Source organism: Clytia hemisphaerica, unplaced genomic scaffold, assembly GCF_902728285.1.
Source record: "Clytia hemisphaerica strain Z4C2 unplaced genomic scaffold, Clytia hemisphaerica genome assembly, whole genome shotgun sequence".
Classification (NCBI taxonomy): Eukaryota; Metazoa; Cnidaria; class Hydrozoa; order Leptothecata; family Clytiidae; genus Clytia; species Clytia hemisphaerica.
This window is the reverse complement of record NW_027103372.1, coordinates 224-144,402: the sequence shown is the minus strand read 5'-3', so window position 1 is coordinate 144,402 and position 144,179 is coordinate 224. Positions and strand designations below refer to the sequence as shown.

General features: G+C 35.5%; 9 protein-coding genes and 1 long non-coding RNA gene across 11 annotated transcripts; 5 read left to right on the top strand and 5 right to left on the bottom strand.

Annotated features, from left to right (window-relative positions):
* Positions 1 to 16,143: 16,143 nt before the first annotated feature.
* LOC136823265 (uncharacterized) lies at positions 16,144 to 17,992 on the top strand. Its single transcript, XR_010849000.1, has 2 exons — positions 16,144 to 16,220; positions 16,490 to 17,992. It is a non-coding gene; the product is annotated as an uncharacterized lncRNA (long non-coding RNA).
* Positions 17,993 to 20,795: 2,803 nt separating this feature from the next.
* Positions 20,796 to 23,811, top strand: LOC136823249 (ZP domain-containing protein-like). Of its 2 annotated transcripts, XM_067079431.1 has the most exons (5): positions 20,828 to 20,935; positions 21,791 to 21,959; positions 22,294 to 22,510; positions 22,715 to 23,010; positions 23,458 to 23,811. In XM_067079431.1, exons 3-5 carry the CDS (start codon positions 22,320 to 22,322, stop codon positions 23,667 to 23,669), a joined length of 699 nt encoding a protein of 232 aa, XP_066935532.1. In that variant the 5' UTR covers positions 20,828 to 20,935; positions 21,791 to 21,959; positions 22,294 to 22,319; the 3' UTR covers positions 23,670 to 23,811. The 2 variants fall into 2 exon arrangements, with proteins under 2 accessions (XP_066935541.1, XP_066935532.1); XM_067079440.1 differs by lacking the exons at positions 21,791 to 21,959; positions 22,294 to 22,510 and having other exon boundaries at positions 20,796 to 20,935.
* Positions 23,812 to 26,760: 2,949 nt separating this feature from the next.
* Positions 26,761 to 35,624, top strand: LOC136823574 (ZP domain-containing protein-like). Its single transcript, XM_067079760.1, has 7 exons — positions 26,761 to 26,909; positions 32,106 to 32,176; positions 32,493 to 32,731; positions 33,656 to 33,824; positions 34,161 to 34,377; positions 34,662 to 34,960; positions 35,413 to 35,624. The coding sequence occupies exons 1-7, from the start codon at positions 26,899 to 26,901 to the stop codon at positions 35,622 to 35,624; spliced, it is 1,218 nt and encodes a 405-aa protein (XP_066935861.1). The 5' UTR covers positions 26,761 to 26,898.
* Positions 35,625 to 40,865: 5,241 nt separating this feature from the next.
* LOC136823239 (plasmanylethanolamine desaturase 1-like) lies at positions 40,866 to 45,871 on the top strand. The gene is given in 5 exon segments (XM_067079422.1): positions 40,866 to 41,210; positions 43,820 to 43,939; positions 44,766 to 44,857; positions 45,313 to 45,646; positions 45,649 to 45,871. Coding segments are annotated over 5 exon segments (951 nt in total). The 5' UTR covers positions 40,866 to 40,951; the 3' UTR covers positions 45,795 to 45,871.
* A 5,124-nt stretch (positions 45,872 to 50,995) lies between these two features.
* On the bottom strand, positions 50,996 to 65,541 carry LOC136823222 (WW domain-containing oxidoreductase-like). The gene is made up of 9 exons (XM_067079401.1): positions 65,317 to 65,541; positions 63,602 to 63,666; positions 63,296 to 63,353; positions 60,897 to 61,063; positions 60,374 to 60,480; positions 59,876 to 59,967; positions 54,127 to 54,315; positions 52,263 to 52,521; positions 50,996 to 51,810 (listed from the first exon to the last, which is right to left on the bottom strand). The coding sequence occupies exons 1-9, from the start codon at positions 65,460 to 65,462 to the stop codon at positions 51,634 to 51,636; spliced, it is 1,260 nt and encodes a 419-aa protein (XP_066935502.1). The 5' UTR covers positions 65,463 to 65,541; the 3' UTR covers positions 50,996 to 51,633.
* Positions 54,829 to 58,490, top strand: LOC136823229 (uncharacterized). Its single transcript, XM_067079412.1, has 4 exons — positions 54,829 to 55,310; positions 56,227 to 56,278; positions 56,910 to 57,367; positions 57,590 to 58,490. The coding sequence occupies exons 1-3, from the start codon at positions 54,990 to 54,992 to the stop codon at positions 56,936 to 56,938; spliced, it is 402 nt and encodes a 133-aa protein (XP_066935513.1). The 5' UTR covers positions 54,829 to 54,989; the 3' UTR covers positions 56,939 to 57,367; positions 57,590 to 58,490.
* Positions 65,542 to 65,733: 192 nt separating the features above from the next.
* Positions 65,734 to 70,314, bottom strand: LOC136823212 (probable malonyl-CoA-acyl carrier protein transacylase, mitochondrial). Its single transcript, XM_067079388.1, has 5 exons — positions 70,019 to 70,314; positions 69,531 to 69,618; positions 68,522 to 68,597; positions 66,923 to 67,167; positions 65,734 to 66,195 (listed from the first exon to the last, which is right to left on the bottom strand). The coding sequence occupies exons 1-5, from the start codon at positions 70,267 to 70,269 to the stop codon at positions 65,806 to 65,808; spliced, it is 1,050 nt and encodes a 349-aa protein (XP_066935489.1). The 5' UTR covers positions 70,270 to 70,314; the 3' UTR covers positions 65,734 to 65,805.
* Positions 70,315 to 70,553: 239 nt separating this feature from the next.
* Positions 70,554 to 133,378, bottom strand: LOC136823203 (cleavage and polyadenylation specificity factor subunit 1-like). Its single transcript, XM_067079378.1, has 39 exons — positions 133,189 to 133,378; positions 132,753 to 132,777; positions 132,343 to 132,476; positions 131,933 to 132,013; positions 131,625 to 131,779; positions 131,128 to 131,277; positions 130,648 to 130,787; positions 130,347 to 130,457; positions 129,335 to 129,428; positions 128,878 to 128,965; positions 128,610 to 128,694; positions 128,395 to 128,417; positions 127,988 to 128,033; positions 127,009 to 127,088; positions 126,381 to 126,536; positions 125,953 to 126,033; positions 125,412 to 125,480; positions 124,748 to 124,886; positions 123,891 to 124,075; positions 123,342 to 123,499; positions 122,914 to 123,003; positions 122,321 to 122,506; positions 121,803 to 121,971; positions 120,902 to 121,036; positions 120,395 to 120,547; positions 119,656 to 119,772; positions 104,882 to 104,972; positions 103,852 to 103,936; positions 102,971 to 103,112; positions 101,727 to 101,795; positions 98,661 to 98,744; positions 98,286 to 98,462; positions 97,484 to 97,550; positions 74,490 to 74,537; positions 73,015 to 73,158; positions 72,069 to 72,198; positions 71,645 to 71,783; positions 71,300 to 71,392; positions 70,554 to 70,656 (listed from the first exon to the last, which is right to left on the bottom strand). Exons 1-38 carry the CDS (start codon positions 133,330 to 133,332, stop codon positions 71,345 to 71,347), a joined length of 4,218 nt encoding a protein of 1,405 aa, XP_066935479.1. The 5' UTR covers positions 133,333 to 133,378; the 3' UTR covers positions 70,554 to 70,656; positions 71,300 to 71,344.
* A 314-nt stretch (positions 133,379 to 133,692) lies between these two features.
* On the bottom strand, positions 133,693 to 141,547 carry LOC136823176 (GTPase Era, mitochondrial-like). The gene is made up of 3 exons (XM_067079366.1): positions 141,427 to 141,547; positions 134,216 to 134,990; positions 133,693 to 133,982 (listed from the first exon to the last, which is right to left on the bottom strand). Exons 2-3 carry the CDS (start codon positions 134,981 to 134,983, stop codon positions 133,767 to 133,769), a joined length of 984 nt encoding a protein of 327 aa, XP_066935467.1. The 5' UTR covers positions 134,984 to 134,990; positions 141,427 to 141,547; the 3' UTR covers positions 133,693 to 133,766.
* Positions 135,144 to 137,112, bottom strand: LOC136823192 (peroxisome assembly protein 10-A-like). The gene has a single exon (XM_067079368.1). The coding sequence runs from the start codon at positions 136,156 to 136,158 to the stop codon at positions 135,292 to 135,294; it is 867 nt and encodes a 288-aa protein (XP_066935469.1). The 5' UTR covers positions 136,159 to 137,112; the 3' UTR covers positions 135,144 to 135,291.
* Positions 141,548 to 144,179: the final 2,632 nt, after the last annotated feature.

The following is a 144,179-nucleotide window of genomic DNA, read 5'->3' as shown; positions in this document are numbered from 1 at the left end:
TAAATTTGTCCTCATTAATAAAATCTTTAGTGTTCGATGAACAAGGCGCGATGTAGAAATGACAGTATCGCCTCCGCATGTTTAGATAGGTCTCTTACTATTCGATACATCCTTCACTTTTTTCAAGCCAATGCATATTTATTGTCTAAAAAAAAATTTCGAGTCGGGTGGGACACTCCTTTTAACCCCTAAATGAAAAAACCTCAATGAGACGCATTTGAGGGATAGAAGCTTTGTTACTCGATGTTTTCTTCAAATGTGAAAGAAAATTCGCATCAGGTGGGAATCCCACTCCTTTCAACCCCAGCAGGGGCGGGTGTAGGATTTGGAGGATACCATGCCAAAACCAAATTTGCTCTATATAGTATCTAAGGAGGCCCCACCATGGTTGGGGCCGCGGGGCCAAAAAATGTTTGAAAATAGACACTTCTAGATTGGCTAAAACAGCAACCTTTTACCAGGTTTACATCAAAATTTTAGTCGGAATTAGTATGAAAAGTGAATCTTTTTTCTCATAAAAAGCATTAATTTTCATTGGGGTTTGGCTTCTCCTTATCTTTTAATCTTTTTAAACCTCGAATTGTTTTTATAAAAAAGTACTAGATAAAATACAATATTATTTTTCTATTTAAGGCTTTCATAATCATGGCAAAATTCTTATAGCTAGTATGAAGTAATTTTAACAAACTCGTTCTTTCACTATATAATAATAACAAGACAAAATAAAACATAAAACCATATAAACATTTAATGAAAAGCAAACAACAAAAGAGCAAAACAAAGCCATCATTTTTTGAGAGTTTTATCTATAGATGTACTGTGTATAACAAGAAACGTGTGTGTATAGCTTGAGGAAGATCTTCTATCAATTTTCAATGTATTACATTTTAAAGATATTACATATTACATTATATATACCTACAAATATATTACAAATTCCCACCAAATATAAATTCTTGTTGATACAAAAAAATATTGTATCGGTTTTGAAATTTATTTTACAAAGTTCTACGATTACGCAAATGAATATAATTAATACACATCCAAATTTAAAACTAGCTACATCAACCAGAACATAGTCAAGTTTCTAAGCAGTATGCTAGATGATGTGGAACATTCAGACTGTGATTGACTGCAATTTTTAAGCCAGCACATAAATAATGTTTTCTGCAACCACATCCTTGAAGCATGACCTTTCAGTGTTTGTACCCTTCATGCATATCCTGTTAATATCGAGCAATCAGTCCTTAGTTAGGTTGATTTTATAAAGATAATGTCCAATGCAATGTTCAACCAAGCCAAGCCAATACTAAAACAAAGCCAAGTGAACAACTATCAAAAGAAATCTACTGATGGTCAACAACGTCCTGGTTGTTGTTGTCGAGGTTTCGATTATTTACTGTTGTTCTTTTCTCCATAGCACTTTTCTTGAAACTGATAGAATTCCAAATAAAAAATCCAGCATATCGTCTCTGTGACTTCTTTTGCTTGTTTATGCTTGTTCACAACAAGCAAGCCAAAGCAACCGGTCGAACTCACAAGTTTCTTATGACATAAAAATCTAAAATCAGGACAGAAAATGTTGTGAAATAGAACAAGGCTATTTTTCGAATCTTGCTTTTAGATCTTTAGTGCCTAATTTCTTCAAAAATCCCGGGAAACATGCAAATTGACCTTGATGAGCTCACTTTTGCAAAAGTTTGCATGAAGCCTGGATATCCAAGCTCAAAATTTTAGAAAAAACAAAATTTACCTCAACATACAAAGTTCTAAAATTATAGAGCTGGTCTCCCTAGAGAATGAAAGCGCAAACCCATGTTTCTAAAACTTTCTTAGCCAACCCAGGGCAGCAAAACAGAATTTAATAAAAGCAGCCTTTCAAGATCTAAAACCATCTAAAACATCGAAAGATTACACCAGAGTCCATGAACAAGTTTGCATTCACTATCATGACCAACCATCAGAACATGTTTTCTTGGAAAATGAGCTTGCCTCTATTTTCTTCTTTTTCATGTTTTCCTGTAACAGAAAGCTCTATCTTCACTAGCATATGGATGGCTATCCTATTTTTGCTTCAGAATTGCTCCGCGCTGTGTAGATTGGTCCTTAAGGCTTTAGCGAAGTGAGAATGCAAATCGCTCTAGGGAGACCAGGCTGTAAACCAGAACATAAAATATCAAAAACTAGACTGTGAAACAGTTTACAGCCTGGATATCCAGGCTAGTTTGCATGTTGCATGGTAGGCAAACTCTTAGTACCACAAAATTAAAAACGAAGACTCGAATTCACGGACCCGCTAACACGACGTATCTTACGGCCTTATTATTTTCGGCAAAAGCTTTAAGTCAGTAAAATAAATCTCAAGACCCTAAGGAATGATGGTTAAATCCCGTAAAGTTTGACTCCAGATAATAACATAGACGGAGCATATTACTTAAGGCTCTATCTACAGTGAAAAAAATTCAATAAGGCATCAAATACATCTTCTAACCCCATTTTTTATTTGCGACAAATCACTCTACATGGTTCACTTACCGTGCAGGCGCATGTTATGCAGGGGGGTCGCACCGCCTCTGCCCAGTATATGAAAAATCACTATGAGACACCTTGGAGGGATAGAAGCTTTGTTAACCGATGTTTTATTGAAATGAAATATCAGAGAAAAGTCGCATCAGATGAGAATCCCACTCCATTCAACCCCAAGCCATGATGAAAAATCTCTATGAGACACATTAGAGGGATAGAAGCTTTCTTACTCAATGTTTTTCTTGAAATATGAGAGAAAAGTCGCATCAGGTGGAAATACCACTCCTTTCAACCCCAGGACATGACTTGAAATATGAGAGAAAAGTCGCATCAAGTGGGAATCCCACTCCTTTCAACCCAAGGACATGAAAAACTACTATGAGGGATAGAAGCTATGTAATTCGATGTTTTGTCCGAAAGTCCCTTGAGATGTATATCATCTTGGTGTTACCCGCGTTTTAAACATATCAGCGGAATGAATCTTTCTGCGCTTTTTTGTTAATCTCAGGTACTAGGTAGTACCAGATACCCGAGAGTATGGTAATGACAACAAAGTTGCGAGACAAAGTTGATATAGGGTGCCGTTATCAGGAAAATTTAGTTTTTGACTTTCTGGCACGCCCAAAGAATCCCAGGTAGAATTTTTTTTTCCGGGACTATTTTCCTCAGATGTATAATTTTCAAGCGCCTTCCAGAGGTTCACCATGCGCGTCAGAAAATTACTAACATCTGTTATCAGGTTAGGTTGAAAATTATGACTTTCTGAATCTCTATCGCTTATTTCAGTCAACCAATGATATTGCAACAAATGATATTGCAGCTGAAGTTGGCAAAAAGAAACGGAAAAGAAAAGAAGTGACCACGCCCGAAGAATCCCAGGTAGAATTTTTTTTTCGGGACTATTTTCCTCAGATGTATAATTTTCAAGAGCCTTCCAGAGGTTCAGAATGCGCGTCAGAAAATTATTAACATCTGTTATCAGGTTAGCTTGAAAATTATGACTTTCTGAATCTCTACCGCTTATTTCAGTCAACCAATGATATTGCAACCAATGATATTGCAGATGAAGTTGGCAAAAAGAAACGGAAAAGAAAAGAAGTGACTGAGGAGGTAAGCAAACTGAAGTAATTAATCTTCTGCCTTGCTCTGTTTTATACAATTATACAAATACAAACTATGGTCAAACTGTAAGTTTCGGAAGGGCCGAAAATTGCCGTGACTGACTTCTTCAAAAATGTACATATTGACCTAGTCCGATTTGCGAGGAAAAAAATATTTCTATCGAAAATTGCCTTTTTCCACAGATTTTCATATACTTCACACTCTCTTTCTCCCTTGCTATTTCTCCTATTTTTCCTCATCATCAGGTAGGTTCATTCAGCAGTTTGCTTGTTCATTTTCTATTAGGGACGAAAGCAAGTCAGAATAGACAAGTGGCCAGAGAAAATAACGAGAAATCTTCTTCAGATGGAGCATGATGCTCCGGGAACCTCCTTGTGAACTCGCCATCGCAAGGCTTCCAATACATCACAAATAATATAAATTTACTGATGAATAAATCGACTAATCCATGTGAAATGCTGGGAAGACTTGCCAGTGCACCAAATGGGCCTACTAATAAATCCGAGACATTGTTCTTGGAGAGCAAGTAAGTCTTCAGTTGTTTATCAAGTAGAAAATTTCAGGATGGCCAAAGCAGATTTTGTCAAAAAGAATTTTCGGCTCAAAAACACAATCACATTCAAGAGTTTGTAGTTAAACATCATTGAGTAAAATATCAGACAAAAATAAACCATCTGACGAGAAGAAAACTAGATTTTTGATGATTTACATATCAGCTTGTTTTAATAAGAAACCGGCTCAAATTTGATGTATTTTTTATAAGCACATCATCGAAAAGCTAGTTTTCTTCTCGTCAATATAGGATTTATCTCCTTAATCATCTCTCATCAGGTAGGTCAATTCAGCATATTGTTTGTATTTTTACCATTTTCCATGTCATCTTTGACTTCACAATGTTATTTTTTTAGCGAAGTCAGTGATGACTTAATGGGATACCATTTCATGCTTATTCCTGGTGAAGTCATCAAAAACCGCCCCAATGGCGATGAGTTTGTTGACCCAAACAAGAGATTCAAAATAGATGTTAAAAAGAAACAGATCAAAGTTGGTGAAACTGAGGAAGAAAGAAATCAAAAGTTTTCTATCACGTTACCCAGATTTCTACGGGCCAAAACAATGCCTGGATTCTTTTAAATCCTTACCGATGACAGAGGCTCGATACAAAGAAATTCAAATGAAAATTAAACTGGTATCACTTACTGAAATAGAAATGTTTTTTGAAGCATTTGAGGAAAAATTTTATGGCATTCTTGTTGAAGATGAAAATCGTCCCTCTATCTATTCGAGCCGACTAAACACATACTTGCAGAAAGGAAAACTGCATTTTGACGACCAAGGAAGAATAGTTACACCCAATGACTTAAAGCTCCTCACACAAACTGTTGATGTTTTGTTTGAAGAAAAAACAATTACCTCTGTTTCTAACAGTTTACAAAAAAGATTCCAAAGAGAGATCAATCGTAAATCACCAAATCTGCATCTTGATGTAATATTGCCAGTGTTCTTCTCCTACTTCATGCAGAAGAAATTCAACATCAATGCTCACGAAGTTCAATACATTCTACAAAGATCTTACTCAGAAAGATACAGGTAAGGTAAAGGCAGGTGAAAGAGAACTTCACATTATTAAAATTTAAAAAGGAAAGACATACTAATTGTATGTAGTCACTTTCTTGGTACAATAGTGTAAGGTTGTTTTAATGTACCTTAAGGGAACTAATTTTTACGGTTCGATGTTTTGAGATTTTTGGCGGGAACTTAATGTTGCGGATTCCTCACTTGAAAGAAAATTAGAGCCGTTCTGTGAATTATTTGACCTTTCTTCATTGCATTAAATTTGTTCTATTTATTTTCAGTGAAGAAGAAGAGCAGCAACATATAGTACCAGAAGATGTTCAACATCAATCAATAACAAAAGCTCTAATTGACAGTGACATTGAGACAGCAATGAAAGATGTTGAAATTAATGAGCCGTCACCAGATTTATGTCACCAGTCAATTACAAATATGATGTGAAATTTGTTGACAAGCAATCTGTGCAAGCACGACAGAAGTATCAGAAGGAGGTAGTTCTCCGGAATCTGTGGATTCTAAAGACGAAACATATAAGCCTCCAAAAACTTTAAACACACCATCTCCTGTAAGGCGTAAATCTGAAAGACAAAGATCACAGACTGATCATTATGCAGCAGGTGAAATAAAACCCAAATCAGATTTCAAAGCTGTACGAATAGATGATGATGAAGAAGATAGATGCACAGAAGTATTAAAAGGAGGTAGTTCTCCGGAATCTGTTGATTCTAAAGACGAAACATATAAGCCTCCAAAAACTTTAAACACACCATCTCCTGTAACGCGTAAATTTGAAAGACAAAGATCACAGACTGATCATTATGCAGCAGGTGAAATAAAACCCAAATCAGATTTCAAAGCTGTACGAATAGATGGATGTTACAAGTGGAAAAAAGGACCTGAACAGGGGTGTGGTTTGTATTGTTGTAATTTGTTATATGGAGGCGAAATCAGGAGAAACAGAAATGTACACCAAAAGTGTCTTCATGAAAGCATTGGATCAAGCTTTACAATTTGTTTTGCCATCCATTCATGGCCAACAACATGACAAGTATCTCCTTGTGTTATTTTTCAAATCGGCTTTTGTTTTAACTAATATCAATGGAGATGCATAATCGCGAAAACGCAAATTCTATTTGACACCCAATGTGTATGAATTTTACAAGGATGACAAAGAAATAGACCTACACAAGAAAATGGACGTTATGGCACAGTTTTATTTTGATTATATAAGTGAAATTAAGAAAATTCGACAGGAAAGACAGAAAAAATTATAGTATATTAAATTTGCTACTAAAAAATACCAAAAATTTTTTTATTTTTTAAGGCATGGTAGCTAGTGATGGTTGCTTAGCAACAAAAAAATTTGAAAAAAAATTTTTTTTTTCAAAATTTTCATCTTTGGACTCAGCTGGAAGATTCATTATTTGAAATTAGACCAAAAAACTCTCAACAATTTTAGCTCAGTCATATTCTGATCAAATGCAAAAAGAATTTTTGATCTAGCAAGTCATCAAGTCTTCATGCAAAACTGTATGAATCTAAACTATTCTAGAATTTTATTACCCACTGTAAATATCAGTACTTATATTTATGACATTAAGGCTTAAGTGTTTTGATTTTTGATTTTGATTTTTCTAGAATACTGTAAATATCAGTATTTTATATTTCAATATCAATATTTTATTTAATCTTCATGCAAAGAAAAAAGTGTTTTGATTGTAAGGTTCAGGCCTCCCATTTGTCATAAATTCCTAATTTTTTACAAATTTTCACCAATTTGGTAAAAATGTCATAAATTTTGAAGATTTGTCATAAATTTCATAAATTTCTTACAAAATTTCCCATAAAAAAAACTTGTTGTTCAAAATGGTTCAAAAAGAGGTGGTCAAAAGAATGAAAGAATTGTGAATTTATGCTTTCATTTGTATAGAGGAGGTGCGCCCATGTTCGAACAGCGCCCATGTTCGAACGCGCAAGATAGTTCAACTTTTCGATAAGATTTATGTACTAAAAAAATGATTTTTGGTGATAATCTTTTTACAGTACATCCAGGAACTCTTACTTATACTTCTGTATAAGTTTCACCGCCAAAAGCGCCATTAAAGGAAACCACTTTGAATTCGAAGTGCCAAAAACTTGCCTGTCTACTAGTCCTTTTCCGTGAAACTTTTTTTGAAGCTAGCGCTAAAGACATGAGCACCTTCAATTCATCTAAGAGCTTTGCAGTGAAGTTTTTGGGTAGTTGTAGTCAGTTTTCATTCCTCTTTCAAATGCGAAAACCAGTTTTATGGATTATCTTATTGTTTTAGTGTAAATTGTCAAGATCTGCCCCCTACTATTTTGTTGTTTGTGCGCCCTTGTTCGAACATACAAATCGCCCTTGTTCGAAAGACAAAACAGCTGTAAAACTTTTTCGTTTTTTCCATTTTCAAAAAATTGACGTCAATTGCCCAATGAAGCGTCTTCTTTTTTTAAACAAAACGTCAATGTTCGAAGTGGGGCGCAACTTCTAAAATCGTTGAAATCAGGTAGGGGTAAAGAAGTGGCAAATACTTTTTTCGAGAAGCTTTTCAATTATTTTCCTTTACATTACTTTGTTCCTAAAAGATGATTCTATCATTATGCTGTTTTTTGAGCGATCTTTTTCGACTGAAAGGAAGTTATTCGGGGTAGAATTTTGGTGTTCGAACATGGGCGCACCCCTCTACCGTTGATATCTTAGGTTCTTAAAAAATAGTACTGAAATGCTCGTGACCATATAAATATTATGTCATTTTCGTTTGATATATTAATAATTTGTAATAAAAATCTCATAACCATATTAATAATATGTCATGGATTTTATCCATATTATTTGTAATGCCTTAAAAAACGTTTGATAAAAGCATGTAATTAGCATGGCGCATCAATAATTTGGCTAATAAACTGTAATAGAGTCCGATCATACCAACAGTAGATAGTAAATAGTACTGAAATGCTGGGGACCATATAAATATTATGTCATTTTCGTTTGACATATTAATAATTAGTAATAAAAATCTCATAACCATATTAATAATATGTCATGGATTTTATCCATATTATTTGTAATGCCTTGAAATACGTTTGATAAAAGCATGTAATTAGCATGGCGCGTCATTAATTTGGCTAATAAACTGTAATAGAGTCCGATCATACCAACAGTAGATAGTAAATAGTACTGAAATGCTGGGGACCATATAAATATTATGTCATTTTCGTTTGACATATTAATAATTTGTAATAAAAATCTCATAACCATATTAATAATATGTCATGGATTTTATCCATATTATTTGTAATGCCTTGAAATACGTTTGATAAAAGCATGTAATTAGCATGGCGCATCATTAATTTGGCTAATAAACTGTAATAGAGTCCGATCATACCAACAGTAGATAGTAAATAGTACTGAAATGCTCGGGACCATATAAATATTATGTCATTTTCGTTTGACATATTAATAATTTGTAATAAAAATCTCATAACCATATTAATAATATGTCATGGATTTTTTATCCATATTATTTGTAATGCCTTGAAATACGTTTGATAAAAGCATGTAATTAGCATGGTGCATCATTAATTTGGCTAATAAACTGTAATAGAGTCCGATCATACCAACAGTAGATAGTAAATAGTACTGAAATGCTGGGGACCATATAAATATTATGTCATTTTCGTTTGACATATTAATAATTTGTAATAAAAATTTCATAACCATATTAATAATATGTCATGGATTTTATCCATATTATTTGTAATGCCTTGAAATACGTTTGATAAAAGCATGTAATTAGCATGGCGCATCATTAATTTGGCTAATAAACTGTAATAGAGTCCGATCATACCAACAGTAGATAGTAAATAGTACTGAAATGATCGTGACCATATAAATATTATGTCATTTTCGTTTGACATATTAATAATTTGTAATGCCTTGAAATACGTTTGATAAAAGCATGTAATTAGCATGGCGCGTCATTAATTTGGCTAATAAACTGTAATAGAGTCCGATCATACCAACAGTAGATAGTAAATAGTACTGAAATGCTCGGGACCATATAAATATTATGTCATTTTCGTTTGACATATTAATAATTTGTAATAAAAATCTCATAACCATATTAATAATATGTCATGGATTTTATCCATATTATTTGTAATGCCTTGAAATACGTTTGATAAAAGCATGTAATTAGCATGGCGCATCATTAATTTGGCTAATAAACTGTAATAGAGTCCGATCATACCAACAGTAGATAGTAAATAGTACTGAAATGCTCGGGACCATATAAATATTATGTCATTTTCGTTTGACATATTAATAATTTGTAATAAAAATCTCATAACCATATTAATAACATGTCATGGATTTTATCCATATTATTTGTAATGCCTTGAAATACGTTTGATGAAAGCATGTAATTATCATGGCGCATCATTAATTTGGCTAATAAACTGTAATAGAGTCCGATCAAAGCAACAGTAGATTGTAAATAGTACTGAAATGCTCGTGACAATATAAATATTATGTCATTTTCGTTTGACATATTAATAATTTGTAATAAAAATCTCATAACCATATTAATAATATGGCATGGATTTCATCCATATTATTTGTAATGCCTTGAAATACGTCGGCCGATCTCATATGATGCCAGTGGCACTTAATGGGTTAAACAACTAGTACCAAAAACATCAAAATGAGCTCAAAATTCAAATTTTTGTTAAATGCCAGCACTGCGTAACTTCAAATTTTATAATATTTTCTTATTTCAAATGCGCTTTCACACCCCAACTAAGGAAATTTTGTCGCTTTGGACTCAGTTTTTTTATTGGGCGGGGTTAAAAAACAGGGCGGCATATGAAAAATTTACCCGACTTTTTATCTGATCGATTCCAGTGGTCAGAAAAATTGTTCAATAAGGGTTGCTTTAAGCTAAGATCAGATTGTCATTGTTTTCTGCCCACCGCGCTGACGACTCTAAAGGTTGAGTGAAAACAAACGATCTGAAGAATATCCAGTCTCATTTTCCGAAGGTCCGTGCATAACAAAGAGAGGACTGGTAATGACAACAAAGTTGCGAGACAAAGTTGATATAGGGTGCCGTTATCAGGAAAATTTAGTTTTTGACTTTCTGGCACGCCCAAAGAATCCCAGGTAGAATTTTTTTTTCGGGACTATTTTCCTCAGATGTATAATTTTCAAGCGCCTTCCAGAGGTTCACCATGCACGTCAGAAAATTACTAACATCTGTTATCAGGTTAGGTTGAAAATTATGACTTTCTGAATCTCTATCGCTTATTTCAGTCAACCAATGATATTGCAACAAATGATATTGCAGCTGAAGTTGGCAAAAAGAAACGGAAAAGAAAAGAAGTGACCACGCCCGAAGAATCCCAGGTAGAATTTTTTTTTCGGGACTATTTTCCTCAGATGTATAATTTTGAGGAAAAATTTTATGGCATTCTTGTTGAAGATGAAAATCGTCCCTCTATCTATTCAAGCCGACTAAACACCTACTTGCAGAAAGGAAAACTGCATTTTGACGACCAAGGAAGAATAGTTACACCCAATGACTTAAAGCTCCACACACAAACTGTTGATGTTTTGTTTGAAGAAAAAACAATTACCTCTGTTTCTAACAGTTTACAAAAAAGATTCCAAAGAGAGATCAATCGTAAATCACCAAATCTGCATCTGGATGTAATATTGCCAGTGTTCTTCTCCTACTTCATGCAGAAGAAATTCAACATCAATGCTCACGAAGTTCAATACATTCTACAAAGATCTTACTCAGAAAGATACAGGTAAGGTAAAGGCAGGTGAAAGAGAACTTCACATTATTAAAATTTAAAAAGGAAAGACATACTAATTGTATGTAGTCACTTTCTTGGTACAATAGTGTAAGGTTGTTTTAATGTACCTTAAGGGAACTAATTTTTACGGTTCGATGTTTTGAGATTTTTGGCGGGAACTTAATGTTGCGGATTCCTCACTTGAAAGAAAATTAGAGCCGTTCTGTGAATTATTTGACCTTTCTTCATTGCATTAAATTTGTTCTATTTATTTTCAGTGAAGAAGAAGAGCAGCAACATATAGTACCAGAAGATGTTCAAAATCAATCAATATCAAAAGCTCTAATTGACAGTGACATTGAGACAGCAATGAAAGATGTTGAAATTAATGAGCCTGGGAAAAGGTAATTTCAAGTGTAAGAATTTCTCAGAAAGATACAAAGAAAAGTAAGGTAAAGGCGGGTGAAATAGAACTTCAGACATAATAATTACAAGGCAAAAATTACATGATAGCTTGAGTTTGAATGTGACATATAATTAGTATGACTTTATGGTTTTTATGAAACATTATATTAGCATGGCCTTACAAAAATTTTATTAATAATATGTCAAATTGTCAAACCATAGTAATAGTGGTCAAAAAGGAAATTAGAGCCGTTCTGTGAATTATTTGACCTTTCTTCATTGCATTAACTTTGTTCTATTTATTTTCAGTGAAGAAAGAAGAGCCAGCAACATAGTACCAGAAGATGTTCAAAATCAATCAATATCATTTGTGAAGTCAGGGATGACATGGAAAATGGTAAAATTACAAACAATATGCTGAATTGACCTACCTGATGAGAGATGATTAAGGAGATAAATCCTATATTGACGAGAAGAAAACTAGCTTTTCGATGATGTGCTTATAAAAAATACATGAAATTTGAGCCGGTTTCTTATTAAAACAAGCTGATATGTAAATCATCAAAAATCTAGTTTTCTTCTCGTCAGATGGTTTATTTTTGTCTGATATTTTACTCAATGATGTTCAACTACAAACTCTTGAATGTGATTGTGTTTTTGAGCCGAAAATTTTTTTTGACAAAATCTGCTTTGGCCATCCTTTATCGGGCCATTCAAGGGGTCATGGTTACGCATCTTTGAGCAAAAAATCAGATAAATCGAATGAGCCAATCACAAGGAAAACTCATAACTAACGAAAGAACGAACTAACGAACCAGGGGTTAATTTATAGGACCTCCAGGCTGGTCCAAAAATCAGAAAAAAACTAATGAGCCAATCGTGAGAAAAGCTGGTAACAGACAAACAGACGAACATGGGTTAATTTAAAGGCGGACCTCCGAGGTAGGTCCAAAAAGCAAAATTGAGACAAAAATGAAAAAAAAAGACTTAAAACAACTATATAAACCACTCAATAAAGGTGTGAAATTTTCTACTTGATAAACAACTGAAAACTTACTTGCTCTCCAAGAACAATGTCTCGGATTTCTTAGTAGGCCCATTTGGTGCACTGGAAAGTCTTCCCAGCATTTCACATGGATTAGTCGATTTATTCATCAGTAAATTTGTATTATTTGTGATGTATTGGAAGCCTCGCGATGGCGAGTTCACCAGCAGTAACAAGGAGGTTCCCGGAGCATCATGCTGCATCTGAAGAAGATTTCTCGCTATTTTCTCTGGCCACTTGTCTATTCTGACTTGCTTTCGTCCCTAATAGAAAATGAACAAGCAAACTGCTGAATGAACCTACCTGATGATGGAGGAAAAATAGGAGAAATAGCAAGGGAGAAAGAGAGTGTGAAGTATATGAAAATCTGTGGAAAAAGGCAATTTTCGATAGAAATATTTTTTTCCTCGCAAATCGGACTAGGTCAATATGTACATTTTTGAAGAAGTCAGTCACAGCAATTTTTGGCCCTTCCGAAACTTACAGTTTGACCATAGTTTGTATTTGTATAAAACAGAGCAAGGCAGAAGATTTATTAGTTCAGTTTGCTTACCTCCTCAGTCACTTCTTTTCTTTTCCGTTTCTTTTTGCCAACTTCAGCTGCAATATCATTTGTTGCAATATCGTTGGTTGCAATATCATTGGTTGACTGAAATAAACGATAGAGATTCAGAAAGTCATAATTTTCAACCTAACCTGATAACAGATGTTGGTAATTTTCTGACGCGCATGGTGAACCTCTGGAAGGCGCTTGAAAATTATACATCTGAGGAAAATAAAATTCTACCTGGAATTCTTTGGGCGTGCCAGAAAGTCAAAAACTAAATTTTCCTGATAACGGCACCCTATATCAACTTTGTCTCGCAACTTGTTAAATGGAATCGATAAGATAAAAAGTCGGGTAAATTTTTCATATGCCGCCCTGTTTTTTAACCCCGCCCAATAAAAAAACTGAGTCCAAAGCGACAAAATTTCCTTAGTTGGGGTGTGAACGCGCATTTGAAATAAAAAAATATTATAAAATTTGAAGTTACGCAGTGCTGGCATTTAACAAAAATTTGAATTTTGAGCTCATTTTGATGTTTTTGGTACTAGTTGTTTAACCCATTAAGTGCCACTGGCATCATATGAGATCGGCCGATTTTTTCGGTCCTGTAACGGCGCTCCTGCGACCCATGCCGCCCTGTTTTTAACCCCGCCTGATAAAAAAATTAGGTCCAAAGCGACAAAATTTCCTTAGTTGGGGTGTGTACGCGCATTTGAAATCAAAGAATATTTTAAAATTTGTACGGAGTGCTGGCATTTAAAGGGTTAATAGTATAATTATATTACTTCTCACAGTCTCATATTATTAGCAATGGCATTAATTTTCTATGAGTATGTTATTATCAATGAACCCATTAATAATATGGCATGTGAAAATTGAAAGGGATAACCAGATAAAAACTGAAATTCAACCTAAAGATTCCTTCCATGGTCCATATCAAAACCTCCAAATTTTAAGGGCTACTTATTTTTCAAAGCTGAGATATTTAGATTTTGCAATTTTCAATTTCTGCTCGAAAACAATAGAATTTCAACGTGAGGTACGAAAATCTGAGATTTCAAATCATCATGTCTTAACTTCAGAATGTTTGTCAGCAAAAATATTTTGAGGTCTTACTAAGGACCATGGAAGGAATCTTTTAGCCAAGTTTCATTTTTTATCTGGTTATCCCTTGAAGTTTGCTTACTTGATCAGTGTTAGCTTTTTTTTCTTTAGACATCCTCACGTTTGCCAGGTTATTTGCAAAAGGACGCTATCAGAATGGAGCGCATGGAAAATGTGAACAATGGATGCTGGGTAATCTCGGGCTGGTACCCAGGCCATATACATTCTATTTGTATGGTTATGTTATTTGTATGGAGCGCATGGAAAATGTGAACAATGGATGCTGGGTAATCTCGGGCTGGTACCCAGGCCATATACATACTATTTGTATGGTTATGACAATGCCGTTGCACTCTGAAGAGGCGCTCCGAAACAAAATGAAGCCGTTCAATTGGCTAATTTGTAATGGTTACGTCAATTCTAACCAATAGAACCGCTTCATTTCGTTCCGTTATTAATTCAAAAACTAATATGGTAGACCGTAGCTTGTGGACAATGTGCTTGTGGGGATTGTGCTTCTGGGACTGAGATGAGCTGATGAGCTGAGCTATTTTTCAGTGTTTTTTTAGCATTTTTATCAGTGAATAGCATTGTTTACTTTTGAAAAGGTCAATATTTGTCATGACTGAACTATAGACACCTCAAATTTCACTGTAGAGCCTTCCCTGTTCAACTTTTGGACCTATACTTTCTTACTGTAAACTGTAGCTACAGGGGGTATTGACAAACTTTTCCAGTGGGGTCAGAGCCTTGATTTTCCAAGGGGTTTTTGTTCAGTTTTGTTCAAAATTTTCAATGGAATGCTTCATAGTGCGCATGAATCTCGTTTATTTTATCTACAGTATCTATCTATCTATCTATATATTTAATAAGTAGTAACAAAAACAGTTGAAAAAATGAAAAGAAGTCAACCAGAAACTGGTGCAGTTGAAAAAATGCCAAGAAGTCAACTAGAAAATGAATCAAGTTCAGATGATGGAGAAGTAGAAGAAATGTGTAAGTATTTATGATTTTACCTGATTCCATTTTTATGCTAAGACAAATTTACAACGTTGTACCAGTGTGGAATCTGTTTTGATAAATCAAAGGTTGCGTCAAAGGCGTTGTAAATTTTTTCCGAAGGCGGAAGCGGGTGTTGTAGGCTCTCGCAATTTTGCATTTATGTCCATTTCGTTATGCTAGCTGTTGGGCGGTGGGAATGGCAGGGAACTGGAAGCTGAATATATTCCACGCTGAAATGCTGACCAAATCTTGAAGCTCATGCCGAATATATTCGGCGTACTGTTGTGCACCAATTCTGTCAGTCTGTGCTGGCCATCAAAAGTTCCAGGGGGTTTGTGTAAAAAGTTTGTCAATACCCCTGTATACTTTTTAAATGGAATAGCCCAATAACCCAATTTTTTGAAAAAACCTGGAAGTTCGATTAGTCCGATTAATCGTTCGATCAGGTTCGATTAGTTCGATTAAAAAATCAGTTCGATTAGTTCCATTGATCAGGTCTGGCTGGAAAGGGAAATTTTAGAATTTTCTTGTAAATTTCCCTGAAAAAAGACGTGGAAATCTCAATTAACACTACCTATCTTGTTTTTACAGGTCGCAAGGGGTGGAGTAGAGTGGATAGAGGAAGTATGGAAATTCACACAGTACCGACAAACCGTACCAATATGTAGGTCTTTCTTTCTCCTTTTAATCACCATGTTCTGTAAACAGCCTTAATGTCGACACCCCCTTCCTTAAGTGGACAGCCAAAATAATGGATAGGATTTATTAAGAAAATGTTAAGTGTTAATGATTTTGAAATTTTTTTTTAAAATCTTTTATTAATGACATAGTAATTTCCCACAGTTCTTAAATCTACTTTCATGGCAATTACTGGCTATTGTAACTTAATGACATGAATTAGGTCTTTTATTAATGACATAGTAATTTCCCACAGTTCTTAAATCTACTTTCATGGCAATTACTGGCTATTGTAACTTAAGTCAAATTTCTTTCTTAGATGTTTCACTGGGCATAAACCCAAAAATTTGATTTTGGAGCGGGACCAATCAACTAATCAAGAGTTTGGGATATATAGTAAGTGACATATCTTGATTCAAATTATACTTTTTCAATAAATTTCAGAATCGACCTCAGGAAATTTATCCCGAATTTCCCTCCTGAGATTACTAGTACATAATTAATACTAATACTATTACTATGGATTGACGAAGGGGATATGACTTTTCTTCCTAGAAATAGATGCATTTAATTACACCTGCTACTTAAGTCTTTTATCTTCAGAAATTCGGTAAGTTTTCATTTAAAAATTAACATATAGTAAAATTTTTATTTTATATTTTTAGAATTGTGGAGTGTAATAGACAAGTCTAACAAAAATCAATGTCTGATCACCTGCTATTTAGGCGAAGACGTGGCAGAATATAAGAATTTCATGGCTTACGAAGAACATAAAGATGACATAAAGTTAGGCAATTTCATCAATATGGTTCAGTTATTTGACAAAGAATATCTAGACGATCTGCATAGTTCAAAAGAAAACTCCATGCGCTCAATGTTCCTGGCATTACATCCTAGCGAAATGATGATACCGGTGGGCACTGGATATTGTCAAACGTCACCAGTCAATTACAAATATAATGTGAAATTTGTTGACAAGCAATCTGTGCAAGAAAGACAAAGATCACAGACTGATCATTATGCAGCAGGTGAAACAAATCCCGAATCAGATTTCAGAGCTGTACGAATCGATGGATGTTACAAGTGGAATGACGGACCTGAACAGGGTGTAATTAGTTATATGGAGGCAAAATTAGGAGAAACAGAAATGTACAACGAAAGTCGGTTACTGAAAACATTGGATCATGCTTTACAATTTGTTTTGCCATCCATTCATGGCCAACAACATGACGAGTATCTCCTTGTGTTATTTTTCAAATCGGCTTTTGTTTTGACTAATATTTTGACTAATATTAATCGAGATAAATTATCGCGAAAACGCAAATTCGTTTTGGCACCCAATCGTGTGTATCAATTTTACAAGGGTGATGAAGAAATAGAGCTGGACAAGAAAATGGACGTTATGACACAGTTTTATTATGATTATATAAGTGAAATTAAGAGAATTCGAGAGGAAAGACAGAAAAAATTATAATAATATATAATAAAAAAATTCCTGGAATTGTTCAATTATAATTTTTTCTTTCTTTCCTTTTATTTTTCCTTTCATTTTATTTTCTAGGAACATTTAATGATTTTATTTTATTTAATCTTCATGCAAAGAAAAAAGTGTTCTGATTGTAAGGTTCTTAAAAAAACTTTTTTTCTAGGAACATTTAACCCTTTGGGCCCGAACATTATTTTTGAGTTTTTGAAGACAGGTTGCTTTTAAAATGATTATAACTTCTTTCGTGTTGAAGATAATACCCTAAAACCATACATATTCTGAATGTATATTAAATTTGCTACTAAAAAATACCAAAAAAATTTTTATTTTTTTAGGCATGGTAGCTAGCGATGGTTGCTTAGCAACAAAAAAATTTGAAAAAAATTTTTTTTTCAAAATTTTCATCTTTGGACTCAGCTGGAAGATTCATTATTTGAAATTAGACCAAGAAACTCTCAACAATTTTAGCTCAGTCATATTATGATCAAATGCAAAAAGAATTTTTGATCTAGCAAGTCATCAAGTCTTCATGCAAAACTGTATGAATCTAAACTATTCTAGAATTTTATTACCCACTGTAAATATCAGTACTTATATTTATGACATTAAGGCTTAAGTGTTTTGATTTTGATTTTGATTTTTCTAGAATACTAAAAGAACGTTAAACAAAAATGACATAATATTTATATGGTCACGAGCATTTAAGTACTATTTACAATCTACTATTGGTATGATCGGACTCTATTACAGTTTATTGGCCAAATTAATGATGCGCCATGCTAATTACATGCTTTTATCAAACGTATTTCAAGGCATTACAAATAATATGGATTAAATCCATGACATATTATTAATATGGTCATGAGATTTTTATTACGAATTATTAATATGTTAAACAAAAATGACAATATTTATATGGTCACGAGTATTTAAGTACTATTTACAATCTACTATTGGTATGATCGGACTCTATTACAGTTTATTGGCCAAATTAATGATGCGCCATGCTAATTACATGCTTTTATCAAACGTATTTCAAGGCATTACAAATAATATGGATTAAATCCATGACATATTATTAATATGGTCATGAGATTTTTATTACGAATTATTAATATGTTAAACAAAAATGACATAATATTTATATGGTCACGAGCATTTAAGTACTATTTACAATCTACTATTGGTATGATCGGACTCTATTACAGTTTATTAGCCAAATTAATGATGCGCCATGCTAATTACATGCTTTTATCAAACGTATTTCAAGGCATTACAAATAATATGGATAAAATCTATGACATATTATTAATATGGTTATGTGATTTTTATTACAAATTATTAATATGTCAAACGAAAATGACATAATATTTATATGGTCACGAGCATTTAAGTACTATTTACAATCTACTATTGGTATGATCGGACTCTATTACAGTTTATTGGCCAAATTAATGATGCGCCATGCTAATTACATGCTTTTATCAAACGTATTTCAAGGCATTACAAATAATATGGATTAAATCCATGACATATTATTAATATGGTCATGAGATTTTTATTACGAATTATTAATATGTTAAACAAAAATGACATAATATTTATATGGTCACAAGCATTTAAGTACTATTTACAATCTACTATTGGTATGATCGGACTCTATTACAGTTTATTAGCCAAATTAATGATGCGCCATGCTAATTACATGCTTTTATCAAACGTATTTCAAGGCATTACAAATAATATGGATAAAATCTATGACATGCGCCATGCTAATTACATGCTTTTATCAAACGTATTTCAAGGCATTACAAATAATATGGATTAAATCCATGACATATTATTAATATGGTCATGAGATTTTTATTACGAATTATTAATATGTTAAACAAAAATGACATAATATTTATATGGTCACGAGCATTTAAGTACTATTTACAATCTACTATTGGTATGATCGGACTCTATTACAGTTTATTAGCCAAATTAATGATGCGCCATGCTAATTACATGCTTTTATCAAACGTATTTCAAGGCATTACAAATAATATGGATTAAAATCTATGACATATTATTAATATGGTTATGTGATTTTTATTACAATTATTAATATGTCAAACAAAAATGACATAATATTTATATGGTCACGAGCATTTAAGTACTATTTACAATCTACTATTGGTATGATCGGACTCTATTACAGTTTATTAGCCAAATTAATGATGCGCCATGCTAATTACATGCTTTTATCAAACGTATTTCAAGGCATTACAAATAATATGGATAAAATCTATGACATATTATTAATATGGTTATGTGATTTTTATTACGAATTATTAATATGTCAAACAAAAATGACATAATATTTATATGGTCACGAGCATTTAAGTACTATTTACAATCTACTATTGGTATGATCGGACTCTATTACAGTTTATTGGCCAAATTAATGATGCGCCATGCTAATTACATGCTTTTATCAAACGTATTTCAAGGCATTACAAATAATATGGATTAAATCCATGACATATTATTAATATGGTCATGAGATTTTTATTACGAATTATTAATATGTTAAACAAAAATGACATAATATTTATATGGTCACAGCATTTAAGTACTATTTACAATCTACTATTGGTATGATCGGACTCTATTACAGTTTATTAGCCAAATTAATGATGCGCCATGCTAATTACATGCTTTTATCAAACGTATTTCAAGGCATTACAAATAATATGGATAAAATCTATGACATGCGCCATGCTAATTACATGCTTTTATCAAACGTATTTCAAGGCATTACAAATAATATGGATTAAATCCATGACATATTATTAATATGGTCATGAGATTTTTATTACGAATTATTAATATGTTAAACAAAAATGACATAATATTTATATGGTCACGAGCATTTAAGTACTATTTACAATCTACTATTGGTATGATCGGACTCTATTACAGTTTATTAGCCAAATTAATGATGCGCCATGCTAATTACATGCTTTTATCAAACGTATTTCAAGGCATTACAAATAATATGGATAAAATCTATGACATATTATTTATATGGTTATGTGATTTTTATTACGAATTATTAATATGTCAAACGAAAATGACATAATATCTATATGGTCACGAGCATTTAAGTAGTATTTACAATCTACTATTGGTATGATCGGACTCTATTACAGTTTATTAGCCAAATTAATGATGCGCCATGCTAATTACATGCTTTTATCAAACGTATTTCAAGGCATTAGTTGAGTTGAATTAGGCCCGTTTAAATTTGATCGTGCTTCATAGAAGCCCTTTAGAAGGTCTCAAACTGATGTAATCGAAACTCAAGGGTCTTATGCGTGTTTAACTTTTGTTTTTTATAATATTCCTGGATTGCTCCACCAATAAGTCTAGATTTTAAGACTTTAATAGTAAATTGTAAAAGTCTCAAATAGACGCTTAAATAGTACTGAAATTCTCGTGACCATATAAATATTATGTCATTTCTACTTGTGGACCAAGTGAACAATCCAATGAAACATAGTTGGTTTTGGAAGCTGGTTATTCGTCTTGTGGAACCAAAGCTGTCGTTGAAGGCGATCACGTTATATTCAAGAATAAGGTATAGCTTTGATTTTACTACTAGAGTTCTTTTTTAATTCCAGAGTAAATGAGAACACCCCTTCCGCACCCTTATTCCCACTGGAAGAATTGGTCAAAATATCGTCCCCAGTGGAAAATTATACTTTAATTTTTGTCCCCACTGAAAATAATCAAATAAACCAATCCTCACTGCAACTCACTTCTGACTTGAAAACAAGAATTTAAATCTGCAGCCATAAAAATATGGGATATCAATCCCCACTGAGCTTCTGTCTGTTATATTTGACAAAATCCAAAACAAAAAGAGGTTGTAGAAGATACCGAAGAAACGCTAAAAGCGCTTGACTTTCTGCATATAATATTGGCAAGGTTTTTTCATTAGCAGAATATTGTGAAGCAACCGAGTCCATTTGGGCATAAGAAGCCTATATTCAATCCGAAGGCTTAAAAAGAATCTTCATGTAAGCAAGAGTGAAGCGTACAGATTTGCACTGTATTTTGGATGATAAATCGAATCTGAACAGGTTCTTTGTTTTTTCATTTTTCAAATTCTTACTTTCAATCTAGTGTTATAACAAAAATACGAGGATGAAGGTACGAAAAAATAGCTTCATATCTACATAGAAGATTAGACTCTTCCCTTCTGCGTTATACACCCATGTCTCACAGGCCTGGTGAAACTTTCCTCAGGGTGGGGATGGCTTTGAAGTACAATTTTTAAACATTGAATATCGAATGGGGATAAAGTTTAAAGTCAATTTCCCACCGAGGACGAAATTTTCGCCAAATTTTCTTGTAGGGCTGGGGTCTCAGTGGGTCCGTGACACAAGGGTGTTTTTATTGAAGAAACTATTTAAGAGAATTTCTCTTCCAGGTATCCATCAATTTGAACAAAACAAACGGATACCAAAATGATCTATTGGAAAGAATCGACACCTTTGCAACATATTCCGTTGAATGCAACGTCCCACAAGGAGTGAATGTGACACATGAAAATGGAGTCAATATCACCAGAGATGCTGATTTGGTGGAAGGTGTATCAAGTAAGTAAGATTTATGAGGAGATGTCAGTAATTAAAATTTTTATAGAACAACTACTTCGCAGCTTGCCACAAATTCTTTTAGAGGAGAAATCTTATAAGAACAGGATCATTTTCCTGAGAACTTGAGACCAAATTGAGATTAGTTCCAGACTCTACAATCAGAAATAGCCAAAGAATGTTAAAGGCATTTAAGCCAGATAATTCATAAACTACAAACGTTTTCGAAATAAAGGTTTTTGTTCTTGAAAGTTAAGATTGGTCGAATTCTACATAATTCTGTTTACAGGCTGACGCGACGGACTTTGAAATTACCAACATCTATTCATCTTTCTAGTTTCGACTGACGAATTCACTGTCTCGATGAATCTCCATAAATCATCAAACTTCAATGAAAGTCTTGGATATCCTGCAGTTATTGATAGATTGGGACGTTTCAATTTGGAACTTGAAATTGACACTGTTGCAAATTTGTATATCATTCCACGAGATTGTCATGGTACTTCTACTTCTGATCGAGATGATGTCATTCGGGAAGCTATTGTCACGGACGGGTAATTCTTTTTGATTTCATTTTCAAGCTTTAATCCTGCTCTATTGAATAATGCAGGTTCCATATGATTTGACCATATTTAAAATTTCATCAAAACTTTTAGGTAGCGAAATTTCAGCAAATAGCTAGAATCTTTACCCCGTAAAATTACAATTTTTGCCATTTCTTACATTCTAAACAAATTTAACAATTTCTAACTTTTTAGATGTCCAAATGCTGACCACGTTTTCAAAAAAGAGTCTACCGCTGACAATGGAAAGAAATTCCGATTTTCATTGAACGTATTCCGATTCAAAAACTCAAACGGCATGGTCTACATTCATTGCTCTGCACATGTCTGTTTGGAAGGAAGTAATACCACAGAATGTCAATTCGGTTGTGATGTTAATAACAGAAGACGAAGACGTTCAGTGGAGGAGAATGCTTTGACACTAAATGATGATTTATCCAAAGATTATGACATTCGAACTGGATTGATTATTGTAACAGAAAATTCTAAAAGTGAGTTGAAATTTATTATTCTTGACAAAAGAAATACTAAAATACAGTACCTCTATCAAAAATGTAACTCATCGACAGTTCATCCGAGGAATTCATAGTCCCTCTCTTATGGCACCCCTGTGTCACAGACTCGCCAGGACCCCAGCCCCACAGAGAAATTTGGCAGAAATTTCATCCCCTTTGGAAAAATACCCTTTGATTTCATCCCCACTCGAAATTGAATGTTAAAAAATTGCACTCCAAAATCATCCATCCCTGCCGGATTTTTTTAACTTTGGAACAATTAAATTACTATTCCCATTGGGATTTCAAAAATGAGTTTTATCCCCACTTAGGTAAAGTTCCACCGGGACTCTAAATCGAGCAGAGAGAGCCGTGCGGACGTTTTCCTTTTTGTACTGCACAGGCACAGGGAGCTTATAATCATCCAATCTTCAATATTCCTAGGTGACGACGACTCATTCCAACAAGACACCCAAGAATCTTCCAACGATACTCAATTCTTTCAAACCACGACCAATATCATTCTCATTGCAATCATTTTAGTGATGTTGACTTTTGTATGTTCTCTCTTGGTTTTTATTGGTTTACGCCGCCGTCGAAGTGGTTCTAAAAGATATGGTGTCCCTGGATCTCCTTCGAAGATGGAAATGCATTAAATTGAAATGACAGTACTTTACCATGCCGTTCAATATTTATTAAGTTGCTCTTCGCTTTGTATTATGTTAGGAAAATATATAAAAATGGATTTTAAAAATTGTAAATTAAATCACAAATATGAAAAAGATTTTAAACTTCAAATTGATTATTTTATTACACCCTTCTCAAAGACTTATTGCAACCCCTACCTACTGGAAAAAATTGACCAAAATATTGTCATCGGGGTAAAATCATCCTCCAATTTAAAAATAATGAAACAAACCAATATCACTGCAAAATATTATGCCATTTTTCAAGTCCCCGCTGAATTTTTGTTACTTGCAAACAAAAGAATTGAAATCCCCAGCCATAGTATATATAGAAATATCAATCCACATCGAGTTTTAGTCCGTTATTTTTAACTCTTCACAGGCTGAAAAATCCCACAAGGTCTGTGAGAAGGAGGTATTTTATTCGATCATGTTCGATACTCAAGACCTGAAGTTACCCAAATTATATTGAAAATTAGATACTCTCACTACAATCGATGATGTAGGACGAATTTTCATGGGGGTTGATTGATACTGTTGCAAATTTAGTTAAAAGTTTAAATTGACATCAGATAAAAAAATGAACTTTGAAATTTGATAGAATGACTAAATAGACAGTAGAGTCTCCATAAGTCAATGAGAATACGGAAAACTTTATTTTGTATTAGAATTGTGAAAATCGTAATTATTGGATTTGGATGATTAATAGGGGCAAATAGATTGACAGTTTCAAGAACTAACTTTGAAACTCACAAGTCACTCCGGTGGGGTTTTAAACACCACCCACTGATACAGGGGTATTTTATTGATTGGTATATATTTAATTAAATATATTTCAACAACGATTTAGGTAACTCGGTTTTCAAATCTGTTCAAAGTGACACGGAGTGATGAGCAATTTGGAATGAAAAGAATGTCAGCCGGTATACTACTACATGAAAAAGGCAACTATTGCCTTAACGGGAAATATTTCCCGAACGGGAAGGTTAAAATAACCCGAAAAGGAAACTATTTCCAGATTGAAAATTCCATCACTTTTCTGTTTCCCGTTTTGGTCAAGAACTTTTCATCGTCCCCGAATGGGAAATAGAATTTTTCTAAACAAAGCAGATTTTTGTTTCCCAATCGAGAAAAAGGGAAAATAAGGAAGTTTTTAATTAGGAATGGGGAAAGTAGAATTAAGAGGCGATTACCCGGTGAATTTCTTACCTACCTGTTGAATATTATTTATTTTCCCTCCTTTGCAAAAGGGACAAGTTATAAACTTTCCACAGGCATTTCCGGAGTACTCAGAGAACCACTTTCCCGATCGGGAAACTGGCGAACTTCCCGATTTGGAAAATCTAGCTATGTTGGGAAGTTTTCAATCTTCCCGTTCGGGAAATATTTCCCGTTAAGGCAATAGTTGCCTTTTCAATGTAGTGGTCTCGACTGAATGAGCTAATTATCAATATAATTGGGAATTTCATTAGTTACATCTGAAAATAAGTCAAGTTGAGATTTTAGAAATCTTATCATTTTGAGGCATATAGTTTTCCTGGGTATTTTTTCACAGGATTTTTTACAGTATTTTTTTCTATACTGGGTAGCACATCCCACGGGTCTCTTATATGAGAAAGAATGAAAACGTAAAGCGTGAAACCAAAGAAAGAAAGAAAAAGTTATAACTAGTTGGCAGATTTAAAACGATTAAAATTACGAGCTCTTAACAGGCGGCTAAAACCTCCAGAAGAAATAGGGAAATAAAAAAAATAAGAAATAAGCAACCCATGTAACGGTCGGACAATGACCGCTTTGTTTAAAGAGAAAGACGTACTAAGCATAAATTTTCTTTTCGGTCAATGACTCGAATCAAGTCAACCACTTTTATTTCCAAATAGAAAAACTGAGGTTAAAAATCAGGTTGATAATTTTTTCTTAAAGATATTTTAGGATAAGCACTTCAAAATGAATATACGTGATACAATGATTTTTATTTTAGCCTTTTAAGCTGCTTGTGTGCTTGTGTCTTGCAAAACCTCACGTAGAGTAGATCAGATTTGTTACGTCATTACTAGCAATAGTATACTTTTAACATAGCTCAAATTACTTTTTTAATTTGTCCATCCAGCTTTCCAGCCGGAGGATCTGGCTCTTTTTGTTGTAATAATGATGACTGGCTGCTCTTTGCAGAGGACACCCGGTTCCGTATTGAGCGGTCTAGGAGTCGTCTCATTAGAACCGTCTACGCGATGGTTTATACTGCGACCAGCTTGCGAGACACTGACACACAGTTTTTGGATCGAGTGCGTTAAGTCCAGCGTGAACCACTCGGGAACAAGGCCAGCGCACTCTCACCTCATCCACGATGGATTGTGGAATCGATACCTAGCACAGTCACCGACAGGCTTCTTGAGTTTCTGTCTACCCAATTCCCCTCACATGGCATGGGTTGGCCCGGGCGAAGATACATTCACTAGCCAAGTGAATCACAGCACATCTTGACCTTCTTTTGAGCAATAAATTCTTTCATTTTGTTTGTATGCATCATAGTTTCCACAGATGAGATTCAAAAACTTTCTTCTGTCAGCTCAAACTTGTCAGAAGTAAAAAAAAATCTACCAAAGTTTCTTTTCTGTTTACATTTTTTTCGGGTGATTTTTGATCCTAAACGATTCAGCCCAATCTCCGTAAGGTAAATTTCCCTGGATCATGCTTATATCCTAATCGATATCTATTACGTGAGATTGGATAATTTCGCGCAATAGATCCACTCCCCAAACTATGACGTACAGGTCAAATTTCACGGGACAGAGTTAGCCTTGAGATTTGGGCGCTAGCCCGCGGAAAACTCACGTAATAGATTCCGTACGTAATAGATAGCTTCTTGCTTAACCTCGCTATTGTGCAAACTACTAATGGGCTCATTAAAACAATGTTTGGGCGATCATTACCAAACAATGCACACGTTTGAAATCTAATGGGAATTAAAATTGGCCATTCAAATCAAACATTTCATAAAATTTACGCATTGGTCAATCTCTTGGGACATCAAAGTAATATAGATGTAAAACTATAAATTCGAAATGTTTAAAAATGTCATACACAAATACAAGCTCAATTTTAAAACAGTGGGACGTGTAGCAATAATACAGTAAAATCTGTGGTGTGAAAAACAAATAGCAAAATCGGTGATCCAAGTTTCAAAAGTCTTTCTACGATGCATTCAAGGTACTGTACTTGTAGGCTGCACGCATCCCCTAAAATAGTTTTTGATATAGGGGATGCGAATCAGACTCTCAAACTAGTTCCGACTTCGCAAATTTTTTGCTAAGTGATTTGGCGAGTTATATAATGCTGACGCAGGCTGACTATATCAAAAGTAATCAGAGGGGATGCAGGCAGCCTACTGTACTTGGAGATTTCTCTGTTATAATTTTTCATAATTATCAACAAAATTTAGAAATTACAATCTAATAGAAAGTGTTTGAGATAAACAAAAATTTTCATAGGCGTTGCGAGATACCCTGCAAAATTTATGGATTAGAGCGGTTTTTACGACACTGTTATTATTAATATTTCCCGGTTTATGGGGGAAATGTTTTTAAAATCGGCTTTTTAGGGAGGTTCGATGTAAACTTTTGAAAGCGGTCGCGCGATCTGAAAGCGTGTGATAATAGAATGAATAAGTGTCAGTAGCTAGTCTTTCCAAAGCTTTGGCGTATGCTATTTTATTACTATTGAGATAAAAACAATATTAAGGATATGGAAAACTGTGGAAGTTTGTCTCCCTAGTATTCTTGAAGTGAGAGACACATTTTAATTTTCAAACTAATTACCCAGTAAGCTTTGCGTTCACGTTTGGTTTTTATGCTCTGTGTTGCTCTAGATTGAAAGAGACGGTTGAAAGTGTCGTCCAGAGTCCAGTTCGCCATCGAAAAAACGGAAGGTGATAGAAATTGACCGTCAACCGAACATCCTCCCTCTGTTTTTCTACTTCCTATCTCTCTATCTCCTTTTCTATTTTCTGACTTTCTGAGACTTGTTTTCTAATTTCTACTAACTTTTCTATGATTTCTATGAATTTTAAACTTTCTCCAAATATCGACCCGGCCGGGATTCGAACCACCAAATGAAAGAGTCTATGAACAGGAACCCACCGCGCTATCCGTTGAGCCACACTCGCACAACAAAACACAAAATTTGGAAATACTTATAGAATGACAAAAAAGACGGGGGTAATGTAATTATAATATGGGTAAAAGTGCCCCTTTTTTAACCTGACTGAAATTCGAGCCGTTACTAGCAACCCTGCGGGGCCCAAGGCGCCGAGTATGCACCCGGCACAGTGACAAGCCGTTACTAGCAACCCTAACCCTACCTAACGGTTAGTTAATCAATTCTAAACAACAAAACCCCCGGAAACACAAAATCGTAGATAAGAAAAAAAACCATGTTCGACTGACGGTCAATTTTTATCACCTTCCCGAAAAAACGTGCATTTGAGGAAGCTGCAGAAGAAAAAACCCCTCTTCAATTAGATAATGTTTATCTAAGCCCAAGTAAGTTGAAGAAATACAATGATGTCATCAAATTTGGAAGCCCTTCAAAAGAAACAAAGACGGCTGTAGAATTTCCGTATCTGCCAGTTCCTGAACCAAAAGGTCACGGTCAGCCAGATGCACCCATACATAATCAATATTAGCGACATCACCCTTATCTGTGACATTGTATCAATTAAGGCATTCATTAATATTGATAACCGTCCAGTTGTAAGTGTGCAGCTTCCTTACATTACAAGAGTGATCCTGTCAACAAAAACGATTGTTGGGCTAATGACTCAACTGGTGCGCTGCAATGCCATTGGCTCTTTGGGGTGATTTAGTAAATCAAGTGGAGAATAGTGGAACCTATCGTGTTATCAACGCTTAAGTGAAGGCTGGGTATGGCAAGTTGTCTCTAACCACTAATTCTTCAACCAAAATTTACAATGATGACACTGCTGTAGCCCCATCCCCATTACCAACTAATCAGAAAACATCAGCTGTCAAGTATCCACCCATCAGAGTGATCAATTTGCAACGCAGGTATTACTGTACTTCATGTAATAAATTCAAAGATCCTACATCACCAAATCCAAACTTATTTTCTTGCTCATCATGTAAATCTAATATCTCAACCTGTCTCAACCGTACGCATGAAAAAGAAAATTAGTACTCTATTAGAATTTGAGGATGATCGCGAATCAGTCAAAGTTAGGTTTGGAGGAAGCCAGGTGGAGGAATACTTTAAAAGATTTGGCTCTGCCGTGCCCCGTGATGTTGATGACATCAGTATTGCCCTACTGCAGGACTGTAACTCGATCATGCTTTATGATGCACAAAATTATTGTATTGGGTTTAAGTAAACTTACTCCCTTGCTGTGAGACGTATAAATTTATAGAACTGTCATTGATGACTTTTATTATAGTAAAAGAAAATTTCTTTTGATATTTGTTTTCATTTACAGTAGCTGTCTTTTGAATTTTGCTGGAAAAAAGAATTGGAATTTTAATCTTGATCTTTTTATGACTTGGAGGTAAATTAAATACCATTCCGTTCTACTGTTACATTGTTATTTTTTGTTCTCTTTTGATGTTTGAAGGTGTGGTTATTAAGTTTTATCTTCACTCAGCAGTCTTCTGAACTTTGAAAAGAATCAATTTATAATTATTCTTATAAGAGTATGGGCTATGATGAGAATGTTTGTCCATATGTTAATATTTTTATATTTTGCCGCTAAAAACTGTAATTATTTCAATGCTGTTTTGCAGATGGACACAAATACCTTCAGTGAGCTTGTGTGTCTCTCATCATTGAAAAAACGTGCATTTGAGAAAGCTGCAGAAAAAAAAACATTGTTGTTTTTTGTTCTCTTTTGATATTTTTTGTTTTTTCTATTTTGTTCTGCCCTATATTTCAGCTATCCTGTGGCACTGTTTTGGCCAATCTTACTTGCCAGCTTTGAGAATAGACCAGTATTTAGCTTCCTTGACTTGCCTTTCTCAATCATATACTTTGCTTCTGCTGTTCTTAATTTGTATTTTCATATTCTAAGCGTATATAGATTTTAATATATTTTCATGGATACTACTTCATATTTTAAACTGTATAATAACTTAAAAAAGAAACTCTTCAGTTTTTCCTGCTCTTTTGTATTTGATGTTCTATGAATTTATGTGGATTTAAAAATATTTTCATAGTACTTTATATTTTATACTGTAAATAGCTCAAAGAAACTCTTCATTGCAAACATTATGTAGGCTTGTCTTTAAAAAAAAGCTGAGGTAAGTTATGGCATGTCTCAAAAACATGAAAATTTTGACACATGCCATAAGTCACCTGGGACACCAATATACAATACAATACCTTAGGGAACTAAATCCCCCCCCTTTTTATAATTTTGTTTTACTAATATTTTTATTTCGACCGCAAAAATTAGATGCAAAAAGCACTAAAAGATTTCGACGTTACTTCTCAAACACAGCTTGATTTAGGCCAATTCTCTACTTCCTAAGTACCAACTCCTACTAAAAAACTCAGCAATTTACTTATGTAGTATAATTAAGCTCTGAATGTCGATTTAGACTGGAATGGCTTTTAGAATAAAAGTCAATTTAAATATCTGCAGGCTACGGCACTATCTTCCCCCAGTAATGAAAATAGGGGGTAATTCCCTGCGACGAACGAAATACACTTGTGAAAATATGCAACATGATTTGTCAAAACTGAGGTTCGGAATTCTCGAGTTATGACGTCATCACTAGCATTTTCCATCCGTCGTGGCGATTTTCATCAAAATATTTAACCTCGCTATTCATGATATTCATGACGTAATCTTTTCCACGGAAGCACCCGAGATAACCCGGAACTAGTGGCAAAATAACAAAAGACTTTTGCCACTAGTCCGTATTATTTCGTGTGCTTCCGTGTAAAAGATTACATCATGAATTGAGAAGAATTAACGGAAATCTCCATTCCAGTCTTTATGAACGGACGATGGATTTCAAAGTTCAAAATCAAGTGTGAAAATGTTAAAAATTCATTGGGGCATAAATTTTTTTAAAAGGCATCAAAAATATATTTGCCAGGACAGTTAACTGTACTTTGATATTATTTTTCTTTCTTTTGATATTAATATTCAATGTTTATTCCGTATTTACATCCAAATTTATTAACCCTTCTCTGTGCTGCTTCCTTTTTCATTTATTATTTAGACAAAAAAAGAAATTTTTATATGAAAACTGAATTGAACTTTTAATATCGCGCCGCACCTAAAGTAAATTCACAAAAATTTAATAAAGCGCCAATTGAGAAAATTTGAGTTAAATCATTAAAATAAATACCATATTATTAAAGTTAAAATAGATGCTGAAAAATGTATCCAATCCAAAAGTTAATTTGTGCTTAAAGAATTTGGGCTACTGTTGGGTATCTAGGGGGTATGCCCCACGTGGCAAGATTTCAATACGATAACATGCTATAGTAGTATATATGAATGATGTAGATAAAATGATCTCCAGTACACCTTGGGGCCACCGCAACCATAAAAAGCGCTGCGAATTCTTTAATCTTGAATTAATTGCAGATGTTTGATATGGAGAGGTGGTCTAAAAGATAAACGAAGCAAAATTTTCACATTCATTAATTTAAGATATTTTACCTACGACCCGGTCGATGAGAAGTAAAATTTCTTAGAACTTCTCTAAAAAACTGGCAGAGAGACCAGCTAGTATCATGATACACAATATTTATAAAGGCAAGAAACATGGATGATAGCCAAAAGTCCGTCATCCGGATATAAGTCCGTGAACATGTCTAGATCATCTATCGCGGACGGTTCCGTGTATGTTACCACAAGGAAACTAATTTAACAAAGTATCGCTCGAGAAATTCGATGTAAACAACCTCTATACGTGCAACGCTCGCGCCTATCACCGCGTGCGTGTGCGAAGAAAACAAATTCTTATCAGGGTGTATTTGTAAAATACTCTCTTTTCTATAGTATATTTATTTGATAACTTTATTTACAGTGATTGATAGAGTTAAGGAATAAGAAGAAGTAAGGACAAGAATTTTTGTTTCATCGTTAGAAAATAATTTCAATTACAATTTTAAAAGCTGTTGTTGGGAAATATTTTGTCGCATATTTGCGAATCTTGTTGTCTTTGTTTTATCAAAAGATAGGTAATGAATATGTCAAAAACGTCTGCACTCCCTCATAAATTTTGCAGGGTATTTCGCTACGCCTATGATGGAGCAGCAACACTTTTTATGTTTCATGTTTACTTAATTGGGACAACTCGCGCAAAATTGAAAATCTGGATTGCTGAACTTACCTGATCACTTAGGGAGCAAAAGTACAATATTTTTTGCTCCTTTTTATAGAAACATGACTGGTTTGTGGCTGTCAATGATTTGTATCTCGTATTTGTCGATGACCGTCCAAGCTGAATCAAGTAAGAATTCTATTAATACAATCATGGGCAAAACATTTTTGACAAAGAAAATTTTCCTGCGAAACACCACAAATGACCGTATTAAGCACGGTAAACTACAATTGGAAAGTAGAGTTTTAACTTTGAGTTTAACACGAGACATAATAAGACTTAGGACCTAAGGATCTCAGGATTTAAAGGCTGAAATTTGCTCCAATAAAACTTGGAATTTAGCCTAGAAGCCACCGAACCACTCAATTTTAAGAAGTTTTTATAGTAGGGTTCTGTTTCTATGTGTCTTTCAGCTTTCTGAAATTATGATTTTTCACTATTAAAGATACAACCAAAAAGGATTTCTCGATCGAATGTGATACCGAAAAGATGACGATTTATATTCTTAAAGACAAAATATCAATTCCTGAAAGTGATATTTCTCAATACAATGTTTCATGGAATGATCCTACTTGTGGACCAAGTGAAAAATCAAATGAAACATATTTGGTTTTGGAAGCTGGTTATTCGTCTTGTGGAACCAAAGCTGTTGTTGAAGGCGATCATGTTATTTTCAAGAATAAGGTATTTTATAGCTTTGATTTTACAACCTGAGTTCTTTTATAGAGTAAATCAGAAGAACACCCCCTTTCTCACAGACTTACTGGGAACCCTTCCCACTAGAAAAATTGTTCAAAATATCGTCCCCGGTGGAAGATTTTACTCTAATTTTTGTCCCCATTAAAATGAATAATAAAAAAAACCAATCCTCACTGCAACTCGCTTCTGAATTGAAAACAAAAGAATTTAGATCTCCAGCCATAAAAATATGGGATATCAATCCCCACTGAGTTTCAGTCTGTTATATTTTTACCCCCTGGCTGACAAAATCCTAACGGGTCTGGGAGAAGAGGTGTAGAAGATACCGAAGAAACTCTAAAAGCAACTCTCAGCACAATTATTGCAAGGCAACTCAGGCCCGGTGAAGGCTCAAAATAAGATAGATTTGCTAGGAATTTGCTCAAAAAGTGGGGAGGAGGAAGTCTCCCCGCTTCTGCCGGGCCTGTAACTAAGTCCATTTGGGGCATAAGAAGCCTATTGATATTCAAGCCGAAGGCTTGAAAGGAATCCTCATGTAAGCAAGAGTGAAGCGTAAAAAGTTACACGTGCATTTTGGATGATAGATCAAATCTGGACAGTTTATTTGTTTTCGTAATTTTCTTTTCTCAAAATTCTACTCTTAATATAGTTTTTTAAACGAAAATACACGAGGGCCAAGTAACGAAAAGGGCGAAAAAAGTAGCTTCATATCCTACATAGAAGATTAGACTCTTCCATTCTGCTTTATACACCCCTGTCTCACAGGCCCAATGGAATTTTCCTATGTGGATCAAGTTTAAAGTCAATTCCCCACCGGGGATGAATTTTTCGCCAAATTTTCTAATGGGGCTGGGGTCCCAGCGGGTTCGTGACACAGGTGTGCCTTTATTAAAGAAACTCTTTTACCAGGTATCCATCAATTTGAACAAAACAAACGCATATCAAAATGATCTCTTGGAAAGGATTGATACCTTCGCCACATATTCCATTGAATGCAATGTTCCACAAGGTGTGAATGTAACACATGAAAATGGAGTGAATATTACCAAAACAGCAGATTTGGTGGAAGGTGTATCAAGTAAGTTAAAGATATCAGCAATTAAAAAGTTCTATGAAGCAACTTGCATGGGACATAACGCAGCATGCCACATAAATTATATTAGTGGAGAAATCTTTTAATTTTCTCATTTTACTGAGAACTTAAAAACAAATTGAGATTAGTTTCAGACTCAAATCTCAGAAATAGCCAAAAGAATGCTGAAGCAAGTAAGTTTATAGACTAAAAACCTTTTCGATATAAAGCCCCCTTTAGTTTTTGAAAATTAAGGTTGGTCGAATTTCTCCATAATTTTGTGTACAGGTTGATGCATTCTGAAAATGATGGTATTTTACTATATCCACTTTATCTTTCTAGGTTCGACTGACGAATTCACTGTCTCGATGAATCTCCATAAATCATCAAACTTTAATGAAAGTCTTACATATCCTGCAGTTATTGATAGATTGGGACGTTTCAATTTGGAACTTGAAATTGACACTGTTGCAAATTTGTATATCATTCCACGAGATTGTCATGGTACTTCTACTTCTGATCGAGATGGCGTCAATCAGGAAGCTATTGTCACGGACGGGTAATTCTTTTTGATTACATTTTCAAGCTTTAAATCCTGCTCTATTGAATAATGCAGGTTCCATATGATTTGACCATGATTGATGGAAAAATCACTCGCCGTATTGAACATTTCATCAGCAAAACTTGTCATTTTTGCCTTATTAGTCGATAGGGAAATATGTAGTGAAAAATTAGGTAGCTAAATTTTAGTAAATGGCTAATTCTAGCCATTTACCCTGCAAAATTAATGGAATTTTTTTGTCAATTTTATCTAAACAAACTTGACAATTTCAACTGTTTTAGATGTCCAAATGCTGACCACGTTTTCAAAGAAGAGTCTACCGCTGACAATGGCAAAAAATTCCGATTTTCATTGAACGTATTCCGATTCAAAAACTCGAACGGTATGGTCTACATTCATTGCTCTGCTCACATCTGCTTGAAGAATAGCAACGAAACAAAATGTCAATTCGGTTGTGGTGAGAACAACAGACGACGAAGACGTTCAGTGGAAGACAATGCTTTGACACAACTAAATGATGATTTGTCCAAAGATTATGACATCCGAACTGGATTGATTATCGTAACGGAAAATTCTAAAAGTGAGTTGAAATTTATTATCCTTGACAAGAAAATACTAAAATACAGCAACTTTATCAAAATGTAACTCATCGACTGTTCATCCGAAGGATTCATGGGCTCTCCCTTATGACACCCCTGTTTCACTGACTCGCTTGGACACAAGCCCCATGGGAAATTTGACAGAAATTCCATCCCCTTTGGGAAAATACCCTTTGATTCCATCCCCACTCGAAATTAAATGTTCAAAAATCGCACTCTCAAATCGTCCCTGCTGGATTTTTTAACTTTGGAACAATTAAATTGCTATCCCCATATTGGGATAGAAGAAGTTTTATCCCACTTAGGAAAAGTTCCACCAGGGCTGTGAGACAGGATGGTGTCTTATCTCAATCGAGCAGAGAGAGCCGTGCGGACATTTTCCTTTTTGTACTGCACAGAGAGCTAATAACCTTTCAATATTCCTTATTCCTAGATTACAACAATTCATTCCAACAAGACACCCAAGAAACATCCAAAAATGCTCAATTCTTTCAAACCACGAGCAATATCATTCTCATTGCAATCATCTTGGTGATGTTGACTTTCGTTTGTTCTCTCTTGGTTTTTATTGGTTTACGCCGTCATCGAAGTGGTTCAAAAAGATATGGTGTCCCTGGATCCCCTTCGAAGATGGAATTGAGTTGAACTGAAAATAGAAACTAAATGTTTAAATACATACCGGTAAATACACTTAGCTATGAAACTTAGTGGAATAAGTATCGAAAAAAGCTAAAGTTTTGGTTTTTGTTAAATTTATTTTTTATATTTTGTCCTAATAATTAAAAAGTTTTAAATTGCAAATTAATAAACTAAAAATATTGAAAGAGAAAATTTTATACTTGAAAAATTGTTCGGTTGATATTGCTTGGGTTGAATATTCAATTTCTTATACATAGCATGCTTTTTGCATTATTCTCGCAATATAAAACGTCATAACGACATATCATTAGCAATTAACTAGCTCGGAGGAAAGCTTTAGTCTCTTTTGGGAATTGGATAAGTGCTCTTTGATGAGGAACTGCAAAAAAAACTATGAAAAATCATTTAATGGTGGAAGGAGGAACAATTCGTTGATTGATCAAAGTGATCAAAAAATCAAATCAAATCAGGATCAAAAAAAAAATCAGATCAAATCTATCGATCTAGTGATTAAAAAAATACTATTGACTTGAAATTAAGTGTTGGGTATCAACCTGAGTATCAGAGGTTGAGCTATCAAAGTCTAGGAAAGAAAATAATTTTTTTTTTTTTTTTTTTTTTTTTTTTTTTTTTTTTTTTTTATCTATAGTATAGTCCCACGAACAAATAGTACAAATCTAAAGGTTCCTATCCTCCCGCAAAAGGACCACCAGATCATACCGCCAGGAGGAAGGAACCCCAAATGAGCTTACAAGATGAGCAATAATAACTAAGAAATGAAAATATATATAAAAAGAAAATATATATAAAAAGAAAAAAACAACAAAAACTAACTACAGAAAATAATTGATAACAAAAATAAAAATAAACAGAAAGAGCTAGGAGAGCACTTGGAGCATAACACTAGAATAACGGTCCCCCAAAACGTCCAGTATCGCAGATGAATTTTATCGTTATGCTCAATATATCATGATTTTGGACAACGCTAAATTCGGGGTCACCATAAAGAAGTATTCTACACAATGTTCTGGGATTAAATGGAAACAAAGTTATGTCAAGTTGAAGAAGGCTGTCAAACATAACAAGTCTGTCGTTAGAGTAATCAGAGCAATGCACCAAAAAATGCTGTGTTGTTTCGACTGAATTTTGTCGACAGTTGCAAAAAGGGTCGACTGTGTCAGCAAAATTGTGCCTGAACTTATGCTCACGAAGATGACTGAAAACCAACCCTTAATCGGTTAAGGAGAACCACGCCCTTGTTGTCACTAGCTTTGAAAACTGAGTTAGCACTGGGTCTGAGGAATTGGAGAATTGCTTGCTTAAAGGACTTAATAGTTGGAAGATTCCGTATATGATCTCCGAGGTTATTCCATTCATTTATGCAAAAAGGAAAGAAAGAGGCACGATAGCGCTCGGTTCTACAGAAAGGTGCCTCGAGTGGTGGTTTTATCCTTCGTCCTGCATTGCGCTCTTCCTCTCCTCTCTGGGGAGGAAGAATATTCGTAAGATAAGCAGGAGCAAAGCCATTGATTATTTTATAAAAAAATACGAGTCTTCTAGTTAACCGCCTGTTTGCCAGGCTTTCAAATCCTAGCTCAAGGTAGATTTTTTCTCTGGATGTTCCTCTGAAGCATCCGGTTATTGCAAGACAAGCATCATATTGAACAGACTCGAGTTTTTCAGAGAATGAGGAATTACCAGGACGATCATATACGATATCTCCATAATCTAAGTGTGGTCTAACATAGGTTTTGTATATAGTGACAAGAGAATCCCTGGGTAGAAACTTGCGAAGTCTGCGAATAAGACCAATACCTTGATTAGCCTTTTTTATTTTTTCATCAAGGTGACGGTCAAAGGCCAGCTTTTGATCGAGTATGAGACCAAGATGTTTTTGATGATCCTGAACTGCAATGGCTGCATTATTGAATGTAATTTCTGGGGGGTCAGGTGGATTTAGCCTCCTGGTAAAGTACACTTCAACTGCCTGTTTAGAAGGATCAGGGTTGAAGGACATTTTCCATTGATGAGCCCACTCACTTATCTTCTGCATGTCACTGTTCAACTCTTGAGAACAGCGAATATGATCTAGGATGAGTGAAAACAGGGACGAGTCATCAGCAAAAATTTTGATTATGGAAAGGATTGCCTCAGGGAGGTCGTTAATGTAAATCAAAAAAAAGAGGGGTCCGAGAATAGATCCCTGGGGTACACCGGCCAAGATTTCTGTCCAATCAGAAGCCTGACCATCAAGAACCACCCGCTGCGATCTCCCATGAAGAAAATTCTGGATTAATGAAAGAAGGGGGCCAGAAACACCATATGACTTGAGTTTGAATAACAAACCATCGTGCCAAACTCTGTCAAAAGCTTTGGAAATATCAAGGAATACTCCACGAGTGTCTAGAGGTGGATCAACATCAAAACCATTCAGAATGTCGTGTGTTATAGATAACAGCTGAGACACACAGAAAATAATTTTTACTACTTCTTGCTGATGTACGTGAAACGTTCAATTAAAAGTAATAATTGGCTTCTTGGCGTAGGTTTGAACCAACTTGAAACGTTGTAAAAATGAACTTATATTACCAAACGGTTTAAAATGCAACGAATTCACGTTGACAAATAACTCGAAGCTTGAAGTTTACTATAAATATAATCACTCGATCGTGCAAACTTAGATAATAAGAGACAAAGGAGAAGATTTGTAATTCTTTGTTCCACATTTTCAAGCAATTTTCAAGCAACAGCGTGTATACACCCTTACTCTAATGGAATGAATATCATAAACGATTTCAATGTTTGTATTACAAGGATTCAAATATTCTTATATTCAAATCTTTCCTTTTTATATAATTTTGTGCATTTCTTAGCAAAATGCTTGAAAACCCTTGTACATTATGGTGGGAATTAAACTTATCTGGCTGAGAAGAAATTAGAACAGTGCACTATAAGTGGTGGTTTCTAAACTTATCTGATCGAAAAACAGCTAGTACAGTGTACCGGGTGGTATCAATAAACCAGTCATGGAGAAAAGTCGCTACAGTATACTGAAAGGGTGGCATTAAAAGTTGGTTGTGGAGAAACGTTAGTACAGTGTTCTATAAGGGTGGTGTCAAAGCCCCGGGCGTGTAAGAAAGTTACTAGAGTGTACTAAAAGGGTGGTGTTAAAGCCTAGTACAGTGTACTAAAAGAGTGGTATCAAAAATCCGGTCATGGAGAAAAGTAAGTACAGTGTACTAAAAAGAGTGGTGGTCTGATTTTCCAAGATATTGGATTGTCGTCATGGTTACTTTTTTCTGCCTTGATTGCGCTCTGAATAGAATCTCGATTGGTTGGTACAGGTCGAAGTATGATTTCAGCATGTGCTTTTCACGGTAGTTTGGTATTGATCATACATGATTCTGGTCAGATTTTCCATAATTCTAGCCATAAAACTTTGTTTACTTATTTAAACCTTCTAGTGCGCACTTTCTCATTTCAAAACGTGCACTTTGCGAGTCGAGAAAAGTATTTACGGATTTTGCCTGACTGCGTTAGGTTAGATTTTTTTCATTGTTTAATTGCATTTATAACATTCACAGGAGTTAGGAAAGACATTTTAATTTTATGTCTTTTCACTTATATTGAATCGTTGGGTCCAACCAAAATATTTTCAGGCTTACCCACAAAAGGGCCGTTGAACCTGGTTTGGGGATGTGTGGTACAAAAGGCCGATGATCATTCACTATTTTCTCCAATGTTAATGAAATTATTTTGATAAGTCTTGGGTATTATCCTGAGTATCAGAGGTTGAGTTTTCAAAGAATATATCAACCTCTGACGACCAAAATTATAGAAATTTTATCGCGTATGTGTCAATCTAATCACTGTAGAATTAAAAAGAATGCGACTTTTAGTCCTTGAGATTTTCGACCATAGTCGGTAACAAAAGGTGACGAAATTTGGTGAGTACGAAATTTTTTTCACACGAATATTTTGGCCCACACTACAGGAATTTATTCACTGACTACAATCAAAGTCATAATATTTGAGAAAAAAGGAAAATTCCCCGAAATCTTACAACCACAAACGATTTGGAAGCGCTCTAAATTAGGTTGGACGGGTAGAGTTTTATTTTAACTCTGAGTTTTAACGCTAGACTTAAGACTTGCGGAACTGAAAGTCCAAGAATGATCCAATAGGGTTCAGAATATAGCCTGGATGTCTATAAACCCCTCCCGAATTGAAATATTCGAATAAATATATCAATTTGCCTAGGCTGCACACATCCCCTCTGATAAGTTTTGATATAGCAATAGCGACTTTTTCACCCGAACTTTAATTGCTGAAAACGAGGAATTAACCAAAATTCCCAATATATTTCGACCCTCCTGATTGTCTCTGAAAATAAACAATGCCAAATTCTGCTCTGCGGGCGGGGCGTCTAATTTCAAACTTAAAGGCATATTTTCCGGTTAAAAATGTCCCTTTCTTCGAATTTATACTTATAGCCAGAAATTTTTGGATTTCCATGAAAGTGATATTTTCAAAAAGTGAAATATTTGACAAAATACTGATTTTGACTCGTCGAAAATGCTTCAAAATGGTCGGAAAAAGGTTTTTTTTATTTCAAAATTTTCAGCTTTTCTCGTAATTTTAGACCCAGATCGCAGAAATCGGCATTTTCAATTTTCAAAGACAATCAAAGTCATAATATTAGAATATTTCTGGTTGTAATGCGCCATCGAAACGTCGGAATATACATGAAAATAAATCTCTTTGAGCTTGAATCATCTCGAATCTCAAATTTGAAGACGCCCCTTTTGTTGTCATGGAAGGCAATTATACAATTTACATATGGTTGCTATCGGCAGCAGGCGCATCCCTCCTATTGATCATGCTTTTAGCGCATGATATAAAAGAAGTTTCGTAACACAGACTTATGAAACGATTTAAAGTATGTAAGGCATAAATTTTGCCACACACATGGATCTATCTCATTTCATTAATCTTTTTCAAACTAAATAAAAAACTAAAAAAATCATTACCAAACCAAAGAAATTGACTTCCCGTATTGCGGTTATCCCTTTCTTTCGAGCCGGAAATTTTCCTAGATGTTGATTATATGTTGGCGATCAAACTTTTACAGCCTTTTGAAGAGATAGTATAATGGCCAACTCAATGACACCACAATTTTTGCGAAAAAATCTAAGTTGAGGTTCAAAGTTCACAAATGGAACGAGCCTGATTGGTTCTATTCGAGAAGGAGAGAAGGAGCAGCCATAGCTGGTGGATTTTATTGAATTCTAATCAATGAAAGTGTATACAAATTGTGAAAATCAAATAACAAAATGTCGACGGACTTATTGCTTGGAACCTTTGGAGATCTAAGTAAAGTACAGCATCAAATAGAAGCTACTTTGAATAATAATTGTGCAACAACGAAATATGAAGATATAGCTGAAACTGCAAATGAAGTTGAAAAGGAGGAAATCCGAGCTGCCAAAGATACTGAGCAAGATGAGAAACCAAAAGAAGAACCAGTTCAAAGCCTTCATACATTCAAAAAGGGGGAGCGTGCAAAGATGCTTGCAGATGGTTATACTACAGGTATCTCTCTCTTCATCTTCTTTGGCTAGCTGGATGGCTCTACTTATTATTTGCTATACCGTGAGTGGTCCTAAATCCGACAGCCCTGCCTAAATCCGACGTGGTCTTTCAAAGATACAAACTAAAATTAAAAAAACCTTTTACTGTGACGCAACGAAAATACCAAAGTGTCAACAAAACTGTGAAATTTGATAAAGCAAACCAGTTGAACCAAATAATTAACAATAATTGCTTCTTATACGAAACATAGTTTTTTTTTGCAATATGTCTAACATCATAAATGACAATAAAAGGTAATTACATCCAGACTTTTACAACTCACACTTTTTAATTACATTATTGACATTTTGACATTATATTTATAGCCATCTTGCTTGTTTAGGGACCCTTGACAAAAAACTTTCGAATTTTTTATCGGCATTGGGCCCATAAGGATAAAAAACAATTATTGGGACGAAAATCTTTTCAGTCAATTTCTTTCTGATTTTGTCCACAAACTCCACTGAAAGCATACAATTTCACTTGCTTTCACCTTCGCGCACAAATTCGCAACTTTAAAAGTACAGTTTTGAATTAGTAGCTTTGATAAAAAAACTCTTTTTTTCATTGGCCAGCGTGCTGCCATTTCCTTCGAAATGTTGTGACTTCATCACATCGCGTCTTTTTAACTTTCGTTTTGATTAACAATATCAATGCGGGTATGAACAAACTCAATGTTGGTGCAAATAGACAAAAACTCAGCGAAGACCGGTGGGAATGCGAGATCAACGCGGTGGCGGACATGATTGGAAAAAATTGTGTTTTCGAAGATGTTTTGAGAATAGACCTTTTTTTCAAAGAGGCCACCCTGTTGAATAATTATGTAGTCCAGCAGAAAAACAATGATAGAGACAGGCATAATTATTACAATATGCATGATACAGTAATTATGCCTGTCTCTATCATTGTTTTTATGGCTGGACTACATAATTATTCAACAGGACGTCCTCTTTGAAAAAAGGTCTATTCTTGCAATAGTTTATCGTTCAACTTGGAGAAGGAGTGTTTGTAAACATAGAATAACCTTTATTTGGGGGGTCGGAATTAGGCAGGGCTGTCGGATTTAGGACCACTCACGGTACTGTAGCCAGAATCAAACAAATTTTCTTACCTCGGGAAATGGCTTTAGCGTTGTCAAATTCAGCAACTTTGTCAAATACTTACTTACTTTTTGATACTTTTTGAAGGCTTCTTTGTTCGTCTCAAACAATCATCCAATTTGAGAAATCCGATGATGGACCATGACTTTGATGCTATTTGAATCAGCTCTCCTAAGAGGAAAGTAATTCGGCAGCAGTGGCTCTTCCGGTAGTGAATTGAGAAAATGGTCCAATTGATGTTTAAAATTAGTTTTGGAGCAGTTTTTGAGGTTACAGATGAATTGTGGGATGGCATTAAATAGTCTGGGACCTTCTTCTGACAGGGAGTCTCTCAATATGTTTTTTTGCATATCTAGATTTCTTTCTATTTCTGTCTTTTCGAAATAGCTTATATCTGTCAATTTCTAGCTCCGCCTCGTTATGACCTTTGGATAGCCATGTTTCTGTCAGTCCTAGAAAAATGTGATTCTCTGACTTCAAAATTTCCCTAAGATATGGTACTGAGGACTGTTTGGTCTGAGGGTAATTAGACCTTGGATGTTTAAAAACATGAAGTTTCTCAATGTTGCATCATCTTGAAGTTTGGATTGGATAGTTGGTTTGATTGGTTGAAGTTCAGATTCCCCTAGTGAAGTGGTGGTGGAATTGTGGCTTGGGTTTGGTATCGTTGTTGATTTACCAGCTTGGACACTTCTTGAGTAGGGTGAGTTTGTGGTGGTGGTTTGAGACTTTCGTTGATGAATGAGATCATTTGCAGGCGAAAGTTGTCCAGTATTTTGAGAAAATCCAATGAATCGTTAGTTTCTCTGTGGTTCTTTGTTGGAAGATCTGATTTCTTTGACATGGATCTAGTCCCTTTGGACGTGTGCAAAAGTGCAGTGAGTATTGAAGCATGTACCACTTTTAATTGAGGAAGAGCACATTCTGGGGTGAAATTGTGCACAGTTAGTTCCAGCATTACATCCTCTTGGACCCTTGTTTCCGTATTTCATGAGTTTTGGACAGGCTTTAGGATGGGTGTACTTGGCAGTTTTTACCGCGAATACCATGCTTATTTTTTCCTTTCCTATAGAATTGACAGGTTGGAGGTGTATTGTTGTTGGTCTTGTTGAGATCTTTTGATTCTTCAGAGGGTTGGGGGGTTGCAGATTTTGATGTGAGCTTTGTGTTGATTCTCAATCTCTCTTAGAAATCTTTTCTTCATGAAATCTGTTCTCCCTAAATGATTAACATCATCAAGGTTTTTTATTGAAAGCAGTTTCAGAAATTGGACAATCATAAAGTTTTCATTCCTGACAACAAAAAACTCTCATTAAGAAATCTTTTGTAAAATGCCTTAGCATGCCCCAAAACCAAAATCAAAAATCAAAATTCAACAATTAGTGGAGTCGATTCTCAGCCAGAGGTTCCAATTTTTAACATATTGGTGCTGATTGGTGTGTATACTTATTCTATAATTTTTATTTACAGAGAAATGGCTTCTTGACAGATTCAGTACCATCTTTGGAGCATTTTTGATGTGTTTGTGGGGCTTTCATATTGCGTCACGATTTGATATCTTTGATGTTTTTGGGATTCTAATGTCCATAGGTAAGTTTCTGTCCATTTTATTTTACAGTTAACAGTTAATGGAGAATAAAAGAGAAAAGTTTCTTTCTATTCCTTTGCGGGGAAGAAATGACAGAAGCAAAAAAATATATTCCTATCACTTTCTTAGATCAGAAGAAAGCTTTCATAGTAGATTTACTTCGAATTTCACTGGTAACTGTACAATATTCTCAATAAGCTGAAATTTGGCTTTTCTTCTGGAGGTTCAATCCTAAGAGCAACTTATAAACAAAATCTCAGCTTGTTTGCAATTTTGTCAATGTAAAACGCTAATTATATTGGACAGTACAGTTGATCCTTTTTTTATGATTTTTTAAAACCCTTATTGTCATAAAGACTAACTGCAATAGCTGTAAATTACCTTTTAAAGTACCTTGAAAATTGGGTAAATTTTTGTGCAAACGTTTTTTCGAATCAAAGATCTATAAATTTTGCATGGACAGGTTTTTCTAGGGGTTTAGGGGTTTTCCCTCATTTTAAATTTTTCACGAGGTCTAAAGGACTACATACACTACACAATATATTGTCCGTCAATATATTGACAACATATTGTTGAGTGCGTGTGTGCCGACAATATATTGTAATGTTGTCCGTCAATATATTGCTAGCACAATTTGCAATATTCTAACAATATAGGGTTAGTCATTTACAGAAAGATAATTCCTTTTTATAATAGAATTCATGTTATTTACTTCGTACATTACGGTCCGAAAATCTTATTGTTGAATATTGTTCGTCTATATATTGTGTAGTCTAAATAGCCCTTAAATTCTCCATTGCTCAAGACGTTATTTCATTTGTATTTCAGTGATGGGAATGCTAGTTGCTGATTTTATGTCTGGAATGGTTCATTGGGGTGCAGATACTTGGGGCTCAGTTGATCTACCTGTTATTGGAAAGGTAATTTATAAAGATTATTTATTTATTGCGCTGGGTGGATAAACACAACAATACTTTAAAAACCTCATCATACTTATATAACTGCTCAAGTTTTATTAACCAAATTAGTTACTAAGGTTATGAGTCGAGGTAATTTTCAAAAACTGCCTTTTGCGTTAATTCATCATTACACTCATTTTTCCCGCGTTAAAATACTTAATCAGTTATATTTAATAAATGTTAATGATGATAACAATGCTTTGAAATTTTGCACCAAAATTTTGCACCAAAATTTTGCATGGAATGTAGAACAAACTCTTTAAGAAAAATGCCCACAAACTTGCTGTTGCAACACAATGAATGACTTCATTGGATAACATAGCAACAGCAAGTTGTTTTGAAAATCTTTGATTAAAAACATTTGAAGTATTCCTGCCTGGTCCCAAATTGTAATACATTTCTTTTTACACTTTCAGGCATTTATTCGTCCCTTTCGTGAGCACCATGTAGATCCAACTGCTATGACAAGACACGATGTCTACGAAACTAATGGAGATAACCTATTGATTTGTTTCCCTGTCATATTTTGGTACATTTACAAAAGCTACACTTTTTCAGCTGAACAATTACAACAAGACTATAGATTTGAAATCTTCTCATATGTGCTTGGTATATTTGTGATTTTAACCAATCAAATTCATAAATGGTCACACATGTATTACGGACTACCCGCATGGGTTGAATTTATGCAAGATTATCATATTATTTTACCGAAGAAACATCATCGAATTCATCACGTTTCGCCGCACGAACATATTTTTGCATCACTACTGGTTGGTTGAACTATCCGTTAGAGAAAATCGGATTTTTTCGCTCTTTAGAATGGATGATTGAAATAGTTACTGGCGTCCCACCACGCTTTGACGATCAAAAGTGGGCCGGTAAGAAAATGAATTGATTGGTTTTGGGAATTACATTCTCTTTTTTGGGATACAGTTAATGAAGCCAATTAAAACTGCTGACTTTAAAAATATGGATCAAACCTGTTCTAGGGTTAGACACACCGGATATAAAAAAAATTAATTGAGTTGTTGATTCAATTTAACAGCTTGATTTTAATTTTTCCATCCAATATTTTTTGAATCTCTATCCAATCCTTTAATCGATTGTAAACAAAGTTTCTTTTTGAGTAACGACATTAAGATTCTTGACTAATACTGAATACACAAATTTTAATATAAAAACTTATCATTCACTGTCAGAGTTTTGTAAATAACACCTTTATTTTTTTGTTGTACTGTTATTAATATGATTCTACTTTTTTTGAGTCTTTTTTATAAACACCTTAATTTAATTTCACCCTTCCGACGAGGAAAATCTACAACACGTCTACGCAATAATCTTAGAGTAAAATAAATGTTTTTCTTCCTTTTAGCATACGAGTTTCATTTTCATATACTTTTGTGAAGTCTGAGGGGAAAATGTTCGAATTTTTTAGAACTATTTGTCTAAATCTTATATACCCTTTAGTTCTTTACAAGCTGTGTCTTTTTTAAGCAGGCTAGTGATACACCTCGCAGGCCAAGTCAAATTTTCAACCCTAATCAAACAGCAAAAGATGATCTAGTCCCCAACACGTAATTTAAATTGTATTTTTTTTCAATTTATAATATTTACAGACAATTGATTGTATTAGCACTGATCCGCTGTTTCATTTTTTAATATGATCCGATAAATATTTTTGCTGTTGCTGTGTAAGATATTTACTGACCGTCTAAATGAAAAAAAGAGAATATTTATCTTTCAAGAATTTTGGTTCAACTTGGTTCATTCTGACTTATCAATAGATAATTGTTGGACCTACCTGGAGGTCCTATAAATTAACCTTTGTCCGTCCGTCCGTCTGTTACCAGCTTTTCTCAGGATTGGCTCATTCAATTAAAACTTTCAAAAAAGCAATCTATGAATTTTTGAGACCCAAGCAATCTCATGTTTTTGATGTTCCTGACATTCAAGGAGTGATCTTTCTTAATCGACTTCGGGTCGGTTTCAGCCATCTCAACGAGCATAAATTTAGACATGGCTTCCGCGACACTTTAGACCCTTTCTGTGGTTGCCGAACTAACTCTGTTGAAAACACTCAGCACTTTTTTGCACTGCTCTATATATTCCCATGCAAGACATTCTTTGTTCGACAAACTTCAGACCCTAGGCATTATTTTTCATCCGCCGCTTAACCCTCCTTTTTTCTGTCGGCTTTTATTATATGGGGATGAAAGTTTGACTTCAAATCTAAATAAATCTATTCTTTGTTCTGTTTTGAATTTAACGAAGGAAGGTTAGCGGTGCTTTATTTAGGCTTTTACCTAACAAGGTAGCTCCTTCTCCAAATTTTTCTTTATTTACTTATTTATTTATTTTTACAAGTCTAGTACCTCTGGCGATATAACGTTAGTTCCTAGCGGGGGAGGGACTATATTTTATGTTTATGTAATGTTTTGTAATATGTTCGTAGTGTACACGTGTTTTTGTTTCAATAAAGAAAAAAAAAAAAAAAAAAAAAAAAAAAAAAAAAAAAAAAAAAAAAAGATTGGCTCATTAGTTTTTTCTGATTTTTGGCTCAATGATGCAAAATGGCAATGCCCAAAATGTGACAGAGCCCGATTTATAAAAATATATATATTTGGGCAAATTTGGGCCAAAAACTGCCTAAAAATAGGGTATTTTGGACTTTGTGCAAAATCCTGTCAATACTTTTTTCTGATTTTTTGTACAAAGATGGAGGGCAAGATTCTCTAGAGAATGGCTGAAGTGGTTTTTCCCGGAAAATTCTTATCCGCCTTAAAAAACGGATTTTCGTATTTTGGGGAAATTCCCTTTAACCAAATATTTATTCAAAAACATTATTGATAGCAATGCCCACCATCAAGCATGTTCAAATTTTCATTAAAATTGATTTCTGAAGTCGGAACAATTAAAAATCCCTGGAACAACCCATTTTCGCCGGAACGACAGTATTTCTTGAATTTCTCGAGCTGTACTTTATATTTTTTTATGAAATTTTGTACACTGATGTAAAATGACAATACCTAAAAAGTGATGGAGCTCGATTTTCGAAAAACATTTTTTTCCGGCCGAAAATGGCGGAAATGCGCCGGAAAAACTGTCTTTTTTGGCATTTTCTCGAGATTTTATCATTAGTTTTGTCAGATTTTTTGAAGATGCGGAAAAAAGTGACGGAGCTCGATTTTTGAGAACATTTTTTTCCACTTTAATAGACCTTTTCATAAATTACGTCACGAACATCACTTGCCTCGTTTTGAAATTATTGCCATGGTGATTAACTCCCAGCGGATTTTATTAAAACTACTTTCTATTCATAAAAAAATCATTTAATGTCTCAAGAGACATGATCACCATGATAATTGTTTGAATATGAGGCAGGTGATGTTCGTGACGTTATTTATGAAAAGGTCTACAGTATATGGCCCCCAAAACGGAGGTTTTCATTAAAATGAAGATTCTGACTTGTAGATTTATCAGAATTAAACGATTTTTGTTTATTTTGAAAGAATGATGGTTATACTTAAAAATGAGTATGTTTTTGCTGGTTTGACACGGATTCAAAATAACATATTTGCGTCTAAAGGAAATATTTTAACACCAAAATTAGATAAAAATTGCATATAACTCACTCTAGGCTCCTTGGATATTGAAAATAAGTTATGAAAACGGGGTATAGGAAACTTTCTACACCTAATGCCGTTCAGAAAATGCAAATACATCTGAGGCTGGGTAAAAGATATAGCATCTTGAAGGTCAACCAGTATTTTGGAGCCCTAGAATCAGCATTGACAAAACCGAAAATTCTAAATATGAGAAAAAGCAAAAAATCTTGGAATTCTATTCCTATCACCTTGAGTTAATAGTTTATAACAAAAAATTAACATTATATATAAAAGTTTTCGCTGAATCAGCAAAAACGGCAAATTCTCTCATTTTTTTGCAAAATATAGGTTTCAGTTAAGCTTTTTTTCTAAAATTTTCACAGCTTATTCCATACATGAATGGAACTATTTTCAAAAGAGATTTGTTTTCAAAAACTTGATTAAGACGTTGTTAAATCAAAATTGTCATTTTGAAAATTTCTAAATTTTCAGTTTGGACTTTGCAATATCGAAAATCTTGAAATATTTCATAAAAATCATAAATTTTACACCCATCGGGTCAGTTTGGACTTTGCAATATCGAAAATCTTGAAATATTTCATAAAAATCATAAATTTTACATCCATCGGGTCGTAAATTTAAGGGAAAACACAAAATATGTTCATAGTTTTTCCCCCTATTACCACTGGGCTTAATAATTTGATTTTAGCTACACCTCCGTTTTGGGGGCCCCAAACCTGCATTTTGACAACCAGGGGTATACTGTAAAAATTTCATCAAATAAATTTATGCCCAAAACCCTCTAAATCATATTTCAAAACTACGGTCAAAATTTTGTATTCATATCTTAAAGATATCTCGAGAAATCGCTAAAATTTCAAACCTTCGTTTTGGGGGCCATTAGAAAAAAGCTACATATCTTTAAGCGATTGAAAAATACTGTTGAAATTGAAAATTTTGAAAAAGAACTTCCAGGAAATAAAAATCTCTTTTCCTCTAGATTTGAGAGAAATTTCAAATTTGATCGCCGTTTTGGGGGCCACATACTGTATAGGATTAACTTTCGCGAAATCAAGGCGAAATTAAAATTCGCGAAAACGCGATTAAATCCATCACAAATTAATTTAATCGCATTTTCGGTGGAGAAGCCAGTCCAAAGTCTCCATTTGCCATTTGTGGCAAAAATGGCTATTTTTCAGGTTTTCAGGCTTATTCGTGAAATTAAATCCATATACGCGAAATTTTTCAAAACTCTGACTCGCGAAATTAAATCCATACATAAAACTTCGTGATTTTTTTCGCTCGCGAAATTTAACCCGATTAATAAGTAAACGATATACTCTTATTTAAAAACAAAACCTTTATCGAAACTGAATGGTGGTATAAATTTATCAGTGGAAACAAAGCTAAACTGATCGAATAACATTCATCATATATTATTATTTTGGAAGAAGATGACAAAGTTGTAATAAATTTTAAATCAAAAATCCTACTTTCCCTTACACCTTAGCTAAGAAGTATTACTGACATATTTCCTAAAAAATAGAGCAGTAACGCTAATCAGTAGAGATAAAATGTACCTGGTAGAATTATATCTATTACTTGGTACCTGACAAATTGCGCTGAAAGCCTCCACGCCGATGATTTATTCTCTAATTGACCAATAATACACCCCCTTTTCACAGACCCACTGGAATCCTTTCCCACTGAAAGAATTGTCCAAAATATTATCCCCGGTGGAAAATATTATTCTCCTTTTTTCTGAAAATAATCAAATAAACTTATCCTCACTGCAAAATGTTATGCTATTTTTTCCATCCCCGCTGCATTTTCTGACTTGAAAACAAAAGAATTGAAATCCCCATCGAGTTTCAGTCCGTTATTTTTACCCCCACTGGCTGAAAAAATCCTACCGGGTCTGTGAGAAGGGAGTGTAAGAATTGAAAAAAAAAACTATAACGGAGGACGGCATTTAAAAAGTAAAAACTATACACTTGGTAACGCCAAGGTAACGCTTATTTGAACTCATAAAATGTTACCAAAAATGACTAATATAGTCAAAATACTTCAAATAAGTCAACTTGAAAAACACCCGAGCCCAATAAGACTTCCTTCCAATTTTTGACGTTCTAATATTCTAGGAAAATCGTGTACTCTTAGGTTCCAAATAAACGGCCCCCTCCCGATTGTTAATTTTTCGAAAATTTTCCAACCCCCCCGGACCTTATTAGGACCCCCCCCCCCCGTTTATTATTCTCTAAGAATATTTTCAGCTGTTAAAGAGAAGGCCCCTTATTTTGCTCTAAATAGCCTGATTTTAGCCTATTTTACCTTATTTTTGGGTTTCAGCAATACAATTTCCAACCCCCCTGCAATTAGGTCCCCCCCCGTTTATTAAAATCTAGAAAATTTTCCAACCCCCCCCCCCCCGTTTTTTTGGAACCTAAGAGTACACAAAATCAAACAAAAAGCTGTAATTTACTTACTTACTTATTACACGTTAATATTTTTACCTACATGATTCAAAAGGTCTCTTAACAATCGAAGAGGCAAAATATTTGCGATTTTGCGATTTTTCCCATCTTGGCGCATTTGATCGTTAAGGAAACTTTCGGATTCTTGCAGGTAAGAAGACGACGTTCAGATCTCAGGATGAAAGCTAAAAAATATTTCTATAAGGTTGAAAATATAAATAAATTCTTCCCAATAAAATAAAGCAGAACTACTGAAATTGTTAACTTCGCCTGAACCGTAAATTTTAAAAATGACTAAATACCCAAAAATATTGATAAATTTAGGCCATGATTTAGAAGGGATTCTCTTTGATGGGAAACGGAGTCAAATTCTTCCCAACCAAAATGCAAGGCAGAGGTCACACCTTCTCGCCTCTTCAGAGCTTTAGTTCATTCGATAAACACACAGATACTTGATAAGCTAACTGCTTACCGATTTTCGCCGTGCCTAGTTTTAAAAATCATTTTACCACAGATTATCAAACGCTTCGATTTCAAAACATTCCAGTCCCGTGGTCGACCACCAGAAATGAAACAATTTGGTGGGCTAGTTGACTTTAAAACTTGGTCATCATAGAAAGCCCGATCCAGTAAAAATAGTAAGATATCAGTGATGCTACCTAATCCCATGATACACTATTCTTTCACTGAACTCCCATAATTCCTTAGCCAATCGTTCATCTGAAGCAAACTTTGATGGCTGACAACCACAACAATGATTGAAATAAAAACCTCCGATATTTTCTAATTCATGTGAAGTGGCGCAATAGATGGTCGTTGCTGCTCCTTGTTCCTGAAAAAAGGATTTAATATGAATGAAGAAGAGCATCCTTCAATCTTCAAAGACTATAGAGAATAATTACACCCCTGTGTCACAGACCCACTGGAACCCCAACCCTGCTGGGAAATTTGGCAAAAATTTCGTCCCCTAGAATTTCAGCTCCACTGGTAAATTCACTTTGATTTCATCCCCACTCAAAATTCAATGTTTTAAAAATTGCACTCCAAAACCATCCCCACTGGGTTTTTTAACCTTGGAACAATAAAATTTATATCCCAATTGGGATTTCAATTGGAATTTTTATCCCAACTGAGGAAAAAAGCCCCACCGGGGCTGTGAGATAGGGCTGTATAAATGCATACACCTTCAAAAGCTACCAAAAAGTATAGGAATTGCACCTCTAGATTGGTATGGGCAGAACTGAATGTTCTAATTACCATCTTTGAAAAATCCAATCCAATTACCTTTGATTTGGTGAAAGGCCTGAAAAAGGCATACAACAATTTGTATGAAATGGAATGTCTTTGTAACTTTGTCCATATCAAGCAGCCAGGGTTGACGGCATTACAATATACACCGTACGGCGACATGCGTCTATTCAACTCGAAAGCAAATAATATGTTACATAACTTGGACTGGTTATATGCTACCATTGGGCTGTAGTTCTCTTGGCGAAGTGGGACAGCACTGATGTCGAAATGATCACAGTATGTTGATGGAAATCTAAAAGAAAACAAGTTTGCATGCATTTTGTCTGCACACAGACCCAGATGTTTTTTTTATAAGCAAGTGTATGCCCTTTGGTCAGACTCGTGTATGCTTAAGTTCTCAAAGCATCCAGGCATAGTTTATGCTTATTATATGCTTAAGAATCATGCTTATGATTCACACCGAGCCAAGTTTTTAATGAAATTTCAGAAATTTTTGTAAAAATTTGTTCAGATTTTGGGAGCAGCGGAATGTAGCTAGCCGTGGAATATTTTATTTTTTACTTGACCTCTACCAAACCTTTTTAAACAGATAAAAATGGCCAACTTGAAAAATAATTTAGGCTGACATACATGCTCATGTTATGCTTAGGAATTTTACAAATCTGAGCCTTCATATGCTTATAAGCGTTATGCTTATAAAAAAAAACCTTCAAAAGCAATTTCAAAATTCATCGCCCGTAGAGGGTCTGTCGACATTCTCTTTTCTCATTTGAGATTTTTCGAACCGACCGCTGTAATGGAGTGCTGGTGTAAATCATACTTTAAGTGGATAAATTTTGGCCGGGATTAAATTTGGCAAATTTGGCGCAAAATTAAATGCCCGCCAAATTTAACAAAAAGAGAATTATGTGAAAAATCACAACTTTTTAGTATATTTTTGAGTAATTTTCACCCATTTCAATGTAACAAAATTTCCAATTCGCCAAATTAAATCCCCGTCAAATTTTACAAGATTGATCCATCGCCAAATTAAATCCCCGCCAAAAATTGTATTTCGGCCAATCGCCAAATTAAGTCCACGCCAAAATTTATCCACTTAAGGTACTTCATCGCAGCGGTCTCTGTACAGGAATTTCTTATCAAACAGACAATGCGCAGAGAGTGTACTACGAAGCGATAAACGTGAGATACACTCTGTACCGGTACATTGATATCAAAGTCCTGAAAGTACTAGATTTGAAACTCTTGGATGGGGAATAAAGCCAGCTATTTGCGTGACACGCGTGGTTTTCCAGAATTTGAAAATTATGTCGCGCGAAAAAAGAAAGAAAGAGCTACATTCAATTCGCTAATTCTTAAGGCTTCACCTTTTCGTGCTTTAAAAAGGTTGAAGATGTTCCAGTATTTAGTTAGTAGACTGGAGTTTATTATCCGCATAATACAGTAACATTGGTGTTATATGATAATACAATAGCTGTGACTGGATAATATCAGTTTGTACAATTTTTGCTTATTTTCTACTTTGTCTTAATCGTCTATTATGCTGACTATCTTTAAGTCTGTCTATAGATATAAATTGGTCGTTTTGGGCCGTTATAGGTCTACATTAAAGGGCTGTAAACTGTTATCCAACATGAATCAGTAAGGTTCAAATATTTTATAAAGTCTGATGTAATGATACTTGAACCAGTAGAAAAATCCTTCATTTTTGATGATTCTGATGATGGCGCCCACAAAAGGTTTGAATCACTTTCATCAGTAAAATCAAGTAGTCGTGCAAGCGAATATGGAAAAAAGATTGGGTTGAAAAACGACTCTTACAGACCATACAACATATCCAACACCCACCTTTGCCCAATAATTACCTTCCCTTCCGTAAGGCTCTGAACACACTTACCTGTGACTTTCCGATGACACCACAACAATTCTGGAAGGTTCTGAGTCAATAAGAAGATCTCTCAGCAGATCCACCAACAAGAAATGACCCAAATGATTGGTCGCGAATGTCTCCTCAATTCCATCTGTGGTTTGTTGGTAAGAGGGTATCCCCATCACTCCTGCATTGCATATCAATATGTGAAGTGGCCTAATGAAAAAAACAAACAGGCGAGATCAACACCAATATTGTGGTGAGTCGACCAAAATTGGGTAAAACTGGGGATACAATTTCAAAAGTTGGAATTTACGGCGCCCACTATTAAAAGTAAAAAAAAATCTTTGAAAAATATGACAAGGGAAGCAAGCACGAAAATTTCTTGGTCTTTTTTCTCTTTTTGACTGAAAACTGCTAATTTTAAGATGTAAAAAAGGAAAGGGGTGCCAAAATTAGTAATCAAAGGCGCCTTTTTGCACCCCTCGTCTTGGCGCTACGCATTCACCACGTCGCATTAGAGATGAACTTGGTGCCGACAGAATAGATAACCAGTCATGAGATTACATAACTTTGGAAAACAATTTGGAATCTTGCACAATCAGACAATCAATCATTTTCAGACAGAAGTAAAACATTCGTATTACGTAACAAATTCAAACGTAACAGGTCTCTTTTACATTCAAGGTTTGACATGTTTATGACATAAGAGTAATCGGGGAGTAATCAGATCGTCATCGCAAACACACTAATCTCCATAAATTATTGAATAGTTTTTCAAAAGATTTCATTTTCAGCACAGAATCAAAGATTGTAAAACTTTTGTAAAAGTCTGTTTGCTGATGGATAAGAGTTGAAAAATATTTACCATTAGAGAAATCTTTTCAAAAATGGTGCTCAACTATTTTCTTGTAGTCGCGAGTTGGAGTTTAATATTCCAAATACTCTTTCTCCTAACTATCCATTCTCTTGGTAATGAGTATACCAAGACTTACCGAAACAAAAGATATACAGTGTATACGTATGCGAAATTGATGGATGTGAGCGAATTACATTGTGTATTTGAATGTTCGAATGATGAAGAATGTGGTTCTATCAATCACCACAAACATCTCCAGATATGCGAGTTGAATCAAATGCAAGAAGAAGACCATGATGAAAGGCATATGGAAAATGAAAAAGGCTGGAACCATTTCATTAAAAGCAAAAAGGTATGATTGCCAGATTTTTTGTCTAGGTGTCGTGCTTGATTTCAACGCTGATGACCGTTGAACAGTCATGAATTCTAACTTAATTCGTGTTGAAACCTTAAATTTTTAGTTGAAATTGAATTTAGCGTTCCCTCAAACAAATTTTTCCGCCATCCGCTAAATTAAATTCCCACCCAACTAATTTTTTTATGTATTTCCAAATTTGTACAATTTCTGCTTTTAAAAACGGTTTTTTTTTGCTTCTTTAATAACGATTTTTGGCTAAAATATCCTTCAACCGCAAAATTTATTTTTTTCTAGCTATCTGTCAATTTAGATTCCCTCTGAAAGAATTGCGAAAAAAGATATACTTGATTATAGGGGTTTATTCTTATGTAACGACGTGAGCAACTTTCCAGCGTTACTTTGATGGGATAAAACTTTCCAGGGATTATATTTCGTGGATTTGATGCATACATGATTTTGCAGTAAAAGGCAAAGAATCGTGAAAATATTGTCCCTGTGATCCGCCAAATTGAGTTCCTGCGAAATCTTAAAATTTTGCTGATGAGCCCAACCGCGAAATTTATTTCCAGTGAAAATTTATCCCATTTTAAAGTAAAGGGGATTTTTATTAAAACAATACAAGATGAACAAATCTTAACCATTGTGACTGTGATGAGGATAAAATTCGGCAAGCCTTGTCACACGGCTTGTACCGCTGGGTTGGAAAAGTTTTTTAACCTCCTTTTGGGGATTACAGGGTTTTCAGTTTTGGTTAAAAGTTATTTTTCAAACATTGAGAAAGACCCAATTCCTTTGAAGTAGATTGAAATCTACGTTTCATTTGAATTCAAAGCTGGCGTGAAAAAACTATGACTTCATGTGTCATTCAACTAATCAATAACTGAAATTGTAAACTTTGGTTTATTTTTAGAAAAAAGAAATGTTCCCCATTCCTCAAAAACATGAATTATTCATCGAGAAAGGTAAGTATATAATTGATCTTTAGAAACCACCTGTGAAATAGCTGACAAATCTGACATTTTCTGAATGGTACGTTTTCATAAGATTTCAAGGTGCTTTCAGACTCAATTGACATTTATTATTCATCTCTTATTGTTATAATGAGGAATCAAAGTAAGGCGAGAGCAATTTGATTAGTTGTTTTACTCCCCTTTTACGGGCCTGAAATAAAATACCTGACATGTGAATGTCAGGAGGTAACATTACTTTGAGACACGAGTGTGTAGGTACAGGCTTTGTGGCGTACTCACGGAGTATATCCCCCAAAATGTCTCATTAAGGCATATATGGCTTCATCCAGAAAATTTTTGTACATGGGGGTGGAGGATATATTGGAGGGGGTAGTGAAAAATCTGAAAAATTTGCCTTGTTTTAGGGGCAAACTTGCTCTGATTAGGGGTGATTTTGAGTGTCCGAATGGTCAACTGATGCTTGTCCGGGGGTGATATCTGTTGGCCGGGGGGGTCAAAATTCACGATGTCCGAGGGGGGGGAGGTAAATTTCCAGAAAATGTTATATCCTCCAACCCCGATGATCAATTATTTTCTGGAAGAGCCCATATTTATCAATCGCTTCTCCTTTCCTCGTCTTTAGAAATGAAACCAGCCAAGAATCGTGTCTAAACATCATACCCATCCAAACAGATATTTGGGAATTATCATTCGATATTGTTTTGAAAGAACAATGGCCTAGATGGACAAACGTCTTCAAGTTGATTTCAGAAGAAGATCGTGGCACATTTTTGGGGACACCTGATGTCTCAATCTTTTCTACAGAACTACGCATAAATTTCAAAAAAAGTGATAATCAAAATTTAAATTTTGCTCACCGGCTTCATTTAAACCGCAAATATAACATCAAATTTCGCAAAATGACCGATTTCACTACAAATATTGTACACATGTATGTTGGCAATCAAAAATATGAAGTCAAAGACATGCCGTTAACAGAACCAATCACTAACCTAAAATTCTTTTTTGGCGATAGAGATGTTGAAAATGCTCCTGTTCTTATCTCTAACCTGAGATATACACCCAACCTTTTGTACCCAGGTTAGTTGAATTCCCTATTTGGTACTGTAAACTAAAAGTTTTTTTATTAGCACCAAGTTTATAAGAAAACATTCAGGCTGAAATTTGGGGACGAATAAGAACATCTTAAGAACATGCCAGAATCGAAATTACAGGTTCTGGTGAAAAGAGTTTCATACACTCAAATAAATACAAACCTTATTCGCACTAGGTATCATCCACTATTTTCATACTTATCTACAGGAAACATATTTGCGAGCACCATAGTAAGACCTGTTATAACACAACTTGAAAATTGGCCACCCAGCAAAGATTGGTTTGTGAAATTCAATTTCATCATCCAAAACCGTCCAGCAAGAAACGAAGGATGGGCAAAAATTCTCTGGTTCGTAAAACATTGGAACGGTTATCAACATTTGCCGTTGTTTCAAATTAATAGATATACCATGTCTCTCTTCGTCTATTTTTCTTCCCAAACAAACCCGAATCGCCGCCATTTAGGAGATGCGATAGATCTACGACCTTACATCGGGCAAAAGCTTTCCATGGAATTCACCTTTAAAGAAACATCAACAGGTGTTTACGCAGTCGGATACAATTTCAATAACGGGGCTGTGATTCATAGTTCAATTGATAACGAGCGCTATCAAAGTTTTAATAATGTTGATGTCAGCTATGGATCATCTCCGAGTATTATGTTCCTGGTCAGTGATATAGAATATGGGGAACTTATGTGATCAACTCTCTTGATTCCTTGGTCAGACTCGGCATGGGTATTTTAAAAGAGTTGTTGGCTGAACCAATACTGAAAAAAAAGGTAAAATTCTTGCAATTTTGATTAAAATCAAATTCATTACGAAAGGCAAGATAAAAATCCTTTATATATTCAATCAATTAATCTAGATATCCAATCCAGAAGATGATAATTTAATTTAACATTTAAAAGGGAAATCGATATATCAAATTTTAAGAGCTTCTACTATTAGATACTCTCCATTATTCGATGATATTGAAAGTCACCGTCAACAAGAAACTCTCATAAAAGACGCTCTACTATTCGATGAAAATCCAATTCCCTTTGAAAATCAAATTAAAGAGCGGCAACTGTATCTATATGCGAAAAAAAAACACACAGCTGCGTGGTTCGGCGCAATGATTCATTATAGGATAAAGAAATCTTTCAGAGTATAAAGAAGGAAATTCAAATTAAACATGAACAGCATTCAGCTCAAATCTTTCAAGAGTATGCTTCGTGGATTGTAAACAAAAAAACTCTAAACGTGGGTGGAAAGATAATCTCAAATTAATATGGCTTGGAGAAAATTTCTTATTTTTGGCATTTTTCAAGTTATTTAAAAAATCTGTAAATTAATGTATGTAAAGTAATATTTTATCTTAATATTAGATCTTATCGGAGTTTTTGATTTTTCTAAGCAAGCGATGCATTATTGTGGGATTGTTTCGAGCGTATTACAACAGAATTCCGTCGAGGAATTCCTAAGAGATTTCTATTGTAATACTCCCGAAACAATCCCCAAAATGCATCGCTTTTTTAGAAAAATCAAAAACTCCGATAAGATCTATTCAAAATGTCATCTGAAAAACGACGCAAAAATTTTAAGGCATCACTTTTTTGCCTAGGTAAGGTTTTTAACATTTCTCCCTAGCCTCCAGCTTAAATTCAATGATTGGTTTTCCCTCAGACGTCATTTTTTTGGATATAAGATTTTCCAGGGGTTAATTTGTGTGTGTCCAATGAAAGTTTTGAAAAAAAATTTACTTTCAAATGTAATATCAGTTTGGATTAGTCTTGTAACGGATATTCATGAGATCCTAGAGTTAGCCCCCAAGTAGTCTAAGACGAATTCGAATAATAAAGAATAACCTCAAACACGCAAATTAGCAGTTGGGCGGAAATTTTGTCCGCGCGGGCGAAAAATAGTCGGAGGGGCTCAATGTCTCAATGTCGTAAACACAGACTCTATTTTCCGCCGCGTAACATATTACGTTTTATAATATACAACTATGTTATATCATAATATCATAATAATATATTACACGGACGATAGCATCGTCTAGCCCCCTTAGTATTTGAGCATACTTTATATGTAGAGAAAAAATTGTATCCGAACTGAAATGTTGTACCAGAATCTCTGACAGTCAGTCTCCCTAACATGAATGTTTTCTCTTACAATTCGAAAACTTTCACGGATTTGTTTCCTTCAAATAAGCTAAGAAACGACTAGGAATAGGCCGTAAATTATGTTACGAACATCACTTGCCTCGTATTCAAACAATTACCATGGTGATTATGTCCTTTGAGAAAAAAATGATTTTTTACGAATTGAAAGTAGTTTTAATAAAATCTGTAAGGACATAATCATCATGACAATAATTTCAAAACGAGGCTAGTGATGTTCGTGACGTAATTTATGAAAAGGTCTATTTCAGACCTTTATACCTATTTGAATTATTTTGCATGAGAGGTAATAAAAGTCATGGCTATAAAGAATAGAACTATTGACTTACCATTTTCGTTTGATGAACACTTGAGCGCATGCGCGGACACTTTGGAGTGAGGAGAGATCACATTGCAAGATGTCCACCGGTGCTGTCACAGCCTTTTGAAAATGAAATATGTAAATTAACCTATTCATTTGTCGTCATACCCTCATACCCATGTCTCTAAACATATTACATGAACCTTGAATGATGAGTTATAAAGCTCATATCACTACAAAAGATGCTAACTTACTCCCTTTACTGTCTATTATTTTGAACTTTTATGTACTTCGAACTAGTTTATCTTCGCCGTCGACGTAAAACTCTCATAAAATATTTTTTCAATCTTTTTCAATTCGACAAAATACACTATCGGCGGAAATTTCGTCGGTCACTGATTTGGTCGGCTAAAGAATTCGGCAACGAGCAATTATTTCGTCACTTTTAGCCAACGAATTCCTTCCGCCTAGTTCGAATTACGTAGGTTTTTCTTTACTTCCAAAATCAAATGTAATCAAATCTTACCTGTTTTTTCATGATGTTGTTTGCGGCATTTTGTCCTTTCTTCAAATCACGACAGACTAAAACAACATGGCATCCATGCAGCGATAAAGCTTTGGCTGTCTCATACCCTGAAAAGTAATTATTGGAATTCGCGGTATTAAAATTATTTCCCATTGTGTTTTAAATTTCTTGATGTAGAATATCCGTTCACTTAATATTTTTAAAGCATCTGCTAACTGGTGGGACCCGTTTGATTCAGATTTGAAACCCTTTCAATACTTTATTTACTATATTTTTTTGATAATTGATTGAATACATTTAAGCGAATATTTGTAATTCGAAAATAAAGTGGAGTCTCTTTAACTCGAACAGCTTGAACTCGAATGTTTCCTTAACTCGAACAATCTTTTTCGCCCCTTCAGTTAACAATGCCTTAAAAACCTTACAAGGTTTATTGTACACAATAGCTCGAAATTTCCTTAACTCGAGTAAATTTTTGTTCCCCGAAATAAGAAATGATGAAGATGAAGAGGATGACACAAACCGATTCCAGAGGTGCCGCCCGTCACAAGCGCCGTCCTTCCACGTAAATCTCTCCCACGCAAGACTGCCATTGCAGTACTTTCGGCGTCGAATTTCGATACGGCTTTTTTCTTGGTCATTGCGTACGCAATACGTGGATCTACGCACGTCGTTCGTTTATTCACGTTGCTAAATCGAAAAGAAGAGACTTCATCTGATTGAATAATTTTCCTGTTGGGAATTCTACGGGATGTAAGAACTGTCTTGAAAACAAATGAATATGTTACGAATGTCGCATTTTGCTTCGTCTTAGTTAAAAATGAACGTTTAATCTAATTTGATTTGATTATTTATGTTGAAGAAAGTCATCCATTTCTTCTAGCGTTCGGTTTTCGTTGAATATGAAAGCAAAAAAACACAGCAGTTCGTCTCTCCCAAGCCATGGCGTTCTAAATCTACGCCATGATTGTCGCAAACTGTTTCCTGCTTTTAGGAGAGGACAATGGTCTTCGAGATGGCGTCACAAAAAAATGACGTTTGCAGATTAAAATATTTGACGTCAAATACTTTTTTCTCGAAAACATAAGAGACGATAAACTTTTTTTAAACTTTGCATCCAATTTTCGAATTTATCGGAAGTAGTCGAGCTCCAGATTTGTAACATATATTGGTGACTATCTGAGTGAATTTGCAAAAGTAATTGTGAATTTAGTGAACATTAATCAAATTGTGAATCATCTGACAATAGTGTCAGAATCTTTGGTGATCATGTCGTCCAAATTACGCGAAAAAGATGATCGAAAAAAACAGAAATTGAAACCAATCATCATTCGAAAAGTTTTTCAAGGTTTCTATTGCGCTGTTCAAAAAACAACTGAAAAGGAAACAAAGAAGGCTAAGGTTGAAGTAAAACCACCGTCTCCAGCACCACAAACGTTTGACTTGTTGCAACAAATACAACAAGATATGACCAAAACACACAGCCGTGCTCCAAAAGTTCCTGTCAAAAAGATGAGCATTGACAAAGTGAAACAAGATTGGAAACCAAATCAACCGTACGTTCAAGATTGGTTGAACCCCAACGTATCGACACCTCAACATTATTCTTTCGAAGACCAAACGAAAAGAAATGTTGTCAAAGATACTCAACACCAACTTCTTGAACGACAACGAGATCAAGCCATGAAACAAGGCTTAACTTTGAGACAAGCTTGGGTTAAACAGCAGCGTGAACTCAACACTAACACTCAACAACAACCACAAAATTCAAAAGAACCATTGCCTTTACCCCAAAACTTGAATAACCAACAAAATCCATCTCAACAAATCCGAAAACCATCCCGATGTCCCGATTTCACGAAACCTCAACCGTGGAATTACGAATTTCGTGCGCGGGAACACGAATCTTTTGAAGAATGGTGTGAACGAGCTATCGCTCAATTTCAAAGAGGTCTCACAAGTGAAATCAAACATCCAATGAGCATCGAAGATCGTGCAAAGTTACGTGGAATCACACTACCAGCACCAGAACGAGTCGGTGTTGAAATCCCATGGTCGTACGATGATTGCGACAATACCACTGAAAAGGTCGGTCAACGACAATCCAATAGTCGTAAACGACAGTTTTCAACCGACGATGGTGGCGAAGAATCTTTCGCAAAGCGAGTTCGACCTTCAGCAGTCCAGGAAGAATGCTCTTTTGATGATTTGTTATCAGCATACAAAACAGAACAACATATTCGCATTCACAACATCAAGCGTGCTCGCTGGTAGATCTCTTGAAGATCCCTAAATAATTTTTTCTTCAAGTCTTTGTAAATAGTCTTATATAACATCTTACAGACAAATCAGAAATTCCCTTCAACATCATTGGGAAAAATAAAATACAAAATTGAAATGAAAAATCACTAGTTCTCATTTATTGGCAAAGGTTAAATCAAGGTTTCCGTTTAAGTTGGAAAATGGAAAAAATTACCTAGATTTCTCAAATGCTAGAATTTGCACAACTTTGAGACAAAACTCACTGATTGAAAGGAGAAGAATTTTGAAATAAACTCATTTAAAGGCATATGTGTGTTTAGTATGCTTTTAGCGTCGTCGTATAAGCAATAACTTTTGCGCGATCAGGGGCGGAGGCTATCACTACATTTTGCGTAAAAACTTGTTTCGATAATCTTCGTGCTGTAGTGAGGCTAGACTGGAGTCATTTATGATACGTGTAATACAATAGTATAGACGTTATATGATAATACGATTATTGTTACGGGATTTAGTTTGTATATATTGACTAAAATATTGTTCCATCCATTACTTTTTGCTTTATTTCTACTATGTCTGAATTAGTCGTCTGTCAAGGCATACCAGCAACTGAATACAATTTTAGTGAACAAATTTGATGGGTGAGAAATAAAATCCACTTACTCGACAAAGATAACTTTTCCATTTTCGTCAGTTGCTCTTTTCCATCCAAAAGGCAAATCTGTTCAAATTGAGAAGAAAATAAATCATTGATACTTTTTAAAACGCAAAAATTAGGCGAGCACTACTGTAAATTACAGGTTTTAAAGTTCAACATAGTTCTATCCGAACTAGTTTGCAACTAGAGTCATCGATTTTCAAATCAAGAAACATTTTTATTGTGAAACTACTATGTTAAACCAACCTACACCCTTAAGGCTCATCCATTTTATTCAAAGTAGATTAATCAAAAAAGACGAACGTTATTACCTTTAGAAAGGTATTTTTCTTTGCCACTTTTTGGGTGTTTCCATTGGGTGTGGCGATCAGCGTGGCTAAAGAAATAAAGTCATTTAATTAGTTATATTGAATACAAAATGAAACATGCAGCAAAATAATTACCTTATTGGCCCTTATTGGCGTTATTTTTTGGATTGTGGCATAATAAGGGCCGGTTTTAAAAGGCCTGGCGTAAAAAGGGCCAAAATTTTGCAATTTTTACCTAAAAGCGGCGTTAATTTTTGACCATTTTTACTCAATTTAAAGGATCTTAGGCATAATTAAAGGATAAAACTATCCATTGTTTTACTCTACACCCAAAACTTCACGAAAATCAATCATTTTCAATGAAATTTCCAACAGTTTAATACTTAAAGATGACACTTTAATGTAAATTTTAGTTAATATTTACTGTTTGTGAACGTTAGATAAACGTTAAAAGAACGTTGTGTGCCAGCTGGGGTACGGGATATCGGTACATCGGTATTGGCCTTTTTTTAGATTGGTGCATTAGAGAAAAAATGAATCGGTATTTCAAGAGCATCTCGGTATCGGAAAAAGACCCTTTTCTACGTCGGTATTTCGGTATTTTCAGTCAACTAACGGTATCAAAGATCACGTGAAATCAAGAAATCATGTTTTCATTATTGAATTTTTTAAGAGATACAATGGAAAGAGAGTCTAGAAAATCTAAATATGGTACAAAATATTGAAATTTAGAATGAAAGGGGAGTTTTAGACAATCTCCATAGGATTTTACTTATTTCATTAAATTCTCTTTTTCACCAAAAAAAATTGGTATAATAGCCAATATCCTCTACTTACTTTGGGCTATACACTAAATTAACAGTTTCGCTTTTAATTAAAATAAAAGTAATTTACTGAATTGTTGAAAAATATTAAAATAGATCGGTATCGGTATTTGAGCGAAAAATTCGTAGGTATATATCGGCATGGAATTATTATAGACACTGGAAAAACAACGGGCTGATTTTTGCCAATTTCTCATGTACAAGCCTTGTCCGCAGTAATGACATTATTGTTCACCCTCCTTCCACCATTAAATGATTTTTCGTAGTATTTTAATTACATTTCTCATCAAAATACACTTATCCAATAAGCATTTTGTTTGATTTTACTCGTCTGATGATTTTTTTCTCACGACAGATTTCATAAATGTATCCGTTTGGTATTCTAGCATTTATTTTCAAACTTTTGGCCAGCAAAAGTACGAATAGAGAAAGTTAGAGAATTTTTTAGAAATAAGAGTATGAATCATTTTTCAAAATCAGAGTCCTTCGAGCCGCCATGACAGTTGTCCTTTGCGGACAAAGCCTGTACATTGATTGTTTTCTGAAACAATAGAAAGACAATACTTCGCTCTCCACCGTTTCATTCGATGTTTATCCAGAGTCTCTATAATAAATCCATGATATCGGTAATTGACCGTACAAAGTGATCGGTATATCGGTATTAAGGAGTCCCGTACGCCCCCCACATTATAATCATGTTAAGTAAAGTTATTTCGTTGACAACTTTCTTGTAGGACCCTTGAAGCCTGCCGATTTCAGCTTTGACATAAAACCAGCATATTTTGATTTAAAAGTGCATTTTTCGTTATGGTTTCGAGCCTAGCTAAGATAGAAAAGAATTAGAACTAACCAAAAGATTCAAGGCACAAAGGAGTTTCATAAAAAAAACCCTACCTGATATAAAAGACACGTCCTTTCTCAGTGATCCTCATATCCCAACCAGTTGGTAGTTGATCATCTTCAGAATCAGTGAGCAATTCTTCAACCTCCTCCAGAGGTGGCAAGCTACTGCTGTCATCGCCCTTCCTTGACGACATCATGTGATATTGTATGTGTATGGTATGTCTACGTCATGATTTTAAAGAATTTGTAGCTTTTTATCAATTTTTTTTATTTTGAATTTCTAGAGGAAGTGGAAGAAATTAAGAGAAGTGAAAATTGTTTTGCCATCAATCAACAAGAAATGGAGAGAGCCAGGGAAATATAGTGTTTTGACACACTAAAGTTTGAGCCGATTCTTTGTTCAGGTTATTTAAAAGCTCAGCTTCTACTTGAGTTTCAGAGTGGAGAGAGACGTTAATTTTTCACTTGCATATATATAAAATCAATTTTACTATTTACAATGGGGAGTTTTGAAACAATGGTCGAACTATCCGTATATTACTAGCTATTCAAATCCAACGATTGTGTTACACGAATTGCCCTTCGGTTAATTTTACCTAGAATGCTTTGCAAATTATTACCAGGTCCTAATTCTAAAATACTATCCAATTTCTTTTCTTTGAACATTAAATTAACATCTTGGATTATGTTTGTCCATTTTACTGGCTCGCAAATCTGTTTCACCAACAAGTCTCGTATATTGTCTGTTGATTTGAAGGGTTTTCCTGTGACATTTGAATACACTTTGAAGTCAGGGTTTTCCAGAGGAGCTGTGTTGATTTCGATTTTATGCAGAATGTCATTTAAGCCTTCTTGAGCACTTTCCATGTAAGGTGTATGAAAAGCACCGCTGACCGGAAGACGACTCAATTTTATGGATGGTTCTTTGAGCTTAAAAAAGATAATTGGAAGGGTATATAGAGATCTAAATCTCATTACAGATCATCCATTCTGTGCATACCACGCTCTACTCTTCAAAGATATGGCGAATGTGAAGATTTCACCTGGCTGTTCAGCCAAAACAATCAAAACCTCGTCGCCCTTTGCTTGAAAACGAAAGTGAAAGCGACTTGGTTTTATATTTATGTATCATTTATGTATATATACTTTTAATCAAGTTGATTTTGGTGCAATTGGTTTGCTTTAGCAAATTTAATATTCATGCACGGAGAATTAGAATCTGCTCGGAGATTACTGAATTTGGAAAACAAAGAAAGCAGAAGAAATATCTTGCCAAAACAAAGAATGACAAAATCAAATGACTTGTTTAACGTTAATCAAATGACTCAATCAAGTTGTAACTGACTTAGGCAGGTGTTGCAATCAGCTTAAGTGAATTTGGACAGGATGCCTAAAATTTGACTCCAGTTTACGAGCTTTCTACAATAAAGATTTAAATAAATTCACGTCAAGAAACGTGAAAGTTTCAAAATGATGACTTTTTGCTATATCTTCAAAGACAAAGACTTGCAATATAGTTCAGAAAATGTGTTTTGTTTAGTTTAATTTTTGGTAGCACGTCTATTGGCTTATGTTTCACTTTTCCAAGTCTTGTATCGATCTTTTGTTGACGCTAGCTTCTGTACGTATCGAGAAGATGTCTAAATTAAAAGCTTACCAAAGGATGACCTCGTTCAACAATCCCATCCAGTATTTTCACAGTACCTCCAATCACCGTCGACATTGGATACATTTCAATTGCAATGTTTACATGATTCTTCGAATCTGTTTGAAGAGAATTCAACTCGTGACATAGTTCTTGTATCTTCTCTTTAGGTATACCTTGGATTGTTAACATGCCAGTGTTGTGTGCGTTTGATGCGTGTTGCATGACATCCGCTCGTACACGAACAATCTTCATCACTAAAAAAATACAATCAATTCTATCCTCTACTATTCGAATCTTTCTCGAATTCGAAGGATATTCTTGGCCCCTTGAAGATCGAATTAGAGAGAGTTAACTGTATCAAAATACAAATACAGTACTCTTGTCTCCCGAATAGACGGGGGTGGGGGGGGTCCGAATAAGCAGGGGGTAGGAAAATTTTCTAAATTCAAATAAGCGGGGGGGGGGGGATGGATAAGAGGGGGGGGGGGGTAATTTGAAGACAGAATTTTTTCTAACTGGTATCAACTTCAACATCAAAAAAGAAACTTTAACAAATGAACACGTAAAATAAGAACCAATACTAACAAAAAGGAAAATTTTAACAAGTTTAATGTCTATCTACACTGTAATAAAATATTGAATTATTCGAATTTTATTAGCGGGGGGTCTTAATAAGAGCGGGGGGATGGATTTTTTTGTCTCTCAACAATTAGCGGGGGGGACGTCTATTCGGGAGACAAGAGTAGTCAGTTAGTCCTACCATGCTAAACGAATAAAATATTAGTAGGTATACTGAGGGTAAGAAGGGAAACAAAATACTTAGCATTTATATAGTGGATTGTCGTATGATATGAAGATTAAAAGATTTATCAAACTTTTTTTGCTCCTCATCCAAAATCTTACTCAAAGCATCGATCTTTGATGAAATTGTCAAGAAGGGCCTATTATAATGCTTTACAAAAACGTGTATTATTCCGTATAACAGTTTTATATTATTGTATTACATACAGAATAACACGCAAAACAACCCCCAGTCTAGGAGCTTTCAGATCAGGTTAACTTTATAACCAACAGACTCGCCTGACTCAAATCTAGTTTATGATAGGCTACTGACATCCACTAACGGATTCCTGCTCCTTATATACTACCTAGGGTTTTGTAGAGGTCTGCGATTCAGACTAAGTTTATGATAAACTCACATTAAAGATATTGTTTTTAAGATGTAGAAAGAAGACACACCTCTTATGTTGACATAGCAGAATTAACAAAAGAATTTCTGATAATTTATGCTCTCGATGCGCGGAAGGGGGAGAAAGCTTTTTTCTGTTGCTTAAAAATACTGTGTAAACAAATGATAGGATATACTTTAAATGATGTCCTGTAAATCCTACCCTTCATATAGAACTAAACAGAGCACTGATAAACTTTGGAAATGATTAATCTAAATAAGTTTGCAATTATCGACCCAGTGATATTCATATTGGAAGTTTATCGTGGCTTCGATCACGGGATTTACGTTTGGCTACGAGAGATTCTTCTCCGATCATCGGGCAATGACCTCATACTCATAGACCTTCTGATTACCCATAATTATCAAATGATACTTACTATTTTCAAATGAGATACAACCAGCCATATACAAGGAAGATAATTCACCAACACTGTACCCTGCGATCGCTTTAATCTAAAAGAAAAAGAAAGAAAGCATATGATGTAAAGTTGTGTAAGTGACTGAGATAGGCAATACCTTATCGGCCAAAATTTAGTCGGCCCTAAGTGACTAAATTTTGGCTTGGTGACTAAAATTAGGGCCGATTAAAAATTTAGGCCGACTAAAATTTGGGTTGACTAAAAATTTGGGCCAAAATAAAAGTTTATAATTAAGCTTTACTTAACCCACTTCTCATATCGGTATTACTTTAACAAAGAATTTACGAATATATAATTTTTAGTCGGTCTTAATTATTAGTCGGCCCTTAGTGACTAAATTTTGACTAGGTGACTAAAATTAGGGCCGACTAATAATTAAGGCCGACTAAGTTTTGGCCAATAAGGTTTACATTCGCTGAAAAAGCGTTAATTAGTGAATTCAGTAAATTCGAAAATGCAGATTCGGAATTTCAATGTTACCAAGCTTGAAAGCCACTATTTCAGCGTAATTTGTATTTTTTACGAAAGTTGGAAATGTGTTGTTGTCTATCACATGCTTTAGATCTTTTTTTGATTTTGAAGAGCCTCCAAAAAACCATTATTTTCAGGACCTAAAATTTTGCCTTGAACGTAATGAACGCTAATGATAACATTGAAATTAAACTCAATTGTTAAATCTTTTTAACTGTTATTTTGAAAAAAAGAGAGAAAAGTTTTGAGGTGACTGGTCATGGCCCAAAAACTGGGTAAGAGATAGTCAAGATTGACCGGAATATCCATTCTTCCACATTGACGGATCCCCTTTGAAAACCTAAAAATACGTCTAAATAAATCACGTGACTTAAAATATTCTTGTAGCGTAAACAAAATATACTGAGGTACATTGATGACATAGCCTTCATATTTTCATATCGCAGTTTAATGACAAATAGTTTGTGATTAATTATGAGAACTGACAGTACCATACAGATGCGTGCTGCAGATCACCGGCCTCCTTGAGGTGTTCGAATGTCAGGATGGAGGATAAAACGACAGCTGGTTGACAGTACTTCGTTCTAGAAAAATAATCCAACAATTCAAGAATCAAACCAAAGAGCAAATCTCACGTTTTTCGCTCGTTATATCACGCTTATCGCTCGTACCAATATACTATTTATATCACGCGTTTATCTCTTGTACTACCTACCCTCTATATCGCGTTTATCGCTCGTAAAACTCTCTATATCGCGTTTATCGCCCCTACTGCTCTACGAAAATGAATTTTCAAACTTCCGTAGATGAAAATGAAACACTTTAACAAAACATGTATGCATAGAGAACAGGGCTAACTTTAAAGCTACAAAGCTAACCTGTTCTGTACCCTGATATTCTTAATAAGGGCATGATTTTTCCTTGGATATTTAACAGGGGACAATCAAACAAATTTTAAAACAACGGATATCCAAATGAACTTACAAGCTTAATTTTGATAGAGGTCCATCATTTCCAATACCAATAACATCTTCACCCAAGATATCTTTGGAAGTTTTCACAATTTCTCTCAATATGTTAGATTTAGACCATTGGTCATCAAACATACCAATATATTGTGTTCCTTGGCCAGGACAGAGTATAGCTTTTGTTGACATTGAACAACATGTTGTTAGCTTGTGTCTTCTGAGTTGCCAGAGAGCGTAGGACAACAATTTGCCAGGTCCAAGTTTCATGTTTTAATTTTTTTTTTTTCTGATAATTTTATTACATTTTTTTCTGAAACGAGATTATTAGAAAATGAAGAAATCACTTCAAAGATGGCCAAAACAAATTGACTTTCTTTCTGCAACCTTTGCAAAGGAAGCGAAAATGGATACCTTAAAAATTACGAAGGAAATAAGTGTTTTCGAATCTTACATACGAGATTGACCAAGTCAATATAAAAAGTGATAGAACACTTTCCAAAATCGGAATATGCTCTAATACCAAGAAATTGAATCAAGATGACAACACTATATCAAAGTTTTAGAAAGTATTTTTTCGTTTCAAAAGGTAATATTTACAAAAAGGTTGTTTAAAAATTTTGTACAAATCTGAAAGTCCATAAAAAATCATTGACTCTGAAAATAGAGAAACAAGAACAGAATTACACGAAAAAGCTAACAGATCTAAGAGCTTAAAGCCCGAATTTGCGTTAGAGAAAAACGGAAACAGCAAAAAGCCAACTCATTGATTTTAACTTTGCCTTGCGCCAAACGACGCTACATAAGGAAAAGTAGGTTAAAGGCTGTTGGTTCTCATAATGTATTACACCCGTATTGAGTAGAGCTGTCATTTGAGTACCCTTTAAAAAAATATCGGCCCAAATATTGCTTAGTCCTGGATTTAATAAAGGTCAGTGATTGATGTCTGCTAAATGTGTCAAGAGAAAAATCAGACAAAAAATTCTAACGGCAGAATTATTTACTAAAAAGACAATTGGTAAAACGATACTGATAATCAAGCCCGTTTCGTTTTTAAAAGATCCCGTTCGGAAAGCTTTTCCCTGCTATAAAAACCACGGAACACATTTTAAAGGTGCCATTGAGCATGCTAAATAAAAAGGTCTTTCCTTATTTCCATAGGGCTTTCTAGTAGACTACCTTCTCAAACTACGTACTCAGCGATAATTTGAATGTCTCCCGCAACTCGAAAAAAATTATTTTCACCACCTTGACGTTCGAGTAATGGAGACTGTACTATAATAAATACTTTAACACTTACCTTTTATATAAAAACTTTAACCATTAAAAATGTTTTAGAATCGTTTTAAAATTGTGAACAAGCTCTCTTCACGTCCATCAGATCATCAAGAATCTAAAAAAAGAAGAAGAATGGGCCATTCCATTAAATTTCCATACATCGGTCAGAAAATCAGAAAAGATTTCTTGGAAATGTGTGGATACCCCCTGGAAAATGGAAAAATTTGCAAAAAATCCCTTGGATTCGATACTCTCTAATTCGATCTTCAAAGATACAAGAAATTTCTCCGAAACGACACAATTCGAAACTGAGAGCCAGACAGAAGGCAAATCTTCTAATATAATGTGATTTTTTATGTTGTTATACCTGAGAGGGCGTTGTCCCCATTTTTCGTGCAATATCATATCTTTCTTGGAAACACATCTGTACGTAAGATTGCAATAATTGCCCATCTAATATGTTTTTATGTGAATTGGTCAACTTCCTGATTGGTGTCTTCAATGACCTGAATTGCGAAAGGAACAGAAGAATCAAAAGTAGTTCATCGAACACCGTCAAAAGTTGGATTTTAACACAGAGCTTTGACAGCCAAGAATTGTAAGATCCTTTTGTAGGCAAAAGTCTTTAGCAACGCTCATAAAGAAAAGATCCCAGTTATGGGATGGTCTATCCTACATAAAATTTGGAAATTTTTGGTATATAGAACATGTTCGCATCTAACGGTTCTGTTTCGCTCCGAAACAAAACGGAACGTAGCGCGTGAACGTGGTCTTTATCATTATTATTATACCTGAAAGCACGTGGGTTGAGACCAGCACGGTGTTGCATACAATCTACCAATTTGTTTTGTAACATCATCAATCGACGGAACGGTTTCTCCGCCACTGGCAACAAGCTCATGATACTTCCATCGATAGTGGCTGAAAAATATAAATAATGAAAGGGAACAATAGATGATAATGAATAATCGTGTGGGCCGAGATAGAGTTTTTACAATCTTTTATTTGATTTGGTTGGTCGTTAACCAGTAATAAAACAATTTTGTTACTTTTTCTAAAGAACGCGTCATTTTTATTACTTCAAATGACCAATTATTAAAGTATCTTATAAACTCCATCTCATCTGAATGATGCACGGTCGTATCTCGCGCAAAGCGCTGGATTTTCGAAATGGTCAATTTATACTGGGTTTTCATAAGAGAGACTAATTTTTTGATAATTTCGTTCAATTATTTTACGTATCTACGACCATTAGGGTATCATTACACGTTTTTTTTTACGAACGAACTATAAAGAATATAGTAAGTAGTAACTAGATGAAGAACATTTTTAGGCTTTTCAAACCCTAAAACACCTATTTTCTTAAAAAAATGGACAAAATTACTCACAAAATGGTGAAAATAAGAACATGTTAAGAACATTTTAGGGCTTTTAGAACCCTAAAAAAACCTATTTTCTTAGGAAAATGGACAAAATTACTCACAAAATGGTGAAAATAAGAACATTTTAAGAACATTTTTAGGCTTTCCGAAGGCTTTACAATTTTTTAATGCTGTCCATAATGGTCGCAGATATGTAAAATAACTGAACAATATTTTTATGACCCTTTGAGGGAGTTAATTTTGTATTTTCAACACACATTCCCCGGTAAAATCTCCAGAAAACTCAAAGAATAAATACATTACTGAAAAGTTCCGGGGCTAAGCACGATCAATACAAATAACTATTTTGACTTACGCATGTATAACACTTGACGCTGGTCTTGTTGCTTGTTGTAAAATTCCTCTTGAGGAACTTTGATACGAAACATGGTATGTATAGAAGCTCCTGTGTTTATGTCAGCTACTTGGAGCAACTTTTGACCACCAAAACTCTCAAGCGCTGTAGAGAACCAAAACGGGAAATCAAGCACAAATTACTAAAACGTATCTACCGGTTTTTAATATACCTTACAACTTTAAATTCAGGTGAATAGAATTAAAGATTTCAAAATTTGAAGAAATCGTCATTTTTCAAGAATATTCACATTAATTTTCGACTTTTTATTATTGATAACTAAATCCTGTCAAAATTTGAAGCTACTCGGGTCAGTATTTCAGAGATCTAAAGACTTTATGATTTTACACGATTTTAGCTGCTTTTATTGGCCAATATATTGTCAATAAAGTCGACAAAACCGACCTACATAGTGTCCTCCAGGGTTTGTTCCCCCTACCAAATTCTTGATTTTTTTTATCTCCCCCCTCTTTTTTTCCCCCTATCACCTTTCGGTTTTTTAGTTTCCCTCCTCTTTTTTGCTTTCCCCCCAGAAAATTCTGAAAATATCAGTCCCCCCCATATACCGATATAAATTTCTCAAATTTCAACCTGACACAAACGTAAAATTTTGCTGCAAAAGGAATACTAGACAAAATAGAACGAAAATTGGTTAATTTTTTAAATCATGATCTAATCAAATGATATCATGTGGACTGACCTTGGTTGCTGAGATAAAGTTGAAGTGATTTCACACTCCCCCCAACCAAATTTACCAACTATCTATGTTTCCCCCCCCCTCTTTTTTTCCCCCCTTTAATATTCAAATTTTCATTTTCCCCCCTCACCCATTCAAAATTGGAAAATTGGTCCCCCCCCTTTATAAAGGGGGGGGGGAGGACACTGGGTGAAGCGGCTTGAAATTTTGTATACTAGTGTATTTCAAATTCGATACTGTAGCACAAAAACAAGCGCTTGTAAACACTTATTATGTCTGATGACGTTGAAAGCTTGGCGTTTCTTGACAACAACACTTTGAGAACGAGTGGGAAAGCTGAGAAGCTGAGAGACTATTGTTTGGGAAGAGTAAATGATATAATATTAGTGCAAAACACTTAAGCGAAATCTAGATATAAGAAAGCAGGAAAGGATGGGTGAGATGTAAAATATGTACATAAAAATTTTTATTTTTTTTTAATTTATCATTCTATACTATATTATTGTATTCTATATAGTTGGTATTAATTAGTATTTAATTGTATGTCAGACCAACGTTAAATAAATTGGAAAATAAAAATAAATAAAATGAGATAGAAAACCAACACGTCTGGAGTCAGGTGTAAATTTTTACAGTTAAAAAAACAATACGTCGCCAATGCATGAGCAGACACTCCCTGCAGTGACGATCAAGCACTGTTCTAGGAGAAATATAAATTTTTTTAAAGAGAAACACTCACCCTCGGGTTCATATTTGAAAAGCATGATATTATTCTCAACATCGGAGACTAAAAGAAAGAAAACAACATTAAAGGGCCTGGGAACGAGCGTTCTGTTTTCGCAAAGCGAAGAAATCTCAAAATGTACTACTCCATTATTAATGCAGAATTACGAAAAAAAAACTGATAGGACCTTACAATTCACGTTGAATTTATTGCCAGTGAGAGTGTTTGAAAAATTAGAAATGTATGAAGACAGAGGTGTTCCAAAAGCACCTGGGGGTATTTGAAAAGTCGTTTGTACTCGATTTCGGGATACTTTTATAAACGCACGTTCCGCAAACATGACATGAAGAAACTTTTTTTCTTTACTGCACAATACGCTAGCCTATTCATAGCTCATCGGGTTTTGTGTAAACCCTCGGCTATCAATATCCCACCTATCCTGTACCATCCCGAACGCCTGTCACTTTAGTTTGTTGTCATGTCATTAAGGTACAGACTTGTTTCACCATGCGATTTGTTTATCACTTTGTTGAGTCAATATCCGATTCCTGACTCGTCGTTGACGACTAACTCAGACATAAAGCAAAAAGTAATTGAGAGAACAAATTTTAGTCGTCTAGAAACCTTTGTGCATCTTTTGAGTTGATTTTGTTTTGAGAGTTTGTTGTTTGATAAAATTGTTTTCTCGCTACGCAAGTTTCTGCTTAGCAAGCCGGAAGGCCGGAACACCGGATTCTTCCAGCCGTTTATACAAACTAAATCCCGTAACAATAATCGTATTATCATATAACACCTAACATAATATACCAAAAAACAAAGGATTTTTTCTGAAAACAAAAAAAAAAGTGTTCATCAGACGGGTTCTTCGGTTAAGAAATTAGCTTGCTAGACTACGAAAACCTTAGCAGACGTTTAAAAAAAAAGTTTTATTCACTTTTTAGCAATAATAAAAAAATAACAAAGTCAATAAAGCAACATAGTCGGATAACTTAACCAAAGTATATCAATTTTTATTTTAAAACATGTTTCGATAATAAAAAATAATTGTTCGTCTTGATTTTTTTATTTTAAAAACAATTTCAACCTGTTTAAACCTGAAAATTTCAGCACAATGATGTAAAATGGTAATGTTTGAAATCTGAGGAAATCCGATATTTGAAAAAATAATATCTTGGGAAAATTTGGCCAAAAAAAGTGTGTTTTTTTTACTTTGTGTCAAATTGCTTCAATTGTTTTTTCTGATTTTTATTTTTTTGCATGAAGATAAGGGCAAGGTTCTTAGCGAAGAAAAACTACTTGCAGTGGTAGATTTTTCAGAAGCTCATGATTTTGGCATGAAGCTCCTAATTTTGGCTTGAAGCTAGCTTGAAAAAAGTCATTTCCTTGTTTTCACACACAACGATTGGAGAACTGCAGAGAGTATAATTGCTTATCTTCGAGTTTTGAATGTGCTTTGTTACACCCCTGTCTCACAGCCCCGAATGAACTCTTTTCCTCAATGGGGATAAGAATTCCTAACGAAATTCCAATGGGGATAGAAATTCTATTGTTCCAAGGTTAAAAAATCCAGTGGGAACGGTTTTGGAGTGCAATTTTTAAACATTGAATTTCGAGTGGGGATTAAATCAAAGTCAATTTTCCAATGAGGCTGAAATTCCAGGGTATTTTCCAACCGGAGACGAAATATTCGCTAAATTTTCCAGTGGGGCTGGGATCCCAGCGGGTCTGTGACACAGGGGTGTTTTGTTTGATCTATGTTTTAGGTCTAAACACTTAACTAGGCTGCACGCATCCCCTCTGTTATGTTTTGATATAAGACAGACAGACAGACAGACAGACAGACGGACGGACGGACGGACGGACGGACGGACGGACGGACGGACGGACGGACGGACGGACGGACGGACGGACGGACGGACGGACGGACGGACGGACGGACGGACGGACAGACGGACAGACGGACAGACGGACAGACGGACAGACGGACAGACGGACAGACGGACAGACGGACAGACGGACAGACGGACAGACGGACAGACGGACAGACAGACAGACAGACAGACAGACAGACAGACAGACAGACAGACAGACAGACAGACAGACAGACAGACAGACAGACAGACAGACAGACAGACAGACAGACAGACAGACAGACAGACAGACAGACAGACAGACAGACAGACAGACAGACAGACAGACAGACAGACAGACAGACAGACAGACAGACAGACAGACAGACAGACAGACAGACAGACAGACAGACAGACAGACAGACAGACAGACAGACAGACAGACAGACAGACAGACAGACAGACAATTTATAGTACCTTTCGAGGTAAGAAAATAAGAATTAATTAATTATCCTGTTTTTTCCGCTTATTTTAGAGAAATGTGGTATAAATTCTCATGCTGCCTTACCCTATCTGGCATTTGATCTTTTTTTCAGAAACAAATGACGTTTTTTATTTCACCATTGCTTCTATTCCCATCGCATTGATTGGGGGCATGACAAATATGCTAGCTTTGTACTGTCTGTGGAAATATCGTTCAGCTAACATCGTACGGTTTGGGAACCAAGAGAGAATTGTGTTGGCATTGAATATTTCTGATTCGATTTCCAGCTTGGTTGTTATTCCATTAAAGACATTGATTTATTTATCCTCGTCGCTTGTCATCGTCCTCATCACAATCAGTAATTATATCAAGATTTCCAGGCCTGCTAAATACGAGAGTATTTTATTGAAGAAGCGAGCTCGCATTATCATTTGTGTGATATACATGTACTCGTGTGTTCACCCGATTATAATGTTCTTAAACATGAAAGTATTTGCATTCATTAATGTCTTTTGGATTGTTTCCTTTTTAATCACCTTGCCACTATTCTATGTATTGATTATTCGCGAGCTGAGACAATCACGGAAAAGAATTGAGAACCGCAGAGATGATCTCAAAGTCAAATCTGTGTGTTCAACAAATACTGCTGCAAAAGTGGAAGTCCAAAAAAAAGAAACATGCGCCGGAAACGAGGAACCGATAAACGGAACAAGTAATTCCAGTCACGGGGATAACATTGATGTAATTGAGGCCAACGAGAATAAGAGAGCGCAACCAGTCAACGAACCTACCCAAAGCTCCTCAGTGCACGTGACAGTGCAACCAATCAGCGAACCTACCCAAAGCTCCTCAAGTCGCATGACAGTGCAACCAGTCAGCGAACCTACCCAAAGCTCCTCAATACGCATGCCAGCGCAACCAGTCAGCGAACCTACCCAAAGCTCCTCAGTGCGCATGACACTGCAACCAGTCACCGAACCTACCCAAAGCTCTTCAGTGCGCATGACAATGCAACCCGTCAGCGAACCTACCCAAAGCTCCTCAGTGCACATGCCAGCACAACCAGTCAGCGAACCTACTTAAAGCTCGTCAGTGCGCATGACAGTGCAACCAGTCATCGAACCTACCCAAAGCTCCTCAGTGTGCATGGCAGTGCAACCAATCAGTGAACCTACCCAAAGCTCCTTAGTTCGCAAGCCAGCGCAACCAGCCAGCGAACCTACCCAAAGCTCCTCGGCGCGCATGCCAGCAAAGGAGAAACGTGTAATCAATAGCGTTCTACTTCTTATGGCGACCTTCTTCGGGTCCAGTCTGATCACGTTCATTTTCGTGTTTGCATACGCTATATCAGGAACAGAAAAAAAACAACAATATTACAATATAGTATATATATCATCTCTCTAAGAACTGCTATAAATCCAGCAATTTACGTTTTCAAGAACCAAAATTATCGCAGACACATCAAAAATATTATACCCAGGTTTCTAAGACGGTAAAGAATCAATGATGTCAATAATCTACCTGGTCCAAATGAGCTCAGAAATTAAGAATCAGAACCTAGAGTGGAACGCTCAAATAATGGATACATTCGACAACGAGCGAATACAACTTTGATTTACAATTTTGTTCTGATATTCCGGTGGTCGCCCATGCTCAAGTTTTAAAGAAGTAAGCCAGTTGCCTATCGGAATGGAATAGTCTCCTTTCGATGTGCCAGCATTCCAAGTCAAGTTCAATGTTGAAAAATTACAACTATTGCACCCGACGATTCCCAAAATGACGTCCTTATGCGTGAATATTGAAGGAATTGCGGTTAGACCAAAAGACAACGGGATGCAAAACCTGTTTTAAGGGCCAGGAAATATTCCACTATCCAATCCTTTACGATGTTAAAAATTTTGCAAAATTCAGAGTTTCATATAACATAAGATTGTACATCGGGTACCAAGAACTGCCACCAAAGATGACCAGATGACCGGATATAACTTTTTCCAGGGTTTCAAATCTCAACTTCAGTTGAGCTAGAATCTTATAATGTTTGTATGTTTGTGTGTATGTCTGCAAATTTTGGGGCAGCGTAGTGAGCGGAATAATGGATCTAGTAATTTGGCACACACCTCCTTAGGTTAAAAATTAGAAACAGTTTTTATTCCATTTTAGTCAAACACAGAAAGAATTTTGTAAAACGGTTGATTTATTACAGAGAAATAGAGATAAATATCTACTTCTGACTTTACGGATCATTTCCTCAAAATAGGTTTCAGGGGGTTTACGCACACCTTGGCAACGTTTTCTCAGGATTGGTAAGAGCTATGATCATGAAATTTTCAGGAGTTGCTCCATTTATGCTATGGAGTAGATTTTCGAAAAAATCACTTTTCAATTTTAAAACTCAAAAAAACTTAATTTTTCATAAATTTTAAGGTTCCAGACACCCTGGAATGAAAATTTAAAAAAATTATCCATTCATCCCACAGCTTGTCCGAATACTAGCAACCTCCAAAAAAGATTTTGGGAATAGCTTTTATAGATTTTTCTAAAACGCTGCCATAGCATTTTGATAGTGCATTACCCCCTGGCTGATATTACCACCGTCTTGGCTATTTTTTTTATTTTTTTTTATTTTTTCACATTCTCTATAGTTATATTACATTTCTGGAAAGTTCCATTTAGAAATCTTTTCTGCTTCAAAAGTTATGACGAAAAATGTAAAAATTCAATTTTCTCCATTCTTCATGTGGCTCCCACCTTTAAAAGTCTAAAAATTGCATGAAAAAAAGTAGAGGCACTGAAGTTTTAGCGGTCTTAAAAGGCATTTCTTTTATTCGTATCTTACAGATACTTTTAAGTGCTTTTCGAGGTAAGAAAATAATAATTAATTATTTATCCTGTTTTTATTCTCTTATTTAAAAATGGGGTATAATTTCTCATGTTGCCCTACCCTATCCAGCATTTGATCTTTCTTTCAGAAAGAAATGACGTTTTTTAATTTCACCATTGCTTTTATTCCCATCGCATTGATTGGGGGCATGACAAATATGCTAGCTTTGTACTGCCTGTGGAAATATCGTTCAGCTAACATCGTACGGTTTGGAAATCAATAGTGGGGTCGTTTAGCATAATTTACGGGAAAACAATAAGATCTAGCTGAAACTTTCTCCAGACCTTCTCTATAGGATGGTTATGCCTCAGGAAAAATTCCCCTAGAATCCCACTGGGGGAACATCCCTTTTTTGGGACATTTCTTTTTTCCCCAGGCAAAACCCTAAGGCCGAAATTTTTTGAAAATTTCAAACTCATTTTCAGACATTATCAAGTATACCATTCGAAAGCTCTCGAAAAACTATATAGAAGACTTTTAAACGGGTATAGCCGATTTCATTACCTAACTCAAGATAATTCACGCAGAAGATGCTATTTATGGTCAATTTTGACCAAAGTGTGGTGAAAAGTGGAACTTGCGCATGAAATATCTCGAGTGTTAGGTAAGGAAATCAGCTATAACCGTTTAAAAGTCTTCTATATAGTTTTTCGAGAGCTTTCGAATGCTATACATGATATTGTCTGGAAGTAAGTTTGAAATTTTCAAAAAATTTCACCCTTAGGGTTTTGCCTGGGGAAAATAGAAATGTCCCAAAAAAGGCATGTTCCTAAAGTGGGATTTTAGGGGAATTTTTCCTGAGGTATAAGCATCCTATAGAGAAGGTCTGGAGAAAGTTTCAGCTAGATCTTATTTTTTTCCTACAAACAGTCTGTATTTTTGTAACACGACCACACTACAAGAGAGAATTGTGTTGGCATTGAATATTTCTGATTCGATTTCCAGCTTGGTTGTTATTCCATTAAAGACATTGATTTATCTACTGTATCCAAAAATACAAACTAAACCTTTTTATATAACATATGCCGAAATAGTTTGTGTTCTATTCTCATCGCTTGTCATCGTCCTCATCGCAATCAGTAATTATATCAAGATTTCCAGGCCTGCTAAATACGAGAGTATTTTATCGAAGAAGCGAGCTCGCATTATCATTTGTGTGATATACATATACTCGTGTGTTCACCCGATTATAATGTTCTTAAACATGAAAGTATTTGCGTTCATTAATGTCTTTTGGATTGTTTCCTTTTTAATCACCTTGCCACTATTCTATGTATTGATTATTCGCGAGCTGAGACAATCACGGAAAAGAATTGAGAACCGCAGAGATGATCTCAAAGTCAAATCTGTGTGTTCACCAAATACTGCTGCAAAAGTGGAAGTCCAGAAAAAGAAACATGTGCCAGAAACGAGGAGCCGATAAACGGAACAAGTAATTCCATTCACGGGGATAACATTGATGTAATTGAAGTCAAAGAAGATAAGAGAGCGCAACCAGTCAGCGAACCTACCCAAAGCTCCTCAGTGCGCATGCCAGCGCAACCAGTCAGCGGACCTACCCAAAGCTCCTCAGTGCGCATCCCAGCGCAACCAGTCAGCGAACCTACCCAAAGCTCCTCAGTGCGCATGCCAGCAAAGGAGAGACGTGTAATCAAGAGCGTTCTACTTCTTATGGCGACCTTCTTCGGGTCCGGTGTGATCTCGTTCATTTTCGTGTTTGTATACGCTATATCAGGAACAGAAAAAAACCAAACATTCGTACAATATAGTATATATATCATCTCTCTAAGAACTGCTATAAATCCAACAATTTACGTTTTCAAGAACCAAAATTATCGCAGACATATCAAAAATATTATACCCAGGTTTCTAAGACGGCAAAGAATCAATAATGTCAGTAATCTACCTGGTCCAAATGAGCTCGGAAATTAAGAATCAGAACCTAGAGTGGAACGCTCAAATAATGGATACATTCGACACGAGCGAATACAATTGATTTACAATTTTGTTCTGATATTCCAGTGGTCGCACATGCTCAAGTTTAAAGAGTAAGTAAGCCAGTTGCCTATCGGAGAGGAATAGTCTCCTTTTGATGTGCCAACATTCCAAGTCAAGTTCAATGTTGAAAAATTACAACTACTGCACCCGACGATTCCCAAAACGACGTCCTTATGCGTGAATATTGAAAGAATTGGGGTTAGACCCGAAAACAATGGGATGCAAAACCTGTTTACGGGCCAGGAAATATTCCACTATCCAATCCTTTACGATGTTAAAAATTTTGCAAACTTCAGAGTTTCATAAGATAAGATTGTACATCGGGTACCAAGAACTGCCACCAAAGATGACCGGATATAACTTTTTCCAGGTTTTCAAATCTCAACTTCAGTTGAGCTAGAATCTTATAATGTTTGTATTGTATGTTTGTATGTCTGCAAATTTTGGGGCAGCGTAGTGAGCGGAATAATGGATCTAGTAATTTGGCACACACCTTCCTTAGGTTAAAAATTAGAAACAGTTTTTTTCATTTATTTAAATGTCGCTTTTTTTCGGGAGTTATTTACATTTTACCGGGATTTTGCACTTACGTCATAAAGTCAAAATAATTGACGTCAAATATTTTTTGAGGTCGTGTACTATTTATGTAAAAGTGTACTATTTAATGTAAAAATCTTCTTTTTAACGACACAGAGATTAATGTGGGATCAGGTAAGCTTTACAGGGCCCATGGGCACCAAGCAGAACAGTGAGAGCGACTGTTCCGCTTGACACCCAAAGTAAATTTTACTGACCAGAGCTCCCCGCCTACTTTCACTGTTCCGCTTCGTACCCAAGACTCGTTTTTTCACTGTTCCGCGTCGCACCCAAGACTCGTTTGTTCACTGTTCCGCGTCGCACCCAAGACTCGTTTGTTCACTGTTCCGCGTCGCACCCAAGACTCGTTTGTTCACTGTTCCGCGTCGCACCCAAGACTGATTTTTTCACTGTTCCGCGTCGCACCCAAGACCAATTTTTCACTGTTCCGCGTCGAACCCAAGACTGATTTTTTCACTGTTCCGCGTCGCACCCAAGACTCGTTTGTTCACTGTTCCGCGTCGCACCCAAGACTTGTTTGTTCACTGTTCCGTGTCGCACCCAAGACCAATTTCTTCACTGTTCTGCGTCGCACCCAAGACTTTCTTTTTCACTGTTCCGCGTCGCACCCAAGACCGATTTGTTCACTGTTCCGCGTCGCACCCAAGACTTGTTTGTTCACTGTTCCGCGTCGCACCCAAGACTGATTTTTCACTGTTCCGCGTCGCACCCAAGACTTTCTTTTTCACTGTTCCGCGTCGCACCCAAGACCGATTTTTCACTGTTCCGCGTCGCACCCAAGACTCGTTTGTTCACTGTTCCGCGTCGCACCCAAGACCAATTTGTTCACTGTTCCGCGTCGCACCCAAGACTTGTTTGTTCACTGTTCCGCGTCGCACCCAAGACCGATTTGTTCACTGTTCCGCGTCGCACCCAAGACTTGTTTGTTCACTGTCCCGCGTCGCACCCAGGACCGATTTTTTCACTGTTCTGCGTCGCACCCAAGACTTTCTTTTTCACTGTTCCGCGTCGCACCCAAGACCGATTTTTCACTGTTCCGCGTTGCACCCAAGACTCGTTTGTTCACTGTTCCGCATCGCACCCAAGACCGACTTTTTCACTGTTCCGCGTCGCACCCAAGACCGATTTTTCACTGTTCCGCGTGGCACCCAAGACTGATTTTTTCACTGTTCTGCGTCGCACCCAAGACTTTCTTTTTCACTGTCCCGCGTCGCACCCAAGACCGATTTTTCCACTGTTCCACGTCGAACCCAAGACTGATTTTTCACTGTTCCGCGTCGCACCCAAGACCGATTTTTCACTGTTCCGCGTCGCACCCAAGACTCGTTTGTTCACTGTTCCGCGTCGCACCCAAGACCAATTTGTTCATTGTTCCGCGTCGCACCCAAGACTTGTTTGTTCACTGTTCCGCGTCGCACCCAAGACCGATTTGTTCACTGTTCCGCGTCGCACCCAAGACTTGTTTGTTCACTGTCCTGCGTCGCACCCAGGACCGATTTTTTCACTGTTCCGCGTCGCACCCAAGACTTTCTTTTTCACTGTTCCGCGTCGCACCCAAGACTGATTTTTTCTCTGTTCCGCGTCGCACCCAAAACTGATTTTTTCACTGCTCCGTGTCGCACCCAAGACCGATTTGTTCACTGTTCCGCGTCGCACCCAAGACTGATTTTTCCACTGTTCCGCGTCGCACCCAAGACCGATTTTTTCACTGTTCTGCGTCACACCCAAGACCGGTTTTTTCACTGTTCCGTGTCGCACCCAAGACTGATTTTTCCACTGTTCCGCGTCGCACCCAAGACCGATTTTTTCACTGTTCTGCGTCACACCCAAGACCGGTTTTTTCACTGTTCCGTGTCGCACCCAAAACTGATTTTTTCACCATTTGACGGGGCAACTAAGATGGATTTTTTTTCGCCGTTGTTCTGTATTACATGCAAACAAATTTACAATGTTGGGATAAGACGGATTAAGTAGATTGCGACTTTTTAAAAGTTCTTAAATATTATTCAAAAGGAGGAAAAATGAAATTTGATTGGGTTTCTTTTATCTTATAGAAATTAAATCTTTCATAAATGTCCTGTCCGAAATATAATTCTGCTTGAAACTATCAAACGTGATAAAAAAATGTGTCATGAATGAAATGAAAATGTATGTTGACATCAATCAGGGATAATCAATATTGATGCAGTTAATGATGTTCTCCAAAGGTTCTTCCAAGCCTCTCCAATCCCTGTTAAGAAAAATAGGAGGTTATTTAGTCAACCCAGTAAAAATATTGTTTTTCCTATTTGTTCTTCAATAGCCTGGCAGTCCTTTTCAAAAGGATCTCGGTAATATATGGCTGTTATATGGAAATGTTTTTTCATTTTTCCAAATCCTGATCGACTGAGTATTACGACAAAACAGCCTTTTTGCAGGTCAAAAATGCAGGTTGTTCCAAATCGCTTCAATCGCTCTCCGTCCTCAAAAGCGTAGATACATATCTCAGACTATAGCTAATTATATTCATGAATATGCACCATTAAAAAGTCTTCTGAGGTTAAATCACAAACTCAGCAGCTGAGTGACGTAAGATCGGTCAATAAGCCACTTGAAATCAATCATCTGTTGGGTCCTTTGGAAGACATGGTAATGGCACATATCACGAATATATAAAACCATGGCGTTTTACATTTGAAGGCCTCGCAAACGAGTTTCAAATTTAGAACGCCATGTATAAAACGCATAAAAGGTAAAAGCCTGTTAATTTCACATATCATGCCAATGGAAAGAAAATATAATGAAATAGAAGTAAAGAAAGACCAAAGAAAGATTTCTTTTCAATAATCTTGAATACACAGTAACCACTAACATTACCTCCACATGAATTCATTCATGTAACTTTGAAGGAATCGAAGTTCTACGCCCTTCATAGCCTTGATTACTAGTTTGAATTTATTCCAGTATGACTCGATATTCTGAAAATGATTAAATAAAAGTGTAAAAAAGTCATAAATTTATAATAAATTATAACTGTTGTTAGCCCTCTAAGTGCCAAAGTTTGATTATCCGACATGAGCTATATAGGAAAGGGAAACGCTCCTGTTCCCCAGTTGAAAATTTGAATCGATTCAGTCTTGTTCGCACAGTGGGCCCAAATCTAACCCTCTCTCAGCCGCTGTCCTCCCGCGGCGTCGAAAAAAGAAGAGACTCTAACCTATCCAGCGAACTATGAACGAGCTTCTCACTTCTTCTAGATCCGAGATTGTGGATTTAAGGTATAACTTATAAATCGCTGTTTATTTTTATTCGGTCTATCAACGCCGTACGCCCGATATCCCTTTTCATTCGTTTGGTAATATAAAATCTAACTGGCCATGTCTAATAGCACGCTTTGGGAAGCCCTTTCAAGCTACGACTCCGGATGACACAAGAGTGATTTTATTTCTATCCATTCGCACTCTACAATAGGGTTTCATTTTCAGATCAAGGCTGTGGGCGACTTGTAGTTGTATATAATATGCATACTCCTCGTAAGGGGACAATATTCTTCAAAAACTACAAATATATTATCTACTAAGCACATAAAAACAACCTAATTCTTTTTCCGCTGTTTTAATAAGAGCCTGTAAAAAACTTTACTTGAAGCTTTAAAAAGGCCTAAAATAAGCATTTTTTTACTTCTTTCAAATATGAGAAACTTGACCATCTAAATCAGAGTAAAAAATTTAGATAGGAATAAAATGAATCACCTGAGTATGAGCGCCATTTACTGGATTCACGAAATTGTAAGTGTGATTCACAGTGTCGTGTCTAATGCAATTTTGGACAAACTGCGGCAATCTTGCTTAACCACGCCACTCATCACTAGTTATTACCGTGTTTGGCAACAACACTCTATTAATCGCTCCTGTCAGCGTTTGTCGGTCGCGTCTCGGCACAATTTCCATGTAACCTTTGGCAGGTCTGTACCGCGTGTCAGCGAGACCAAACACCCAAACAGGATTGGCACGTCTACCTCTACCACCCTGTTTATAAAAGATAGATTCATAAAATATATTTGGAAAGATATTTGATTTTTAGATAGGAAAATTGCGCACACCGAGCTGGTTATGCTAAGCAAGATATTTTATATCACACAAGACCATATAACATGCGCTGTCTTTTATCACAAAATTGGCACAAAATCGTTGCCAGTTTCAGATGTTTGTTTGAAATGTTTGTACTCCGTAAATGTAGGATATATTGATATATTGTCTAGGGGTGGCAAAATATGATCAAAACTTGCCTTGTTTGGGGGTAAATACATTTTTTTGTAAAAGGCTAATTTCAAAATTTGTCTTACGCGTTGTCTATGACGAATCATTGACTCGTCAACTTGAACCACGAAATTCTGGCCACCACCACCAACATTGATCGGGTTCCTCTGCAAGTCTCTGGCACATACCAGTCGAAGCAGTTGATACATGTCAATTATGACTTGTTTTGACATATTTGTTAACTGTCTGACATATTTCACTTGGATGCCATTAGACCAATAATATATGGCCATGAATAATTTGGGTAATGGCACTTTAGTCCATTGCTGGAATATGGTACCGCCACGTATCTTGATTTTTCGCCGACACGGTCTACCACATCTCCTATTAATGAAATATAGAATAAAATTCATTTTTTCTTAAAATTCTAATTTTTAAAATAGGTTAACATGAATCAACTTTTAAAATTTGAGACGACAGCAGCATGACTGTCGTATTTGAATCTTCTGAAATAAAATTCAAAACGAGTAATCATCTCAACGATTTCGGAGTGGGGGTAAGAATTGTAACCGAGATTGAAGAGGTTTCTAAATATCAGACTATCAAAGACATTGATTAGAGGCTGTTGTCCGCAGATATGTAATTTTTGCACAAAAATGTAATTTCTGCGCAGATATGTAATTATTTTGTGCAAAAATGTAATTTCTTGGTTTTTACAAAGTAACTATGAGGTAGTGCCAAAATCATTTTTTACCCTTTTCAGCCTTGTTTCCATTCAGACTTTCGTAGTCGGGTGCAACTGCCGTAATTCTTTTTGCTGGGATAACATATACACACCTGTCTGAGAACATAAAGTTCAAATGCAATTGAATCCCAATACATGTTTTTTTTTATAAGCATAACGCTTATAAGCATATGAAGGCTCAGATTTGCAAAATTCCTAAGCATAACATGAGCATATATGTCAGCCCAAAATATATTTCAAGTGGTCATTTTTATCTGTTTAAAAAGGCTTGGTAGAGGTCAAGTAAAAAATAAGACATTCCACGGCTAGCTAACATTCCACAGCTCCCAAAATCCGAACAAATTTTTACAAAATTTCTGAAATTTCATTAAAAACTTGGATCGGGGTGAATCATAAGCATGATTCTTAAGCATATAATAAGCATAAACTATGCCTGGATGCTTTGAGAACTTAAGCATACACGAGCCTGACCAAGGGGCATAGACTTGCTTATAAAAAAAAACATGTAGTCCAGGCCAGGCCAGCCCCCGCGCTGCTTGCTCGATCGATAGGATCGATAATCAGAACGAAACTATGAATTTTCATTTTGTGACGTAATGTATAAAAAAAGCGTCAATTTTAGAAATATATAGCCTCCGCGTAAGCATTATATTAGCGAGTTTACACGTTTTTTTTTTTATAAGGAACCTTAACTTTGCTCTGAGCCTGGAGTTCCTTATTTTTACAGAGAATTTCAGTCTCAAAGTTCCTTATCGAGTTCCTTACTACATAGGAAATTTTGAAGTTTTTGCCCCTTGAAAGATCAAAATTTGGTCAAATTAGTCCCAATAAGGTACATTATTTTCAAATCCACTTATTCTCAGCCTGAGCAGTTCCTTAACAATTCCTTATTTTTTGAACCATTTTCAGCCTCGAGTTCCTTATAAACGTGTTCCTTATAAAAAAAAAACGTGTATGTATCGAAGGATATAGCGAGCACCTTACTAAAAGCCGGGATTTTTTATCTCGTTTCTTAGTGAGTTCCACTTTGACGATTTCTGAAAAATAGAAGCATTTCAAGTGTTTTGACGCAAATTCGATTATATTCGTTACTGCAACGGCTTCAAAAGTTTAAAGTAATGTCAAAAAATCGAATGTTTGGAGCCCGAAAACCCGAGCTCCAAAGTTAAAAACATCGGTTCTTACATATCTGCGTAGTCTGTACCACCCCGCCGCCACAGGCGTTTTTTATATTTTGAACAAAACTTGCCGTGTGTCGGTCTGTTACGTTTAGCGAGATTCTGTGTCTCAGTTTGTCCCAGTTTTCTGGGACAAAATCTTAAAAACACAAGCGCAGGAGTGCTTTTTTGAAAATTGAAAGATGCCATTGCATTGACGTGTTTAAAGTAACGTCAATTTAGTTGAGATGTTTTGAATGCTAAAAATAGTTACGCTCCACCCGAGAGACATTCGAAGATTTTTGAAAAAGGTGTGAGACAGGGAATGTTACCTAACCGTGGCAGACCCTATTTCGCATTATCTTTTCAGTCAGCGAAGAAGAGTCGGGTACAGGCTAATATCTGCGCAGCACTTAATTACATATCTGCGCAGCTCATAATTTGTCTGCGCAAAATAATTACATATTTGCGCAAAAATTACATATCTGCGCACAACAGAGGCTTTAGAAATTCCGTTTCAAAATGCAAGCTCAATTTAGGTATTGCACTTTTGAAATTAATATTGTAATCCGCGTAGCTACATCAGCAGGAGCCGGTTACCACTTTTCTAAAAACTCCGATCAAATACAGAGGATATAACTTAGGGTTTTTCATTTTAGTGTTTACTTCCTTTTCCTTCTTTTTCAAAAATTTTGAACCTGTGGTGGGAGATGCCTCTGCAAAATTTATGATAATGACACGAAAGGATCGCGATAAGAACACTGTCGTACTATTTACTTAAAAAGTGGTTTCCGTGTAATTCTCCCTTCGAACAACGAAGGAACCACAGACAAGAAATTTTATGCGATTATTGCATTAAATTCAATAGGACAGTACCGCACCGTATTAGTTTAGTTAACAATAGGTTGAAGCAAAATCTTACCATCTGTATCCATCTGGAACATTGTCAGCTGTCAAAGCCATTTGTCCACCGCAAACAACGCATACCTTGTTTGGTGGTATAAGAGCTTTTCCTTGGAGGAAGTGAATTATCTCAATTTTTGACCCCCCAAACAGCAATGCACCCCATCGATCTAAAAATTGTCGATGAGCGCGAGCTGCGGCTGCTTGAGGTACTACCTGAGCTGCTGCCATCTTGAACAAAAATAATGGAGTGACCTGACACGATTTTTCTCTACAGTTTTATGGTTCGTTGGTTATGTGATCGTCAGACTAGACAGTTTTTCTAGACAATTATCTAGACAATAAAGAAGACGGAATTCTTAGTAGCTAACTTATTTACTACCCTGTCTCAATGATCTTTCGAATTTTTAATCTCAAAGCCCCACGTGATTTCAATGGGGCAATATGGTTTTGAGTTGAAAAAGCTTTATGCAAAACGGTACCAAAATCATTGCTTAATTCTTTATAAGCTACAGACTTTCATGCCATTTGGGAGTTTTGGAAGTTTTCTCATTTTTCAAAAAATGTTGCGCGTTTGAAAGGTCAAAAGCTTTTTTTTTTGATGTCTCGATTCTTCGAATTCTTCTTTAGTCTAAATATAGATTGGGGTAGACTAGACAGACTACAAAAAACAAATATTATATAGACATGACCAGTGAAAAGCTTTTTAGTATAAAAGTATTCGTATGGATCCCATTAAAGCGAGAGCGAGCCAATTCTATAGACAATAGATTTTCTTCACTTTATTCGCGCTTTCGCGGAATAGTTTGATCAGTTTGTGCTGCCAACGATAGAAGAAAGATGGACAGCATCATGGAAAATGTCGAAAATTACACAATCATGATTCGTGAAATGATGGACAGTGGACTACTGGCAAGGCAACTGTATTGTTCGAATCGTCACCAAAGAACGCAGATGGGGTTAAACCCTGACATGAAAAGCTGGTAAGAACTAATCTTTATCAATTAATCAATTCTCATTGATGACAATTTTAGCAATAGTTGCGGTGAGGCTTAAAAAAGCACTCGTAGTCTGGGTCGAGAGTTAAGCTTTAGAAGAACACCGTAAGATCGCGGCTAAACTTGGCCATAGTCGGTCTAAAATCAGTCATCACATTGTGTAACCGAGAAAGGGGTAGCTAAATTGACTGCACGCTTTTTTATAAGAATAGTGTATTTTGGATGAGGGTCAAGTACTCTGAAGAAATCGCCGAAATTGAGTAAATTTGATAGACGAGTCATCAAAAATTAAGTTTAGCTCTCTATTTTCCCCTCTTTTGGAAGTTTTAAAATCTTCACAAATTTAGAAAAATTACAGATTGCCCAAAATCCAATTCGGAGGAATGCGTAAGTTTTAGGCATTATATTGTTAAATTTCAAAATTGTCTTATAATATGACAATGGTGGTCGAAATAGGCCTTTTTCTTCGGATCGGTTATATTAGTGAGTCGCTCGCTTTGAACTGTCACCGGAAGAGCTTACCCTGAGGGGAAGAAAATTTTGAAATTTCGCTCCTTCTATTTGCCTTAAAATCGTCTTATTTTTACATCAATCTGCTATAATAGGAAATATCATTAAGGACTGGGACTAATTTTAACGAGTAGGAAAATCCTAAAGACTTTCGCGAATTTCGGCTAAATTTACCGCATTCGTCAAAATTAGTTCTCTTGAAAGACCGAAAGACAAAGTAGAAGATCAAAATGTTAATTTTCATCTATAAGAATTATACCTCGGAAATGTTTAAATTGGTTTTCTCAAATGCAAGAATAGAAATTCTGGATAGAAATTAATATGGAAACTCAAGATAAATGGATCAACATTAACCGAACAGTAAAGTTTCCTCGGATGATATTGGTCTGTTATTTTCTAAAAATACAAAAAATTTTGGGTCGATGATTTTTATTTCTGGTCGATTTTAACCGATAACCGACCGTTTTTTATCGATCATGAGCAAATCATGCTCAAGCAGAAATTCTGAAACGTGATTTCTTTTTAGCTAAGAAATTTAAAGTTTTTGTTTTCGAGTTTGCGAGTTTTGAAATATCAAATTTTCGAAAAATCTTTCTCCAGCCTGGTTTCATTTTGATTTTAAATTGAATTATAACCTTTAACAACATTGTGAGAATATCAAAGACTGGAAAATTGACTGGTTCTTATAAAAAAGCGTACACGCCATGAACCTTAGAGGACTTCGTAGTTTTAGGCTAAGCAGTCTAATCGACATCCGAATACGGAAGCTTTTTCAGACTTCCATTTCCGGACGCTTTTTGACGTTTTCTTCGTCGTTTTCAGTTTGAAACTTCCGTTTTTAGAAGCTTTTTGTGAGTTATATTCAATACGCAACAAAAAGGTAATTTTGAATGAAATCATTAGCCTAGAAATCTAAGCTAGTTTGATTCAGTCACTTGGATAAATCTGATGGTTAAGTTGTGACTGAATAACTAGCTTAGGGACAGTAAACTCAGTAGCTTATCAACTGAAAACAACGACAATTAAAATTTCGCGGCGAGAGATGACGTAATTACAGTATTCCAAGGCAAACTGAAAATCCGTAAATATAAAAAATCTTTAAAGCGCCGAAATTTTTGGATGAACAAATAAAGATTAGATCAAATTTTTATGAACCACTTTTTAATTATTTGAAGAAGCTTTTTGATTGTCTTCGAATGCATAGAAAAGTGAAGAAAGTGGGTGAAAAAGTGAGCAAAATTCGCGAAATTGACGTCAAATCGTCAAAAAGCTTCCGGATACGGAAGTCTGAAAAAGCTTCCGTATCAGGTTGTTGATTAGACTGTTAAGAGGAATATATGGGGGGGGGGGTCAGTGTCAGAATTCGCCGGAAGTTCGGCCGTCGAAATATTTCTTCGGTCGGTGGAATAGTCGCCCGCGAAAAATTGGTTGTCGGAAAAGTTATCCGGTTTGCTGAAATAGTGACCGAGTTATTTTTCGGAGTTATTTTTTTGAGCTGCAAAAAAACGAGTCATAATACCATTTCTCGTAAATTTTGACTTAATTATGATGTCATTATCATCATCAATTTCGGTACTTGGATTGTTTCCTGTGGTTAACTCAAATATTTTAAATAACTTTAAGGTTAGCTCTTTAAATTTCCTCTTAATAATACTTAAACTATTAACTCGGTTATAATCAAGACAAAAATTACAAAAAAAGACGCAATAATTAAACTTGGTTTTTCACAAAACTCAAAAAAATAACTCGAAAAAAATAACTCGACCTCTATTTCTGCGAATCGGATAACTTTTCTGATGGTCAATTTTCCGCGGACCGGACTGTTCCGACGGCCGGACGACTATTCTGCCAACCGAAGAACTATTTCGACCAATTCTGGCCCTGACCATCCCCCTGATAGAGAAAGATGTACGGAAATCTACAATTCTTTATTTTCAGGAGATGCCATGTATGTACGAACAAGCTGTCTGTTACGTCAAGATCTTTCTTTGTGAACACCCGAACTGAGTTGTCCTCGTGGATGAAAGTGTTGAACAGTTGGTGTAATGAAAGCACCATCAAGGTATAGACGGGTAGCTAGAATCTATCAATTTCCCCCCTTAATAAGAAAAGAAAAGAAAAATTCTAATCCGTAATGGTTTATATTTTATACTTTGCATACAAACAACGAATGGGAAATAAAATTTACCGCCTAGAAAAATGAATCTATCAGCCGTCAGCGTTCCCAGTAAATTTAAGTTGTAATACATAATAGCATGATACAAACAAACATTTCCTATTAATATTTTCCTTCTCTATATATAGGAAATTGCAACAGCCCAGTCACTGCACAAGACGATGGTTAGTGACATGTGTCGACATTTTCGTCTGGCTTGTCAAACATGGCTTGTTGAAACAAAACCCTTGCTTCTGGGGGAGAAGGAAAGCATGTCATGGTTGAAAAATTAAAGGTATATCTCTAATTATATTTGGTTCGAAGTTTCTCTAATCCGATAAACACGAGGTAAATATTGAGCTATGGAGCTGGGGAAGAAGAGTATAAGGAAGAATTGAATTGACTTGAATGCTGATAATCAGGAAAAAATGGAATCATAGAGCTTATTTGAATTGGAAAGCGTCAACTGTAAATCTATTTGCTTCAAGTCTACACTACATTACATAATTTTTGCTTTACTTGTTTTTTCTCATAGAATACTTGCGATTTTAATAAATTTTATAACGTTGGATGAATTTGAGCAAACTTACTGTTATATTTTCAGTGAAGAGAACGGAAGAGAACGAGGCAAAAAGATTTTAGGTCTGAGTTTACCTTAGGTTGAGGGTATCGTAACGCCGAAAATTTTTTTCTATTTCAGGATTGTGTCAGCAATGATCAATGTGAAATCTGTATCATTTATGATACAGAAAACGATGTCGGCTACCTTATGCACAACACTGACAACAGATACACGCAACAATGGGTTTTACCGGTGAAAAGGGGTACTTTTGTGTTTTCAGACAAAGTACTCAATATACCTGCTGGCTGTCAACAAAGCCAAACCATAGCCCTTTTTCAAGGCAACAACACGGTTGATAAAGCCAACCATGCGAGGAAATGGATAAAAAAGAAACGTGGCGTCTCTTGCCCTAACGCAGGTGCAACTCTGTCTGAATACAATTTCAGGCACTTTTTTGCAAAGAATCAGGAATTAGGAGATAAAATGGTTAATTTGTTAAAAGACATTTACGAGCCAGTTTTTTTGCAATAGTATTATATAGAGCTGAAAAACTCTTAGGTAAAGCAAAGATACCTCAAGAAAGATGATTTTTAAGGAATTTTCATTTTACAAGAACTTCCATTTGGCAGCTAGCTAGGCTACTACGCAAAAATAAAAACAATAAAATGTTTTTCCAAAGAAAATTATTTTACTTGAGGGAATCTGCAAAAATTTTTTCATAGGATTATTCTTACCTTTGTTATTGAAGAAAAACTTTTACCGATCAGGCGAAATTCCAAGCACTTTATTTAGTCACTGGCCGTTTTTTGACTTACAAATTGCGTTTTAGCCTTTGGAGCAGCCGATGTCAAAAACGAATCTTCTTTGCGACGCAGAACAGTGAAAAATCAGTCTTGGGTGCGACGCGGAACAGTGAAAAAATCAGTCTTGGGTGCCACGCGGAACAGTGAAACAACGAGTCTTGGGTGCGACGCGGAACAGTGAAAAAATCGGTCTTGGGTGCGACGCGGAACAGTGAACAAACAAGTCTTGGGTGCGACGCGGAACAGTGAAAAAATCAGTCTTGGGTGCGACGCCGAACAGTGAAAAAATCGGTCTAGGGTGCGACGCAGAACAGTGAAAAAATCAGTCTTGGGTGCGACGCGGAACAGTGAACAAATCGGTTTTGGGTGCGACGCGGAACAGTGAAAAAATCAGTATTGGGTGCGACGCGGAACAGTGAAAAAATCGGTCTTGGCTGTGACGCGGAACAGTGAAAAAATCGGTCTTGGGTGCGACGCGGGACAGTGAACAAACGAGTCTTGGGTGCGACGCGGAACAGTGAAAAATCGGTCTTGGGTGCGACGCGGAACAGTGAAAAAATCGGTCTTGGGTGCGACGCGGAACAGTGAACAAACGAGTCTTGGGTGCGACGCGGAACAGTGAAAAATCGGTCTTGGGTGCGACGCGGAACAGTGAAAAAATCGGTCTTGGGTGCGACGCGGGACAGTGAACAAACGAGTCTTGGGTGCGACGCGGAACAGTGAAAAATCGGTCTTGGGTGCGACGCGGAACAGTGAAAAAATCGGTCTTGGGTGCGACGCGGAACAGTGAACAAACAAGTCTTGGGTGCGACGCGGAACAGTGAAAAAATCAGTCTTGGGTGCGACGCCGAACAGTGAAAAAATCAGTCTTGGGTGCGACGCCGAACAGTGAAAAAATCAGTCTTGGGTGCGACGCGGAACAGTGAACAAATCGGTTTTGGGTGCGACGCAGAACAGTGAAAAAATCAGTCTTGGGTGCGACGCGGAACAGTGAAAAAATCAGTCTTGGGTGCGACGCCGAACAGTGAAAAAATCGGTCTAGGGTGCGACGCAGAACAGTGAAAAAATCAGTCTTGGGTGCGACGCGGAACAGTGAACAAATCGGTTTTGGGTGCGACGCAGAACAGTGAAAAAATCAGTCTTGGGTGCGACGCGGAACAGTGAAAAAATCAGTATTGGGTGCGACGCGGAACAGTGAAAAAATCGGTCTTGGCTGTGACGCGGAACAGTGAAAAAGTCAGTCTTGGGTGCGACGCGGAACAGTGAAAAAATCGGTCTAGGGTGCGACGCGGAACAGTGAAAAAATCAGTCTTGGGTGCGACGCGGAACAGTGAACAAATTGGTCTTGGGTGCGACGCGGAACAGTGAACAAACGAGTCTTGGGTGCGACGCGGAACAGTGAAAAATCAGTCTTGGGTGCGACGCGGAACAGTGAACAAACAAGTCTTGGGTGCGACGCGGAACAGTGAACAAATCGGTCTTGGGTGCGACGCGGAACAGTGAAAAAGAAAGTCTTGGGTGCGACGCAGAACAGTGAAGAAATTGGTCTTGGGTGCGACACGGAACAGTGAACAAACAAGTCTTGGGTGCGACGCGGAACAGTGAACAAACGAGTCTTGGGTGCGACGCGGAACAGTGAAAAAATCAGTCTTGGGTTCGACGCGGAACAGTGAAAAATTGGTCTTGGGTGCGACGCGGAACAGTGAAAAAATCAGTCTTGGGTGCGACGCGGAACAGTGAACAAACGAGTCTTGGGTGCGACGCGGAACAGTGAACAAACGAGTCTTGGGTGCGACGCGGAACAGTGAACAAACGAGTCTTGGGTGCGACGCGGAACAGTGAAAAAACGAGTCTTGGGTACGAAGCGGAACAGTGAAAGTAGGCGGGGAGCTCTGGTCAGTAAAATTTACTTTGGGTGTCAAGCGGAACAGTCGCTCTCACTGTTCTGCTTGGTGCCCATGGGCCCTGTAAAGCTTACCTGATCCTTAATGTGTAATATTTGGTACATATTGTAATTCAAGATTGACTTATCGTTTGTGATTTACATATATCGTTTTTGATTTACATGTCGTGTATTATTTATGTTGAATTGTATTGTATCGATACAAAGATAAATTTGGGAAAAGTCCTTAAAAATAATCCATTTCTTTTCATTTCATTTCATTGGGCTGGGCTGTTCCATTAAAAAACATACAGGGGGTGGACGAACCTTTTCAAGTCAAGTGGATACCCCCTGGAAAATGGCAAAATTTGAAAAAATTACCTTGGAAAGATTCTTTTCATACCTTAATAAAGTAAGGGTGGACAAACTAAAATCAGTCTTTTACCCACTGGAAATTTTAGAATAACTTTTAACTCCCTTGGGAAAATGAAAAAAACACCTTCTGGAAATTTTTCTTGGATTACCCTCTGGAAATGTTTGTCCACCACCATGTATGGATATAAAATGGAATGCCCCATTAAATTGGCATTTAAAAAAACACATTATAGTTTCTCTCTCTTCTTCTTCTGTTCTTTTTGTTGAATACTTCAAAATAAGACTATTTAGTTTTTTTTAGGTCTCTTATTTTAATTTACAAGCTTCTTCGCATTGAATTGACACGGATTTAGCACGGATTTGAGCCAGATTGGTCAGAAAGAAAGAAAAAGAATCAATCTTTTATTCAGCACCTTATCGAACACAATGATAACAATAGGAGAAACCGGCCTGATATAAAACATGTGTCTGATATGAAAGGGGAATACCGACCTTTACTCGATCCCCTAGCTTAACATGACAAGGAACTTTATTAAAATAGAAACTTCATAAAAAGGATACTGATGCTAGTGTTTGGCTATTATTCGAAATAGTTCGTTCAATTATATCCAGACTTTTCCATTCTAGATGAACTGAAGACTGAGAAGAAGATTACCACCACATTTTTAGCGACACAAAAGGAATTCATGATATGCACCATCTCAATGTCTTCCAACATTACATCAAGGACACAACAGCTGATTGGCTGCAAGTGGCGTATTGCCTGATTTTACGTCACTTACAACCAATCAGCTGTTGGGTCTATTGCATGTGTGTGATAGCGAGGACATTGCAGTGATGCATATCATGAACTATAAGAAAAATAATATACCTAGAAATCCAATTTGTGTTCCATCGATAAAAAACTCGGCACAACATCCTTCCAAATGATTACCGTCCTGTTTAACATAAGCGGATAAAAATCAGGGCGAAAGTTAAAAAATGTAGTGTTTCCGGAAGCTCTCATGCGGCCGGCCGGAAAGAATTTTTTTTTTGCTTCTAAATAGAACTTTAAAGATGACTTTTATGTACAAACCTCAATACTAATGTATCAACTACTAACGAACAAAACTTGATATACAAGCGGGAATATCTAACCAAATGACGTTTGATAGCTTGAACGTTCAACTTGATTTCTTTATGATGAACCATATAGATGAACCCATAGTCTGCGGCCGGGTCATAAAATACTTTTTTTCACACGGCCGGTTTCCTGAAACACTACATTTTTTTATTTTCGCCTAAGTTCATATTTTTCCATCGGTGATCTGTACTGAGAGATGATTCGTTTGGTGTTATCTTCATTTATATTTGGTCATGTTGTGGTCGAAAAGATCACTAAAGAGTCTTCCCAGACAAAGGGAAAAAACAGTGAAAACTTTCCAGCTGGTTCCAATTTTTCGATGCTATGTAGAGATACAGTTGAGCATTTTCAAAATCACATAATTTTTCTGCAGGATGACTGGTGTTAATTACAAGATAAGAGTGCACCCTCAAGCCATATCCTAGAGGTGCAATGGTAACCAAAAAAAGGGAATTTTAATGTTGTGATTATATCAGATTAATTAGCTTGTTTGCACATGAAAGGAAAAACAGGTACATACTCATCGTAATACAATGCGACAAATACATACCCTACTGACCAACGCAAGCGATTTGTGGTTGACTTGGAAGCGAATAAGAGATACACTTCTCGCAATATCCGCCGCAATGATCAAGTTACGAACAGCTTTCAAGCTAACAGTGTAGATCTGTGAGTCTACAAAAGCCACGCCCATCAGGTTACTACTTTTGAATGAAAAGGCATAAATCTGTAAAAGAAATTTTTTAAACATTGATTACAATAAGGTTTCATCAGAGTTTCATCACATCTCAATGCCCAAGAAAAAATCTTCATTAAGTCGTAACGACGTATTGTTAAAAATATCAAAAATTTCTATCACCCTTAAATCACTTGTAATGCTTTAGTAATTGAGCATTTCATGATAATTATGCATGCAAGAACTTACCTTTTGGCCTTGAGCTGCAATGAGGTATCCACTTGAAGCAGCAATTGCTGTGATAGGTCCTTTCTGCTCTTTATCATATATACACTATAAAAAAACAAAAAACTAAATTAAAGGCGAATTAACTTGCTTTGAGATTTTTATTATTTGGCTCCACGTAATGAAATCAAACAAGGGGAAAACCGAAAAAATATCATATTTAAAAGATCAGTTATATTATGTTCGAACCTTACTTCCAACCCATTATCCGTCGCTCGGGGACATTTGCGTTGTTTAGTCGTTGTTCATCGACGTTAGACGTCGAAAACCCGTTGTTACCCGTCGATGATCAACGGATATTAAAGTTAAATTTTTATTTGCAATCAATACTTAACCGATGGGTTAAGCGTTGTTGAACAACGATCTTTTCAAGCCTTTTTTCAAACTGTCGTTCACCCGTCGTTCGAGTGTTGATAAACAACGGCTTTTCTCGAAGATTTTCTAAAACTGTCGTTCACCCGTTGTTCGAGCATCGGTGAAAAATGGTCTTTTTTGAAATGATTTTTAGCGTTGTTCACTCGTTGTTTGTGGTGTCGACGAACAACGGACAATTTAAAGTTTTTCATCCTTTGTGCGAATGTTGATGAGCAACGGTCTTTTCTGTGTTAATTTTTTTCACATTATTAAATCACTGTTTGACTAATTTGGTTAAAACATAATCTTCATGAAATTGTTGAAAAATTGCGCTCCAAAACCATCCCCACTGAATTTTATAATAATATTGAAAAATAATATATAATAGAAAATAGAAAAACTACATTTTTTTTTGTTTCCGGAAACACTACATTTTTTAATTTCGCATAGCGAAAGTATTACGATAGTCTTTATTTGAAACTTATTATTATTCAGAAACACTTGGACAAAAAACTATGTCCTGTTCTTGAGTCCGTACGGGACTCACAGAACGCGAACCTCAAAAACACAAGGTGGACAGATTTTATGAGAGAAAAATTAATTTTGTGTCTCTGCGAGTGTCTCTACACCGAAATCATCGAGGCAAGCCGTCGAATAGCTTTACCACATTCTCGATCGTAACCACCAGTTGCGGAGAACACCATTAGCGTTAGTGAACCGTGTTCAATTGCGATCACTCCATCGTTATAATGGCGCTTCTTTCTTTTTCATTCAACGTGTAGCAGCGTTGAGGTTCTAGGGAGACATACCTTTTAGCGAGTGGATTAAAAAACACTTATATCAAAAAATGCTTTTTGGCCTGTCACCCAGAAACCTCTTGCTGAAACGTCTAAACGAGCTTCGTCTGATTTCACTGACAACTTTGGGAGGTTTTCCACTCCCACCAACGATTGGAGGGGTAGCTCGATCTGTACGTCATGGCAAACTTCTTTCAATGTTCTCGCGAGAAAGTTTCTCAGCTTGTTATGTCGGAGCGAGATAAACCCCTTTTTTGTATGACAGAGCGTGGTCTAGCGTGAATGGCGAACCACACTCGCAGTTTGAAGAGGTTCGATGGAGCTGCCAACCATAACGAATGCAAATAAGATCTTGAAAGCAAAGTTTGGAGAGATTGTAACCTGCAGCGTTGACAACCACGATGGAGCACCGTGTTCTTGTTCTTACGATTTATGGAATTAAAGGCGGCTATTTTTAAGGACCGGGTCCCTATATTTAAGGACCGTCTTTATATTTTTCCGTCGGAAAACGCAGATATCTATATTTCTCCTCACTAGATCGGTTCTTTTTCTCGATCTTGTAGATTAAATGAAGATCAGTGCAAAAAACGGTCCTTAAATATAAGGTATCATGCCGTACTGCTACACGAAATTCTGCAGGCAATGGCGGCAAAAACACGCAAAAACATTTAAAATTTTGCAAGTTGTTTTTTTCGGCCGTTCGATTCCAGACACTTTAATCAACACATGAACACACTGCAAAAACTCGGAAATATTTCTATAAATTATTAATTGGGATTTCCTTATAACAAGAAAAAAATAACTTGAAATAATTTTTTAATTTTTACTGATTATTTCCTTTAAGTTATTTTTCATTGAACAGGGAGTATAATTTCAACTATCTGCTGAGAATTCAAAAATACCTTTTGGAAAAACCCTTCATTCACCTACAGTCAAACGGTGATTTAATAATGTGAAAAAAATTAACATAGAAAAGACCGTTGCTCATCAACATTCGCACAACGGATGAAAAAATTTAAATTGTCCGTTGTTCGTCGACACCACAAACATCGAGTGAACAACGCTAAAAATCATTTCAAAAAAGACCATTTTTCACCGATGCTCGAACAACGGGTGAACGACAGTTTTAAAAAAGCTTCGAGAAAAGCCGTTGTTTATCGACTCGACTAAACTCGAACGACGGGTGAACGACAGTTTGAAAAAAGGTTCGAAAAGATCGTTGTTCACCAACGCTTAACCCATCTGAACCCACACTCATCGAGTGTTCATTGCAAAAAGCTAACTTTATATCCGTTGATCATCGACAGGTAACAACGGGTTTTCGACGTCTAACGTCGATGAACAACTACTAAACAACGCAAATTTCCCCGAACGAGGGATAATGGGTTAGTATCATAGCGTCAGCCTGGGTTTAGGTTCCATGCAAAAATTAGGTCCCTCCTGAGTTTTAAGTCCCAAAGATTTATGAATTTTTTGTTAACCCCTAGGACTTTTGACCGTAGACACTTTCAAAAAATTGATGATTTTCAATGTAAATTGCGTTCAGTTCTAAGTTTAAGATAAAATATTTTGCACACTTTTTATAAAAATATTGCGCCGCAGGCGAATATTCAGATTCATGAGATTCAATTTGAGTAATTGAAGCCAACTATTAATCTGAACTATTTTAGCCCCCACGTTGAGATGAGATTTTAGCTCCCCCCAAGTACATAGGTCCCTCCAAAAAAGTGGTGTACTTCCAGCCCCCTCCTTTTTTGGGAAACATTTAGGGTGTAACCCCCTCCCCCCAACCAGCAGGGGGAGCTGACGCTATACATTTACTAATTATTAAGACTAGTCGGTCGAATTTTAGGATGATATCAATCACGATTAATCATACCTTGCATTTTGTTTTTGTTAAAGGTTTTCCAGGCTCTGGTACAACTTCCACAATATCAAAAATCAATATCTAAAAAGGTGAAAATACATTGAATGTAGACAATAAAGTACAGTTTTTTATCAAATATTTGAAAGACGGAATAAACTGTCATTAGATTTTAATAAAGGCGAGACCAATTCCATTAGTTGTTTTACGGGCCCGACCAATCCTGAGATTCCAAATCGAAATAAAATGAAATTGATTTTGGTAGTACATATTTATTTTCATTGCTTTAATTTGTTGTTCTACAGGCCCGACCGATCCTATTTTTGCTAAAATCAAAAAAATAATAGTATTGAATTCCCACTACAATATATTTTACACACTAGTTATTTGTAAGAATCAAATTTGAATAGAGCTGAAAATTAATTCAAGAAATTGAAAAATTTAGAAAATCTAGTATTCCATACACTAAGATTTTATTATATCTTCATCGAAGATAAAAAAAGTGAATTTTTGATCCAGATATTTTTTGGAAAACATTTTCGGTACTTTAACAACCCTGATAAATGAAAAATTTATTCTTATTTTACCGACCGACCGACCCATATTTTGCTAACGATCTGCCTGTAGAACAAAAATTAAATTGGTCTCGCCTGACAGACTTCCAAATTTTCAAAATTTTGGTAGTTTCTCCAAGGTTTTGAGAGTTTTATGTTCAGTTTTCCATTTTATCTATGAATTCGAGTTTTCTGTGTCTTTTTATTTTCTATTTCGCATTTTTATCAAGGTGTATTAGTTTTTGCTGTCTTTTTTATGAGATTTTATAGGTGAAATTCTACTTTTATTTCTATTTTTTGGCCGACCGACCGACCCTCTTTTTGGGTAGCTTGGCCCGTAAAACAACAAATTAAATTGACCGCGCCTAAAAAGAAAAAAAAACCTTTACTATATATACATAGATTCTGCAGATTCCGATGTTCGAAAAAAAGAGGGACAAATTCTAATAAGGATTTCAAATAGCGTAAACTCGTTCGATTGGGCTATTCCAGAAAATAGTCTGTGCCCCCTATGTTGAAGAGGTGTGACGTCCAGGGTGGTCTGGTTTTTTGAGTGATGTTTGGGTGGTGCAAAGAAATGGGAAGAAAAATCCAAGGATGGCCTGAAAAATTGGGATAAAATCCAGGGGGGGTACAAATTTTTTCTGGAATAGCCGATTGTTCGGAAAAAAAGTTTTGTGAAAATCGAACACAATGTATACAAACCCTTCCTTTGCAGGCTAGATCTTCACCAAAGTTATAAGACGTTCCAACGACCAGGAAATTTTTCAGCCCAGTCCCCAACATATCATTTTGAAGAGGGAGCACTTTCATGCAGGTCACGTGCTCGAATTCGTCTAATACCGTTCTTCAGAATAAAAAGAAAAACATTGAATCATAACAATGTCACAGAACTACACGTCTTTTTTTATCAGAATATACTTTAATCAGAATATTCATGATGTAATTGGCAAAAAATTCAAGAATATATGCTAAGAATTTATCACAATTATGGAATTTGGCAACTGGACCTATTATTGCCATTTTAGAGCATTTGGACCTGTACAAATTGCAAATGCTCGAAATAATTTTTACTTGACATGTTAAATTTAGGCTGAATGTGTTAGGATACCGATAAGAATACTTCATGATAATTTTCCCCAAAAGGTTAAGAATATACAGGATGAAATGGAATAACAACACAATCTTATGAAAATGGGGTACACCTAACCTAACGCCAATACACTATGAAACTCAAAGCCCTCTTCAAGAAAAAAAAACATCAAAAGCGATAAAAAAGATTGAAATTACTACCTCTAATGAATACTATGGAATGCAAAAGGGGATGACGCGAAATCCAAGCCCCCATGATATATAGGAGCCCCCCCCCCCCAGTATAGATCTAACAGCCCCAGCCACCGTTTTTGTTAGCTTTTTTTTAGGGTTTAACAGCCCTACTTTCTGGGGGGGCTGACGCTTTGTATTATGGAGGCAAAAGGTTCGATTTAAATAACGCAACGTCTTTTAAAATCAATTTTTTTTCCTTCATTATGGCGAAGACTGAACTGACTTATAAACTTAAATAAAATTGAGCCAATGGGTTGTACCTGGAATTGGGTATGACTTCCCAGGTGGTCGGTGAGATGAGTTGAATTACAAAACGTTCGATTTGTGGGTAAATGTATCGGCATTCTAAAAAAAAGAAAGTGTATCTTTCGATGGAATAAATATTTTTGAAAACTTTTTTCACGTTTAATGATGTTCTAAGATCAAAGAATCACTCGTGTGAAAATGATAATTTTAGCACAATTATTAGAAGTTGATTTTTTTCTTTTTCATTTTTCATCTTCGTTTTTTTCTTTTTCAAATTGTTTTCTTTTTTGATAATATTCCATTCCGGATTATCTTTTCAACGAGCACAAAATCGCTACTTAATTCAAACTCTATCAAAAGTTATTAAGGTTTGAAAAAACACTGCCAGCTAATTTGAAATAGACTTTAAATACGAATCGGAGAGAAAGGGTAATTAGATCATTTTCTATTTTGAACAAATCAGTCTTGAAGTTTATAACGAGCTTTCAAACCCTGGAAGATTGAACGTCTAGATACCTATATTGATGATGGCATAGCAGCCCTGGCAATTCAGCTTTTTTTGCCGCGGTAAAATGCTCTTTATCAAATTTGCCGAGGCAAAACAGCATTTTGCCGCGGCATTTTTTTGTTTATTGAATTTTGACTTGAGAAACTCCTATACAGCCTATGTCATCCAAAGTACTAGACGTCTCCTATATGATCAGAAAACAAAGAACTTAACGATTTGGCACTTTTGAAGCCGCGGCAAACAAGGAATAATCAAATTTACGGCAGCTTTTACCGCGGCATTTGCCTCGTGCCGCGGCCAATTGCCAGGACTGCATAGATGTAATAGCAATGTTTCGCTTTAATAAAGCGCTTGAACGTTAAATATGAATGGGTCATAACAGTTAATACAGAAGATTTCGCTTAAAATGAATCCGTTTATTTTCATTGAATTCGTAAAAAAATGTTATGTTATGTTAAAAAGTTCTTAACTTTTTCTAAGAAAGTTAACCATGATCTTAAGAAATAACGACAACTCGAAAGTTTGTTAAAGTTTACCTCGTTCTACGGAATCGAATTCACGATCTTCGGAATGAAAGCGAGGCACTTTCTTTTGGTTCTCGTAATGAGCACATGCTACTGCGTACACCTAGAAAAAAGACATAAAATTTGGGATATAATTTCTCTATAACGTATAAAATCATTGTGCCATGCAATTTTATAGTCATACATCAGGGTGGACGTACATTTCCAGGGGGTAATTCGAGCAGGACTTCCAGGGGGTTTAAAAGAGTGTTTTTCATTTTTCCAGGAGGTAAGAATTATTTTAAAATTTCCAGGGGATAGAATACTGACTTTGGTTTGTACACCGCTTTATAAAGGTACCAAAAGAAAATTTTCCAAGAATTTTTGCCAAGAAATGTTTTTTGACTTTTGTATGGAAAATTAATGGAATGACCCATTATCGATGACTTTATCTGTTTGATGCCAGCCATTTTATGGTAAAGTAGGAGTGTCACTTTTTAAACTCCGGTTAAGGAGTTTCTTAAAATCTGTGTTTTTCATTTGTAATAATTGTGCGTAAATCCGATCAATCGCAATAGTCGGGTTCGATTTCCCGATCTTTCAAGTTTAATTTTCCGATTTGGTTTGCGTTTGCCCTCGCACTTATTAGGATATACTCTTAAACTTTATGTTAGATATATTAAGAAAGGCTGACCCATGACAATTATCGGAGTCTGCAGCCGTCATTACGGCGTGTCATCACTTTTTTCCGTATTTACTTTTTAATACAGATTACTCTTGTTAATTCGAACTGAAACAGCGAATCTAAAATATTCGATTTATAGAGAGATTCAAATTATAGGAGGCATTTTAAGAATGTTTCTCCTTGACGGAAGCTCAAAATTAATCCGAAGTATGGAAAGATCCGAAGTATAGAAAGATCCGAAGTATAGAAAGATTCGAATAATAGAAGTTCGAATAACAATAGTCTATTCTACTACATACGGTTTGATATTTTAGTTTGAAGCTGACAGAACACCTAAAGGTTTCATCTTTTTAATTTAGCAACTAGTTTTCGCTTATGTCAGTACATACGGCGTGAAATGGTATAAACGCTTACGTCAAAACAAAAATTGACGTCAAATACTTTTCAAAACGAAAAAATCTTGATTTAAAAGTGTAACACTCATATCAAGCAAATGTGAAAAAAGTCAAAATGAGAAGAAGCTAAATTTGTGCATTAAAGTAAATTGCAAGAGTAAGGTAAGTTTGATTTAGCCTCAGTAAAGGAAACGCTCAATCTAGTATGAAAGTTTAGTATCGAGTTAAACCACACTTTTAAGAGCATCCATGTTGCAAATAATTCGTAATATTCATAGAATTTTGACTGAGCGGTATAAGTCAATTTGATTAAACCTTCGAGCATCTATGATGGGGGAGGGGTGCAAAGAGCACCTAAATTTTTTGCCATCTGCTAATAATATATATTTGAAAGAGCGGCCCAAAATTACCGTTTTTGACTAAACCAGTCCTAGGATACTGTATCTAGTAATTGGACAATGTCATTGAGTAGAAAATAGAAAGTGTTAAGTTTTGATAATACAAATTTGCAGCCAAAATTCCAGCAAAATCGGACGAACGGTGGAAAATACCGACCACTCAAGAGACTAAATTAAAATTTTGCGCACTGTTTTTTAGATGGTTGATATATATATCACTGGTGTCATTCAAAAGTATCGAGGAGAAATTTCCTCCTGTGAGGGTATTTGGCGATGATTTCAGTTCGCTTATTAACAAGTTCCGACCTGGATAGTTACAGTTGTAGATCTTTATAAAACGTTTATTTCACAATCTTCAGTGAAATAAACTTAAATCGTTTTCTTTACTCAAACTAGTATAAAGCTCTGTTATCATTAACATTTAGCACTGTTATTATTTATTTACAGTAATATATTTCCCAGGTCTATCGACTTCTATGAAATAATCATGCATAACATTTTACAATTTATGGAGATCTTTTTCCCATTCTCTGAGCAATTTTTCTTTGAAGTTGGCGACAGATGTTGCAGCTACAACATCAACTCCATATGTCAATACTTCTGTAGAACAACAAATTTGTTTGATACCCTCTGACACCATCATTTGCAAAGTTTCTTTGTAGTTCGTAATCGTGCTGACGTTTCGGGCGTTCGCGAAGGACAAACTTTTGACAGGCCGATGATTTATCATAAACGCGAAGATGTTTATATACTTCAACCATATCGCCAATTTTACGTCTGAATTTCAGTGTCGGAAGGTTAATCTTACGGAGATGGTATTCGTAAGATTTGTTCTTGTACCCGCTAACCAGTCTCGTGGCCCTTCGCTGAACACTCTCGATGGCATCGATGTGTTTGATGAGTCGTGGAGACCAAACGGCTTGAGCGTACTCAAGATGAGGTCGGACGAACGCTATAAAAAGAGTGCGGAGCATTTCTGGTGAAAGAAAGTCAAAACTTCTGCTGATCAGACCAACGATTGAGTTAGCTTTCTTGATTCCACCAAAGATGTGTTCTTCAAAATTCAGTTCCCCGACGATAATCACTCCGAGATCTTTTTCTTGATCCACGTGTTCCAGAATTAACCCGTCTATGTTGTATGGATGGGCATGTTTGATGTTCCAAAATTTTCCCAGTGTTAGCACGTGGCATTTTTCTGGGTGGAATCTGAGTAGCCAGTCCTTTGACCATCTTTCCATTGGATCGATATCATGTTGCACGCGAATTGCATCTTCAGCACTATTTATCTCCTCAACAAGCTTAGTGTCGTCTGCAAAGAGGTAAATATCAGAGCTTGTAACCTCAGGTAGATCGTTGATATATAACACAAAAAGTAATGGACCAAGAACACTTCCCTGTGGGACACCGCTGAGTACTTTACCTTCCTTGGATAGTTTACCATTTACCTTGACATACTGATATCGATCCGACAGAAAGGATTTGATCCAGTCTAACGCGAATCCTTTGATACCGTATGCGTCGAGTTTCTTGAGTAATCTGCGGTGTGGAACTGTATCCAAGGCCTTGGCAAAGTCGAAATAGATAACATCTACCACTTTACTTTCTGATATTGAGTCTGAACATTTATCAAGATAACTCAATAATTGTGTGACTGTTGATCTTTTCCCCAAGAATCCGTGTTGCTTGTCAGAAAGTAACTTTTTGTCTACTAGGAACTTCATTATTTGATCTTTAACAATTCTTTCCATCGATCTACAAGCAATAGATGTCAAGCTAACTGGCCTGTAATTTTCTGCCAAGTTCTTTTTTCCTTTCTTATAGATCGGGGATACGTGCGCAATTTTCCAATCATCCGGTAGTGTACTTTCTGCGAAGGATTTGGACATAACAATGTATAGTGGGACAGCAATATAGAAAGCTAACGCCTTCAACATAGCAGGATGTATCTCATCTGGTCCCAGTGACTTGTTAGGGTTCACACCTTTCAGTTCTTTTCGGACCATTTCAATGGTGAGATCGAAAGTTACACATGAGTCTACGTACGTGATGCAAACTCTGGTAGTGGTCCAGCAGGCTCTTGTGTAAAAATACTACAAAATTGATCATGTAGTACGTCTGCTTTATCTCCATCCCTATAACAGAGTGATGAGTTATCCTTCGGGTCAAGAAGGAGAGGAGAAATTCCCGGTTTTGTTTTCATGGACCTGCGAATATGTTTCCAGAATTTCTTTGGACTTTTCTTCGCTTGATCACAGATTTGTTCTTCTAACCTCCTTCTTGTCTGTGCTATTTCTCTACTTACAAGGTTTCTTGTTATCACGTATATATTCAGCTCTACTTCTCTGTTCTGTTGATGTACCAATCGACCTTATCCATTTGCGGTGGAGACGACGCTTTTCTTTGATGGTTTTTCGAAGTTCTGTAGAAATCGCAAATTTCCTCTTTCTTTTATAAGAGTTTTCTTCTTTTGTGCATGGTACGTATTGGTTCCTAAGGTCAAGAAGTTTATCTCGTAACATATTCCAGCACTCATTAAAATGTGTGACGTCTGCCCTGCTATAAATGAAATCAGTAACCCATTCAGAATTTTCAAGATCTCCTTTCATCGCTTCGTATTCTGCTTTATTGTAATTGTATTTCGCACCTACAGGCTCGGTTTCAAAATAACATTCAAATGTGAATGAGAGAACACTATGATCGCTTTTGTCAAGGGGGGCTAGGTAGGTTAGATTATTGACTTGGTGTTCTTCGTTTGTCAGGATCAGATCGATAAGGGAAGGTGTGTCCGTCCCTCTAGCTCGGGTTGGTTCATCAACGTGTTGGTAGAAAAAGGCGTCTCTTAGAGCGTCCAGAAATTGTTCATCTTCCTTTGTTTCGTCGTGAGGAGTGGACCAGTTTTTCCAGTTGATGTCTTTGTAGTTGAAATCACCGACGATACATTTGTGAGTATATTTGTTGTTGAACGCAATTTCCTTTAAGAGAAGGTTCAATGTAATGTTATTCCTGGTTGATGTGTTCGTATTAGTAGGACTCCTATACATACATGCAAAGAGTAAACAGTTTGATCCTTCCAACTTGATCTCTAGCATGCATACTTCTTGAAAATCATGGGTAGGTCTCACTTCAAGAACAAGGTTTTTTATTGACTTGTGTATAAGGATGACAATTCCACGACAGACTTTATTCGAGGAATTCGTTTCATAAGGATCGGAGTAATCTTTGACGACATAGTCCTGAATCAAGCGCTCTTTTTTCCATTTTTTTCATTCGTTTCTTCTTTTTCGTAAGCTGATCTGCGTTTGTATACATAATGTTTAATTTTTGTCGTGTTTGTTTTTGTTTTTGCTTCTTATTTTCTACTTATCTTCTTGAGGCAGAACCCGTTTTTTGCGGAACCTATTACTCTCCAAATTCCATCTTTTTCAGTCTGGTTCTTCGTTTTTGCGTCAGTTGCCTTTTCTTTATACTTCTTTCTTTGGTCTAAAGTTAGATCCTCGCAAACGCTCACACCCTTGTACATCTCTATCCCTTTCAATGCTGGAAGATTTCCAAACACACTATCCTTTTCCTCCTCACTGTTTAGAGTAACAATGAGTGGGCGCTTTTTCCCATCAGTTGATTTGGCAATTCTTGAGATACGTTTTATGTCTACTTTGACATGGAGCTTTTCAATGAGTGATGTTACCCATGTCTCATCTTTCTTAGGAGCATCATTTGTTGTTGTCTCTTCAACGCCGTGGATAATCAAGTTTTTTGACCGTCTGATTTTATCTCTTTCTTCCGCTGCCTCCTCATCACGGACTTCTTTGATAACAGTCTTGATATCGTTGTTCGGAGTGGTGGTCTCACAATTGGTAGAGACAACAGCAGCGGCGTATGATCTTTTACACTCTTCTTTAAGAGTTGACAGAATTTCCGTCCGGAAATCTTCTAGCTTATTTTCTAGTTTGTTTTCGACGTATTCTACGGTGTGCAAGGCTGGATCATTAGAGAGTTTAGTTTTTAACTCTGTAAGCTCTTGTTTCTGGGATTCGACAATTTCAAGAAGATGTTGTTCTGTTGTTTTCAGTTTCTTGATTGTTTTTTCGTTTTCTTTGATAGTTTCCTTGAGTTTCGCTAATTCTGCGGCGGTTTTTTGTGACGGTTGTGTTGCAGCAGAGGTAACGAGATTCGCAAGGTCTTTAGAAACTGTAACGCAGTTTGGACGTATTTAAAGCTGGTTCTTCTGTCATCTTTAAAGCATTGTAGCATATAGGGTGGTAATCTAGTACAAAGAAAATGTACTAGTCTGTTGCACTTTGAACATGCCAAACTGTCTTGATTACGATCGTCTACACATGAAGCGGTGGTGCAAAGTGGATTTGGAGTTATCTTTTGTCTTGTGGACGTCATTGTAGATGTTTTAATGAGAATGCAGTTTTCGATGGTTGGATGTTGGCTGGTTTAAGTTGGTTTTAGTAGCGATTTTCCATGATTTTCTTAGAAAAATGCAAATTTGTTGAATTTGACTGTTAGATTGTGACTGCTTTCTTGGTTTCGGCTTACACCAAGTTCCTTGCTTACACAAAGCATATATATATATATTACTATATATATATATCACTGGTGAAGATTGTAAGCCAAAAGCTCCAGTAGTTCCTGAGTTCTAGTAGGTGTTCAAGCCTTCAGGAAAAAATCTCAGTCAAATCAAACGAGTCAATCAGTCATTACATGACATAGTTTGCACCCCCCCTTTTTAATAGGGGGGGATGCCAACTTTCTGGAGGGCCTTTGTAGGGGGGGGTACCGAGATCTGCCGAAAAAACTAGGGGGGATGGGAATGTAGGGGGGGGGGTCAAATAAAAAAGGGGGGGGTTTGGAAATTTTGGTCAATTTTCTAATCAAATACAAATTGTCACAGTTTGTGTTTTAAAGTTCTTGTTGATAATTTTGCTGGTAGGTGGGAAAGCGAGTTTCCTTCGAAACGGATTTTCTGTAAAAAAAAAGGGGGGGATAAGATTTCATTACAAAAGGGGGGGATGGGTATATAGGGGGGGATGAAATAAACCTAGGGGGGTTCATACCCCTCTGCAAACTATGCATGATTTAGTCAAGTTTACATTTTGGTCTCTAAATTACCAACCAGACAGGTGACTGAACCAAAATTTTGCAAATCATCTTAGATTATATATCTACCGCTGGTCAAAGCCATAGCACTTGTCAATTTTGAGATTTTAAGGGGACAAGGGGGTCTCAAGCCCCTACCCCCCCCCAAAGATGCTTTCCCTAGTAAAATAATAAGGAGATGCTTGAAGGGTTAACGAATCAGACCGTTTTCAGACGTTACGGTCTCAGTTTCGTATCGCGCCGGTACATATGGTATTTATTATGGACGCAGTTCCGACCATGTTCAGAAGTTGTATCATTCCGAAACGAAACGGTTCGGAAACAAGTGTGAACGTCAAAATCCGAAACGTCAAAAAAGAAGATGCTACAAAAGAAAACTGATCGAAACGGTTTCGCCCTTTTTTATCGGAACGGAACAGCTCCGTTTTCTTGCTCCGAAGCGTTCTGGAACTAATATGAATTCTCTCGATCCGCAATGAAAACCATACCAGAGCGATACGAAACCTTAACGTCTGAGCATAGTTTCCGTTCCGATAAAAAGTGGAACGAAACCGTTTCCATCTGTTTTACTTTGTACCGTCTTCTTTGTTTTGACATTTTGAACTTTGACGTTCACATACAGTGTTTCGGAACGTTTCGTTACAAAACTGTAACATCTGAACATGGTGGTCTCAATGGAAGGGCAATCAAAATTAGGTATCAAGCAGTCTGCATTAAGCAAAGAGACATCAAGTAGCATTTTTTTACCGAAGTCTTTAGGTATGACCCGGTCGGGGACTGAACTCGCAACCTTGGCAACCGTAACTGGATGCTCTACCACTGCACAATATATAAAGTGCCAGAGATAGAGGAAATTACTAAATTGTAAAATTTCTACTTGTATTATTATGAAGTAAATTTGATCAGATTTTACAAAAAGTTATTACTATTAGTCCTAAATGACGTCATCAGTTACTTGAATAAGAAATAAGTGACGTCAAATAATATTTTCTTTACAATTGAAATAGAACATTTTTCAACTCGGAAATTTTAACTGAATCAAAATGAAGACCATTGTCTGCGCTACCTAGGAAAATCATATTGGAGCATTATCTTTCGTTTTTCTTACTAAGGGATTTTTTTGCTTTTTGGAACGCAAAGATTAAATTCGATATAACAACAGGGCTTGAGTTAGGGGAATCGGAGACGGCGATGGTCGACCGTGAGCTGTGGAGGGAGGGTTATTGTATTCAAAGGTCTTCAAAGACCTAGATCGAAGGATGATAATGATATTCAGATTTTTCAGAAACTTGGATTCTGCGAAGTTTTCTTTAAACTTATTTTAGCTTTATGGAATGCAAGTCTTTGACTTTAGAATTCAAGATTCTTAGCTTTGAAACATTGAATTCTAAGAAGGATTGACTTGAAAATGTGATTTTATTTCCATTGCTTCTCTTTTTCATAGAGGGCGTTTTAACTCCCTGGAATGCAAAGTTGAGCAGAAAAAATCTGTTCTTTAAAATCAGATTTTGACTTTTTAACATTGCATTTTAAGAAGGTTCGGTGTGAAAACATCACTCTTCAATCTTTCTTTCTCTATGTCAATGCTTTTCAGCTTCCTAGAATGCAAAGTTTTATCACCAAGTCTATGACTTTTGAAATCAGATTCTTGGCTTAAAAACATTAGGTTCTAAGAAGGCTTGACTAAAATGATTCCCTATCCAAGCTTTCTTTTTTGAATTTAGGACTTTTCAACTTCCCTGGAAAGCAAAGTCGAGCAGAAAAAATCTGCTCATTAAAATCAGATTTTGACTTTTTGGCATTGCGTTCTACGAAGGCTCGTAAAAACATCGTTTTCCATTTTTGATTCTTTTTGTCAAGGTTTGCTTTTTAGCTGCCGGAAAGAAATGCAAAATTTTCGGTTTTCAAAATCAGACATTTGCCTAGAGAATTGATTTCTAAGCAGGTTTGACGTTTAAACAGTATATTATTCCGTCTTTCTTTCTGATTTTTTTGGTTCAGAAACTTGGATTCTACGAAGTGAATCTACGAGTCTAAATCAGACTATTGGCTTTATATAGCATTGCGTTTCATGATAGCTTGACAAAAAAAACAAATTATTTTCCAATCTTTTCCTCTTATACAAGACTTTTTAGCTTCTTGGATTGCAAAGTTTTATAACCAATTCCTTGATTTTTGAAATAAGGCTGTTGCTTATAGAGCATTGCATTCTAAGAAGGCTTGACGCTAAATATCATTTCTTATAAAGTCATTCATTCTCATTATTGAGGTCTTTTAAGGTCTCTGGAATGCAGAGTTAAACAGAAAAATCTTCTTTTAAAAATCAGATTGTTTGTTTTAACATACATTCTACGAAGGCTTGATATTATGAAAATATCATTTTCTTACATCTTTTTCTTTCTCTTTGTCAATGCCTGAGATGCAAAATTCATGCCAAGTTTTTCAGCTTTCAAAATCAAATATTGGTTTAGAAACTTAATTAACTACGAATTCTTGGTGTAAATTTCTGGATTCTACGAAAAATCCTCATATTTTCAGTTTTCATTTTCATCGTTTTTTTAGCTTTCTGGAATGCAAGTTTTTGAGACAAAGTCTTTGATATCTTAAATCAAGATTTCGGTTTAAAAACTTTGGATTCTACGAAGACTTGATGTGAAAACGTCGTCTTTCTTTTCCTTTTGTTTCTCATTATCATATGATCTTTCTTAGTTTAATTCCTGGAATGCAAAGTTTTGAGGCTAAATTTTGATTTTGATGATGGCTGGATTTGATGACGTCTTTTCTTATCTAATCTTTCTTTCTCCTAATTGATGCATTTCTAACTTCCTGGAATGCAAAGTTGAACAGAAAAAATCTGGTTTTTGAAAGTCGATTTTGTCTTTTTAACATTGCATTGTAGCTTCCGGGAATGAAAGGTTTTGAGACCAAGCCTTTGATATTATAAATCTAGAGCTTGATTGAGAAGCTTTCGATTCTAAGAAGACTTGGTGCGAAGATCTGACTTTTTAGCTTCCTGGAATGCAAGTTTTTGAGACCAAGTCTTTGATTTTTTAAATCAAGATTTCGGTTTAAAAACTTTGGATTCTATAAAGACTTGATGTGAAAACGTCATCTTTCTTTTCCTTTTGTTTCTCATTTATCATGGTCTTTTTTAGTTTATTTCCTGGAATGCAAAGTTTTGAGGCTAAATTTTGATTTTTTAAATCAAGATTTTGGTTAAGAAGCTTTGGATTCTATGATGGCTTGATTTGGATGACGTCATTTCTTATCTAATCTTTTTGTCCTAATTGAGGGCTTTGTAGCTTCCTGGAATGCAAAGTTGAACAGAAAAAATATGCTCTTTGAAATCCGACTTTGTCTTTATAACATTGCATTTTACGAAAGTTTGCACAAACATTATTTTTCTTCCTTATTTTCAGCTTCTTTTAAAGCGACCAGATCTTTAAAGACATTCGATTCTACTAAAGGCTCGATGTGGAGAAATCAAAAAATTTTATCAATCCTTCTTTATTAGCGGCCTTTTAGATTTCTAGAAAGCAAAGTTTCAAGATGAAGTTTTTGATTTTTAATCTTTTTTCCTTCTTAATCAGTTTTTTTAGCTTCCAAGAATGCATAGCTTGATAACGACATCTTTGACTTTTGAAATCAAATGTTTTGTTTTGAAGCTTTGGATTTACGAGGGCTACTTAAATGTGAAAACATTATTTCTTTAGATAAGAAAGGATTTTTTAGCATTTTTTGAATACAAGGTTTAATAATCGAGTCTTTGATTTTTGAAATCAGATTCTTGGTTATAGACAGTAGCGTGGTTGCAGGGTGCGGCCGATTTTTTTGGGGAAGCCGAAATGAAAAGGGCGCAAAAGGACACCTCTCATTATTAATTTTGGCGCTCCTTTGCTTTTTTTACATCTTAGAATTGACAGTTTTCGACCAAAAAGAGAGAAATTACTCAAAAAAATTCGTGTTCACTTCGCTCACGTCATTTTTTCAAAGATGTTCACTTTCGATAGGGGGTGCAAAAATCAAAATCTTCTAAAATTGCCTCCCAACTTTGCCCGAATTTTGGTCGACCCAACCATACTACTGGATATAGAGCATTGAATTCTACGAGGGTTAGATATGTCAAAATATAATTTCCTAACAAGTCATTTCTCCTTATTGAGGATATTCAAACGCTTCCTGGAATGCAAAGTTATTTGACCAATGCTTTTTAAATTCAAATTTTGGTTCATTAACTTTGGATTCTACGAAGTCTTCAAGTAAATAATTATTTTCTTTACTTAGACTTCTTTTTTAGCTTTATGGAATGCAAAGTTTTATCACCAAGTCTATGACTTTTGAAATCAGATTCTTGGCTTCAAAACATTAGATTCTAAGAAGGCTTGGCTAAAATTGTGATTCCCTATCCAGTCTTTCTTTCTTGAATTTAGGACTTTTCAACTCCCTGGAATGCAAAGTTGAGCGGAAAAAATCTGCTCTTTAAAATCAGATTTTGACTTTTTGGCATTGCGTTCTACGAAGGCTCGTAAAAACATCGTTTTCCATTTTTGATTCTTTTTGTCAAGGTTTGTTTTTTAGCTGCCGGAAAGAAATGCAAAATTTTCATACCAAGTTTTTCGGTTTTCAAAATCAGACATTTGCATAGTGAATTGATTTCTGAGCAGGTTTGACGTTTAAACAGTATATTCTTCCGTCTTTCTTTCCTATTTTCAAGATTCTTTTCAGCTTCCTGGAATGCAAGTTTTCTGACTTTTTAAATTCAGATTTTGGTTCAGAAACTTTGGATTCTACGAAGTGAATAAAATTCAACTTCTTTTTTGCTTTCTCGGTTCATGCTTTGTAACCAAGTCTTTGATTTTCAAAATCAGATTCTTGGCTTGTACCATAGCATTCTATGAAAGCTTGACAAAAAACATAATTTCTTTTCATTATAGAGGACTTTTAGCTTTCTGGATTGCAAAGTTTTATAGCCAAGTCTTTGATTTTTGAAGCAAGGTTCTTGCTTAAAGAGCATTACATTCTTTGAAGGCTTCATGTTAAAATATCATTTCTTATAAAGTCATTCTTTCTCGTTATTGAGAACTTTTAAAGCTCTCTGGAATGCAAAGTTGAACAGAAAAAATCTTCTTTTAAAAATCAGATTGTCTGTTCCACATTACATTCTACGAAGGCTTGATATGAAAATATAATTTTCTTACATCTTTTTCTTTCTTTTTGTCAATGCCTTTTCGGCTGCCTGAGATGCAAAATCCATGCCAAGTTATTCAGTTTTCAAAATCAAATATTGGTTTAGAAACTTAATTAACTACGAAGCCTTGGTGCGAATTTCTGGATTCTACGAAAACCCTTATATTTTCATTTTTCATTTTCATCGTTTTTTTAGCTTTCTGGAATGCAAGTTTTTGAGACCAAGTCTTTGATATCTTAAATCAAGATTACGGTTTAAAAACTTTGGATTCTATAAAGACTTGATGTGAAAACATCATCTTTGTTTTCATTTTATTTCTCACTTATCGTGATCTTTTTTAGTTTAAATCCTAGAATGTAAAGTTTCGAGGCTAAATTCAGATTTTTTAAATCAGGATTTTGGTTGAGAAACTTTGGATTATATGAAGACTTGATGTGAAAATATCATCTTTCTTTTCCTTTTATTTCTCACTTATCGTGATCTTTTTTAGTTTAAAAAATTCCTGGAATGCAAAGTTTTGAGGCTAAATTTTGATTTTTTAAATCAAGATTTTGGTTAAGAGACTTTGGATTCGATGATGGCTTGATTTGATGACGTCTTTTCTTATCTAATCTTTCTTTCTCCTAATTGATGCATTTCTAACTTCCTGGAATACTAAGTTCCGAGGCTAAATAATTCAGATTTAAATCAAGATTTTGGTTAAAGAAACATTGGATTCTATGATGGCTTGATTTAGATGACGTCTTTTCTTATCTAATCTTTTTTTCCTAGTTGAGGGCTTTTTAGCTTCTTGAAATGCAAAGTTGAACAGAAAAAATCTGCTTTTGTAAACAGATTTTGACTTTTAAACATTGCATTTTACGAAGGCTTGATGTGAAATCATCATTTTTCTTCCTCGTCTTTAACTTCTTCTAAATTGACCGGAGCTTGTAAGACATTGGATCTTACAAAGGCTCGATGTGGAGAAATCAATTAGTATTATCTATCCTTCTTTTCAGTGTCTTTTTAGCAACCTTTTAGATTTCTAGAAAGCAAAGTTTCGAGATGAAGTTTTTGATTTTCAAATTTCGAATTTTGTTGAGAAACTTTGGATTCTAGGAAGGTTTGATGTGCAAAAAAATCCTTATTTTCATTTTTCTTTCTCATTGTTTTTTTAGCTTCCTGGAATGAAAGGTTTTGAGACCAAGCCTTTGATATTATATATCAAGAGCTTGATTGAGAAGCTTTCGATTCTAAGAAGGCTTGATGTGAAGATCTGACTTTTTAGCTTCTTGAAATGCAAAGTTGAACAGAAAAAATCTGCTTTTATAAACAGATTTTGACTTTTAAACATTGCATTTTACGAAAGCTTGATGTGAAATCATCATTTTTCTTCCTCGTCTTTAACTTCTTCTATTAAAGCGACCGGAGCTTGTAAGACATTGGATTTTACAAAGGCTCGATGTGGAGAAATCAATTAGTATTATCTATCCTTCTTTTCAGTGTCTTTTTAGCGACCTTTTAGATTTCTAGAAAGCAAAGTTTCGAGATGAAGTTTTTGATTTTCAAATTTCGAATTTTGTTGAGAAACTTTGGATTCTAGGAAGGTTTGATGTGCAAAAAAATCCTTATTTTCATTTTTCTTTCTCATTGTTTTTTAGCTTCCTGGAATGAAAGGTTTTGAGACCAAGCCTTTGATATTATATATCAAGAGCTTGATTGAGAAGCTTTCGATTCTAAGAAGGCTTGATGTGAAAATATTATTTTATTTTATTTCATATTCATTACCTTTTACTGATTTTTTAGCTTCCTGGAATGCAAGTTTTTGAGACCAAGTCTTGGATTTTTTAAATCAAAGTTTCGGTTTGAAAACTTTCTCACGAGGCTTGATGTGAAAACATCGTCTTTCTTTTCCTCTTGTTTCTCATTATCATATGATCTTTTTTGTTTATTTCCTGGAATGCAAAGTTTTGAGGCCAAATTTGATTAAAAAAAAAAATTTGGGTTTAGAAACTTTGGATTCTATGAAGACTTGATTTGATGACGTCTTTTCTTATCTAATCTTTTTGTCCTAATTGAAGGCTTTTTATAGCTTTTCGGAATGCAAAGTTGAACAGAAAAAATCTGCTTTTTGAATTCAGATTTTGACTTTTAAACATTGCATTTTACGAAGGCTTTATGTGAAAATATTATCCATTTCTTTTTCTCTTTCTCTTACATAATCGTGACCTTCTTTGCTTTCTGGAATGTAAAGTTTTTAAACAAAGTCTAAGATTTTTAAATTTTGATTTAGGTTTAGCAATTTTGGATTCTAAGAAGACTAGATATGAAAATGTATTTTTCTTTTCATCTCCCTTTCCTCTTCTCAAGGACTTTTTAAATTGAAAGTTTTTGATTTTTTAAATTCAAGTTTTAGTTTAAAAACTTTTAATAAAAGGAAGGCTTTGATTTAGCTTCTTTGAATGCAAAGTTTTGAGTCTTTGACTTTTAAATCAAAAATTTGGCTGAGCTGCTTTTATGTGAAAATTTTTTTTTACATTATTACCTTTTTTTAATTTTTAGGAACGTGACATGTATTTTTGCGGCACAGGATCAATTTTTTGCTTCAAAGGCCGGCCTAAAATTGCCTATTTTTATCTAAATTAGCCTAGGTCACCATATCTATGGAATGGCAGCTTTGGCAATTTTGCAGCCAAAATTTCAGCAAAATCGGACCAGTGGTTATACTGAAAGTGAACATTACGTAAAAAACGGACCGTTCTGTAAAATAACAACCACGCAGGCGATCAAACTGAAATATTTTTTGTCTTAGATGGTTAATATCCACCACTGGCGAACGTGTATTTTACAGACTGGTCTGTAAAGTACCAAATACTCTTAAGAGAAGCCTGAAGCCCCCCCCCTCCCCTCGTACCAAGGTGGGTTCCTACTAAAAATAGAAAGATGCAGGTACGGTTTTAATAATCAAACCATGAACAAAAACATCAAATGACGAAATGAAAAATAATGCCTTCAGTCAAATCTTGAAATGTTAATATGAAACTACTATTAAGTACCTTATTTTCTGGATCATATGTGATTTGGTAGGGTGTCATTCTCAAGGGAATTTTACGTGCTGGCCATGCGCAATCGTATGAAAGATGACCTGGTAAAACACATATTCGTAGCTCTTCCTGAAAAAAAGAAAAAGAACACTTGAAAAAAAAAAAAAAACATCACATGACCAGTGCTTAAAAGTAGATACTAGGCAGTATATAATAAAGCTTCAATCTGAAATTTAGTGCTGCCATAAATTGTTTCTTTTCACCAATAGCATGTAATGTACAAATTCGGAATTCATTAAAAATAGTGGGCGAGGCTCGATTATCGGTTACTTCAAAACAGAAAATTTATTTAAAACCAAGGTTTACTCTACTACTCTCTACTGGTGTCTGACAAGCTTCCTCAGTCAAATCATTCAAACCGCTCTAATGTGAGGTTTGATAAACGTTTGATTTGGTGTGATTAGTCATAGTATTCACCCAAAATCTGAATGTCAATATCATCAAACATGGCAAGCTCACTTAAGGAGCAACAGCTTTTAGACTGCACGTCGTATGCAGATTCATCAGGATCTGCTCGGATATTAGATTGTGGGTAGACCTTGATCACGATTGCAGGTAATAGTTCTTATAAGGACAAAATGTCTTCTAAATAAACAGGAGTAGGCCGAGAGAGTAATGTTAAAGATTATTAACAATATGACAAAAAAATAACTCGTACAAATCGTAAAAATAACTAATACTCTCGCTTTACCTGTTTATTAAAGTATAAGAAGCCATCGGGACAATTGACATTGTTAAACTGTGCAAAAGATAAGATAGCTCCGTCCACCGACATCGGATGAGCTGTAACATGCCCGTGTTCAGTAATGAAAACCCAATGTGGGTACGAACCACAAATGAAAACCTAAAGTAAAACAAAAATGCAACGAAATACGCTATAGATTATAAGCCGGGGTTCGCATAAAATCACCTTGACCTTCCCTGCGCGCAACATGAGCTAATACCAAAACTATTAAGTATGACAAAATGAGCTTTCCAGAACGGATACACACTTCATTTGGTTAAGTAACAAGGTGTTTAAAAGAGACTTCTAAAATTGAGACTTCAAAGAGACTTCTAAAATTGAGACTTCAATTTTAGAATTATTCTTGAAACCTGAAAAGATTCCAGTAAAGAATTAAACAAATTAAATGAATATCTTCAAGAAACTTAGGAAATGCTGTTCTGCTCAAAATAAATAAGTAATAGCCATGTTTACCCCTTTGCCAACTGAAGATTGCTGATCGATAGGTTTCATTTGACGAATCTTGAAATCTTTTTTTGTTGTTTTCTTCTCAGCCATTTCGGCGAGTTTTGATTCTTCCTTGACGCGCATCAGTACGTTGTTCTCCAACTAAATTGGAGGATGGTTAAAATAAAATTTTAGACTGAATGTCAAAACTCAAAAAATGTGTATTTTACAACTCTTGCAAAAACTGGTGAATGAGCTGGTGAATTTTGAGTCCATTTTGGTGTAAACAACATTTAAAAACTTTATTGATATCAGAAAATTTTTTGATGATTAAAAATATGAAAATAGTTGACAACTAGCGTAGTAACAAATATTGTAGTTTTTGTACATTCAGACCTTTGCGACGAAATTTTGTTCATAGCGGTAAACATTATTACAACTTCATGGTGACCCATGAGAATCAAAACAATTTTAAGGCACGTAGAAGTTAAATTATGATAAAGTAAAGTTCAGTCAGCTGTAAGTTTCTAGTCTATAAAAATAGTCAGTCAGAAAGAAAAGACACTTTTTTATTCTGCTACTGGCAGTTTCATGCCACTTTTATGACAATCTTCAGGCAACTAAAAACATAGTCTATAAAAATATAAATGCCAAATGCCATTAGTATTGTATCAGATTGTCTTAAATCAAACATAGAATTCCGTTCAGTAGCTAAACCAAAGTTCTTCGTCTGAGTCTAAGACGGAAAACGGATTTTTCATGGTAATTTGGCACATAATCTTGAAATTTCGGTAAATTACACAGAATTTTGAGACGGAAACATCCCTTCATTTTTACTCCAGTAAGCTGAGACGAAAGAAGTTTGAAGACTGGCTGTTATAACGAACTTTCACCAAAAGAAAAACCTAATAATAGTCATGTTACGCACCCTCTTGAATCGTACTGGTAACCGATTATTGTATGAATGTTGGTTATTAGTAGCGAAACATTCGAAGATGATAAGATCTTGTTCCATGATAGCCATCAGTATTGGATTACCACCTTTGTCGTTACGACTGATCATTAAGATTTCTTTGATTCGGTCTTCCTCCCCCATTCTAAGAAGAATAAAAAATAATGTAACATTTGATGAAAAGTCCATAAAATTCTTAATATTTTACGACTAAATTAGGACACAAGTAAAGATAGCTGAAAGGCATTATTAGAGTTTTACAAACTAAAACTATTTTTATGAAATGTTCACAAAAATCAATCATAACAAATAGCTGGTGTTATTATCAAATTTTTGACGCTGAGAAACAAGCAAAGTAAACTAATTTATTTTGCAATTCAAGATTGTCGGGGGACAAAAAGAATTTGACTACTCATGGTGAAACAAATCAACAAACGATCAACAAAGCAAACTTTCGAACTACTAAAACCTGGTTTACGAAAACTGTAACAAACCTTGCACCGGAAGAACTTTGAAGACTATCATGATCCAATAATAGTTTGGGTGCATTGGAGAAATTCTGACAACAAAAGACCTCGGTGAAATCTGGTAAGCTGTAAATTACCAAGGCCCCATCGACGGTTGTTAAGACGCACCAATACGTGAAATTCCGTTTCGTTGATCTCGATTGTGTATTCGACCTGGAATGAAAACGAAATACAATTTAACACTACCGACTGATATCTACGGTACAAACGATAACACGTTCGGCAAATTCGTGTAAGAAAGCCGCAATCGAAAAAATGTAGCGACTAGTCGATTTAAGCAAATGGTGACAGTTTAAAACTTTCTTATATTTTCAACGATGATTAAATAAAGCATTTTAAAGAAAATTATCAAGCTCGTTTTTCATTTTTTCCATTCCTTATCTTGTATGAAAAACTCTAATCCCGCAAACACGTTCATTGAGCCACGGACAGCGAGGACGGCGGTACACAGATCTTGTCTTGTCTACTATTTTGAAATTTTTATAATACATTGACACAAAGTTGCGCGCTTAAAATTTGAGTTGAAAAGCTTAATATAAATCAAGAATATCAAACATTACCTGTCATTGTTTAGAAAATGGTCAGCTTGTTGTGCGGTGGAAGCAGAATTGCCATAAAGCATATCTTCTTCTTCCTGTACAGTCATTGAGCTGCGTGAATTAAAAGAAGTCTAATTTTTAGATTAAGAAAAACTGTTTCACTGGTCCCTAACCCTGAATCCATGTAAAGTGCATCCAGCGTTTTCGGCACCAATCCTCGGCTAATGCGTCGTTCAGAAAAAAAAAAAAAAAAAAAAAACTGGAAGGCTACTAATAATGTTGGTGCTAAAAAATTTGGTGCTCGGGTCAAAGCGATATAGTGATTCATGATAGATGCTTTGATAAGTGGTCTGGTATAATGAAGATGGCCTGTATAAGTAGTCCCTTAGCACGAATTTTGAGCTACAATTACAACTACAAAACCACTACAACCAAAATAAAAAGCATACCGTTTTCGTTCACTAAGTTTGATTTCAGTGTTTAACATGGGAGTGACGGAGGCGAGGCGTTGTACTTTCCTTCCGAAAGATTGTTGTGAGCCAGTGTTCGAAAGGTTGAAGAAGGTGGTGTCATCTTTGTGTAAGGTGATGTTCGACACCTGAAGTTCCTAAATAATGATTATCGTTTCAAAATTGTCATAAGTGAGAAAAACATTATAACTATAACTGTGCTGTGCTGTTCGACCACTGACCTTTATACATACCCTGGACACAGTTTCTCAACCCCGATAGATACATAGTTCTTAAGATTACCATGAAATTTTCAAAAATCAAAATATGAAGTCATAACAAAATATGTTATAAAACTTCTTCAGAATTTGATTTGAAAAAGAAAAGGATAGTACACAGCATAAGGAAAGTCCTGAAATATTGTAACTGAAACAAGAGAGCCAAAGGCTTGAAATTCTGTAACAAAAAAAAACAAACTCGTCCTCGCAAAAAAAGAAAGGTCACTTTTTGTTTCAACCATATGAAATTTGTGACATAGTATATACTTACTTTTGTAAGTTGCATAGATTTCGGATAGCTCAACTTCAGAGAAGGTTTCTCAAAATCTCGGACCAATTCCAAATAGCGGACAGTATTATCGGACAACAGGATGACAGTGTGTGGATCTTGCGATGAAGCGGAGATGATCGATGGATCGTCCTCGTCCAACACTATCTCTGTAATCTTGGTGGCACCTGAACATAATCCAAGGGAGAATTGAAAATATTGTTTAAAATCGATTTTTTTGCATCTTTTGATCATTGTTTTAAACTCATCACTAAAAAAATCGGGATGAGCTGGAGTTTCTATATGATACTTCACTAATTGGTCATTTGAAATTATAGAATGACGCGTTCTTTAGAAAAAGTAATAAATTTTTTTTATTACAGGTTAACGACCAACCAAATTACATAAAAGCTTGTATAAACTTCAGCTTGTCCCAAAAAAATCATTTTAAACAAAATATTGCGGGAAACGGCTGTATGATTTTAGAATGACTGAACGGAATTTGCTTTTTCGAAAAAAAGTTAGTAAAATTTGTAGGCATGTGAGCAAGTTTTTATAATTGTGTTTGTAAAGATATCTACTATTTTACGAAACAGATCATTATTTCGCTTTTATTTCCACCTTGAACATTTTCTAGAAAATCTTAGCCTATACTAGACGTCACGGCTTTTTTTTCTACGCTGTAAAAGGGTTTTTGGTGAAGTAATCGCTGAGAATGAGAAAACCTCTTACCATTAGTGTGGTTTTACCATTCAGTAAAGGTGAAGATGAGGCCAGTAATGCTTTTAAAAAAATTAAGAAGAAATATTCACGTTCTAATATTCATCTATCAGTAACCAAATAACTATTATTTTTAATACCTTCCATCAAATAGATACATTTAGGACAGAACTGAATAATATATTGATTGTTGGAGACGTTGCACGCGTAAACGGTCGGTTCTTGAACGTTGAAACCGGAAGTGTCCACTTCAGTAATTTCGTCACCGGTCTTCAAAACCTGAAAAAAACAATCATAATATAAATGACTTCACCAATAATTTTAGTCTAGGTTTCTATTGACTTCTGATGCTACCCGCCCTGACCGGATTAATAGCGAGTTTATGTTTGCACTTTTGAGGACGGTAGAGTGACTGAAGCGATTTGGAAAAACCCACAATTCCGCCCCGCAAAATCGAGGACGGTAAAAGTGCTGATTTACCGTCGTCCTCAGCTGGTCAGGATCTACTCAAATTAGAACCTTACCGTCTCCGTCGCTGAAAAACACACATACATAAACTCGGTAATAAAACCACAGATGAGGTCTCTAATTTGTAAAGTTTTAAAAATTCTTTAAGAATCATATGCTGTTCAATTTTTTCTTCGGTTATAATTTTTCTCAATTTTTTATCTATTTTAAGCTTAAAAAGCATAATAAGGAAACGAGTCCACTAAAACATAGAGCTGTTGGTATATGCGAACAACTAATTTAGCCTAAGAAGCATACGTGTCACTTATTTTAAACAATTTTCAAAATAATTCATACCATTGTAGAGTCTTCACGAGATAAGATTAAAAATGCATGCTGTTTGTCTTTCGGACTGATGTAGCCATCCTGAAATTATCAAAACACGTGATATTATGGTATGAACCATTGTAATGTCTTCTTACATTACATCACGGACCCAAAAGCTAATTGGTTGCAAGTGACGTAATGAATAATTTTACGTCACTTGTAACCAATTAGGTGTTGGATCTTTGATGTAATGTCCAGAAGACATTGCTGCATATGATGAATTGCTAAAGCTTGGTACAACTAAATGGTCTTTGAAGTACATCCAACCTTTTTTATCATTATGGTCACATGGTGTGAAGTGGTTCAAGTTTTTGCATCGATGTTTTCTTTACAGATAGAAGCAGCTTCGTCTGGTGAAACTCGCAACATAGCTCAAATTGCCATTATAGATGGCACAAAATAATTGGGACTTTAAGCATAAAATGCCAGAAAATCTATTTTCTCTACGAGGTCAAGGTGCCCCAATCACCCTGGTAGACTCGGATTCAATCCTTTAGACAAAGTTACTTACGATACTTTCAGAGAAGACAGTAAACATGTCCAGACAACCAGGTAGCTCGAATGTTGAGACCACTTGTGGCTTTAAACTTCGCTAAAAACATGTTGAAAAAAATATACTTTACTAGAGCCTTTGTGTAAACTATAGTTTAGCTGAAAACAAGTTATCAAATTTAAATTGGTTTTGGTAAAAGAAGAAGCTCGCGGGCCAAGTACAGTTCCTTTATCAAAAATTAGTAAAAACCATGACAAATTGGAAGTACGGACCTTTGTTTGATTAGAACAAGGTTCGATCAGTAAGAGTGTTTATTATTTGTCTATAGGAAGTTACCCAGCCTGGTCTCCACCTCAGGATATTTCGAAAACAATTACGAACCCAAGACATATTCGACATTTGTTTAGTGAAACTTTTAAAGACTAATTTTCTTTCAACTCGCTCACCTGCAAAATAGTTAGCGAGCCATTTTTACCATATCCAGAACAACAAACTAACTCCAAGTTGTTTTGAGCAGCACTTGAGAATTCTTCGGATACAAAACCTGGTTCACCGACCGCACATCTAGTGATGGGACCAATATTCATGATACTGTCGGATACCTGGAGAAATTTTCGATAAAGATTTAAGTGTCAATAGAGAATTATGTTCTACTGAAGTAGATAGATACATTTAAGATGACTATAGTATTTAGATTGCCTTAAGCATAACAGTGTTGCAACTAGGTTTTGGAATTTTGACGATTGAATTGACGATTGATGATTAAATTTTTGACGAAGACCCTCTTATTTGCAAGAGGGAAATTGTATCTCAGCTGGCCGAGTTTCTCTTAAAAGTGGATTAATATTCACGAGCAGATTTTTTCAAAAATGATTAAATTTTTGCGGTTTTTATTTTCGCATGCGCTGAAATGGAAAAATATTGCGGGGATAAAATTTCGCAAATCAGCCTGTTTTTGACCTAATTTATTTCATTTAACTTGGGGTTCTTGCAAAAATTATAATTCTAAATTATTGAATCTGGAAAAGACAAATATTTGGGCAAAAATAACTAAGGATGAATGGATGAACTTACATCAAATAGGTATGTGACCACGTGATGACTTGTAACTACACTGCTTGATTTACCAAATAATTCCAAATCTTCTTCATCGACTGAAAAACAAGATAATCAAAATCTATTTACTTATAATTGTTTGTCGAGATTTTTTATGTTATAGTAGGGGGCTATTCTTTAGGACCCGTGACAACAATTTCCGGAGTGGAATATTTTTTGCTCATTCGAAAGAAGAATGTATTTAGAAACTTTTTTGAGAGGGAGTAAATTAATTAGGTCCAGCAATTTTTTTTATGGGGAAAAGACTGACGTCACAAGCAAAAACCCTTGGGGCCCGAAATTTGACGAAATTTCAAAGTCGCTAAAACACAAAACCACTTATACCATTGGAAAGCTCTCGAAAAACGATATTGAGGACTGTTAAACGGATATGGTCGATTTCTCAACCTAACTCGAGAAAATTAACGTCAAACATTGAGAAAACGTCACTTTGGCACCGTTTTTCTCGAGTTACGTTGAGAAATCGACCATATCCGCTCAAAAGTCCTCTATATCGTTTTTTACTCCCTCTCAAAAAAGTTTCTAAATACATTCTTCTTTCGAATGAGCAAAACAAATTCCACTCAGGAAATTGTTGTCACGGGTCCTAAAGAATGGCCCCCTACTATTAGGGGGGTATTTCTAAAAGTATGCTTCATTAAAGTGAAAAGCAATTCAAGAAAATCACAAAAATGGAAGTTGAAGGTTTTATTTTTATAAGTGTTCCCGTTTCATATCAAACATATAATGAGATATGTGACGGTATCAGGATGATGTCTCCCTATTTGTGTTGAGTAAACACAAAAATGTTTTTCTTTTCCTCTTTCTGACAAATCTTGCTCCGCGTCCATGGTAATTCAATGTGAAAAAAACTTGTACAGCATTCTGGTGAGGCATCAAATTAATACTCCATTTTAAAGTTGGTAAAATGTTTTAAAGATTTGGGAATAATTCTTACACTGGTCACCAGCCTTTCGTTTCTTGCGTTGAGGAGCATCTCCTTTCTATAAAGAATATGAAAGCTCTCTCTAATTCGAATAGCTCTCTCTAATTCGAATAACTCTCTCTAATTCGAATAGCTCTCTTTAATTCGAATACCCCTCTTATTTGAAGAAAGCTTAATCCCTTGCAAATCGAATTAGAGAGTCGACTGTACAGGTTTATTGTACGAGAGGATGAAAATTTGCAATGTAAAATTTACACTAACTATGACAATAAAACAGAATGAACATTCTCAAACTAATAATCCTACAATGATAATAAATTCCTATTCATAATTTGAACCACTAAAATGACTTCACAAAGAGTTTACTGGTTTATTTACACAATACATCACTTGCAGCCAATCAGCAGACAAAATCTTACCTTAGAAGGATTGATTTGGGTTTCTGTGAAAAAGGATGAAAAAAGAAAAGTCAAAAAAAGTTACATAAACAAAATTCAAGATAATAATAGGACTCAATATAATAAAATATAATTTGACGAATATGAAACAATTATAGACAATGCCTCGACCAACCAACCAACCAACTGATTTTGTATGACAACAAAAGAAGTTGATACGGTAATGAATAAATAACCTGATTTTTTTTCTTTGTATCTGAGAAGCAATGAATTTCCGAGTCTTGAACCAATGAAAACATGGCCTTCATGAAGAGTACAGACCTAAGAAAGAAACACACATTATTTCATGTTTTCTATTCATAAGCTTTGGTTGGAAGTAACAGAAAGAATAGTCCACCATCAAAAAGTATGTAAAATCAAGACTAACTGTCATTGACAAAGGAGTTGAATAGATAAAAAAGCTGAGTGATAAAAGAATATAGATGCTGAAATTAAAGCACATACACAAGAAGCTAACACACTGCCAGCAGCTTTATCAAAGTGAAAGCTTTGAATGTTTCGAAGGCCGTCGGTGATCAAAGTCAAAATATAGCTGAAAAGAAAAGAAAGTTATAAAATTGCTTATTAAATGAAAAAGAAACATTATACAACTTGTTTCTAGATCATGACTTTGATGAAAAGTTTGAAATATTTAAGTCGACAATGAAGAGCTCGTCGAAGTATGTAGCTACTCTCAGGTGCCTTATAAATAGGGGGTTGGCCTAAAGGCTGAAGCTGGAAATTTTGGCGGAAATTTTGGCAAAAATCTGGCTATTAGAATCAAATCAAGGGACTCTTCTATTGAAAATACTTTAAAAATTTATAAACGTGAGCGGATCACGATAAGGTCCAGGAGGCCGAAAAATTAAAATATTGACAAACTGGGCCTTCTATTAATAGTTTCAGGACAAGAAAAACTTACATTTCGCCTCCTTTCAAGGAGAGAATGATTTGGTTGTACCCAAGTATGCCAAATGATACTTCTGCAAGGGTTATTACTGTTCCAGGTTGGTTGTCTATAAGAAAAGAGAAGCTATCATTCTCAAAATCTACTCGCACTCATGCCAATGTATATTTCATAATAATTATCATGTATAAAACATCAAGATTGCCAGGCCCTAAATTAAAGGTTCTGGACATTCATCAGATTGGTACAGTTTGTGAAGATTTTGCAAACAATGCTCTAAAATATAATGGAATCGAAATTGGAAAAATTGATGGAAATTCAAGACAATTTTAAAATTTTAAATCTGCAACCACTTATCAAATTTCTCAACAAAATGTAAATCAAATATGTCATAATGGGACTTTCAGTAATTGCCATTCACACAAGTAGTTACAGGTATTAAATTTTGTCATTTTTCATCAGACAAGGTGCTTATATGGTCCTGTGACGCCACCTGGTTAGAATAAAATGTGCTACCGCTACAGATTTCTATCCACATGGCATGAAGGAATTGTAAAATCCATATGGACTCTGAACAGAACCGATTACCAATCATTTTTTGAGCATGCCTAAAACTCAGGCAAATTTCCAGGATTTGGAGCTGCTACCGTTTTTAATCAAAAGATTGAGTTTCAAAATGTGCCTTAGGCTCGAAAAAGCAGACAGGAGGTCTGGGGACTTGTAAACAGCCCAACTGGTCCAGGACAGTCCTAGTGTGGTGTATGGGGAAAAACTCCAAGAAAATTATGCCTTTTTGCGGAATTAAGTGCTATAATATCAAATAATTTGAAGACATTTTTCACTCATTTACTTTTTTCAATAGCTAATTTTATTTTTCATAAAGATTGAGTTCCAAAACTCAATTAAAGATTCAGTTTCTACTACCGTTATCCGGTAGCAGAAAAACCCCTGGAAATATGCCTGAATACTGCAGCAGAGGTCAGGAAACAAACTACCAGACTAGGGAATATAGAAAAAGTGTTCATACCAAGAGGGAACATGGTACTACCATCGGTCATGCTGTTTAACGAAACACCATACGGTGGTGTGCTTTGATTTAAGTAGATCAAGGAATTACAGCAAAACACAAGAACACCTCCTAAATAACAAGAAAAGACAAAATAAGAATGCAGAGAAGATGAAAATGAGTTTACACTATGCCAAATAAATCATCTGATTTAAAAAGGTAACAATGTATGGCTTCCAGGCTTCGTTGTAAATGTCTTAACTTCATCTAGAAAGACCAGATTTCTGAAGCATTAATCAAAATAATTTTTATTTCAACAAACCTAGAGGCTTCTGCATGGCACATAAACTCTGAGAATCAAAAGGCAAGTTATTAACAGTCCAAATTAAAGGATGCACTTTCTCAGCCATATTCAATGAGATTGCTGCTGCACTGAATGTATCTTGACGGACAGCAACACGCCTAAAAGATATATAAAAACATTTGATTTCAATTTGGTTTTTCTATTTTTATCTGAAACATGTTTTTGATGATCAATGATCATGAGACTAATTTTTGAAACTAAAATGTGAAACTGAAAATTGCTAATCAAAAAAAAATCTTATTGATTGTCCATAAATTGATAATTGACAGACAAACTTTTGACAAATAATAAATTAAGGAATCAATAAAATATGATCAATTTCTCTAAATTAGAGACATAAAGCCACCGTTTTTTAATCATCTTTAGAACAGACTTTTCATGTAATTAGGTTGTATCACACCATTAATTCTTCTTAAAACTTTGGTGTAATATTCTTACCCAGATGATGTTTGTACTGGTTCAAACAACAACATGACAGTTGGTTCTTGATACCCGTGAAGAAACACTAAATCTGTCACATTCAATATGGGTGTGTCTAATGCTTGCAAATCGATCATGTAACTTGGTAACACCACGCTTGCCCTTTCACTAGAAAACAAAATATTTCAGATTATTTTTGAAAATTAGATCTTTTTTCGAACTGAAAGCATATAGAATAACAGTTGAATACACGCTTTTCTTTTATAAAATAGTGTACTTTGGCTGAGGGTGAGCATTATTCTTATTCTTCTATGTTCTAAACAATAGGCCTATTGTTCTAACTCTGAAATCTCACCCTGATATTCATATAGAAGTTATTCTTATAAAAAAAGTGTGTATCTTATTAAAGACAGATGCCTAATGTATGCTTTCCTAAGTGATACTTTAAATTTTGTATAATATTTTTCTTCTCAAAAAGATTCTACATTCTACCATCTTAAATTATGAAATATCACCTTTGCTCTGCATCCTTTTCACTATCTTTGGCTTTATGATACTTATGACCAAACGGCAAGACTACCAAATGGCATCCATATATCAACATCACTGCACAACGGTTTTCTGGGTCCACTCTCACAAGCGGATTGTGAATATTATGTACCACGCTGTTCTAAAAAAGCAGTGTTCAGATTTTTAAATTACACCTCTAGCTCTACATGTGAATGTGGGAGATACAATTATTAAACATGGAAGTCTTATTCACAAAAAACAGTAAATCAAAATCTAGAAAGTGAATGTTTCAAAATGAAAATGACAGTCTTACTGTTAAGTCTGTGTTTTCAAAGAAATGCATTGAATCTGTCTTCAAGTCGTGGTTTACCGGGTCATACTCAACAATTGAAAGCTGAAAGTAAAGGACAGCGTCATATAAATTTCCTACATGCGCTAAACTGTTTGAAAGTAGAAATAATAAGCCCAATATCTTATTAAATATGTATTTTAAAGGTATGATGATAAATGCTGATAGATATATAATTTGGGTTGAAAAGAACCATAATTCAAATGATACTAGATGAAAAAATAAAAGAATTGATAAAATCTAGCAAAAGACATCATAGAAGTCTTTGAAGTATTAATAGCAGCGAATATTGCTTGTTATTACCAAGCCTAATCTATTTTTTAAACAATATTGGTCAGAATTATTATAATATGTAAAAAATGGTCGAGAATTACCTTTGCATCTTTGAAGGATAACAGCAGGGAATCTCGCTTGTTATTACCAAGCCTGACCACTTGCATATTGATAACATTTCCATACAGAGAATAGGAGCCTACTTTCTCCAATTTCAATTTCTTATCATTGGTATCTGAATTCAAAAGAAAAATATTTTTTAGTTTACGTTAGAGATTTTTCAGTTCTTCTAATCAAATTTTATTCGGTTTTATTGGGAATGTTTTATTATGGTAAGTGGTTATATGTAATAAAATATAACCAAAAGTTTTGTCTTGAAGACAGAAAATGGAATACATGACAAAGTAGTTCAGGTTCTTCAAGAATTTCTCAATTTTGCTGAATTACGAGAGAAAGAAAAAATTTATCTCTCTCAAGTATAGAAACATAGTGGTTCCAAAAAGAATAGTACCTTGTTCTTGAAGATTGCTCTCAACCTAAAAGAGGGAACTTAAACGTTAGGTTACTTTGTAGTGGGTAAATTAAAGTAAAATTTTCTAGCCTTTATACAACTCTTGGCAGATGGCAAACAATTTTGGTCATTTTAAAGAGCTGTCAAATGTGCGCAACGCACTTGGCTCATCTTCAGTAGTTTTAAATTATTCATGGGCAGGATTGTAGCAAAACAAACCCAAAAGATTTATAGTGCCCAGGCCCTGAAAATGAAAAGTTTCCCCCTGATATTCACCCAAAGGAACAAGAGTGGATCCCAAATTTCAGTCAAACCCAACCATTGTAAAGTCTCCAGCCTGTCCCAAGGTTTTTGGACAGACATAAATACAGACATAGAGACATTGTCAGATTCTAGCTCAACTGAAGTTGAGAGTAACTCATTAAAAGTAATTTACCTTGATATCTTGGTATAGTTTGTATACATTTAAAACAGACGAACTTGCAGTGACCAAGTTGGTTTCCATGTCATCAAAGAAGTTACATTTGACTGCATGGTCCACAGTAGTAGGTGGATGGTGATTGTTCAATATTGAATGCATTTTCTTACAGTATTTTTATTATCTATATTCTTCTTTTATTTTTTCTGAAATGAAAACAAGAACATGGTTGGTAAGTTGAAAAGAAATCTTTCTTATTTATGTGAAATGGTGAGAGAGAGCCTTTATTTCTTTATTTACAATTATTATGACCTTATTATTATTATTATTCTCAGAGAAAGGTCAAAATCTTCAATTAAAAGTCTTGCCTAGGTCTTTGATTAGCTATTTCTATTGTTCTTATCACACAATGAACATGCAGATGTGATATCAAACCACTAAAAATGCTAAACAAATGTTTTTTAATTGCTTCCCAATATAAAAGAAAACATAGTTCGGCAGCTCTCAAGCTACTGAGATCAATACAAAAGTAACATTTTTATATTTTATAAAATTTATAAAATAAAATTACAAAAATATAAAAAACTTTTGATGATTCAGCCATAATCATTACGAAGCATTCGTTTTTTGTTTTTGATCATCAAGTTAAGATTTACATTGCAGCCCAAAAGACCCTCAAGCTCTCTCATACTTTCATTATGCAGTAATTCAAATTTACTTTCGACATATCGACACTGGCTTTTCTTAGGCCACTGCAGTTGTTGGTGAACATGTATACAGCCATCTTGATCTTCTTGTAATAATATTGTTTCCTGAAAGTAAAGGTGAAATAAAAATAAATTATGTCTGTCACCAGTATTTCAATCAATTTTCCCCTTGCAAACCAAAACAAATAATTTTTGGTTTTCTACAACATTCAATTCTTTAAATTCTTAAAAGCTTAAATTAAAAATATTCAATGAAACAAAAGAACAAAATTCTGCATAATATTCCTATGGAGACAGAGAATGCAGTCAATTAAGAGATTTATTATGAGGACCTTTACCTGTTGGACCTGCCACGGTATTTCTTGACCAAATAAGACCAAAAGTTTTTCACGGAATACTTCAGAAATCTGGAATTCCATACTCAAGTCAGTTATTGCATCTTCTGAATAAATCCATCTTTCTGGTTTAGCTTTTGAAATCAAATAGTCCATTAATGGGTCTATTCCTTCTCCAGTTTTAGCACATGTGAAAAAACATTCCTTAAATTTTTTATAACCGCCATAAGGTTTGTATCCCCATTCATCTTTGAGTCTGTCCTCAGTCAATAATGTTGTGATTGACAGCAAGTCCTCTTTCCGCTTCACTAAATCCACTTTATTCATAATCAAAATACATGGTAAAGGTTCCAAATTATGAATTATATCTAAGATATTAGAATCTATAAAATTCCTTGTCTTTTTGTGATTCACATCCACCATCACAGCTGCAATATCGATGGATCCATCTAAACGCCTTGGTGTTCGAATATGAGCTTTACTCAAATTTAAACGATGACCTTCCCTATAGGAAACCACACCTGGAGTGTCTGTAAAAATCAGTTGTGTATCATCAATATTGTAAACACCATCACACGATATTCTTGTTGTATGTGGGATGTGTGAAACAGCTGAAATTTTCTGTTGGATGATGCAATTTATCAATGATGATTTCCCTGAATTTGGCATACCAATTACACCCACTCTCAAGAGTTTCTGCTTGGTATCACTTGCATAATATCTTTTGATGTAAACCAATGGGGCACGAACCAACTTTCTATAGATAATCATTATTACTCTGAAATAAAAAAGAAAAGAAAAGAGACGATATTTTAAATAATTCCAGCTCTCAGTATTATCAGTGGCAGGTCTTCAGAGAAAACTACAAATGTTTATTACTCTAAACTTTTGGAAATTTTGGATGCTGAGAAGTGAAAAGGCTAACTTGAAATTTCAGCTATCAAAAATGAAATTTGATAAGTTGTTTAAAGAAAATTTGTAAAACACTTTATTCAAAAAACATTTTAATTCATATTAATCATTTCAAAATTCTTATAAATTTACAGTTCAAATTTACAATATTGTATAAAAACGGAAAATCATGCATAGTGATACAAAGCTACAATTTTGGAAGCGTGGCAAACCTTTCTACAAATTGGACATTCTGGTTTAACAAGAGACCAATCAATCAGGCACGTCCAACAAAACACATGTCCACAAGGAGAAGATGCTGCGCCCTCAATAGGAGATAAGCATAATGTACATTTTGATTTGGAAATTTCATTCAGGAAATTGTTATGAGGTACAAGTTCTAGTCGAGAGTCTTTCTTAATTTCTCTTTTTAGTGAAATAATCAAATCCCAGATACTAACAATGTTCTGAATACCAATCATCAAAGCTAACCAGTTGAAAGTGGATTGATAAGATTCTGTAAGTTTTGAGGGAGGAATCTCAACATGCTTTATATTGCTTATACGTAAAGTCAAATTGGCATATGTTTCATAAATATAGAAGAAAATTAAATGAAAGTTCTTGATTATTGGAATAGCTTTCTTGATAGAGATGACCAAACCTTTGTAGAATCTACTATGACCTATAGGAAGGCCATCTTTGTTTGAAAGCTGTTCCACCTTCAAAACAAATTTCTGCAAAATATAGGGTAATGCTGAATTTGAAAGCATGTAAATGAGTCGGTTCTGTTTGCTTGGGATCTTTTTCATACTTGGGTCCACTTGAATGATCGAGGTATATTCTTCACCTAAAGTCTGTGCACCTTTTACAGAGGTTACAAGAAAATAAATAATATCTGATACCATTTCAATTTCATCCTTCAGCTTCATCCAGTTTTTAAGTCCAAGGAAATGTTGGAATATTTTGGAAAGTCTCCCAGACAATACTTGGCGATAAAATACATCCTTTAAATTTGATTGAATTATTGCTTGTCTGTTTGCACTTGTTAATGGCATAATGAGTCCTCAAATATTTTCATGTATTTTGTACATAACCTTAGTTGAGGATAAAATGAAAATTAGTCTAGTTTCCAGAAACACAAGTGGCATAAACACCCACAAGTAACCACAAGAAGGTTTACATTTTTTTAATCATCAGGAAATTGGAGAAACCTGATCACACTGCGGGGTATGAGAATGCTCAAAATGATAGATACAAAATACTGTAGGAGATTTTCAATTTGTTTTCTTTGGATAAACTTAAATAAGTCCCTAAGACCTAGGTAGCTTTTTATTCTATGCAAACTAATATAAAAAAGGACAAAGGAAGCCCTGTGTTTGATAAAATGCGTGAGCAATCAATTAAAAAACCCTGTACTGTATGGCTTGACCATTTTTCTATTTTAACTTTTTTGCACTAATTCTTCAAAATGAAAATATTTAAGATTTCTTCCAAGTTCTTCTTTTATTCAATGATTTTTTACGGCACTTTGTTGACGATCTAACTCACGCATCAGATTCCAGCTTTCTTTAAGAGAATTGAAGATGAAAAATAGTCTCCTTACATGGCTCTGCCCCCCCCCCACTTATTTGGGGGGGGTGTAAATCTAAAATCGGCCGAAAAGTGGGTGGGAGCTGTCTCATTTTTTAAACTCAGGGGGGGGCCTAAAAAAGTGGGGGGACCTGAAGGGCTGCACTAAAGTTCAAATAGCTGCTTACTACTGCTTGCCTTGAAATTGTATTACTGTGTAACTGATTCCACAAATAGACAATAAACCTTCCATTAGGGAAAAAGTTTTTTAGGCCTCTTGGCACATTTCAGAGGGCAATTAAAGGGACATTAAAGTATAAAATGTAAACATTGCGCGAACCACGTGTCATTAAAGAGAACAATTAAAATCATGTGTCCAAAACAAACTTGTAAAACAATTGAACAATCAAAATTAGCCATATATATCTGGTTTGATTTTTTATTTTGTCATTGTTTGTTTACCAATTTCGCAAGTCCCTTTATTAAGAACTAAAGGGTGCATATGTTTTCTCAATCAGAACCTTCTTATATGTTTTTAAAAATATATATCTTTTTCTTTAGATTTCTTTTAAGAAATATTTAAAAATATATAACATATTGAAATCGAAATAATTTGGTGCCAAATTATTTTTCTTTGCTGGAAACTTGAAAGTACTTTTTACAGGGACCTGAACCTTTAAATTTCAACTGGGACCTGAACCTTACTGAAAAGTGGGGGGACCTAAAACTTAGGGGGGACCTAAATTTGTTGGGGGACCTAGAACCCCATTCGGAGCCATGCTAGGATAACGGATTGAAACAAATAAAATTAAAAAAGAGGTGTTATGAACAGTGAGATTTTACAGCTGCCCATATTGCAAGGCACTGAGAGGCCCACAGGGGCCAAAATAAAGGGCTGTATAAAATACGGCAATCTCATTGGCATAAATTATAAACATTCTGCGAAGGAGCACAATTAGTAGAAGAGACCAATTTCGTTTTTGTCACAGATTTCAAAATAAATTTCTCACAGGGATAACTTGCCAATGTGTTGTGTCAACAGGGTGACGCAATTTTTTTAGAAGAAAAATCCAGCTTTTTTGGTCAAAAACACCCTTTTTTCCAGGTATTTTCAGCTGGAAAATTTACCTTTTACAAGCCTTCACCGAAAAATCTGTGCCTTCACCGAAAAATCTGTACCTTTTTCCAGCTATAGGCGAGTGCAAAATTATTACTTCTAGATTTTCAAAAGACATTTCTTTCCAATCGATCATACAGATCTAAGCTATAAAAATTCTAAAAAGCCTAAACTCATACTAGTATCTTATAACATCATCATAACATTTTATGAAAACAGATGAAAATTATATTTGTTAATCACATAATAATTCTAACAAATTCCTGACATTATAGTTAAAGTGAGAAGATTTTTCCAATTTTTCCAGCTTTCCTTACACATGGACAGAATAAGTTTTCACGAAGCCTCAGCAAGAACAAAAGTTGGATTTGGCTGAAAATGACTGAAATTGGATCTTTGATATATTTTTTTGGTAAAAGCTAATGTAATGGTAATTCTGTTTGGCTATATGAAAAGATCATGTATTCCTTGTCAAGATACATTTTATTTGATATTGATTGCTTTACCAAACAAAAAGATATTTAAATGTCTTGACAGGCCATTTTGTCATTTTTGTGCCATTTTGGTCAGCTGAACGGATTGACGCATTTCCATTGTTTTGTCTTTTGGAACACGCGTGCATACTAAAATTTGAGGGGATTTTTTGTTCGACAGAACTTAAGAAAAGCTCAAAAAACCAACTTTCCCTAAGGAAACGCAGGTAAAAACGGGTTTGTTCACCTCCAGAGCCCAAACGGTGGAGAGCATGAAAATAATGTACGCACATTAGTTTTACGAATCACGGGAAAGGTGTATTTATCGATTAGTATTTAGGGGACCCGTCCATATTCATTTGACAACGCATAACGTCAAATTGACGTTATATCCTCTAATTGTCAATGATGACAGTGCGGTTATTAATTTTGTTAGATCTGACAAATTGATGTTTGTAAGTGCACTTTATAGTTTTGATTCCCATTGAAGAATCATATTCTGGTTTTCATGTTATTAGATGCTGTTTTAGAGCTTTAGAGCTACACTGCCTGTGCATGTATGTGTTCTTTTAACTAATGACCTTTATTTAAAAAGAAATTAAGAGCTCCAATTGGCGCTAGGTCCGCCGTGCCATGATTTAGGCGTACCACCTTCTTTGCCCACTTGTGCGATGTAGTTCGCTCGATCGTGCAAACAATGAAAATATGATGTAATGATATTATAGCGCGAACCAATGGAAATATGCGAGCAGCAAATTTTCATGTAATTCATACCCAAATATATTTTCGACAGCTTATAAAGTATATATAGTGTGGTTGATGGTTACAAATATTCACGATTTTCACAAAAAGGTACCGTAACTTGGTCTAATGTGGACACCCCTCCTCTAATTCCGACACCCTTTTTATCAGCTGAAATTTATAGAAAGGTTGAAACTGTTTTTCTTTGCTTAGTAGTCAGAGAGGAATAATCCTGTTTCAATCAGTGATTCAAGCTTTCATATCATTCTTTTCTCTAAAAAAGGGTGTCGGAATTAAACGAGGGATGTCGATATTAGACCAACTTACGGTATACCTTTGATTTCTTATAACGTCAAACCTAACTTTTGAAACCCCCCACCCCCTCATAACGTCAATTTGACTTTTTCTGTGTCAAATGAATATGGACGGCTCCCGTGCCCACAAGTGTTTCAACCGGTATTCCAACGAAGCCATTGGTTTGTACAGAAATTACGCCCGCTCAAATCCAAAACAACAAAATGGTCAATCTTACTAAAGCAAAACATTGTGGCCACAGCATTTCCCTGGATAAAAATTCTGGTCACGTGACCATCCGTGATTTTAGACCAATGAAAACGCTTCATTTCCCCGGATGAAAGTTGTGTCTACACTAACACGCGGGAAATAGCTAGAAAAAGAGAGAAAAAACCGGGAGTCAAATTAAATTTTTCTCCTTTCTTGCGGCAAACATAAATTCACTTTAAGAGGCCATTTATTTAAGAAAGGGGTGTTATATCATAAATAAACTATGTAAGTAAGTGATATTTTAAGTAAAAAGTTCATTAACAATTTTATTTATTTTGCAGTTTGTTTTTAAAAACAAAACCCCGTGCTAGATGATAATCTCATTTTCTTAACTTGTGGACCCATTTGGAAGTCTTCGTAATACAGATCATTTGGCAGTGTAGTTGCAGCCTATACAAGAATAGACCTTTTTTCAAAGAGGACGTCCTGTTGAATAATTATGTAGTCCAGCCATAAAAACAATGATAGAGCCTATAATACTATAGAGAGAGAGAGCCATAATTACTGTATCATGCATATTATTGTAAGGGGTCACTCACATATCGATGTTTCCTGGAACTAACGTCATTGTGACGCGAGGGGGTGGGGGGGGTCAGAGCCTATGACGCTAAGAAATTTCAACAGAATATCGATTTTCAAACCTGTAACATTTTGTATTCCATCCTTCGCTACACCTGCCATCTTAATTCAAACGCATAAAATATAACAGAGATACCAATCCAATACCCTTCCGTTACGTTTGTAGGAATATGTTATTATCTCCCTAATCATAAAAACAGAGATACCGCAATAAAAAATAGATGGGCTGTATTTTGATATACAAGCAACAAGGGCCGCGGTGACGGACCGTCTACATAAATATGACAAAACAACGAGCCGTTTGTCTTGGGACAAACAAATGTGAAAGTCATAAGTCAAACCACTTGTTTTAAAACCGTGCGAAACGAAGCACAAAAATCAATGTGGCTGGAATATCAATATCTGTATAATAGAGAAGAAAAATTACTTTCATCGATTTTTGGTATATTTATGTAAATGACGCTACGAAAGGGGGGTGGGGGGGTTCTTCAGATAGCGTCACAATGACGTTAGTTGCAGGAAAAATCGATATGTGAGTGATGTGACCCCTAATAATTATGCATGGTTTTATCATTGTTTTTCTGCTGGACTACATAATTATTCAACAGGGTGGCCTCTTTGAAAAAAAGGTCTATTGGAATCTAAAGTCTGAAGTCGTAACTCCTTGCCAGTGACCCCGCAGAGAAATTTTTAGTTGACAGACACTGACGTTGGTTTGGAAATCGTTTTATTTTGAAATGTAATCTTCACTTTAGATGAATACTTTTATTTATTTGGATTCATGAAAGGTTCAAGGTTTGTTTCTTTTTATTGCAAATTATTTCATTGATTTATTCAAGCTGCAAATTGCAATAGGGCACACAACACACAACAGCACACAAGACAAGTGTTACGCGTAAGCCAAATCGTGTATTACGAACAACCTCTAAATTGCCAAGCACAGGAGAAAAAAATCGAAATTCAAAATGGCGACCAAGCCCACGCTGATAACTAATCAAAATTCTTCGTTATTCAATCAGCTATTTTACTTTTAGTACCTTCTGGAATTAATTAAGGATTTCCCAGACTGTACTCGACTTGTTTAACTTTTGTCACTCTCTCCTCTTTGCTGTATGCAAACAGAGTGGAGGAATGTTAGAGTTCTGGAGTGCTTGCAATCCCTTTTTTATATTGATACTCATCTCGATGAAAGATAAAATTCAAAATTCAAAAAGAAATACAGATCCAAATCGAGGGGATTTTAGGAGGATAAAGGAGCACAGGGACCCTGTATTACCTACAGTTAGCACATCTATCATCACTGATCATAGTACTTCGTATGTTAGCAGCTCGAGGGTCAGGATTAGTCACAAAAATCATCCAGATTGTAGAGTTCATCCAGAATCATCCGCCATGTTGGAAATCTTTGGAGCATGGGTACCCCTCAAAGTCATACACTTTAAGTTACGGAGGTAATCAGACTAAAGGCTCCTATAAATTGTCTAGCTTTTAGCTCCCTAAAGTCAACAAGGCGAGATACATTCTTCGGGATAATTCCGATTTTCCCATTTCTCCCGATTTCGCTGTGGGCGGGGAAGCTTTCCGGTGGTGGTGAACATATCTCAACGAACGCCCATTTTTTCCGACACGGTAAAGCTCTGAAGGGCAATCTCCATTAACCCGACCTCGACCTCGACCCTGACCCTTGAAAAAGGCCGACCCTCGACCCTTGGAAAAAAGCCGACCCTCGACCAAAATACAATAAAAAGCCGACCCTGGGTAAAAAAATGCTTTAGCGACTTTTTGCCCCGCAGGGGCTTTTGTTGCTTCACGTAGCGGACTTGCTCACCAGAAAAATATTCATGTTCAGATTCATGCTTATCTGATATTCCGATGGCGTATTGGCGGCCGCCCACGCTAAAGCTCTAAAGGAGCGGGCCAATATACCATCGGAGAGAAATAGTAGTCATCCATTGATGTGCCGACATAAGTTTAGCCCTCATTTTCGGGGCCGTGCTGAACGCTCAAAAATTGTTTTTTTGAGATCTGGCGCCTCAAAAAGACCGTCAAATCACTGTCGTTAGTTACCACGTCATGAGTATGTCGGCAAAAATTACAAACAACATGGCTGATGTAATTTTCAAAAAATGTGTGCTGTTACTGTTATGGTTGTTTTTGGTTTCTTTTGATGGATTTTTTGTAGTTTAACTGTACTTATCACTCCCTGAATATTAGTTTTAGTATCCAGTGTAATTTCTGTATGTGCACCAACCCAAAAATGTGTTTCTACCACAGAAAAGTTGATAATCATAACTTTTGTTTTTGTTTGTTTTGATGGCTGATTTTTTCTGCACTTTCTCAAATTTATACCATTCAAAGACCAAAGAAACTAAAGCAGGTATGTTCCTATGGGCTTAGGCTTTTATCAGTAACTTTCATGTTGTTATCTATCTTAGACCGTCCTCCTCCAATATAACTGTTGTCCACCGGCCGACAAACGACAAACCGACTTCAGTGTTCCAGAACTGAAGTTTTTTGGATAAAATCTTTATAAACTTCACAAAAGTGTTCATTGAGGGTTAGTATTCATTTTCTATAGCTTTGTTTTTCTTTTAGTGTATTATAGATGCTGATTATGACTTTTCTCTTCTTTCAGGCTTTTTTGTGTACAATGTTATTTCTATTTTGTTTTTGCTTCTGTGATCAGTTTAAAGAAGGAAAATACTTATTTGAGTATTTCTACATGCCCTCCTTGTGAAAAGAATGATAATATTTTGCATGATTCCTTCTCCAAAAAGTTTTGTTTTTGAATTTATTTCGTGAAACCTTTTGAAGTTTTTTCTGACCCAAATTTTGTCGGCCATGACACCTTCCCTGTCCAAATTGCACTCGGGCCCATTTTTCTAAAAAATTACGCGGTCAGGCGAAATTCCGTAATGTATTTCTTCCAGATGTTGAAAATTTTCCCGACCTTCAGAGCTTTAGCGTGTCGGAAGAAAATTTCTACATCGGGTGCCAGATTAGATTCATGCTGTTTCTTCCGATTCTGAGCGGGCCGCCGCGGTTAAAAAATGTTCGCGTGCACCTAATATTATATCTCTGTTGTTGCTACTTGGTACTTTATAATAATCAAATCAATAACTCTTGATTGAAGGCAAAATATCTTTTGGTAATTAATTATTAGAAAGTAAACAAAGGATGGTGAAAAAGATCATATTTATTTTTATTATAAGCATTTTCTTTATAAGAATCAAATCAATAACTCTTGATTGAAGGCAATATATCTTTCGGTGATTAATTATTAGAAAGTAAACAAAGTATGGCGAAAAAGATGAGCATATTTATTTTCATTATAAGTGTCTACTTTATAAGAATCAAATCAATTTCAGAATTTTTGGCGTTTCCACTGTGATAACATGTGAGCGATAACTTCTCTATTTGAGATGTGAGCGACCGTCTATCGCATGTCATCTCAAAATTAAAGTTGAAACCAAGCTTTCTTCCTCCGACTTAAATTTTATCGATAAAACGAATTTAAAATCTAAACATGCGCTATTTTGCTTACTTAGGGATATTTCGAAAGGAAGCTTTGCGGGGCATTCTTAGCGACAGCTACTTGCTAGTATAAGATTTTTTTTTGGATGAATATTCCAAAAACTGATCATTAGAACATAATTAAAGAATACTTCAAGAATAGTCGTCGATGGGGGGGGAGGGGGAGGATGAGAATATTCTTCACAAGACCCCCCCCCCCCCGGGGCATCATATCATATTATTGACCAATATGTATAATCAGCCTCGTATCCATATATATCCTAGGCTTAATTAATATTTACGTTTTACCTTGATGCACGACGAGAGATATTATATTATCTTCCACTTACAGTAAAACATCAAAAAGCAGGTTGACATATTCATTATTCTTATAATAAAAAAGCATGTGTATCCCATCCACCCCCTGCTTGTCTGCTCAACTTTTATATTTAAAAAAACACTGCCAAAAAAACTGTTTTTTTACCCAGGGTCGGCTTTTTATTGTATTTTGGTCGAGGGT

Excerpts from the sequence above, each read along its gene's own strand:
- LOC136823222 (XM_067079401.1), bottom strand. The coding sequence starts at position 65,462 with ATGATGTCGTCAAGGAAGGGCGATGACAGCAGTAGCTTGCCACCTCTG. Across the intron at positions 63,667-65,316 it reads GGACGTGTCTTTTATATCAG|CCACGCTGATCGCCACACCC; the intron begins GTAGGGTTTTTT and ends TTATTTCTTTAG. Across the intron at positions 52,522-54,126 it reads GTGTCATCGGAAAGTCACAG|ATTTCCATCAACATACTGTG; the intron begins GTAAGTGTGTTC and ends GTTTTCTTTTAG.
- LOC136823192 (XM_067079368.1), bottom strand. The coding sequence starts at position 136,158 with ATGCCATTAACAAGTGCAAACAGACAAGCAATAATTCAATCAAATTTA.
- LOC136823229 (XM_067079412.1), top strand. The coding sequence starts at position 54,990 with ATGGTGCTCAACTATTTTCTTGTAGTCGCGAGTTGGAGTTTAATATTC. Across the intron at positions 55,311-56,226 it reads ATTTCATTAAAAGCAAAAAG|AAAAAAGAAATGTTCCCCAT; the intron begins GTATGATTGCCA and ends GTTTATTTTTAG. Across the intron at positions 56,279-56,909 it reads TGAATTATTCATCGAGAAAG|AAATGAAACCAGCCAAGAAT; the intron begins GTAAGTATATAA and ends CCTCGTCTTTAG.
- LOC136823249 (XM_067079431.1), top strand. The coding sequence starts at position 22,320 with ATGAATCTCCATAAATCATCAAACTTCAATGAAAGTCTTGGATATCCT. Across the intron at positions 22,511-22,714 it reads GAAGCTATTGTCACGGACGG|ATGTCCAAATGCTGACCACG; the intron begins GTAATTCTTTTT and ends CTAACTTTTTAG. Across the intron at positions 23,011-23,457 it reads TGTAACAGAAAATTCTAAAA|GTGACGACGACTCATTCCAA; the intron begins GTGAGTTGAAAT and ends CAATATTCCTAG.
- LOC136823574 (XM_067079760.1), top strand. Across the intron at positions 33,825-34,160 it reads TTTGGTGGAAGGTGTATCAA|GTTCGACTGACGAATTCACT; the intron begins GTAAGTTAAAGA and ends TTATCTTTCTAG. Across the intron at positions 34,961-35,412 it reads CGTAACGGAAAATTCTAAAA|ATTACAACAATTCATTCCAA; the intron begins GTGAGTTGAAAT and ends CCTTATTCCTAG.
- LOC136823212 (XM_067079388.1), bottom strand. The coding sequence starts at position 70,269 with ATGAAACTTGGACCTGGCAAATTGTTGTCCTACGCTCTCTGGCAACTC. Across the intron at positions 69,619-70,018 it reads CCTCTATCAAAATTAAGCTT|AACGAAGTACTGTCAACCAG; the intron begins GTAAGTTCATTT and ends TTATTTTTCTAG. Across the intron at positions 68,598-69,530 it reads GTGATCTGCAGCACGCATCT|ATTAAAGCGATCGCAGGGTA; the intron begins GTATGGTACTGT and ends TTTTTCTTTTAG.
- LOC136823176 (XM_067079366.1), bottom strand. The coding sequence starts at position 134,983 with ATGATTATCTATAGAAAGTTGGTTCGTGCCCCATTGGTTTACATCAAA. Across the intron at positions 133,983-134,215 it reads TACCGTGGCAGGTCCAACAG|GAAACAATATTATTACAAGA; the intron begins GTAAAGGTCCTC and ends CTTTACTTTCAG.
- LOC136823203 (XM_067079378.1), bottom strand. The coding sequence starts at position 133,332 with ATGCATTCAATATTGAACAATCACCATCCACCTACTACTGTGGACCAT. Across the intron at positions 130,788-131,127 it reads CCAGTACAAACATCATCTGG|GCGTGTTGCTGTCCGTCAAG; the intron begins GTAAGAATATTA and ends TATATCTTTTAG. Across the intron at positions 101,796-102,970 it reads ATCTAGCCTGCAAAGGAAGG|ATATTGATTTTTGATATTGT; the intron begins GTTTGTATACAT and ends TCACCTTTTTAG.